At 39.7% G+C, this 133,454-nt stretch overlaps 6 protein-coding genes, 1 long non-coding RNA gene and 1 pseudogene across 13 annotated transcripts in view; 2 read left to right on the forward strand and 6 right to left on the reverse strand.

The window, feature by feature from the left end:
- The window catches only part of LOC109429118 (ralA-binding protein 1), a gene marked incomplete at its 5' end in the record, with an annotated part of 27,488 nt that extends 21,663 nt beyond the window's left edge, over positions 1–5,825 (forward strand). Inside the window, 2 exon segments of the mRNA XM_019704968.3 lie at positions 3,077–3,260; positions 5,004–5,825. Coding sequence (XP_019560513.2) covers positions 3,077–3,260; positions 5,004–5,696 — 877 coding nt within the window. The 3' untranslated portion in view covers positions 5,697–5,825.
- Positions 2,543–3,062, reverse strand: LOC109429120 (uncharacterized). Its single transcript, XR_002134654.3, has 2 exons — positions 2,937–3,062; positions 2,543–2,875 (listed from the first exon to the last, which is right to left on the reverse strand). It is a non-coding gene; the product is annotated as an uncharacterized LOC109429120 (long non-coding RNA).
- A 3,030-nt stretch (positions 5,826–8,855) lies between the features above and the next one.
- LOC109429117 (zinc finger protein pita) lies at positions 8,856–23,008 on the reverse strand. Its single transcript, XM_019704967.3, has 3 exons — positions 22,818–23,008; positions 22,623–22,746; positions 8,856–13,542 (listed from the first exon to the last, which is right to left on the reverse strand). The coding sequence occupies exons 1-3, from the start codon at positions 22,874–22,876 to the stop codon at positions 12,280–12,282; spliced, it is 1,446 nt and encodes a 481-aa protein (XP_019560512.2). The 5' UTR covers positions 22,877–23,008; the 3' UTR covers positions 8,856–12,279.
- Positions 23,009–23,955: 947 nt separating this feature from the next.
- On the forward strand, positions 23,956–42,427 carry LOC115261406 (uncharacterized). The gene is made up of 4 exons (XM_029863022.2): positions 23,956–24,331; positions 24,394–24,508; positions 25,324–26,190; positions 37,891–42,427. The coding sequence occupies exons 1-4, from the start codon at positions 24,180–24,182 to the stop codon at positions 38,527–38,529; spliced, it is 1,773 nt and encodes a 590-aa protein (XP_029718882.1). The 5' UTR covers positions 23,956–24,179; the 3' UTR covers positions 38,530–42,427.
- Positions 42,428–44,741: 2,314 nt separating this feature from the next.
- On the reverse strand, positions 44,742–95,189 carry LOC109429115 (ubiquitin-conjugating enzyme E2-17 kDa). 6 transcript variants are annotated; one of them, XM_019704964.3, is made up of 4 exons: positions 94,901–95,189; positions 88,507–88,834; positions 45,687–45,972; positions 44,742–45,619 (listed from the first exon to the last, which is right to left on the reverse strand). In XM_019704964.3, exons 2-4 carry the CDS (start codon positions 88,548–88,550, stop codon positions 45,494–45,496), a joined length of 456 nt encoding a protein of 151 aa, XP_019560509.1. In that variant the 5' UTR covers positions 88,551–88,834; positions 94,901–95,189; the 3' UTR covers positions 44,742–45,493. The 6 variants fall into 6 exon arrangements, with proteins under 6 accessions (XP_019560509.1, XP_019560507.1, XP_029718886.1 ...); XM_019704962.3 differs by having other exon boundaries at positions 88,507–88,880; XM_029863026.2 differs by having other exon boundaries at positions 94,879–95,189.
- On the reverse strand, positions 66,802–88,181 carry LOC109406986 (uncharacterized). 2 transcript variants are annotated; one of them, XM_062856989.1, is made up of 3 exons: positions 86,120–88,181; positions 78,778–86,044; positions 66,802–69,981 (listed from the first exon to the last, which is right to left on the reverse strand). In XM_062856989.1, the coding sequence occupies exons 1-2, from the start codon at positions 86,129–86,131 to the stop codon at positions 80,303–80,305; spliced, it is 5,754 nt and encodes a 1,917-aa protein (XP_062712973.1). In that variant the 5' UTR covers positions 86,132–88,181; the 3' UTR covers positions 66,802–69,981; positions 78,778–80,302. The 2 variants fall into 2 exon arrangements, with proteins under 2 accessions (XP_062712973.1, XP_062712972.1); XM_062856988.1 differs by having other exon boundaries at positions 78,778–88,181.
- A 1,118-nt stretch (positions 95,190–96,307) lies between the features above and the next one.
- Positions 96,308–105,383, reverse strand: LOC115261407 (uncharacterized). The gene is made up of 5 exons (XM_029863027.2): positions 105,225–105,383; positions 104,825–104,951; positions 104,500–104,760; positions 97,199–97,249; positions 96,308–97,137 (listed from the first exon to the last, which is right to left on the reverse strand). Exons 2-5 carry the CDS (start codon positions 104,936–104,938, stop codon positions 97,054–97,056), a joined length of 510 nt encoding a protein of 169 aa, XP_029718887.1. The 5' UTR covers positions 104,939–104,951; positions 105,225–105,383; the 3' UTR covers positions 96,308–97,053.
- Positions 105,384–107,827: 2,444 nt separating this feature from the next.
- On the reverse strand, positions 107,828–116,858 carry LOC134290504 (heat shock protein 83-like; annotated as a pseudogene).
- Between the last annotated feature and the right edge of the window lie 16,596 nt (positions 116,859–133,454).

Here is a 133,454-nt window from a genome sequence, read left to right on the forward strand (position 1 = left end):
GGCCTTTGCAATGCATAACGACTAGAATGAATTTCATAATGTCGGTTTATGGCGCAAAATCGACTCACAGTTTGGCTTTTATACACATTTAGCAACACGATATTTTCAAGCGTCGGTTGGGCACGAGCTCAGTGATCTCGACGTTCATGGATCGATTTCAGTCTGCATCATTTTGTGATTTTTCTGCTCTTTTCATAAGTTTATCTTATGTAATTAGGTCATAATAAGCATGTTCAATTTTCATAAGGTATTCTTACGGCATCCATACTTTACAGTTATGGCTAAATTTCATAAGGTATTTTCATAAATTTCGGTAGTTTACTTCGCTGAGTGTGTGAATTCATGAGGAGATTCCTTCAGAAATTCCTCCACGGTGTCCTCCAGAAATTCTTCCAGGATTTCCTCCAAGAATACCTCCAGGCATTCCTCCACAAATTAATCCCGATATACCTCCAGCAATTCCAACAGGGGTTCTTCCTGGAATTCCTCACCAGGGATTCTTCTTAAAATTCTTCCAGGAATTTCATCAGTCATTCCTCCACGGATTGCTCCAGGAATTCTTCCTTGATATACTCCAGAATATATTCCAGAAATTCCTCTAGCAAATATTCCAGGAGTTCTTTCAGTAATTAGTCCAGGAATTTCTCCAGGAACTACTCTACGAATTCCTTCTGGAATTATTACAGGAAATCGTCCAGGATTAATTGCAGGAATTCCTACAAGAATTGCTGTAGGAATTACTACAGGAATTTCTCCAGAAATTCCTTCATTCCCAGTTATTGCGGGAAATACTTTTGGAATTCCTCGCGTAAATTCGGAATTACTCGCATGAATTACTCCATGAATTCTCACGGGAAATACTCCAGAAATTCCTCCAGTAAATAAAAAATGAAAAAAAAAAACTCCAAAAATTCCTCCAGCAGTTCAGGGAAACCCTTCAGGAATTCCTCTAAGAATTTTCATGGGAAATTCTTTAAAGATCCCTTCACAAATTACGACATGAATTCTTGCAGAAAATTCTCCTGGAATTCCTTCAGGGTTTTTTCTAGATATTTCTTCAAGAAATTATTGAATAAGTTCCTGGAAATATTCTTGTAGAAATTCTGAAAAGATTTCTTGGAGGTATTCCTGAAGGAATTCATGGAAAGGAATTCTGAAAGGGATTGCTGGAGGAGCTCTTGTCGTATGTCTTGGAGGAATTCCTGGACGAATTCTTGGAGAATTTCCTTAAGGAATTCTCGGAGGATTTCCTTAAAGAATTCTTGGAAGATTTCCTGGAGGAATTCCTGTAGGCATTTCTGGAGGAATTTTCGAAGGATTTCTAGAGGTATTTGTTGCAAATCCCCGGAGGTATTTCTAGAGAAATTTATAAAGGAATCCCTGGCCAAATTCCAGGAGGGATTCCTGGAGGATTTTTTGACAGAAGTATTGGAGCAGGTCTTGGAGAAATTCTTATTAGAGCTCCTGTTGGAATACTTGAAAGATTTTCTGGAGAAATTCCTGGACGGATTCTTGGAGGAATTTTTGGAGAAATTCTTGGAACATTTCCTTGAGAAATTCTTAGAAGAAGTCTCGGAGCAGTTCCTGGAGAAATCCTCGGAGGATTCCCTAGAATTGTCCAAGAGTATTTTCTTGAGGAATTTCTGGAGATTTGTTGAAGAATCTAGGAGGTATTCATAAAGGAATTTCTGGATGATTTTTTAAATGATTGAAAGAATTTCTTGAAAAAATACCTGGAGGTATTTCTGGCGAAATTCCTGAAGGGATACTTGGCAGAAATCTTAGAGGTTTCTCTGGTGAAATTCTTGGGGAAGGTCCAGTTGAAGTTTTTGGAATTCCTGGAGGGATTCTTGGAAGAATTCTAAGCAGATGTCTTCGAGGAATTCCTGGATGAATTCTTGGAGAAATTCCTTGTTCCTGGAAATATTATAAGAGGAATTCCTTGAGGACTTCCTGAAGGAATTTCCGGAGAAATTTCTGAGGAAACTCTGGAGGAATTTATGGAAGAATCCCTTGGGGAATTCCTGAAGAAATCCCTGGATTAGTTGTGGGAGAAAATCTTGGATGAATGCCTGGAGGAATCCATAAAGTAATTCGCGAAGGAATCCCAGGGGGTATTCCTGAAGGAATCCTTGAAGGGATCAATCACTCAAGCAATCCAGGGAGAAATTCCTAGAAAAATTCCTGGAGGAATCCGTGGAATTCTAAAGGAATCTCAGGAGAAATTTCTGGAAGAACTCTTGGGAAAACTTCAATGAGGAGTTTTCAGGGAACTCCTGGGGGACTTCCATGGAATCCTCGGGGAATTTCTGGAGTAGTTTTAGTCTTGTACCGATTTTCCGAACCATCTAAGCAAAATACCCTCTTCGAATGAGTGTAATCAGTTTTGGGAAGGGCGGAATTAAATAATACAAAACTGATTACACTCATTCGAAGACGTTTTAGTCATCAAAATAGTCGCTCAAGCTCTTTTTCTTCTTGGCGATATTCTACACGCAGGGAAGTCAGGGACATTTTCTTTACTAGAAGTTTCTAAAATATGTAAGAGAATCAATGGTTCTTTATTGACTTAATGATATTTTAATCATTTTGAACATTCATCTCATTGCAAACTTGTATCCCGAGAAAAAAGGTTTCATCGCACAAAATTGATAAAATTTTATATTACCTAGACTGACATGCGATACCAGTTTGCAATTTGTGCTTAAATCGGTACAATTTTACCACTGTTAATGAGATGCTGTTCGCTCCTACGCCTCGAGCTGAGAGATAAAACATTGTCGAATGATACAATCAAAAGCACACATGCTGTCGCGTTGAACAAACAAAGATAACGTGTGGTTCTTCTGCTGTTTCCAAACGGCTGGTACCTATTCTGAAAAAAAAACGACGATGTCTTACCAAGCAAGACAATGTTTGTTTCTCATTCATATTACGCTGGTTTGCAATAAACGCGTGATCAATGAAGCGATTTAAGAAGCAAAAGCTATCGCTTCTCTCGAGATTATTTGTCAAGTATTGGAAACATTTTAAACATTTTTAAATTTTATCTTAATATTTTTCATTTTAATTTCAGGTATGTTCCTCCGATTACAGCATCAAGTCCCAATCTGCCGGAAACGCCGGATGAAATTTCAACCGAATTGAGAAAACAGGAGAGTCTTCTAGCACAAATACACGCCGAAATGAATGCCGGGTTTGTGTCGAAAAAACGAGAAGAACAACTGTGGGAAGTGCAGCGCATCATTACACAACTGAACGTAAGTGATTGCCAATAATACACTATGGTTCAAAATCAAGTTCAGGTTTATCAAATCACCTAATTAAGACATCACTCGGCCACGTCCTTATTCACAGACGTCGAAAAGGGAAGGAATGTTAGGTTTTTTTTACCTTTGCTAGTTGCAAATTATTCTATTCAAAAGTTTTATTTCGTAGGAATTTCGGAGCCATCCATATTTTATGATAACAACAATTTTGGTTTTCGTCAGATTGTTTTTCAATCGTTTTCGTAGGGTTGTTAGGGGTAGGCGGGGCATTATGGACACCCTAAGGTTTTTGCCAACTTTACCTGGCAAGATGTCAAAAAAGTTTAGTTTTTTGATACATGTATCCTTTTAAAGTCTATTTAGCATCTATTGCATAAGAATGCTCACGAAGAAAAATGATTTATCCACTTCAAAAAATGTTACGAAAAATGTTAGTTTTTCATGACCGTCTTCAAGCATACGGGGCAGAATGGACACCCCCATGGGGCAATATGGACACCATGAGACTTTTACGAATTTCGTACATTATTTACACCAATAAAGTCATTTCATTACAAAACAACTATTTTGGTTGAATAATACGCCGTAGTAGTTCATTTTTGTTCAGTTAATTTAAATTCAGGCTGTTTTGGATAAAGCTTCGTTTTTGTCGGCATGTACAGCTGTGCCTAGAACAACTATTTTCCACTGCTGTCGTTTTTTGACCAATTTGTTTCACCCTATGTCTACTATAGTGAACATTTAACCGGAAATGTACCGAAATCGAAGAATTTGGTTGGTTTGTGATTTAGCTTATATTTTTCCCTTGCCGCTTCTTTCAAAAAGGTGAGTGTCCATTTTGCCCCGGCAGCAGAAGATATTTCCAAACTTGATTTTTGATATAATAAAGAAGAAAATATAAACATGTTAAGCATGTAGATACAGCGAAACTACTTGCATGTGTTCTAGAAATATCAGGTTTTAATCGACCTGCAATAAATTATTCACTAAATCTTATTTTAGATGGTGTGAAAATTATAATTTCCATGCACAAAAAACGGAGGACGCAACTTTTTCGTGTAAAATCAAGTATAATTTTAATTTCGAATGTTTCTTTCCTGAAACTACGTTTTATTTATTTATTTTTTTTTAAATTTCTTTGTATTTGTGAATTTTAACTTATTGCTAATTCTTCACAAACTACGTTTTAGACAAATGGACTATATTCTCCATTCATTAAAAGTTCAAAAAAGTTCGCATATTTCAAAATATTGAGGGTGTCCATTCTGCCCCGAGTGTCCATAATGCCCCGCCTACCCCTATCTATGTGTATATCACAAACAAAGAGACGCAACGCTTGCGAAATTTCAAACGACCACGCTTTTAGCGATTATTTTAAATCTTCATAGTTGTGGCTTCCGCAACCAGAGGTACGCGCATCGTTTTTCTTTGCGTTTGACGTTTCACACTAGCGCCTGCAGTTGACGATATTGCACAACTCAGTGTACCGTGAAACATTTCCACTAGGTGATGGTAGTGTGAACTGAGAGATGGATTTTCACGAAAATTGTTCAAGGCGCTACGTCTGTTTGTCTGTGTTTATATGTAACCATTGAGGAAAAGGTGAAACTTTCATAAGATCATAATCTAATTTCAACACTAGACCACTGTTAGACCACTGTTGCATCAGTGGAGTAATGCAGATGTATTGCTGACCGTGACCCATTTTTAACTGTCCATCCTTATTCTTTCCAGCGAAAACTGAAGTCGTTCGAGAAAAAATCGGATGGTGCTCAAAAAAGTTTGGACGATACTGTGGATGGGGACATTTCGATTGATTTGAACAAAGCAAAGCTATCATGTTCGGAGGATGAATCCTCTATCAAAACGGTAGCCGGAATTTCAACGGAATCCGCTACAAATACCGAGACGAAAAATACTCCCCACGAGACGCCCGAGGACTCGGCACTTATCGAGCAGAAAATTAGCGAAATAGAATCACCGGAACACACCAAACCGGATCAACCACCGGTCGTTTCGACCGACGCCGCAAAAATAAGTGACAAAGTTACCGTCACTGATAATGGGTTCATGTTACTCCCAGAAAACCATCCGGACTATCTGCTTCTCATCCGGCTACAGTTGGAAAACCAGGAACTGCTGAACTGGAAGGCACAGCTGCAGGCTCGCATCAATGCAGAACGTGCCGAAATTGTTCGCATGAAACGGCTGTTGGTCACGGATAACGGAGTAACGCAGCACGGTCCGAGTAGTTTGGACTGCTCGGTCAGCGATAACGAAGATTACGAACGGTTGGTGGCTCATTATGCGAAGGAAAACGCACTGCTGGAACAGAAACGGCAAATGCTGGCAAAGGAAATTTTCGAGGAAAGCAAGGCTTTGATTCAGATGCAGGTGGACCTTGCTTTGAATCGTTATAAAATTTGAAACGCTTTCCGTTGAGTTCAATGGAATAATCTCTCTATGTAGAATTAAGTGCAAATTTATAATCATATTTGTATAAAATTATAATCCCGTAGTGTATTTTAATGCTAAATAAATGTTATTTGTGAACTATCGGCTGAGTTGTTGTTCTCTTGGGAATTTGATATGCAGCCTTACTATGGTCGGTTTAAAGCCTGGAGTTGTAAGTAAGGATTGGGATGAGGATGAGCTTCGTCAGGAGAGCTTGTGGTTTGAGGTATTTGACGCTAAAGAGAAGTGTTGGAATGAACGTGGAACGCTTATGTAATAGGTAGCGTGTGTTTCCAGGGAGATTGAGACACACATGGAGGCGCATTGTTGTTGATGTCTACGCTATCCTTGATAGGAGTCATTCAAATATGACAATCATCGTTAAGCGGGGAGGGGGTGACACTCTGTTGGTGTCAGTAGCTCCTCCTCTCTGGAGCCACCAAACGTTGATGGCAGTAGCTGCTCTCTGGTTGGTGTCAGCAAAATCTTCCAATTAGCAGCACGATTGGTGTGGTGTTCCTCTTGCAGTGGGACTAGACCAAATACCTATGTACTGATTCCAGCAGCACTTTTGCCCACACACGGCTCTCGCGATGATTAATCGATGGATCAGATTAACGTTGAACTTTTTGTCATTGAAATCATCGTCATCATCATCAAACATTTGAAAGCAGTTTTTTTGTTCAAAACAAAAGTTTTTGCTATTAAAATATATTCACTGTACTCCACATCACAGAGAACAAATTTCATTCAGAAAGTTGTGTAAGGATTTGAATCTTCACTTGAGTAAGGTTGCAAACCAATACACGATGACAACACTAACGCCGCCAAACACCATATTGCCACAGTCAGTGGTGAATTGAAACATTTCAAGTGGTGAATTAAATTAGTATGGGAAATTTCCCGATTGTAGCGCCACGCTATTGGCACTTGTGTTGCCGATTTCAAATGGCCGTTAAATTCCTTACACAGCTTCGGAACTGGACTTGGATGTCTGTTCTCTGTGTCCACATGAGGAATATAATGCAGTGAATATATTCTGACTGGAATCGATCCATGAACGTCGAGATCACTGAGCTCGTGCCCAACCCACGCGGCTATCGACGCTTGAGAATATCGTGGTGCTAAATGTGTATAAAATCCAAACTGTGAGTCGATTTTGCGTCATAAACCGACCTTATGAAATTCAATCTAGCTGTTATGAATTGTTTAAAGACCATTTCATAACGTATATGATAATCTTAGGTTTATTTGCCTGAGTGTACGTCCAAATCGTTTGTGATATCATTTAGGCCTTTCTAGACTTATGCCAACGTTCTCGCATTCGGGACCTTAGCTTACCAGAGTGAGAAAAAGTTCGACAGATTCAATGATTGGGGACTTATCTGAATCGTATGTAGTAGCACTTCCTTAGGCCTTTCTAGACTCAAAATTCTTCTTTGAAAGGGATTTGATACCCGAAGATAATTACCAGGGGGTCGTTCATAAACCACGTAGACTTTTTGGGGGGAGGGGGGGGGTTGTTCTGGCCAAAGTCTACGCTCCATACAAATTTCAAAACTTTTGTATGGACAAAAGTCTACGAGGGGGAGGGAGAGTCTGAAATGGCCAAATTTTGGTCTACGTGGTTTATGAACAGTCCCCAGAGTGAAAAATGGCTTCTAACTACACTTGGATTTAAATCAAACTTCTATAAACTTAAAATTCGCCTCTAAAAGGAATTGGCTACCCGAATACAATTATCAGAGTAAGACAAAGTTTGATCAGCTTCCAATATTCTAAGTATCTACACTTTTGAAAACTTGAATGATTCAATTAAGTGCTAGTTCAGGATCAAAGGAATTTGAGTAGCAAAACACTTAAGTATCCAGTGTAGAGTCCCAAAAAACAAAACTGACTGTCGCCTTTATTAATGTTCCTCTTTTATACCTAAAACTACAAATGATCTTTCCTGAAGAGGTGATGAAATAGTGGCTCTCGTTACGATCTACACATCTAGCACTGTTGATACTTGAATTAGCATTGATATATGAATGGCAAGAATTCTAGAATGATCTTTCGCGGGTACTTGGTTTTGCGTGTTTGCCCAGGAGAAATGTTTTCTTCTTCGAGGAGACAATTGAATCGTGCTTTTCTGAATTCGAGCAATTTCTAGCTACATGATTCGATTGTGTTTGTACAGATTTACGTATATCATTCATATTTTACACGATCCCAATGACCGTCTGACCAAATTTTCAAGATCAAGTTCAATGATGGATTATAATCAGGTACATTTAGAATGCTATCGATATACTAAGCTGCTGGCTGCTATCGCTATGTTTTTGGGTACCGCTTCAGATTGTTTATTTTATCATGCTGCTCAAAGTCAGTCGAGTCCCACGCAGCCGCATAGCTTTTGCTTCGTTATGCTGATAAACAATTTCGCTCTGCTCTACGTTTATATCGTGGGCCCTATTTTATTTTGGTAGGTCATGATTGTTCGAATTTGGGGTTTTATTTAAGATGCGGCTCGCTTGGTTAGGTGTAGGAAATGGTTGGAAAGGAATTCGTTCCGAATTGTGTGGATTCAAATGTACTTCACGCTTCGCGTTCGTAACACACTCCATGTAGTATCAGAAGGCCGGCTCCAGGCGCGTTATCCCCCATTTGAAACAATTGTGCCATTAGTTTCGTGAATATTTCTGCTGAAGAATCAAGCAAATACCTATTGTCTAGTTGCTGTTACCACTTTGAAAGCCTAACAAATGAAGCTATTTATCATTGAAAACGATGAAAGTTTTAAAAATTGCATCTTATCCCACTTTCTTTCACACTGCCCATGTTCGCATAATCGACGTAACCACCATTACCAAAGTCAGCATACACAAGCTAATATCGAACGCATGTGCGTGCATGTTTCTGACCAGTATTATTTATTTGGTAGAATACAAGATGTCAACGTGGAAAAAATCTTGAAATTCGTATACATACCTAGTTCATTGTTAAAATTGCAAGTGTTTTGAAAACTGCAGTGGCGCTTACGTCGACTATGCGAATATGGGCAGACCCCATTGATTCTGTAAAAATTAGCAGAGAGAGCATTTATCTGAACTCAGGGACTTGGATGTTTCGAATTGTTAGGCTCGCATGTATAGTAGTGTTTTAAGCACATTTATTATATTTTACATCTAGTAGAGATATATGAGATTTATTCTAATATAGGTATCCTAGGAATAAAATAAAATGTTATAAGTAGATTCATTTAGACGCTTGTAGACGTCACTACAATATTAAATAATTGCAACTGAATGTTTTGATTTGGTATTTGGAAATTCATTGCCTTGCTATTTCCTAAGTAATATGAAATATTGTCTGTGCACATGTAAGTCAACACGTTTTTATACGTAGTCGTAAAATTTATAGGGTGGGGCGGGGCAAGATGGGTCAGTGCCATTTTCGGGCGCATTACTCATGTTTTGATTATGTTAATAATTTTGTTAGATGACCAGCATGAATATACAAAAGATTGGGGCATTGATTGAAAAATTATTCACTCTCATTGGAAATAAAAAATGAAATGGTTTTTAGCCATTTTTCTTATGCGATACATCCCATATAATCTCCATATAAACGGCCGCGGGGCAAGATGGGTCACCTTCAATTTTGAACGTATTTTTGGAGCATTCAAAAGTTATTTATTTTTTATTACAAGACTATCTCATAACTGACTTCAATCAAGCGGAATGAACGCTTAAAATTATAACATAAAATTATGATAATTTTTTAGTGAAAACATCGATTTTCAAGTCGCCTGAGGACCACTCGAATCGTAAAGTTTTTTATATTCCAAATAAATTTATAAAATGTTTACTAGTAGCTCTTGTTTACTCAGTATGGATATGAAGCATATATGAATGCGGAACAAATCTTATATTTTGACGTTTTTCGTTGAGAAAATGTGAATTACCTAAAAGGTGACCCATCTTGCCCCGCCCTTTTTTCACGGCGCAAAATCGATCACTTTTTAAAACTGCTTGTTTAACATCATATTTTGTATTAAATGATCTTTTTATCGACCTTTAGCATAGCTAACTAGTGTATTGAAGAGTAGCGGACGAATACAAACCAATACGATTTGTATTTACAAAGTTATGGTGATGCATCCTTAGGTGACCCATCTTGCCCCGCTCCACCCTACATTTTGCAATCTGCTTTCATGGCGACGAGGACTCAAATGCTGCATTCGTTTAATGCCCAACTAAATACATCCTGCTTAAAAGCTGGTCTTCACAGCAAAGTTATATTCAGGTAAGAGACCACTTGTTCTTCTTCATCTTCTTCTTTATGGCTCTACGCCCCCATTGGAACTTGGCCTGCCTCGATTCAACTTAGTGTTCTTTGAGCACTTCCACAGATATTAATTGAAAAGCTTTCTTTGCATGCCATTGCATGAATTTTTATATTGTGAGTCAAGCACAATAATACACTGTGCCCAGGGAGTCGGAAAAATGTTCCCGGAGCGGGAATCGAAGCCCGCCGTCTCCGGATTGGCGATCCACAGCCTTAACCACTAGGCTAACTGGAGACCCAAAGAACATTTGGTAAGGTTCCTGTTTTAAGCACTTCAACTCTATATCAATCGACTTGAGTTTTTGTACACGGTGACAAAAGCTCAAGTCGATTGATGTTCAAAATACAGTCTATTGAAATGAAATGGACTCAGTTATAAACGGAAAGTGCTCAAAATAGGACCCCTTGCCTAAATGATCCCGTGCCCTACAAACCAAATCCTCTATTGAAGTAGATACTTTCCAAAGATCCCTCAAACAAAGAATTGAACAAGAAGTAACAAAGTCAAATCCCGTGCAATCTTTGTCATGTGGTCCAACACTCACAATATTTACATGATGGTGATAATGATCAGCAGTAGGGTCTTTTCTAATAGGGCAGGTGTACCTATTTTGGGCACTTGCCGCTATAACTAACTCAATTTTATACCAAATTACCTTATTTTTGGCACCCCGGACTGACATGTGATACGAGTGTGATACGCGTACAACGGTACGCAGTGTCAAGAAAATTTTAACAAGATTGAATTGAACGGAGAGAACTATCAGTGTTGCACTTTCAATCAATTCAAGCGCAATGGACTACCCGCTTGGCGCACACCCACAGTTGATCAGCAGGAGTAAATCCATTTTATTTTGTATGGTGAAAAGCATCTAAACTTGAATTACTTGAAATAGAAAGCTTTTACTGAAAAAAATATTTGGTAGGCTTAATAGTAGTCACCATTGTGCACAACCACTACCAATTATTTTTTTCGAATAATGTATTCCCCTTCGAGAAATGTGTCTTTAGATGGTATTCGCCATACAATATTTTTGCGATTTACTTTTAGCGGTTTTTCGCGCATAGAAGCTAGCGCCACATTGGTCGATGCGGAGAGTAGGAAAACAGCCGATGTAGTTAATTCATTGTATAGTGATTCATGTATCACATGTGTGTCATAAGTATAACCCTATACAATAAATCAAATGAAATTGACTTAGTTTTAGCGGCAAATATCAAAAACAGATACATCTGCCCAAATAGGTAGTACAGCACCGAGTAGTTAATCAGCTAACACTAACAGTCAAATTTTGAAATTATTGTTTGGTGTATTTTCGAAAAGTTACAGCTAGTTGAACATTTTTTTATGAATATAAATCTGGCGTAACATTTGGAAAGAACCTATCTGCTTTACATGAACAAGCACGTTTCTGTCTCTGTAATACCGACCTGCATCCACTCAAGCACATCAACACCTTTATCAGAATGAGCATTCTTCAAGCTATCTGTTAAAGGTGTTGATGTGAGTTAGTGGATACAGGTAGACCCTACACAGAGACAGAAACATGTTTGCTTACAAAAAGCAGAATGTTGCGCCATAGTTTTTCTCCATTTTGTAGTTCCCCTGCACTAATATGATCAAAATTATTTAGAAGGCATCCTTCTAACCATCTTTGCTATATTGTGCGTTGCATGAAAAACACATTTATGGCGACTACTTTTCCAGGTCTTAAAAGATGTTCCAAATTCAATCGCGGTGCAAATACCACGTGTAGTCGCAGCAGTCATCACATCACCCGGCCACGTGGTGAACTTTTTTCATGAAATATCAAAGAACTCTATGATGGAAAATTTGAAAACCAGTTATGTTGCCTTAGGCGACTATCTCGCGCGTATCTTTGACTGCGACCAAAAGTAGTCGCCAAAGTAGATTTTATTTTGATTCTTATAATAATAGAAATTTAATTGTCACGTTCAATATCTCAACATTTTACGACCAGGTGCTGCAAGACTTGACACAAATAATCCTAAATAATATTGCAAATCAAGTGTTTAACAAAATTTTGTATATGTAATCTACTGAAAATAACGACTTACGGTACTATTTGCGCTCACGAATGAAAATATGTCAACATGCATCTCTCTTAGCGGTAAGTTTTTGTACATGAAACAGTAGATTTTTCATCTTCTTCACTCTACTTTTCGGTGACACCAACCGGCTCCAAATGGCGGGGGCGGGACGCTAGGTGAGATCTACAATTTCGATGGGCGGCTCAATGATTGTCACGTCTTCCGGTACTACGTTGTTTAACGGCATCAGCAGCTCGTCCAGATCCATCCTTTCCAGTAGAAGATCCAGATCCAGGGGTTCCAGCTCAACCCGACACGGTCGGACGGCAATGTGTTTGCTCAAAGTTTCCCGATCGTCGAAGCTTTGATCGCAATAGTCGCACTTGTAGGTGACGATTTCGTCGTAATACGAGTTATCATACGGGTTGTAGTCGTCCGCCGAAGCGTTGCGTGAATTTTGCTGAGAGGAATTCCCGCCGGATGGGTATTCGCTTCCGTAGTCGGAGTTGACGGAGTTCCGACGGGCTGGACTAGTGTAACCGTAGCTCATACAAGAATTTCGCCTTCTGGGAAAAACTGCTTCTCCGGTCGCTGCTCGGTGAACTATGGACCGATAGTGCTGGTGAAGACCTGCCGGAGTTGTGAAAAATCGTTGGCACAATTTACACTCGATCACCTTAGCTGACGCATGCTTCTCTTCGCTGTGCTTTCGAAGGGCTGCCGTCGTAAGATAAGTCTTGGAACAGAATCTACACGACAGTTCATGTTTTCTGTCCGCGTGGTATAAATCCATATGCTGCTGGATTTGTATTTGGTATGGAAAGGAACCGCTGCAGAACTCACATTTGAACAGATCATCTACCATCAGAGGTTCAAATGCGGATGCACGAGAATTGCGACCTACAGAGCTCTCACTAGATTCACTCAGCCGTGATAATCCTCCATTTATTCGGGCCCTGGGAATCACCAGTGAAGGAACCCTATTCTCCCTAGGGGAACTCATCCTCCGCCGTTTCGGCGATTCATCTTGTGGCGTATCAGTTTCGTACGCCAGTTGTCGAATCGGTAAAATTTCGTCCTCATCGTCGTCACCATTCTCGTCTTTATCGCCATCGCTTTCACTCCAGGACACTTCGCTTGCACTTGTGGACTGCTCCAATCTGCTTTGCGTTGATTTCCTTCGCGAGTTGGTCCGCTTTCGACACACCGGAGAGATCTGACTGTTACCTTTTGTTCGTATAACTAGCTTCAGTGGACTTCCAGTGGAGGCGGAGGGTGTTCCTGCGGCTACGGGAGGCTGCTCGTGACTTGCCAATAAATTTTGAATTATTTTATTGTTCCGCTGACATAGTTCCAAAAATTGATAGCTTTTGTATACGGACGTTTTGCAGTTCATACAGATAGAGGTGGGCCCAACAGTTACATTCTCGTTAACCTAAAAACATAAATTTGAAAAAGAAACAATTATATTTTTTATTGAAACACGAGTATGCAGGTTTTACTTTTATTTTGCAGCAATAAGAATACAAGATAATCTAAATGGCCGTAAAATAATCAGAGCGGTCCATATCTATATCCGATTCTTCTTTTACATGTGCCGTTTTTTGCTATAATTCAGTCAATTTTTCGTACACATATAGGGTCTTGTACCATTTGGGCAGGTGTGCCTATTTTGGGCACTTGTTGCCGCTATAACTAAGTCAATTTCAAACCGATTGGTTTGGGTTTTTTGTATTGAGTAAGATACTGTACGTGCCTAACTCTATACAAACATTCAAATCAATCCGTTTGAAATTGACTTAGTTATAGCGGCAAGTGCCTAAAATAGGTACACCTGCTCAAATGGTACAAGACCCTAGCACTAATCGTGCCTAGAAGTGTACAAAATTTCATAAGAATCGGTTCAAAATTGATCGAGCTCTTATGGCTCCCAGAGAAAACCGATGGAAAGCCTGAATAGTTTAATAGTTTATTTTCAAAATTACGGGATCCTATTACAGTACAGTATCATTAAGGACAAAGAAACAAGAAGGAAAATAGAGAAGCGAAAAAACGTCAAAGTCGCGATAGAGTAAGCGAAAACACGAGGAGCCAAACCCATAGCTTATCAGAGCTATTCGGCTCTCGAGAAAGAAGTGAAACGCTCACGTAGGAGGGACAAAAGAGCGTGGGTGGGGTGGACTCCTAAGCCGACGAAGGCGAGAAAACCACAAATACCGGCGATATTCGTCCCCTCTACGATTTCTGGGAGCAAATCAGCAAGAGTCTGTACCTGATGTTCATTGATTAGGAAAAGGCTTTCGACCGGATCACTCACGATAATACGTGGAGATCCCTCAGGCGCAGGGTGTCCCTGAGAAAATCAACGGCCTCATTGAAGCACAGTACGAGGCATTTTCGTGCTGCAGAGTACTGTACAACAGTGTTTTGCCCGGTCCCATCCGGGAAGTTGCTAGACTGAGGTAAGGATGTGTGCCGATCGCTCCTCGGCGGCAGGTCTTACCATCAACGTCAACAAGACCAAATCATTAGATCAGGGGTTCTCAAACTTTTTCAGATTGCGACCCACTTTGGATTTTTATAGAGTTTGGCGACCCACCAGCACGTATTTTCATAAAATACTCAGACAAAAGACAAAATATTGTTTTTTTAACTTATACTGCTCTCTTTCAAGTTTGAAAAAGTCTAAGTAGGATTAAGATGCCCAAATTTCATCTTCAATAAACTCTTAGTCTAAAGAATGTTGAGAAAAGTTTCCAAGTTTCTTATAATAATGTTCAACCAGTTTGAGTCAATGCAACAGGTTCTAGGTATTCTTTCTTACATTCAAGAAATAAACATAAAACATACAATTTGGACGAAGTTTTTGAAGACATAGTGGCAATTTTAAATACTTTTGAAATTTTTAGTCATATCCTTCATACATACTTTTTTATTTAAATTTTCATTGAAATAACTTTTCAGTTGGTCTGACTTTCGTAAAACTTCAAATTATCGCCATTCAGTAGAATTTCTCCGAAGTTTAGCTTTACTGAGGTTCGGTCAAGGTAAGGTTTCTAGTCGAAGTTTGGCAATTTTTAACTGTTGTTGGTGCTCCTATTTTTTTGAATATGCTGCTGCACTTCAACCTTACTGAAAATGCGCAAGCAACGATCATTCTTTTGTCCAGAACACAAGAAAATAAAATTTTACCCTAATCTTAAACTTTCTGATTGAAAATTCATAGATTCAAAATTGATTTTGGAACGTAGACAATCGCTTCAATATTCAATATACTCCAGAGTAACACTTTTAATACAAAAATTTGAATATAATTAATTAGAAACTGAATTTCCAGATAAAAACTCTGCCGATTTTCCAAGGGATAATTTGTAAATTAGAAAATGGCTAGCAATATCATTTAACATAAGATTTTCAAGACATTTATTACAATATTGCCCAAGCCTTCGCGACCCACCAAAAATCAGTCCGCGACCCACCAGTGGGTCGCGACCCATAGTTTGAGAAACGCTGCATTAGATGTTAACACGGTATATCCACAGACAAACAGACGTAACACCTTGAACGATTTTCATGGAAATCCATCGCCCAGTTCACACTACCATCACCTGGTGGAAAAGTTACACGAATCACTGTGTTGTGCAATATCGTCAACAGAAGGCGCTAGTGTGAAACGTCAAACGCGTAGGAAAACGATGCGCGCACCTTTGGTTGTGAAAGCCACAACTATGAACATTTAAAATGATCGTTAAAAGCGTGGTCGATGGAAATTTCGCAAGTGTTACGTCTGTTTGTCTGTGGTATATCCTTCCACTTACGGTAGCTGTACAAGCATTGGAAAATGTTGAAAGCTTGCAATATCTTGGTAACCAAATGGCGGAACCAAGATCGACATAGGTGCACGAATCCGTGACGCGATGGCTGCTTTTGCGAGTTTAAGAAATGTATGAAAAACAAACAGATTGGTCGACGCACCAAAATCCGAATTTCCAACTCGAACGCAAAATCTGTGCTGCTATACGCCAATGAATGTTGCTGCACTCAGCCAAATAAACTTAAAATTTTCATAAGGCCCAACTTATTATTATTATTATTTCTTTGTTATAAAACGGCCTTTAAATAATTCATAATGATTCGGATGAATTTCATAAGGTCACTCTATGACGTAAAATCGTCTCACAGCTTGGCTTTTATTCATGTTTAGCAACATGGTATTCTCAAGCGTCGGTAGCCGTGTGGATAAAACACGGGCTCGGTCATCCCGACGTTCATGGATCGAATCCAGTCTGCATCATTTTAAGATTTTTTGGTTCTTTTCTTAAGTCTATCTTATGAAATTTGTTATAGCAAGCACGATCAATTTTGATAAGTTATTCTTATGGCATCCATAAGAATTAGTTATAGCAAATTTTCATAAGGTATTTCGATGCATTTCGCTAGTATTTTTCGCTGAGTGTGTGTATCAGTGGAGAACACTCATCGGCTGCAGATCTTAATCAATAAATGCCTGCGGTCACTCAGCGAAAAAAACTAGCGAAATTCATCGAAAATTTGCTATAACTACCCAAGTAACCACAAGCATTATATCATAACATTAATTCAATCGTATTATAGTTTAGCTAATGCAACATAACTTTTATTTTACATCTGTCAAGTAATGAAGCGTTTGATCTACATTATGAAAGCATTGAAGCATTACGAGATTTTGACAGTTCTGTATAGTTCTATAGAGTCACAGACAAACAGACGTAACTCTTAGGGGAAATTCCTTAAAAACTTTTGCCCGGTGTCTTCTTTATGAGCACACTGCCACCTGTTGGTAGAACCGCGCGCGACACTGCGGCCATGATGGATTTCAATTCGACGTTTATCTAACACGCACACTACTAAACAAAGCGCCTGTAATTTTCGTTTGCATCATTCAGCAACGTGTACACTGGCAAACGTCAAAGCGATCGAACACTAGCGCATCTGGTGGAAGGACCGCGCAAATCAAATATAATTTGAATTGATCGTTAAATGCATGTGCCAAGTCGTTTTGAAGAGTGCTACGTCTGTTTGTCTGTGATAGAGCCGTTGTAAAATGCTTCATTGCATTACCACGTTAAAAGCTTTATAGCAATCAATAATGCAAGCATTTATTACTTTATATCAGGCTTTATATATGCCTTTACTAAAGCTTCCGTCGTTGTAAACAGAAAAATATCGCTCAGTTCAAAAAAAAAACTGTAAAACACTTTTAGAAACAGAACTATTCAAAACAAAAGAAAAACAAACCAAATTTTTCATGGATTGCTGCGGAGCACTTAGATTATCATGCTCAGATGTTGCTGTTTGAAAATTTATATTATATACTGGTTTTTGGGTTTCTGGTTGGGACATGAAAACAATCAGATGCTGAGGGAACAAAAATTATGTGAGGTATCGGTTTCCTTATTTAACATAACGCCCCGAATTCATAAAAGGAAGGATTAAAGCGTTGTTTGTATTGTTTCTTATTTATTGTATTTAGGTAGAAGTGAGCACGTATGAAAACAAAAAAAAACTGAATCAACACAGACGAATATATATTCGAGAGTAACATAACTGATAGCATTCAGACCCCAGAACATTTTTTAGAGTTGCTGAAAACACAACTCGATAAGGCACGAGCTAAGTATACGTTACTTTATGTTGCACATTTTTCCAGGTGCAAAATACATGATATCGTAGCACACAACGTTAGCGCGTCCGAGTTTCATCGTGGTTCAGTTTCAGCAGTCTAGGTTCAATTCCCGAAATACAATAAAAAACATCAAAGTGAGAGTATCGGAAGATAAAAATAGATAGAAAAATGAAAAACATACTTTTTTTCTTTTTTGACATGATGCATTAAGACATTAAGTATGCATTCCATACGATTTGATTGCATTAGCTATAAGGTACAAGCATTTTATATCCTTTAGCAATCACCACAGTAAAGCTTGCTTTAAATCAACAATAGTAACGCCACTTTCGACTTTAAACCTACTTTAATGGTGCCTATGTGACAAAACAACTTTATATCGCATGTCATATAATACACTATAAAGCAAAATTAATGCTCTATATACAGCGTCATGGTTACTTGGGCAATTCTTATGTATGCCATAAGAATACCTTATGAAAATTGATCGTGCTTGCTATAACAAATTTCATAAGATAGACTTAAGAAAAGAACAAAAAAATCTTAAAATGATGCAGACTGGATTCGATCCATGAACGTCGGGATCACCGAGCCCGTGTTTTATCCACACGGCTACCGACGCTTGAGAATACCATGTTGCTAAACATGAATAAAAGCCAAGCTGTGAGACGATCTTACGTCATAGATTTTGCTTATGAAATTCATCCGAATCATTATGAATTATTTAAAGGCCGTTTCATAAGTTGGGCCTTATGGAAATTTTAAGTTTATTTGGCTGAGTGTAAGTAATTCACTCATGCTGGCCTCACAAATGGAACTCCATAGCCGGTTCACCGAAAGCCGATAGCGACACAAATTCTGAAGCGGAAGCGGCAGGCCCAGAGGCTAACGGCGGCGCAGCATCAGCAAAAAATAAAAGAATTCGACAAAAATTTAAATTTCTTTTAAACATATTGCTTTTTTCACTGAAAATTTTCCTTGCTTCGCTGAACAACATGACGTTTTCTTCCAGCGAAGGCTTACGCGATACAGAAAATCGCTGAAATTCACACTAACACTGCAGAAAATTTGTCAACAATAACTCAATACACATGCATTTTCAGCGAAAAGATCTATTTGCGTGACAACAATCCACTCCCATGACTACCGGACGGCCGCCGTCAAATATCAGGATTGCCAACTGTCCGGCGACTGCTGTCAGTTTTCTTTGTCGCCGAATCTGGCGCTGGGTCTTCGGCGCGGAAACCCAAAGGTGGGAATAAAATGTTGGGGTTTGCGCGCAATAATATGTGCTCTTCAATACGCCCATATTTGAAAAATATTTTAAAAATAATTGCAAATGTTTAGGAAACAAAAACTAAAAAAAGGTGCTACATATTAAAAAAGATAGAGACGAACCAGCCAAGGGCTGAAAGTCTCTCTAATAAAGACAAATCAATCAATTACATATTAAAAACCGTATTTAAGATAAATTAATAAAAAAACTTAACACTGTTTGTACATTTTTCAAAACAATTTTTCGTCGATGAAGGCATATAAACCTACCTTTATGATAGGTACAAATACTAAGTACTTAAAAACAATGTCATGCTTAACCGTAGTGTAGCCAGCAAAAAAAAAAAACACCCGTAGAAGGCCGGCAGGGTAGCCGGGTACCCACGAAATGGAAATGATCATATCTCAGCGATTTTTCCACCGATTTTAAAAGTTTTTGCCTCATTCAACTCAGAAACTCATTATCCATCGAGATCGTATTTGGTTGGATCGGTCCGATCACCATAGGTACCGGAAAATCCGGATTTACGGATCCATGTTTTTATACAATACAATATACGGGATTTTCGGTAGGTTAGTAGCAATTTCGATACTAAGCATCGTAAAATTGCTTTGGCATATTGTATCTGATCGGCCTGGAATCATAAAACGTGTTGACTTTGAAACTGTGATTTCGGAACACGCTTCCCGTGGGGCCATGGTTGACCATAAACACTTTAAGGTATCCTAGCCTTAACAATGTGGGTTTCAATATGGTATAAGGACATGCTCCCAAAAATATGGATTTTCCGGAAACCACGGTGATTAGATCGGTCTAACCATATATTTTCCCGATACATGATGAGTTTTTGAGTTGAATGAGCTTAAAAATTCCAAAATCGATGAAAAATTGACGGAGATATGATCATTTCAATTTCGTGGGTACCCGGGTACCCTGTCGGCCTTCCACGTAATAAAAAAATGCAGGTGCCCCTCCCCCTGCCCGTCCTCACTTTAAAATTCGGTCAACCCCATTAATAGATGTATATTCACGAGTTCTAAGATCTAACAGAGTTCCAACATCCTAGTCTCAATAACCATTAAAATATCGAGATTTGAAATTGAAAAAGGTACCCGGGTACCCTGCCGGCCACATAAGTGTTAAAACATAATATTTTCTAAAAATTATCATTTGTCAAATAATTCAATTTTCAGAAAATGTCTCTTAATTTATAAGTTAATATTTTTTTCGTTCTTGCCCGACGAACCAACGAGCTCCTGAAGACCTTATCCAGCCATAAAAGTACTATTTTGAAAATAAGATTTGATTGAATGTGATTGAAAGCAATTGGAAGAAAATTATATCCTTAAAAAACGACCTCTGGGGCGTGGACGATTTCGACATCCATATGTTCCACGTTATATTTCCAAAGGTATGTGCATGAAATAAGTTTATGTTCCTTTGCCATTATCAGATTAGTGGCTCTACTATACTATCCAATAGATACATGCAAGGTAAATCAGTTCGAAGTAGGGGAACGATGACTTTGAAAACTATCGCATTTTTTATGGGTCATACTGTACTTAAATATCAAAAGATGTGAAGATCAACGTAACGTTTTATTTTTTTAATAACCTCTAGTTCAATTTACTTATTTGACATTGCATTTTTTATGCTTTATACGTAATTTTTCTATTCGTTTTGACCATTTCTTTTTATTCCATCCAAAAACTCTTATTGATTATGAGTGACGCAATGCGAAAAATATTTATGGCGTAAATCATCGCACTGCAGGTACTTGAATAAATTTGAAATCCGCTTTTCGTACCTAACGAATCCTGGCATTTCAGTTTAATTACTAACTACATCCTTCGAGCCTTTGACCTTCCAACCTTCTTCCTCTCGACATTTGGCCTTGTTATTTTTTTTTTTCATTTTGACCTTTCGACCTTTTGACACTTCGACCTTTTGTCCTTACGGCTTTCGACCTTATGACCTTCGACCTTTTGTCATAGATCCATGTGTGACACCCTCTGAATCTGTTTGCTTTAGGCTTAAATTCAAACTAATGTCCTCTAGGGGTCCAAAATTCGACCGTTACCCTACCACATGCGTGCATTTTTCATGGCGCGTACACGACGCGACTGCTCACGGGTTAAAAAGAGGAAAGGTGTGAAGTAGTGAGACGTCTAATTCGCTCATTATTACGGAAATGCAACAAACCGCTGAATTATGGATTCAGCAATTTATTGCCAAAATGATCATTTTTGCCATTTTCGAGAATGCATCATACGTCACCCATTTTACCCAATCAATTGGAACATTTAACATTTTTCGCTCATGAAGAAATAAGAGATATGAGAAATGCTGAAGGAAAAACACATTTGTTTTGGTATACGATGTGTGGAGGACAATGGCACCAATTGTTAGGAACACTGATGACGCATAAACGATAACCACAAAACGTGCTTAACAACCCATTCGGGATACAATTCGAACAGTATGCGCGGTACTGTTGAACCGTCTGTATTACGGGCAGTATATGGTGTTGGTTTATTAGGAAAGCGAAAAGAAGTATTTTAAGCATTTTAAGAATGACTCTAGAATGTGAAAGCAACACTTTAGGCTAATAATTTATGACATAAACTTTTAGGCCTGGCACATGTCGAAACCTTGTCTGCTCGTATTCCGGGTGACAAAATTCAAGTACCTACATGGTCCACTTGATGAAATAAACAATTGCCTAGAAATCCTACAGCTGGCTAACTTGATGAAATCATGATTGGCAAGAAAACTTTATCGCTTCGGCGACAAACTATTAGAGAACAAGAAAACACAGGGTCTTTTCTTTTAAATCATAAATCACACCCGAATTCACACGGAGAGGATTTTTGCTGATTAGATATGCAACAACTTAAAGCCGATATGGAAATAAAGGGACGATCGTAAAACGGGTTGGACACACACATTTTCAAACGAATGACGAAATTGCTGTGAGAATCCTTCGATTGTTCAAGCGTCTAGGCTTCAATCACAAATAGATCATAAAAAATATTCTTGGGATCGATCAGACAACCGTCATTACATTCATGCGTAGAAGCATTGTTAGTTGTAATGCAAGAGTGCTGATCGTAGAATTAAACACTATGAATGTCAATTGATATTCACCATGAATATTAATTGGCATTTTTCAAAGGTAGTCCGTGACATTTGTCTTATATATTCGAAAAATAGCGTATTTTACGTGACTTTCTTGTAGAATTGGTCTAGCCGGACAAGTTTTTCATATGCTATATTCTCAGGTTCAGCTTCTAAAATGAGCTGTAGGTGGTTGAATTTTGATATGTTGAAATAACATTTTCAGCACTGATCCAGAATATTAAATATTTTCCAGTCTTCACTGACTAATCTACATGAGGGCGTTGTCAATATCTGGACAGAGTGGTGGTATTCGTACAATGGTACAAGTTGTCAAGAAAATTAGCACAAGAATGTCTTGAATGAAGACAATACTCAGTATGAAACTTATTTCAAGATAATTGTACTATGATATATTCGAAATAGCAAAATTCTATATTAAATAACAAATACGAACCTGAACGCCGGTACATGCAAAGATCTTGTCCGCCAAGGAGCTGTCCCCGGGATGGATGAAAATTGGTTCCGTGTCATCCGCTCGCATCAAGCAAAGGCGGCAAATGTAGCGAAATGATGCTGATCTAAACATAAATTTACAACACAGAGACGCAAGTGAGCAAGAGTTCGGGGTTTTCGTCCGGGATTTACTTACTCTGATCTGTGCTTTGGTGGTTCCTTTGGTAGATTGCACTTGCAGCATAGCTCGCTCATGATTACTTGTGCAATTGGCGATATTTTCGGCCTAGAACAATGCAAAACTACAAAATATTGAAACGTAAACTATGTTGCCAGCGCCATATTTTTATGCTCTCTGCGCTGTCTTTGAGATGATGACGATGATGATTGATGATGATAGGGTGGTGAAAGAACCGTCACTCAAGTCAAAGTGCCCAATGAGTTTCCTACGTACCAAATGAACCTCGAAATCGACTGCACAGTGGTCCAGGAATACATTGTTGTGGTTAAAAATATATGCAACAATCACAACGAATATCCAAGAGATCTGCGCTGGTGCTTGGCTCTTCGACAAGTCATGCCAAACATTTCAATAGGTCCTATCTGCATTTGAGAGGCTCTCTTTGTTCACTTTCTCTTTCAATTATTGCAATGTAATGGAACACTTTTCAACTTTTTTTGCAGTACAAATCAAAAGACGATTGTTTTGACCATCGTTCAATGCAAGGAGACAATCATAATACAAATAAACAGCTGAGATATTAACGAAAGAGAGGGAAACCAAAGAGAGCCTCTCTTCTGCAGATAGGACCTTTAGACATGTTTGGCTCAGAACCGAGCGGTTCTGATAATATGCTGATCGGTGCACAATATCAGATAGGTATTCAATTCAAATGCTTTACGTATACACCGATAGTTTTAACGACGCGTAGTGCGTCATCAGCATCATTGAAATCTCGCTCGAAATTTCAAAGTGATAAAACTCAGTTACCAAAGCGCAAATTCGGATGAAAATGTATCATCCCATATGCTCACTCGTGGTGAGTGTGATGATACTTTTTCTACTGCGTGACTGCAAAATTTCCCGTTTTTTATCACTTCAAAAACGCGAGGCAAACAATCATTGAAAATTAAAAAGTCAATGATTCCTATGAAAATTCTGTGATGCACCAAGTCACCTTAATCTATGATTCCAATGATCATTCATTCAAAACAGTTTGTTTTCACCAAAATGCTACTTTTCTAGACTACTGTGCATATTACTTACCCGCGCGGCCACTGACTTACCGCTGTTTTGAATTTTGACATCTCATTTTCGTGTGATTGTGTGCGTGAATTCCCCGGGCGGCTTTCGCGGCGGTAAGCACTTTCAGTCAGTAAAAGAAACTCTGCGCTGCTTTTGCTTGGCGTTTTTTAGCTAAAATACTTTGTCCAAAATTCAAGTTCCTGTCCTCGGTTATTCAAATTAATCACGGTGGTTCTGTGTAGTGTTCATTGATCGTTTGAAAAGTGCTACATTTGAGGAAATTGGCCATCGAAAGGACCCGCAAAAGTCGCAATGGCAAAACGTAGACGCGGGGGTCATCACAAGGCGAAAGCCAACCTTGCGAAGGCGAGGGCAGCAGCCCAGTCGGCGACCCGTTCTGCCACATCAATTACCAGCACCTTTGCTACACCGAAAGTCCATCCAGCGAGCAATGATTGCTATCCGTAAGATGGACACATTCCAAGTAGTAAATAGCAATATAAACTAACGGCATTCCCCATTTAAGGTTAAACAAGTTGTGTCGCTTGTGTTTGTTGTCAAACACCAATATGGAACCGATTTTCCCCTACGCGGGAGATAAGCGACTCGCTGAGAAAATTTTCCAGTGCACCAACCTGCAGGTATGTCCGCCCCTCAACTAATTTTGACCATTACAATGTGGGAAACCGGTTACGACAGATCTTGTCCATGCTAATGCGAAGAGAACGCCAAGGAATTGGATGCTTCCTTATAATAACATTCTCCTAAAAATCATTCCACAGAATTACTTTCCTAAGAGAATCTATGCACCCTTCTTCACGCAATGTTCTCTGGAGAATGTTATAGAACCAATTTTCTTTGTAGCTCTGAGCGGTCAATAGTTTAAAAGTTTATTTTCAATGCATTTATTCAAGGCAAAATTCATTACGTTCTAAACAAATTCTTGTTGGAGAAGCTTTTGTAGAAACTTCTTGAAGGCAATGCGGAAAACCGCTTCGAGGACATCTTAAAATTTTTGAAGGGGGCTCTTCCTTAATGAATCCTTTGAGAGATCCCTCCCTATACAAATACCCTTCAATACAGAGCTGTTACAGCTGGCACATATTCTGCGATTTCCCGTTTTTTTTTTTTGCATTTCGCACGTTTTTGCTAATTAACGGCGCGAATTTGCGGAAATGATTTTCAATTGCACTTACACCCAATTCGGAGCACTCGTTAGAGAGGGGAATGCGTTAAACGTCAGCAACTCAGTAGCAAAAGCTGCTACCATCAAATTGTTTGTATGGAGGATCGGAATTTTCTATTTTTTTTTGTATTGGAAGTCACTATTTAGTCACTTTCTCCAATCAAGTCACTATCTAGTCACTATTTTTACATACTTATTGGATTTCAATAGTTCTTAATTATCACTGCATTTACAAATAACAGCATTATGTCTCCTTCTTTCATATTTCAGATAAAGGAGAATCCCGAACAAGGCATTCCAAACTCAATCTGCGGGCAATGCAAGAAGCAACTCGACCTGTGCTACGAGTTTCGTCTACTGTGTTGGAAGAATGACGAAATCCTTCATAATCTGCACGCCATTCTAAGCCCTCACCAAAAGGTTGCTTACCGGCCACCGCAACTTCAGACGCAAATATTATCGGCCACCCGTTCCAATCCCGTTGTGCAGGTTCAGAAACTGAACCTGAACTCCATTGTAACACCCATGGCACCGCGACGTGGCCGTGTGGTTCGGAAAAGCTTCGGGGAGATTTCCCTCAGCCAGTTGTACTCGCCATCACGCTATGGTCAAAAAGGTCTTAATGCAAAGCCCCAGTTTACCAAGGAGCTAGTAGTTCGCTTGACACCGCTTTCGTCGACCCTTCTTAACAAGTACAAAAAGGCCGCGGCTGCGGCTGCCGCCAAGAAGGTGACTCAAACAAAAGCCGCAATGAAGTCCTTCCCCCAGGCGATAAAACCAAGAGGCAGGCCTCCGAAAGAAGAAGTCAAAGTTAAATCAAAGCCCCCAAAGGTTAACGCCAACATAATCAAGGCTAAGGCTAAAGTCGCACAAGCTAAAGCAAAGGCTAAGGCCAATGCCGCAAAAGCTAAGGCCGCCATGAAAGCTAAAGCAGAGAAAAAACAAGCAAAGGCGGCGGCTTCTGCAGCAGCGAAGAAACACAAAGCCAAACGCGCCGATTCCTCCGTACCACCGAAAAAACGAAAGCAAAACTTCGAAACGGCTCCGCCGACAGTCGCCACGGCCACCTGCGTCCTTTGCACACAGACCTTCAGCAGCGTGAAGGGTCTGAGCCGTCACATGGCTGTCCATGAAAATGTAAGTAGAATTGGTTGATGACTGACAGATGATAGATATAATTATCTAAGGGTTCTAACCCGACGTCTCCACTAGACAGAAATGTCTTACCATTTTGCTGGACAGATGTGTCATGACAGAAATGTTCCTCGCTGTTTGCATGGAAAGCAGCGGTGTTGATCATTCCTGTTACGTTTTCTCTTTCTGGCAGCAAAATGGCAAGACATTTCTGTCTAGTGGAGACGTGGGGTAATTGAATAGAAACACTGATTTTCAACGATATCCTATTATGCCCCTGTTATTGGACAGTGATAGCCATTCTCTAACTTTCAATTTTCAATTATTTCTATTCTTCTGACTCAGAAAAATTAGTTTTTTTTTTCTATTTAAGAAAGTTTAATACATATTGAATTCATTCTAAATGCCTTTGACATCTTAATAGAGTGATGTAATCAGGGATGGGAACACTCACTTGCAAAGAGTTACACTCACTTGGTGTTTTCTCAGCTCAGAAGCGTGAAATCAAGAAACAATGTATGGACGACTTTCGCCTTGTGGTTTTGTCTAAAAGTTTAGAGTAGGGGTCGCACACGCATACCAAAGTCGTGAGGGAGCTGCGAAGGCAACTCTCCACGAGGTGAATGTAAAATCACCTCGTGGAGAGATGCCTTCGCAGCTCCCTCACGACTTCGGTATGCGTGTGCGACCCCTACTCTATGCGGCAAACTTTTAGACAAAACCACAAGGCGAAAGTCGTCCATGCATTGTTTATTGATTTCACGCTTCTGAGATGAAAAAACAGCAAGTGAGTGTGACTCTTTGCAAGTGAGTGTTCCCATCCTTGGATGTAACTGAATGTTTTCAGAATCCTTACTCCTCACACTTCACAGATTACTTTTCATTCAATTCTCACCCCAAACTCTTCACTGCTTATTCTTCATTACTCACTCTGTACCGCTTACTTTTCACTGATCATTCCTCACTGTTAACTTCTCACTCTTCACTCTTCAATGGACAACACCCAGTAATCGTTGTTCACTCTCACTACACACTCTTAACTTCTCATTGTCTTCTTTTAATCTTTTACTTCTTAACACTCCTCACTGCTGAACACTCCTCATTTCTCACTCTTCACAATTCACTGTTCACCCCTTACTAATCACACAAAACTTCTCACTACTCAAACCAAACTCACTGTCACACAGTGGAAAAAAACAGTATAAAGTGTCAAGACGCCATGTTAGTGTTCGGCGCAGTGGTAAAACAAAGTATTGTAAACTACACTCTCACCATCTACACACAAATAGCCAACACAAGCTTAAATTCACCAAACCCGACAGCCCTCAACCGGCGATACAAACGTAGCGGTATACTATAATATCCCTGAAGAAGACTCAAACTAAGGGTCGAAACGTCGGATGAAATAGTATCACCCCGCTTATAATTTAACCTGACAGAAAAGCCAACCATAGAGGGATAACTCAAGGGCCCATATAGCCGAGGCGGTAAACGCACGGGTATTCAGCATGACCATGCTGAGGGTGACGGGTTCGATTCCCGGTCGGTCCAGGATCTTTTCGTAAAGGAAATTTCCTTGACTTCCTTGGGCATAGAGTATCTTCGTGCCTGCCACACGATATACACATGCAAAATGGTCATTGGCAGAGGAAGCTCTCAGTTAATAACTGTGGAAGTGCTCATAGAACACTAAGCTGAGAAGCAGGCTTTGTCCCAGTGAGGACGTTACGCCAAGAAGAGAGAGAGAGAGGGATAACTCTGCCATTCCGTCGGTCGTCTCCACAAACAGCACATGCCAAATCCTAAGAAACCACATGAAATGCCCTGAAACTCCAATAAACCCATTGAAAGCTTGGGGTTCAACCTTTTGAAAATACTCTGAAAGCCTTGAACTTCTTGAATGTCCTAAATCAATTTGAAACCTCACTGAAGTTTAAACTCTACTGAAGCATTATGCAATATTGAAACCCTATAACCCATTGAAATCCTCTGAAGCTTCCAGAAATGCACTGAGACTCCCTGGAATCCTATGATATTCCCAGAAACCCTCTTGAAGCCCCATGACTTTTCTAGAACTCCCTGAAACCTCCAGAAGCCTCCCCTGATACTCCCAGATTCCCATTGAAATTCCACGAAACCTTCTGAAGCTTTCCTGAAGCTCCATGAATCTTTTCTGGAACCCTGGGTCTTAGATCTCTGGAATCTCCCAAAACTCCTCCTGAAATCTACTGAATACCCATGAAACACCTTGAGAACGAACGCCCTCGACGCCAGTCTGAAACTCTCCGTAGCTCTCCGAAATCCATCGAAATGACTGAAACCCTATGTGGTGAGGATTTGCCGACCCCTCGGCGCACCGCCAATCTATAAACATTGTTTCTCTCTGTATTCATAAATAATTATCCAAGAACAAAATCCTATGTAAACATTTTTAATTCGAACAACCATTAAAGTTGAATATCTACAATCATTCGGTCGCGTTTTTATAACACGTCCCGAAACCCCCGAAAGAGTATCCGCGAAATAGTTACGGTCGTTCCGGAAGTCGGTTCCCGGTCTAAGTTTGTCCCTCCCCTATCGCTACAGTCCACTCCGGTATACTATGAAAATCATTGACACCCCATGAAACTTCTTAATTCAGAAACTCAATCTTTATCAAGAGAACATCCGATTGGACCAGTCTTGCCATAGATTCAGGAAACCCCGGATTTCAGGGCACATGCTTTTATACAATTGGCGTGGATTATACAATTATTCCATACATTAAACACATAGTAGAGATACACAAGATTGATTTACAACTACGAAATTATCAACAACTATTAAGTAAAATAAATACATTTTTTTAGAGTTTTGGCATAATATTGGAAAAATCGAAAAAAAAAACAAGTTAATGAAGTAATTAAAATATATCACAGTAGTTTGTTTAGATGGCTAATATGCCTTCGATCAGCGGATTGACGGACAGTTGGCAGCTAAGCAGGAACTTTCCACCAATGCGGTTGACAAACTCATCCAAGGTTTCCATATTTGCAATGTCGTGAAGCTCGTCAGTGGGATACCAAGGGTTAAGGTTAAAAATCATTTTGAGCAACTTATTTTGCTGTATCTGCAAACGCTTCCTATGAGTCATCGCACAGTTCATCCATGCTGGGCAGCCATAGGTGAGAATAGCCCGGAAGACACCTTTGTACAACAATAGTTTGTTGTGAAGTTGTAGAGACGATCGACGTTTTACTAGTGGGTAAAGCGAGTGGATAAGCCTTTTGAACTTGACGAGTGACTGGTTGATATGCTTATCAAACTTGAGTTTGGAATCAAAGGTTAGTCCTAGGTATTTTGCCTCAGAACACCAAGGTACACGATGCCCGTTGGCTCTGGAAGCAACAGAGGAGAGCGATTACGTAAGTAAACTGCCTGCGTCTTCGTTGCATTGATCTTTATTCTCCATTTTCGATGAAACCTTTCGATGCTGTCTTGTACTTCTTGCAGGTTTTGAATTATCAAGTGAGGGTCCCGGTGAGTCACAAAATTACCTGTATCATCCGCAAAAAACGCATAACTGACGCCGTTAACCTTGATTACGTCCGCTGTAAATAAGTTATACAGTGTTGGGCTCAGAACCGACCCCTGTGGAACTCCAAATTGTATTGGATGGGACCTAGAATGCTCTCCGCTCACTGACACTTGAAAACTCCTGTTTTTCAGGAAAATGAGCACCAACCGTGTTAAATAATTTGGAAAGTAGGTTTTTACCATTTTGTAAACTACAGCATCTTGCCAAACGGTATCATATGCTTTCTCTATGTCGAGCATAACCATACCTGTTGACTTCCGATCGTTGAATCCTCTTTTGATGGTTTGGGTGATCCGAACTGATGATTAGTCGAATGTGATCTTCTGAATCCAAACTGTTCGTAGGGATGATTTCATGATTATCAAGATGTCGGATCAATATAGCCAAAATAAGTCGCTCGAAAACTTTACTCATAGTGCTGAGGAGACTTATTGGCCGATAGTTTTCTGGTTTTGTGATGTCTTTGTTAGGCTTCGCAATAGCTATTACCTGAGCGTGTTTCTACTGCTGAGGGAAATAGCAATGTTTGATGCAGGCGTTATAGATTTTTGTTAAGTAAACCAACCAAGTTTGGTGTAAGTGGACCAGTCGCAGTTATCATGTTGCTGTTCTAGCAGAATAGCTACAGTTGCCTCTACATCGTTGTTGGTAGTAGGGTCACCAGGCAGCAAGTTATTGTGTGCTTTAGAAAAGCTGTCCGCAAAAACACAAGCTTTTTTAGCTGGAGAAATTATAAGGTTTCCATCAACCTTGAGTGGGGGGTTATACTTCAGTTTGTTTCTAAGATGTTTTGAAATTTTCCAAAACTTTTTACCACCTTTGACAAGCTCCTGGATCGTGTCGTTGAAGTTTCTGTACCGGACTTTTGCAAATTCTTCTTGAATCTTTGTATTCAGTGACTTGACGATTAGTCCCACAAACGGATCTCTGGTTCGTTGATATTGGCACCTCCTGGAGTTCCGAAGCCGAATAAGCAATTTCACATGATGTGGTACAATAACTTTATCAGTGTTGTGAAGAGTGACTAGGGGAACCGAGCACTGCTCTGCTTCTAGGATAGCTGCAGTAAATGTGTTGATTGCATCGTCTACATTCTCTGGGCTGTTGAGATTGTTGATAAGCTTCGCCGACAGATCTAATTTGGAATTAATTTCATGTTTGCAACGAGTCCAATTTGCCCTATCGTAGCAACGAATTTGTTTGTCATGGATCCCAACGCCAGAACCGATGTTCAGTTCGAAAGTGGTTGGAAGATGGTCTGAAGAAAGATCGTGGTGCACTACTGAAATAGTCATGTTCAGTAGGTTATTTGATATAACAAGATTCAAAACCGAGTGGGAACATAGGTAGGATTCTCTGGAGCATGGACATAAAAGTTGGAGGTCTGCAGTAATCCCGCCAGTGTGTTACTCGCCGCATTGGCTCTGTTGCAATGCCACAGGCGATGTTTTGCATTAAAATCTCCAGCGATGACAAAAGCTTCAGTACTTCGAGTGAGTGTCTTGATGTCGTGCTTGAACTTCGACAAATCTTCTTTTGATCGACTACCGGAAAAATACGCAGCTATTATGTTGAGGCAGTTGTTCACCAAGTGAATCCGTACACCGACTGTTTCAATAATTTTGGTCTTCGCGTGTTCGAGTACGGTGTGTTCAATACCTCGTCTCACCAAAATTGCTACACCACCACCGCGATCTGCTACAGAATTTGGACGATCTAGCCTTACACAAGAGAAGTCGGGGCTGAAGAACGACGTATTCGGCTGCAGCCAAGTCTCCGTCAATACTACATACAACATCTATTTCATGCAATTGTAGAAAACTAACTAACTCAAGAGTTTTGCTGCGAACTGACCTTCCGTTCCACTTCAGAACTTTGATCGTTTGAAGTCTATCGAATGTACAGATATTTTGCCATCAGCTCTTGAAGAGCGAAAAATTGTTCTTCCCTAGAGGTGCATGCTTTGAAACGGTTAAACATATCCCTGGCTAGGCTGAGGAACTCAGTGAGAGTAAAGAGGTCGGTGCTGTCCTTAAAGGTAGCATCCGTTGCGATACCAGATGTGGTGGGACGCGAGACAACTTCCGCAAATGATCGATTTGGTGCTACCCAGTTCGAGTTGAACTTTCGCGGAGTTTGAGTAGCAGGACCACCATTCGTGTTTGACCGAGGGACATTCTTTCCTTGTCGCTTGATGAACTCCAGACGAAAGGGACAATCCTTGAAGCTGGCAGCATGGTTTTGCCCGCAATTGGCGCATTTGATGTCCTTGTGGATTTTGGAGGTCCCATTATTTTGGCGATTTCTTCGGGATAGTGCAATCTGCGGATGCATGCTGTTTGCCACATTTTACACAACGTAACTGCATGTGATAATGTCGACTACCGTGGTTATGACTATGTTGGACAACTACTATTCCAATCAATCATATCAACGAAAAAGTTTACCAAAATTTAATTTCATTAGATAAACATTTGCCGTGAACCACTGAAACACAAAAGCATCGCAGTAGAGAATGATGCAAACGTCTCGCTCCACGTTGGGCGCCAATGTAACCGTTCGTCAAATTCGCTTGAGAAGTTTCAAAACTCGGTGGCTTTTGCGCCACTCTCGCGAACGAGAGACCACCGGTTCATATTTAAGTTTTCCCGACCAAGACGACTCTTACCTCAAGGCTTTCTCGAACGGTTGCTGGCTCGACTAAAAACTCCAAAATCTAATAAACGACACGAATCAATAACGGAAATTTACACAAAAAGAGATAAAGAACAGAATAAACAACAAGTGAACATTTAGGAATCACTGAAGTGAATTTATTGGAATAAATTTAGCAAACAAAGCAAAAACAATAGAAACACGAAAAAATAACAATTGAATTCATTTTAAACGTATATTGTTTCACAAAATATGCTCGTCAAGTGTGTGTGTGTGTGTGTGTTGTGTGTGTGTATGATCATGGCCATGATTGACGTACCTGCGCAGGATTTGTTCGTCGACGGTGGTTTCTCCTGGCCAATCGTCGACGTAGGCTTGCTGTCCTGAATGTTCGCCGGATTATAGGTGCGGAGGGGTGTCGGCGACCCGGTACTCTGCCTGATCGTGCCTAAACTGCACGCAGGTAGGCCGGAATAATCCCCTTGAGTCCGTTTAACTGCCAGTAACTGGCGGGCGAGGACGAGCACTAGGCTTAGAGCCCAAAATAAAAAGCGTCTCTTGGACGCTGAGGTCCAAGGACGAAACACAGAGTTAAAACAATATACACTAAAAACGAGTTCAAATTCACAATTACCTTTGGAAAACTTAAACGAATGCTCAGGGAACAGAGTGTCTGCCCCTGGCGACAAGATCCTAAATTTAGTCCACTAAGTAACGAAAAACAAAGACAATAAATATTAAATTCACTTCAAACAACTGAACTACATTATTTCGAAACACTACACACCTTTACAAACTAAAAAAAACTGGCAGAAGGTCGCCGAAGCTCACTTCTGTTCTCCAGCCGACTCTAACTTAAAATGATGGAGTCAAGTCGATTTCTCTAGTCAAGTAAATTTCCTGCTATTGAAGCAGTCGTCTATTGAATGTACAAACAATTATTTACAAGTGCGCCAAATTCAGCTCGCACATGGCTGTAAATCTATTTTGCGCCATCGAAAAAAGTCCTATAAGATACGCAACATGAATCGTCATTAGCTTATTTATTTATTTATTTATTTATTGAATACCTTGTAACGTAAGACATACATCTTTTTTGTTGTTACAGTTTAGATTATAAATTGATAAACAGATATCTAATGTGCATAATGAAAGATTGTTCTCTTCAACTAACTAAATTACCCGTCTATTGCAAGTGCTGTAGGAGATTTCTTCTAAAACCTGATTTAGAAGTGATTGTTTTAACAGAAATTGGTAAACTATTCCAGTTAACAATACCTCTGACGAAGAAGGATTGGCTGTAATACATAGAATTATGTTGTGGAACTCTGTAATTTGCTGTACGTGTGCCTCTCAATGGAACCAGTTTTTCGAAAAGGAAGCCTGGACTGGAGGTAATTCTTATTCTGAAAACATTGAAGCACGATCTATACTTGTAGAAATTAGCGAAGGGGCAGCCTATAAGGTTCTTTTGAAGATGGGATACATGAGAATACCTAGAAAGGTTATACACATATCTTACACAGGCGTTGAGTGCAATTTTAAGCTTGTGAATTGTTCCACTTAAGGCGTTTGTGTAGACAAAATCGCCATAAATAAAGTGGGGAAGCAATAGTGTTTTGAAAAGTTGTAATTTTGTTTCGGTACTACAACTTCTAGTGGTCAAGTTCAAACGTTTTAATGAACCATACACTTTTGAACACTGATGATTTATGTGATCATCCCATTCTAAGTTATTTGTAAATATAACACCCAAATTATTTACCCGTTGTACAAACATGACTTCAATTCCATCGATTAAAATTCTAGGTGGTGTAATCGTTTGTTTTCTTTTGGAAATTATTATGGCTTTTGTTTTGCTAGGATTAATGGGCAACAAATTATCTTTCGACCAATTTACAAGCATGCAGAGATCATGATTCATCATGCTCGCTATGGTTGTCAAATCCGTATTATCATCGATACAAATATATATTTGGACATCATCCGCAAACAGATGAACCGAACAATAATTCAAAATACTTGGGAGATCGTTAATAAAAAGAGAGAATAGAAGAGGACCAAGAACCGATCCTTGAGGTACTCCTGATAAAGTGGGTTTGAAACTTGAGAAAGCACCATTATAATTAACAGCCTAACTACGATTACTCAAATAACTTTTTACCAGCTTTGCAGCATCGGCAGAGAAACCATAAAGTGAAACTAGTTTATTAATCAATTTAGTGTGTGAAACTCGGTCGAAGGCTTTAGCAAAATCGATCATCAATAAAATTGTTATGCCATTTTTGTCAACCGTTCGTGCAATATCATCATGGACTCTCATCAAAGCTGTTTCAGTGCTGTGGTGTCTCCTAAAACCGGACTGGAAGGGATGTAATAAGTTCATTCTGGTAACATACTCCGAAATCTGGCCTTTGATAAGCTTTTCAAATACTTTTGATGTACTTGATAACAGGCTTATAGGCCTCAAATTGGTAATTGATGAGATGTTTGGCTTTTTGTTAATCGCAATCACTTTAGTACGCTTCCATTCACTTGGAAATTTATTCGTTACTATTATAGCATTAAATAAATGTTTAAGCATGGGCAGCAGAAGAGGAATTAAGATTTTCACGAACCTTATGGGAATGCAGTCCATTCCGACGGCATTCGACTTAATTTCGAATACTGCGTTGACTATTTAATAACCAAGTACCGGTCGGAACTTAAACCCATTTTCGTTTCCTAAATATTCGACACTATTGGTTTCCTCAGTACAGAAATTTGAAGAAAAAAATTCATTTATTGAATCCGCAGTGAACTCTTCACTGTATGAGTTGGTGTTCCTATTTGTTATTCCTAATTTTTTCACACACAGCTTAGTCTAGACACAAACCTTACATGAAACGGATAATCTCTACTAATAGAAACGGTTCAAACTGAAAGTCAAATTCAACGAATCTATTTCAAATGAGATTTTACTTGAAAAGATAAAAACGTCAAAAGCTACAAATTAAACTAAAATAATCATGAAAACTAATAATGAATTATAAAAAAAAACAAATTTTAAAATCAAAATCGAAATATTCAAAAAATTTAACAATTTAATCTAACTGAATTCAAACTTTATTTTACTTAAACAGAATAAAAACGTCAAAACGTTACAGTGTTCATGTCGGACGATCGCGAACCACACACTGAGGCAAAAACACTTAGGAATTTCATAACTCGAAACTTATGAACGGGTGATTTTTCTATTTCAACACTCGCTTATTGACTTTATAGTTGTTGAACACGCGTTCCATAGCTACAACTTATGATTGATATAAGCGGCATGGTTGTGAAAAGATCATAATGAAAATCTATGAAAATTGTAACAGTGATGGTATGATTTCCAATAAGCTGCGTTTTAGACGAACAACCATTACTCACAGAGCTGTTTTCAGAATTATCGGACATGAAATCAAATTATTTGAATTTCCCAAGTGTCGATAAACTTTCTCCAAAAATCAACGACAAATCTTGAAATACGTAAGTAAAACGATCGGCCTCTTAATCGATTTCCACGTTTTAATTAAAGTGAAAAGAAGCAAGTTTATTTGTTGAGATTAAAGTGAAAAGAAGGAAGTGCATTTTTTTTCTCCACAAATTGCTGGGCATGCAAACTTGCATCCATGAATGAATGTGCACTCGCTTCTTGTATTTTTATTTCAAGTGATCCATGAGGAGAAATCGATCGTTTTACTTACGCGGTAATTCAAGAAACATGACATGACATGATTGAACAAAATTAATTCACCAAAAATCCCTAAAATAGAAATACGAATATTATTCCACTTGCGGCAAGATATTCATAATTGTTAATATTGATTTCCATAAGTTTTCGAAGTTGAATCCAATAAGAGCAAACGTACGATAGTTATAATTTTGATCCAACGATATTCATAAGAGAAACTTAAGATATCGTTAAGCGGCTTGATATTGATCTTCCCCTTCTAAATCATAAGCGAAATGTATGTCTTTCAACAATAATCGTAGTGTCGCCAAATCATAAGGGGTTCTAATGTTCTTCCTAAGTATTTTTGCCTCAGGCAGCAGCACGAACAGTTTGCTCCGCAGTGGACAGCGATGCGATGGCATTTTTTGTGTCTTCTGAACCGATTTTATTCACGGTTTTCCAGCACTGACGAGCGGTTACTGGTACACTGACGGTAATCACTTCTTTGCATTTTTGAATAATAAAAATGATTAAATTGGATTGTGTTCTCGGATTTGTGTGTTATACACATAGTTTTCAACCTAGAATTTAAGCGTAGAAAAAACATATAGAGAGGCTTTTAATCTATCTAAAAGCCATTGTCTTGAAATTGAACATCGATTTTAAGTTTTTCAATGCATATTGCCATGAAATCGGTCACCAAGGGGATATGCAATAGTGTTTCATAGTAATTATCTTTCTCAGGACTTGCTTGTCAACTTACTGGTGAGTGAATTTAACATTTTTTTGTATACTTTCTTGTAATTTTGTTCTAATTGTATTATAGTTTATAATGCGTTGCAAATTTGTGTTGAATCATCTCTAACGAAATAAGATGGTAAACTAAATTATTAGGATCTAAACTGCCGTCACTCGCATAACAGTCCCAATCTTTGCTGGGTTTCCTGTTCATATGGGACTGTTTTGCGAGTTAGGGCAGTACATACATATTACAAAATTGGAATTAATGGTTGTTTGAGCAAGTCGACTAAAAAAAATATTAAATAACGCGCACTGGAGCGGCAAAAGCTTGCAATAGACAATATCTTGACTTTTTTTTTATCTGTATTAACAAGATTTTTAGCCCTAGGCTAGTTCATCTCGGGGCCCACGCTTTACTTACCTTCCGAAGGAAGAAATCACATTTTGTGAGTTTGTCGGGAGTGGGATTCTATCCCAGGTCCTCGGCGTGATAGTCATCTTGAAATGACAATTGATTGATTTGTCTTTATTTGAGAGACCTGAAATAACAATGGCTATAATGCTTCCTTTTCCCATCATATGGTGAAAATATAACGAAGCCACTCTTCCAATTTTCGAGAGCACAAATCTGAAGAACAAAATGTCGATTTGAGCTGAAAAATTGTTCGATTGGTCTCTTGCTGATGGTGATCAAATTAAATTTGAATGTCAAATAATGAATCATGCAAGTGCAATCAATATGTTTGAACATGCTAGTTGTTGATCTGTTGAATTTTACTGTTTCTACGGTGTTGCCGAATACTTGATTAATTTTGTAGAATAGGACTCTTTATTAATAACGTACTGCGTGTCTACGCCCAATTGTCCCATGTTATATGGGAATCCCATATAACATGGGACAAGTATGCGTAGAACGGCAGCGTAAGAGTTGATCGATTTTGTATAACTCTGAAATTTAATAGTAAAATCTGAAAAATACCACACAAACAATGTATATTATACGTAGTTATATATGTTTTATTGAATTTTCCAGAATCGTAAAAGTAACAGCGTTTTTAACTGCAACATCTGCAAGAAAGAATATCTTAAAGGAAACCAATTCCGCGAGCATCTGGATAGCGTAGAACATTTGGGTAATGTTGCACGCAACGAAGCTGACGAGGGCGATGTCTCCATACTTCCGGATGGGGTGGAACCGGAGGTCTCGATATTGCCCGATGACGACGATGAACGTATCCTCCCAGACGATTCGTCGAATGCTGGGGCGAATGTTTCCATGGAATCCACCATTAACACTGACCCAGAGGTAGAGGAAATCACAGATCACGAGGGACCGGCACCAGAGATAAGATCGCAACCTTCTCCGGATGCCAACGATAGTTCCCAGCCAGAGGAACCATCCCAACTGGATGAGTCAACCGAGCCGGACTGCATCGAAATCAGCGACAAGCAGGTGAACGACGAACAACCGCCAGCGCCGGTCATCAGTGCAGCCCGCGAGGCCAGTCCGATACCGGTTGAGAGTGAATCGTCCAGAGATGGCAGTGGCGCACAGCAAGGAGAAGATTGCTCTACAAACAACGCAGAGAATCTGTTCAATGGGAGCGCTGCAGACGCGTTGAACGCATCGCGACGCGTCACATTTTCGGACATCACTGAAATAGTCGATTAACTATTGCGTTGAAGGGTAAGACGATTGAGATGGTATATTTTATTTTAAACTCATAGAATATAGAGCCACCGTCACCATGAAAATATTACTGAATAAGTTTGCGTTGCTAAGTTTTCTTCCAACGGGTCTGGTACGTTTGGCATAAGGCCGTTTGGCATAAGGACATTTGGCATAAGGACGTTTGGCATAAAGGACATTTGGCATAAAGGACGTTTGGCATAAAAGACGTTTGGCATAAGGGACGTTTGGCATAAAGGACGTTTGGCATAAAGAATATGTGAAATATATTTTCCCTCTGGAGAAAAATTAAAGAACAGCCTTCAAGGGAAAGAAGGCAAACTTGTTGTTGGTGCATTATATTGGATCTCATATTTTCAAAATAACCTTTTGCTTCCATGAATTTGTTTTTTTTTTTTCGGAAGGGGAATGTTCCTTCTTTTGTATATAGGCTGTTCTTCATCGATACAAGCAATTTAGATTCCGGTAATGGTTCTTTCTAGCAAATCATCCTTGTCTGCATATTATATCCATAAAAGTTATGGCATTATAATGTATTATCCTTCTTTTGTATACTTATCCTTTTTTTACTTTAAGTATGTATGTCACTTTTTACTGAAATCATTTTATGCCAAACGTACTTTATGCCAAATGTCCATTATGCCAAACGTCCTTTATGCCAAATGTCCTTTATGCCAAGTGTCCTTTATGCCAAACGTCCTTATGCCAAATGGCATTATGCCAAACGGCCTTATGCCAAACGTACCAGACCCCTTCCAACTGTAATTGTGTTTTAAAGTAATCGATTTCAACAAATCAAACTTAAAATGAGTGTCCTGTAGACGATATAGAGCGATTCCAAGCAACAGCATCAAAATTAAGGAAAATTTTTAATTCATGATTTTCTATTGAACTGAAACTTTGCACAGTTTTTCAGTTCCATCTAAATCGCCATTTTTTGATATCAAATTTTTATTTAGAGCCACGACTAACTTTTCAAAAGGGTGTATGTGAAAATGGTTCAAAAATATTCAAAAATATGCACAGCAAAAACGGATTGTTCGATTGTTATGAATTTTTCAGCAAAGTTAGATAGCTAAATGGTGATTTCTAAGAAAATATACACTGTGAAAAAAAATCTATTTTATCATTGAAAAACATCATTTTTGTCACAAAAACTCAAATATCTCAAAACCCTATCTTTTTACCAACTTGAATTTTTTAGGGAAAACGGTCCATTGTATTAGCAATCTACCATAAAAATTTGGTGATGGTAAACTAATAAACAAAAAAGTTATAACATTTCAAAAATTTCACAATTTTTACATTTAGTAAAAAAAATTTTTCTGTGTAAATTATTTCGGCCGGGAATCGCGATTTGATGCTGATTTTATTGTTCAGCAAAGTTAGATAACTAAATGGCGATTCCTAAGAAAATATACACTGTGAAAAAAAATCTTTTTTAACATTAAAAAATATCATTTTTGTCACAAAAACTCAAATATCTCAAAACCCTATCTTTTTACCAACGTAATTTTTTTAGAGAAAACGGTCCATTGTATTAGCAATCTACCATGAAAATAAACAAAAAAGTTATGACAATTCAAACATTTCACAATTTTCACATTTAGTAATAATTTTTTTTAGTGTAAATTATTTCGGCCGGAAATTGAAGTTTGATGCTGATTTTATTGTTAATGGCCTTGCGTGAGTAAAACAAGTTGTTTTTATTATATATTATATATACATATAATATAATATACTATGTACCGTAATGTTCCGATTTTATCACGCCCTCCGCGCATTAGTCGTTTATTCATTAATTTGCTGTTACATTTGAGGACAAGTGTTTTCCCTCTTCTTCAAGATGAATGTTGAAAGCGTGTTTTGCAACGTTAAAAATATTGAAATGGGTATAGATGCTGAAGAATATTACAGGGCATTTTTGAAAAGGGGCGTAATTAAATTGTTTAAACAGATGTCGCTGATGGCAATTTCTCAGTTGTTGTCGTTTTCGAACTTCCTGCGCCCTGCTTTACCGATGATATACAGATGGCTCGTTTGTCAAATTCTAGACGGCAGGACGTGCAAATGCGTAATTTTGTACACAATGTGGACATTTGGGCATAACCAGTCTCTTTCAGTTTATCTATGGTGCTTTCGGTGAGATTTCGTAACTCTTTTGAACATTTTTTTTCATCAAACGGTCTACAAGAAAGCGACTGTTCATCTTGTTCGTTAGATTATAATAAACAAAATCACTTATTAATTTTAACTTACTTGTTTGGTGTTGGTGGCTGAAGAAAAAAAAATACTATACAATTTTTAATATTCATAGCGGTAGTATTTTTTTGTTTTTTTCGTGAGCATTGTCAGGTATGTATACAGACAAACAAACGTAACACTGGCGAAATTTTCATTGACCACGCCTTCAACGATCATTTTGAATCTTGGATGTGGCTTTCATAACAAGAAGAGCGCCCATCGTTTTTCTTTGCGTTTGACGTTTCACACTAGCGCCTTCTGATGACGATATTGCACAACGCAGTGTTTCGTGAAACATTTCCACCAGGTGGTGATAGTGTGAACTGGGCGATGAATTTTCACTAAAATTGTTCTAGGCGTTTCGTCTGTTTGTCTGTGGTATGTACCTCTTATGCATTTGTTGTTGTTGAAGTTACTCGCATTCTTCCGATCATAAAGTCTGTTCTCTACACACTTAATTTTGATTACCGAGTTCGGTAATTTTTTGACGAGATTAAAACTGCTGAGCACCGAACTCGTTCAGCAAAAATGCATTGTTTACCTTTTCCATGCGATTTTGACAGTTGTTTTACTGAGCCTCAGTAAAATCGATTACCGAAACTACCGAGATCGTACTGCTGTTATAATCTCGTCAAAAAAGTACCGAACAGGCAATTCAGAAATAAGTGTGTAAGAGGGATTTTTTTTGCGGATAAACTAGACGTATACGCGTATAAAAAACTTTTATTATACAGCTTTTGTCTTAAAAATAAATTCAATTCCATTTTTCTTATAATCAACAGCTTTTCAACACTATCAAGGGATTTTTTCACCAGTCACGTACAATAAAAAGTATGACAATCTCAATATTTTTGATCACAACACTGGATCGCGTCTAAGTTTCAAATAGATACTATAGTAATTACGAATAATCAAACTAAAGTATCATGAAAACAACTTGTTTAATTCAGGCGGTAGCCTTTACAATAAAATCAGCATCAAAATATAATTCTCGAAATAATTTACACAGAAAAAAATTTTTTTTTGTTACTAAATGTAAAAATTGTGAAATGTTTGAAATGTCATAACTTTTTTGTTTATCAGTTTACCATCACCAAAATTTTATGGTAGATAGCTGATATAATGGGCCATTTCCCCTAAAAAATTGAAGTTGGTAAAAAGATAGGGTTTTGAGATATTTGAGTTTTTGTGACAAATATCATATTTTTTCAAAGTAGAAAAAGAATTTTTTTACAGTGTATATTTTCTAAGGAATCATCATTTAGTTATCTAACTTTGCTGAAAAATTTATAACAATCGAACAATCCGTTTTTGCTGTATAGCTTTTAGAATATTTTAGAACTATTTTCGCATACACCCTTTTGAAAAGTTAGTCGTGAGTGAATATGAAGGTTTAATATCAAAAAATGGCGATTTATATGAAATTGAAAAACTGTGCAAAGTTTCAGATATTTTTGAAATGGTCGCTCAGGATCGACTGACATGACTCCGTGGAATTCCTCTATATATATTGAGCAACATCAGTAGCAGCATGTATCGTACAAAAGACAAAATATACAAAATTGTTTTAACAAATAAAGCTTACTAATGTAATTTAAGCACTTATCGGTGAATAAATGGCGTAAAATGCATTTCATATGTGAATAAATTGACTGATTTGTAGAGAAAATTTTCCATTGTCGGCAAGTTTAATTGATACATAATAGGTTAAATTGTAAAGACTATACAGGTACTCTTCGATATAACGTACAAAAAAGGGTCTGTGTCATTTGGCATAAAGCCATTTGGCATAAGGCCCTTTGGCATAAGGTCACTTGGCATAAATACATTATTACGGTCATTTGGCATAATGGACACTTGGCATAATAAAGAAGGGTGCATTTATATTATGCCAAATGGCCATTATGTCAAATGACCGTTATGCCAAATGTCTTTATGCCAAGTGACCTTATGCCAAATGTCCCGCTTCCTACAAAAAACTTTTCTCTTTGTATGTTATATCGAAGCAGACAAAAATTTTATATTTTTTATGCTAGTATTGATGTATTTGACGTGAAATTAACCCCAAATAATGATTTCGGTGAAATTCGCAAAAACAATCATAGGGGGATTCACTTAACAGCGTAAACTGATTAAACTGATCAAACGTCGCGAACACCAAGGCAACCTTTGATTATTTTATTCACAAAATCATGAAACATTTCAAATAAGCAGAAAATCATGGCTTACGCAGCAATGTAATCTGTTTGGTGAGTACCCCTAATGAAAAACATGAGATTTCACGAAAAACTCATTTCGTTTTTTGTGCTTCGATATAACGTAGGTACATTTTGCTTCGATATAACGTACACAATTTTTTCCCCAAATTGCTGTAATTTTGGGTAAAAAAGCTAACGCTGCAACACAGCATTGATTTGAGTGATTTCGTAGATTATTTGGTGATTATTACTGGAAAAAATGATTTTTTCAATGGTGTACGTTTTTTTTTTTTTGTTTAGAGAGACTTTACCTCTGGGGCATTCGTCTCTAGATGTACGTTATATCGAAGCAAAATGTACGTTATATCGAATTCGCTATATCGAGGGTACGTTATATCGAAGAATACCTGTAGTCTCTAACTGCTTATAATGTCTTTCAGGGTTTTATCTTTGAGACCATTAATAAACCTCTTAGATCAAAATTTGGTTTGAGAAATCGCAACACAATCCTTGGACATAGAGTTATCATCGTGAATCCTGCATAAAATCACAAAAGCATAAAGGGTCACAGACAAGCACATGTAACACTTCTAACATTTCATCACAGACAAGCAGACGTCTCCGGTCTCCCTTTAGTCACCTCTTATCGTTTTATTTGTTTAAAGAATATTTAAACCAAATATTCTGTAGTTTGCAAATTGCTCGCAGACGGCGCTCACATAATTTTTGCTCCTGTTTCACGTTCGCTCACTACCGGCACCTGAGCGTTTTGTGAAATAGCGTGTTTGGCATTGGCACGTTAACATGACGATGATTTTATAAAATATATATATGCCAGTGGATCAATAAAGCAAGAGGTGAATATTGATGCATTTTGTCTTACGTGACTAGATGTTTTCCAGAACCCTATCATTTTCAACACCACTGCTCAGCTCACTTCACCGCAAAATGTAAATAAAGAAAGTGACGTCACACAAACCATCGGAATAGCAACTAGTGCGTACCTTCTACGGGCTCCAGAAGAAGCTGCGGTCGAAACAGATTCACCCACGCACCAAATGCACCATGTACAAAATGCTAATAAGACCGGTGGTCCTCTACGGACACGAGACAAAGACCATGCAAGCACTCGGAGTTTTCGAGCGACGCGTGCTAAGGACGATCTTCGGCGGTGTGTAGGAAAATGGCGTGTGGCGGTGTGTGCAGGAGAAAATCATGCCCGGCACGTCGCATTATATCTTGTCCTTTGTCATGGCTCCTGGAAAGGTGGTCCTGCTTCCACCTTTCAACCACCTCATGTCTACTGCCGTGAATCGCATATCGGTCCCATTTGCATAGGAAATCCAGCAGAGATGGGACTGATATGCGATTCAAGGCAGTCTATTCGCCAGAGGCACATTTGGATCGCGGCACGAAGCCGTTTGAAGGGGCAAAGAGCTTCTGGTAGAACTTCTGTGTTAAGAATGGCACAGCATCCGCTGTTCGTGTCGTTCCGCCGGATTCCATGCAGCATTACCACTCACGTTGTTTATGACTGCTTTTACTATACTAGGAGTCCTCTAGTGGGCCCACATCAAGCTCGCCCTCGTCCGGGAACGCTGCCTCCAGATTTTGTGGGTATGCTGCATTCCGGTTGCTTAGGTCGCTGTTGTAGGATGTACCATGGCGATCGGCAACCGTACATTATCAATGACGTAGAGTTTTGGGCGCAGTTTGGAATTCGAAGGAAAAAATATTCTGGAACGCGTGGTGTGACATTTTTCATATGCTTTATTTTACTATTTTTTTTCTTGAGTTTTTGCAGTACAATAAGTTTACTTTTAAATTAAACTTTTATGGTTTAAATAAGACTTGAATTTTATTATTTCACATTTCACTTCAGTAAGTGTTTCTTGAAAGTAGGTCATCCGATTTTTCTTCTACTTAGTGTTCACTGTTATCCTTGATAATTTTCTTTTTTTGTTTTTGCAGTAGTTATCTTGCGTGTGTGTGTGAGAGTGTGGTCATACATATCATTGTAGGATTTGTTTATTAATATTAAACACCTTGTAGTCGGTACATTTATGTATGGTTTTATTATTTATATTAACTTTTTTTTCTGTTCGTCTTAACATCTGCCGAAAGGGAACAATGTCAAATAAATGTTTTTACAGCGTAATATTTTCTCATAACTGTACGATTTTAATATTTTCCTTTATTAGTACTTGCGGTTAGTAGTTATCTTTTGTGGCTGGCATTTTTTGAGTTCTCGGATAGGTGTTCGCAGCTGTGTTTTGACGCCGTCTGCTACTAATAGCTTCTACTCGCAGAAGAGAAGATCTAGTTAAAATATGGAAATGATTCGCAGATTTGAAGACTACCATTGGACTGTCCAAATTTTAACTGAACGGAAAAGACACCGGGAAACAGCGACGGGAAAGTGAAAGGAAGTTAGGGCCGTAATGAAGGTTCCCTACACGAGGATTCTTACACCGAAGGGCACGACACTTTGCGGGAGAAAGGGGCTAGTCGATAAAACTCTGCTCGACACATGCTTTTACTCGCTTTTCGTATTCTCTGCGGTTTTCCTTATATAGTTGTGCCGCCATTGAGTTTGCAGGTGAATTAGGATTAGGATCGCTAAGTAGTGACTGCAAGTGGGAAAGAGAACATGTTGGTACTTCAATCAATCGCAATATATGAGCAAAAGTGGCTTACCTGTATGGAAGTTAGAATAGCGGAAACGTCATACGTTGGACTCCATCTATTCTGTAGAATGTCCAGACAGATACCGCCATCTGCGTACACGTTCGGGTGGAACATCTTTGATACAAAGCGTACGGTTGGCGGTTTGTTCGGATACTCCTCAGTGAACTCTATCGTCAGTTTGAAGGTGCCATCTTCAAACGGTGTGTCGTGTGGGCCGAATATTACGGCATTCCAGATCATGATGTTGTTATCTGTGGGAGCACCGGAAACTCCGGTCGGTGGGTCTTCCTGGAGTCTGAAAAGTAGAAGATAAGAATAAACGGCATTGGTATAACACTATTTTGTTCATGCAAGAAATACGATACAAAGCTCGTGTTTGAGTATACTATTTACTTCTCAGTGATCACTCCCGGATCATGAAGAAAGAACACAGAATAGATTGAGCTAATTTCAGAGGAATACGAATACGGATTGCCGGATAAACGGCTACTATGTACAACAGAGGCCATCCCGGCCTTAGCCTGATCGGTAAGGTAAGTACAGAAAACGCACGAGTCAAGTTTAATACGCAGAACTTGGTGAGAGAGATAGCTTTCCAACCATGGAGTATTAAGACTCGCCTAGACGGGAGAGTTTCGACAAAAGTATTCGGTGGTCAATTACGTCAAAAGCAGCTTTCTCTCTCTTCTTGGCGTAACGTCCTCATTGGGACAAAGCCTGCTTCTCAGCTTAGTGTTCTATGAGCACTTCCACAGTTATTAACTGAGAGCTTGCTCTGCCAATGACCATTTTGCATGCGTATATCGTGTGGCAGGCACGAAGATACTCTATGCCCAAGAAGTCAAGGAAATTTCCTTTACGAAAAGATCCTGGACCGACCGGGAATCGAACCCGTCACCCTCAGCAAGGTCATGCTGAATACCCGTGCGTTTACCGCCTCGGCTATATGGGCCCAAGCAGCTTTAAGGTTCGTATATACAGCATCCACTTGCGCGTTAGCTTCAATCTGTCATATGCACGTAGGGGTATTAGGGGCATAATGGACACCATAAGCAAATGAGTATGTTAGGCCTGTATAACAGACAAAAACTTAATATATTATCAGTTGGCTTACAACTTTAACTTGTTTCCTACGTATTTCAATCATTTACAGCTGGTAGAATGTCATTATTGTGAAGAAATAATGAATTGTAAATCGTGTGTTTTTGGGGCTGGCAGGAAAGGTACGGGGCGAAATGGACACCCATCGGGGCATAATGGACACCCCTGCATATTTTATGCTGTATTTTAGAGAATATCCACCAGTTGAGTGATTTGCCAACGGATATCAATACCACAGATATAATACTCCATTTTAGACGAGTTTACATAACTTCAAAGTTAATTAAATAAATTTTAGGGCAAAATAATCGGATTGATTTTTTTCAACCTCTCTAAAATGCCTAACAGTATGCAACGCGCGTACATCCATTCATAATTGCTAGTGTTCATTTCGCCCCGAATTGACTACAACATTGAAATTGCTATTTTCAGTGTGTTTTGATCAAAAAAAATAATACTTCATCCATTGCTAAATCCACGTATACATGTAGATAAGCTAACAATTCACTTGTTTGTATGGTGGACACACTCAATCACTCGTAATACCTTATTTGCTGCTGCTTCGAAATTATAAGAAATTCACCATATGAAAAACATACTTCAATTTCAATGATATTTTGGTTATTTTGAAGGAATATAAATGGTACTTTTGAAAAATAGAACAATGACTTCTTGCTTTACACTTATGCATTGAAAGTTTTACATAAAAGTCAACGGTTTCGGTAAAAACAGGGGTGTCCATTTCGGCCCGGGTGTCCATTATGCCCCTAATCCCCCTATATACTTGCAAATTCCATCAAGTTGGTTGTTACGGTACGACCTGGCATAAATCCGTATTGGTGCATTTCGTAGTTCTTAGTAGCACTGAGGATGACTGTTGCGACAACCACTGGGTCGCTAGAAGAAGGTTGTGCGATTGGGCACTCCCTCTGCTCCGCAGAACGTCAACATGACATGACAACGTCAAACCTAGATGATCAACAAAATTGAAGACCGATCTTAGTTGAAGCACCAGTGAATTATAAATCTATATTACTATAGTTATTAGTTATTGCTATTCGATATTAATATTAGGCGCTCCTTGAGCCACTACCCTGGAACTATTGTATTAGCTTGAATTGATATCCAATGAGTATGAATTTAATTCGGTGTTTGTTTGGCCTAATCTCAAACTCTTACATAACCCTACAGATAGCACCAGGTATAATCCCAGTTAAATCATTCATCAGTCATTATTCGATCGGAAATTTGTACCGAAATGTAAGTAACGACCCAAATTACTGTAGGGAAGTGGAACCATCTCGGCAGGGGTCCTATTTTGGGAACTTTTCTGCTGCAATTTTTGGAACGCGATGAGATACGTATAGTATCTAGCCGTGAACAAAATTTCAAGTCGATTGGTTTGGAATTGACTGAGTTATAGCGAAGAGTGCCCAAAATACCGACCGCTGCCCAAGTGGTTCGCTACCCTAACAGTTCTTTATACAATAAATACATAATTTACAGCTTTGAAGCTGATCCGTAGCAGCTAACAAAATCTCGGTGTTTGATTGAATTCTGACAACAATGACATTACCCACTATTATTTCATAAGGTTTTTGACCCTACTGTTGGACTGGTTATTCGTTTATAGTTTCTCTCTTGTTTCCTTTCTTATGTACGGGGAACATAAACGATAGCTTTCACATTGCGGGGAATTTCCTTTGCTTAAAAGACTTGTTGAAAATAAGGGCCAACCAAGATCATGGGATATTACGGTCCAATCCAAATTCGATAAATACTCCGCAAAGTGCGTCCCGTATATATTCCTCCAGCAATGGTTTTCGGCGAACGATTGCACAATTCCCTAATTTGAGTGTTACTACAACATGATTTTAATTCAGGGTTGCTCACTGCATTCACACTTCCGAATGTTTCGCCGATGTTGGGGTCAGGTTTACAACCGATGGTTCTCGATTCAGGACAGAAAATCTGAACATCACAAGAGCTTCTGCAATAATGGCTACCTTAAGACCAGGTTCGGAACTCCGTTCGGACCTGGAGTCTTAAGCTTAAAGGATTTCGCAATCCCCGCAAGTTTCTCATCATAGGGACCATTACACCAGTTTTCTTGGCCATCCCGACCCCGTAGACATCACCCCAAGGGTTAATATTGGCATTCTGATAGAGACCCTCATTGTAGACCTTTTAGCCTGTCCTTATCGCGGTCTTAAGGACAAACGTCTTGAACTCCCACTTCAACAGTACATCAGAACTTCAGACGCACAAATCTCAAGAAGCAAGCTTCAAACAACAGTGCATTTTATTATTCTGTTCTTGCTCACTTGTAATAAGCATCAAATAAGAAGATCAGGTGCGCTGGTTTGGTTTACAAAGAGATTTGTGCGGCCGAAATAGTGAGTAGGTGCCAAAGTCGGCCATTGTGGTGGCCATTTTGGGATTCTAACGAGTCTGTCCTTAAGTGCGATTTTTGAACGCCATCTGTCGCTCATTTCATCAGTATGCCGGTAGTCTCCCATTCCTTGGGTGTTTTATTCTAGCCATGGTAGCACCGAATGCGTACCTCACAGCAAAAAGGTATACCTATCATCACAGACAAATAGACGTAACACTCTTAAAAACGGCTTGGCACATGCATTTAACGATCAATTCAAATTTCATTTGTTTTCCGCGATCCTTCCACCAGAGGCGCTGGTGTTTGATCGCTTTGACTTTTGCCAGTGTACACGTTGCTGAATGATGCAAACGAAATATACAGTCGATTTGTGTGATAGTATGCGTGATAGACAAACGTCAAATCGAAATCCATCATAGCCGATAGTGTCTCACGCGGTTCTACCGTTCTACCAACAGGTGACAGTGTGCTCATGAAAAATACACCAGGCAAAAGTTTTTGTTGAATTTACCACAGACAAACAGACGTAACAGGCGCTAGTGGTTACACGTTGCTGAATGATGCAAACGAAAATTACAAGTGATTTGTATAGCGATTTTCAACCTTCTTAATAAAAAGGTATTAAACCATTTGTTTCGCTCGCTTGTTAAATATGTTTTGCAATATTTATTAAGAGTGAGCACGCATGATACCAAAAATACCCTTAATGAGCATTAGAATGCATTATATTTGTAAACGTAGGCTTAGCTGCAATTGTCATAAATAAAAAAAAGAAAATAAGAGCAAGCAATTCTTACTTCAGCAATTCGCCATTCGATTCTCATATCTTTCAACGGTTTTCCGTTCGATCTTCAATGACGAAGGAGAATAGTCCCAGACGATGAATTTCTTTCTTTCTGCTGACGTAGGACATTTACACACTCAGCTTTGATTACCGAAGTCGGTAAAATTTTACTGGGTTTTTGAACAGCAGAGTTAAGTCGGTAAACGAGTGTGAATACCGAAAAGTCGGTAACACTTAAAATTTTGATCTGTCAAACAAATACTGAAATAGTCAGTAATATCTGATGTACATGTTACGGTCTTTTTCGGTAATCTAAAATTTTATTTGATTGGTCTTGCTGAGTTTTTCAGTTCCCGAAAATATGTTGTTCCCTCCCGGTCAGCCACACTTTCGATGCATTTTGCATTTCAAGGTGCTTCCGATTCATGTCCATGCCCCATGCCCATGTCATGATTCATGCCCCTGCCGACCGTTTTTGGAAGGATTGAAAATCTAAGAATTAACTCCGACAGAACCGAAACGACCTCAGGGCAAAACTCGAAGTGCGGGAGTATCCAGTCGGTGCTCGATTATTGTTCTATCTGAAGGGGCGGCAAAATGTATACAATCTGCTGTGTAACACTTGCACCAACAAGGTCCCTGAAGATTTATCTAGCGAATGAGGCCATTCCAGTTCTCCGGTACGTAGATTTCCAAATACTTACCAAACAAGCGGCAAGGGCACAGGAATCGGTGTTTAAAATGTTGAATCACGATGAGAACAGTTTTATGGCGATGGCTCTGATGATCAAAGCTTTTCTTTTTCTTTTTCTTTTTTTTGACAGCTAGGAGCACGTGCCGATTACTGTTTACATATTACTTTAACGAAAACTCAGTAAAAACGAACCAATGCTGAAAAGTCAGTACTGTTTTTTACTGACTTTTGACTGAACTCAGTAAATCTTCAACTTTGCTGAACTCTCGGCACAAACTATATCCGCATTCATTAAAATGTCAAAAAATATTACTGAACATCAGTTAGATTGCATAAAAATGCTGAAAACTCAGTAACTTTTGTATTTTACGGTTCAAAAACCGTAAAAAAATACCGAACAGAGAAATCGAAAATGAGTGTGTACCGAGTGGACGCCAAACTGAAAGATCGTTAGCTACGTAGATATGTTATTTCGTTGCTCTTGGTACTTATTGCTGAAAGCGCATAGCCGACGGACGTTGGCTGATTGAGTTTTGAAAATATAAATAAACTTTGATTGGATGTTTCTGTATCGCGTGTACACTTCTTGGTAACGCTGCCAAGCCAACAGATGCTTTTCGCGTCTCTTCGAACACCGCCGCATCGTTAGGCGGAAGGTAGGTAGGTGTGGGAAATAGCAAGTTATACACTTGAAGGTCCCAAGAATATGTATCGAATTTGTTTTGTTTTCTATGCCAATGCGCCGTCCCCGCCGTTGTCAGTAATCACGAATGGGTAGTAGTTGATAATCAATTACCGAAGGAAACCGAATGGTTTGAGTATGCTTAGCAATTGAATTTAAATTCAAAGTTGCCTTAGATTTTTCAGTGCCAATGCTATAGCATACAGCGACTCAGTACATGGCTCTACAATGTCTATCGGTTCAACTGACTGTGTTATCAGGTTGCATTTTACCCAACTCTCTGAACAGGGTTTTTAAAATTTCCAAACATAAAGCTGCGTCACAAGGTCCAAGTAAAGAAGGCACATAGGTTTTTATGACACATCCAAACTTTTGGACGTTATTTCGCATAAAAATTTGCCAGAAGCGGATGAAAAGCAGGCAGGCATTGTCCCAGTGAAGACATTACCAACGGAAACAGCCCAAGCGAACAAAAAAAGGATTTGTGATTGGAAACTCGGAACGAATATGATGTAATCTATATATAAAAATGAGTTTTAAGTTCCTTTGAGGCAAAAATGAGTTTTAAGTTCCTTTGAGGCAACAAAACTCAAGAACGGATGAACCGATCAGCATGACTCTTGCACGGTTCGGTTCGTATTCATGGTGGCTGTGTTTATATGTACAAAAAGTTACTAAAATCTACAGTGAGAAAGTTGAAAAAGTGCTGATTTTCATGAACTAGGAAAAAAATCAACATGATCGAAATGAAACCAATCTAGAGTGCCATGCTGCAACGACCTTAGCAATTGTCAAACCAACACAACTTGGCAAGACAAAGTTTGCCGGGACAGCTAGTCTATTCTATATATATAAAAATGAGTTTGATATCCCTTTGAGGCAACAAAACTCAAGAACGGCTGAACCGATCAGGATGACTCTTGCACGGTTTGGTTCGTATTCGTGGTGGCTGTGTTTATATGTGCAAAAAGTTACGAAAATCAGCTAGAAAAGTAACAAAATTGAAAAAGTACTGATTTTCCATGAGCTGGGAAGAAAATCAACAAGATCGAAATGAAATCAATCTAGAGTGCGGTAACGTTATGAGCTCAACAGTTGTCAAACCACCACAAGACGGCAAGACAAAGTTTGCCGGGACAGCTAGTACTAAATAAATAACACCGCTAGCCATGATGGTCTCCCATAGCGGAAGGTCCGAAAAAGCTTGAAACTATTGAGAAATCATCATGTCTACAGGTCGTAAGCCCTGATAAAGTGCGGAACGTTTTGATGGCTGTGATCCCTGACCATCATGTCAAAAACACAGGGATACCCAAGTGACCATACTGTTAGCGTGTAGGGGTTGCATGTGTGAGGCGCATATATTGACAGGCATTGCTATGGACCGTTAGGGCTGAATAGGGTCGGGGAATGGATCTACGATTGCTGAATTATACTGAAAAAATCGTGATTCAGCAGTGGTGGCACCGCTTTCCGCTTTTGTTCGGCCTTGGTGGTTTGTGTGGGGTAGTGCGTGTCGGTGTGTGTGTGTGCTTTGTGCGTGCGGTGCATACGGCTTCAGCAGGGTGGTTACTTGGGTAGTGTGGGATAATTGGGTTTGGGACTGTGGGGGTCGTCGTTAATAAGGCCGACATCATTGAGTGCTCAGTGTTGGCGGTTGTATTGGTGACGATTTCTTCAGCCTCAAGATCTCATTTATACCACGCACAGACTTTTGGGAAGAGGGAGTACTTTGTAATGCAAGAGGGATTTTAACTCTGTGTTACGGGTTGGACGAGGTCATGCAGATAGATTCAACCCAGGTGACCGTGCGGCTCGGACAGTGATGCATGAATGAGTGCGGTGTGGGTGAGGTGCGCTGCCCTGTGGGTGCAGTTGAGTCCGGGTTGGAGTGGAAAGAGACCCTTCTCTACTCTAGGTCGCGGGGTAGTGTTTGTCTTATTTGTGCCATGTTGTGCGTGATTTGCGGCTCGAGCTGCGTGGTTACTTGGGAAGTATTGTGCTCTGTAATCTAGATTTTGGTTTTAAGGTGAAGCTAAGGCTGGGCTGTTCCTCGGATTTGTTGGGCGCAGGTCGGGAGAGCTGGTGGCGGTTTGTGCTGGAGGGTTTGTTCGATTGGTTAATCACTGGTGGTGGCCAGTTGATCGACTTATCGGCGCTGCCTGTCATTTGGTTCTTGGGGTTTGTGCTCTCGAGATTCGGGCCGTTGCTTCGTTGTATCTTCGCTTTAATACTAATATCCCTTGTTTGATTTAACTGACTGTTTTTTACATTTAACTCATTCTATTTCATAGATTGCCAGATTTAAGGGTAATGGTTCAATAGGGTGTTAGCAGTCAGAGTGGATTAGAACGAGTAAGCGTCTACAATACACCAACACTGACACACACTCCAATACTTACAAGCACACATGCACCTACAACTAGCTGTAAAAGACCAGTGGGCGGGACAATGGTGCCTACACAACAGTTGTAGGTGGGGTGTTTGGCTTAGCTACATGACTTGGTCCGGCAAACCCATAAACATCAATTGGTAGACGTATTGCCTAGTGAAAAGACAACGCAGATGGGCGAAAGCCAGGGGATGCGTTGATAATAGCAGAATAGCAAAATATGACGTAATACTAAATAAATGAATGAATATACGGGAGGTATCCAGTGAAAAACCATGGAAGTCATTCCAAGATTAATTTCCAATCCAGAAATAAATCCTGCCGAAATTGCTGAAAAATCTTTGTAGCAGAATTTCTAAATGGATATATATTCGAAAACTTTTTTTATTAATCAAGTCAGTTAGGACCTAACGAAAATCCATTGCCAATTTTAATGTTCTTAAAAGCTTAGAGTTTAGCTTTCTAATTGCGAGTTCGGATTTGAAATTGATGTCTGCGAACACAGCGAAAATCCCGATTTGATTATAACATTCAAAATGGCAGACAAATCCAAGATGTCTGCCAAAAAATTTTCAAATTCAAATGAATGGTCTATGATTTCCCCATTCCGCAATAAATTAGGTGCAATTTTATGAAAAATCGTGATTTTTGCCACCTTGTCAGCCCCTTGACAAGCGAGGGGTCCATCAATTAACCCAAACAAAAAGGTTTTCATCCTTTTTATTATACTCTAGCGTATAAGCTAGAAAAAATAAATAAATCCCAGACATTATGTAAATGGTATCTGGTTTTAGCAAGAATTATCCTAATTTAACAGCTAGACTTAACTTCAAAACAGTTTGGACGACCCTGAATATCCCAAAAGTATATAACAATTGTTATGCAATTCAGTATCATAATTTCTATTTAATACTACCCATTTCAGTATCATAATGACCTACTTTTCCGTACCGGTTCATTATGCAACTGAAATGAGTTGCATAATGAAAAATAGTTGTATAATGTTCATAATGCAACTCATTTGAGTTGCATTATGAACATTATGCAACTCAAATGAATTGCATTATGAAAAAAAAAACATTGCATAATAGTTATTTATATAACGAGTTGCAAAAAGTTGATTTTTTCAGCACGAGTCGTAAATTTATCCAACGAGGCTTGCCGAGTTGGATAAATACGAAGAGTGCTGAAAAAATCGAGTTTTGCAACGAGTTCCATACAAAATTTTATGCAATGATTTTTTCATAGTGCAACTCATTTGAGTTGCATAATGTTCATAATGCAACTCAAATGGGTTGCATTATGAACATTATACAACTATTTTCATTATGCAACTCATTTCAGTTTTTTAATGAAACTCAACGTACATATGTACAGATGGAAATATTATTAGTAAAATTGCGAAAAAATCCACAGCTCAGGTGAGATTTGAACTCACGACCCTTATACGCTAGACAAGTGCTTTTCCAACTAAGCTACCGAGCCAATTAATGACACGGCATTTTGGTTGGTACAAGGTAATTCCAATCTCATCGATCATGCTTCATCTTTCCCTTAAATTTCACCGCAAATATATCCATCTCTTATGTACACATGCATGAAGAGCGATGCGATTTATTTACTGTTGAAACTGTTTGCCTAACTTTCAGGCGTCTCTTCATCACCGACTGTGGTGAGGAAGAACAATTGAAACCTGGTAGGCGACCAACGTGTCGTTCGCACTCTTTCATATACGACAGATTACTACAGAAGAGGTAGAAGCTCGAATATGACTTAAGGGCAAAGTCTTCGGTATACCAATCCGTGTGGTCAATTAATGATTTTTAATGAAACTCAACGTACATATGTACAGATGGAAATATTATTAGTAAAATTGCGAAAAAATCCACAGCTCAGGTGAGATTTGAACTCACGACCCTTATACGCTAGACAAGTGCTTTTCCAACTAAGCTACCGAGCCAATTAATGACACGGCATTTTGGTTGGTACAAGGTAATTCCAATCTCATCGATCATGCTTCATCTTTCCCTTAAATTTCACCGCAAATATATCCATCTCTTATGTACACATGCATGAAGAGCGATGCGATTTATTTACTGTTGAAACTGTTTGCCTAACTTTCAGGCGTCTCTTCATCACCGACTGTGGTGAGGAAGAACAATTGAAACCTGGTAGGCGACCAACGTGTCGTTCGCACTCTTTCATATACGACAGATTACTACAGAAGAGGTAGAAGCTCGAATATGACTTAAGGGCAAAGTCTTCGGTATACCAATCCGTGTGGTCAATTAATGATTTTTAATGAAACTCAACGTACATATGTACAGATGGAAATATTATTAGTAAAATTGCGAAAAAATCCACAGCTCAGGTGAGATTTGAACTCACGACCCTTATACGCTAGACAAGTGCTTTTCCAACTAAGCTACCGAGCCAATTAATGACACGGCATTTTGGTTGGTACAAGGTAATTCCAATCTCATCGATCATGCTTCATCTTTCCCTTAAATTTCACCGCAAATATATCCATCTCTTATGTACACATGCATGAAGAGCGACCAACCAAAATGCCGTGTCATTAATTGGCTCGGTAGCTTAGTTGGAAAAGCACTTGTCTAGCGTATAAGGGTCGTGAGTTCAAATCTCACCTGAGCTGTGGATTTTTTCGCAATTTTACTAATAATATTTCCATCTGTACATATGTACGTTGAGTTTCATTAAAAATCATTAATTGACCACACGGATTGGTATACCGAAGACTTTGCCCTTAAGTCATATTCGAGCTTCTACCTCTTCTGTAGTAATCTGTCGTATATGAAAGAGTGCGAACGACACGTTGGTCGCCTACCAGGTTTCAATTGTTCTTCCTCACCACAGTCGGTGATGAAGAGACGCCTGAAAGTTAGGCAAACAGTTTCAACAGTAAATAAATCGCATCGCTCTTCATGCATGTGTACATAAGAGATGGATATATTTGCGGTGAAATTTAAGGGAAAGATGAAGCATGATCGATGAGATTGGAATTACCTTGTACCAACCAAAATGCCGTGTCATTAATTGGCTCGGTAGCTTAGTTGGAAAAGCACTTGTCTAGCGTATAAGGGTCGTGAGTTCAAATCTCACCTGAGCTGTGGATTTTTTCGCAATTTTACTAATAATATTTCCATCTGTACATATGTACGTTGAGTTTCATTAAAAATCATTAATTGACCACACGGATTGGTATACCGAAGACTTTGCCCTTAAGTCATATTCGAGCTTCTACCTCTTCTGTAGTAATCTGTCGTATATGAAAGAGTGCGAACGACACGTTGGTCGCCTACCAGGTTTCAATTGTTCTTCCTCACCACAGTCGGTGATGAAGAGACGCCTGAAAGTTAGGCAAACAGTTTCAACAGTAAATAAATCGCATCGCTCTTCATGCATGTGTACATAAGAGATGGATATATTTGCGGTGAAATTTAAGGGAAAGATGAAGCATGATCGATGAGATTGGAATTACCTTGTACCAACCAAAATGCCGTGTCATTAATTGGCTCGGTAGCTTAGTTGGAAAAGCACTTGTCTAGCGTATAAGGGTCGTGAGTTCAAATCTCACCTGAGCTGTGGATTTTTTCGCAATTTTACTAATAATATTTCCATCTGTACATATGTACGTTGAGTTTCATTAAAAATCATTAATTGACCACACGGATTGGTATACCGAAGACTTTGCCCTTAAGTCATTTCAGTTGCATAATGAGCCAGTTCGGAAAAGTTGGTTATTATAATATCAAAATAAGTTATATAAAATGTAAATTATGATACTGAATTGCATAAAATATTTTTTGTAATTGCTTTGCGAATTCCCCTACTTTTCACTCGCGGTAACAATGATAAAACGGCCTACTTTTCTTCACTGAAGCAAAGGTGCCGAAAAGTACTACTTTTCGGCACTTTTGCTAACACGCACTTTTTGTTTAGTACCGCTACTTCCGTAGATACAGTTGCTGCTTCTACATGCACTGATCAGTTCGAATCCGAATCAGGACGATTCAGATTCTGATTTGAACTGCCAATCAGGTGTAGAAGCAGAAGCTGAACCTACTTTTGCTTTTGCTTATGATGCTGCATGACGACGACGGGAGCTTGAAAACTTGCGACAGTTGGCCCACCATAGCCTACCTGATCGAAGAAAATACTATGCACTACGTCCTGTCCGTGCGAGCATGGAGGCTCGCACGTGGTTGCTGCTGATACACGTTTGTGTGGCTAGAGAGATTATACTGTACGGGAATTTTTGCAATTACAAAAAACTTTGTATGCAACGCGTTGCAAAACTCGATTTTTTCAGCACTCGTCGTATTTATCCAACTCGGCAAGCCTCGTTGGATAAACGTACAACTCGTGCTGAAAAAATCATCATTTTGCAACTTGTTGCATAAATAACTATTATGCAATTCAGTATCATAATTTCATTTTTATATAACTCATTTCAGTACCATAATGGCCATTTTTTCTGAACTGGTTCTTTATGCAACTGAAATGAGTTGCATAATGAAAAATATTTGTATAATGTTCATAATGCAACTCATTTGAGTTGCATTATAAATATTATGCAACTCAAATGAGTTGCATTATGAATAAAAATCATTGCATAAAATTTTGTATGAAACTCGTTGCAAAACTCGATTTTTCAGCACTCTTCGTATTTATCCAACTCGGCAAGCCTCGTTGGATAAATGTACGACTCGTGCTGAAAAAATCAACTTTTTGCAACTCGTTACATAAATAACTATTATGCAATTCAATATAATAATATCCATTTTATAGGACTCATTTTAGTATCATAATGGCCAATTTTTCCGAACTGGTTTATTATGCAACTGAAATGAGTTGCACAATGAAAAATAGTTGCATAATGCTCATAATGCAACTCATTTGGGTTGCATTATGAACATTATGCAACTCAAATTAGTTGTATAATGAAAACATCATTGCATAAAATTTTGTATGGAACTCGTTGCAAAACTTGTTTTTTTTCAGCACTCTTCGTATTTATCCAACTCGGCAAGCCTCGTTGGATAAATGTACGACTAGTGCTGAAAAAATCAACTTTTTGTAACTCGTTACATAAATAACTAGTATGGAACTCGTTGCAAAACTTGATGTACGACTCGTGTTGAAAAAATCAACTTTTTGCAACTCGTTACATAAATAACTATTATCAGTCTTTAAACAGTTAAAATAATTTTAGTTTATGAAACTTTACTCTCTATAGAAGACTATATGACTGCTGTTAAGAGTATAGATCTCAAGTTATTAACTCCGAGTAAGTTTGGACAATCTGCGTTATCCTAATAATATTAGTTAGTGGCTTCCGAGTTCCCATGAAATTCACAAATAACAGCAGATAATGCACAATGTTTCAATTTGTTTGTGTACAAAAAACGAACAAACTTACCCCTGTAGATTTCAAGGACTCAATTTGTTTGGAACACCTAGAACCAGTGCTGAAAAATTCATTTCGTCATATCTAAATTCAATCACCCACAGTTCATTTTAGAAGCTGAACCTGAGAATATGGTATATGAAAAACTTGTGCGGCTAGACCAGTTCTGCAAGAAAGTCCAGTTCTGCAAGAAAGAAGTGTAGAATTAGCTTTAGTTAAAATACACAGAAATAAAAACCAAAAAAAAAATGCAAGAAAGTCACGGAAAAATCCTTATTTTTCTAATATTTAAGGTAAATGTCACGGACTAGCTTCGAAAAATGCCAATGATATTCACGGTGAATATCATTTCGCATTTCGCAGGTAGTCCGTGACATTTACCTGAAATATTCGAAAAATACCGGTTTTTCCGTGACTTTCTTGCAGAACTGGTCCAGAAGCACAAGTTTTTCATATACCATATTCTCAGGTTCAGCTTCTAAAATGAGCTGTATGTGATTCAATTTAGATATGACGAAATTAAATTTTCAGCACTGCCTAGAACATACCAATATATGACAAATTGTTCCATATTAATTAAGAAGACTTATGAATGTGATATCTAAATTACATCCAAAATGAGTATTTATCGCTACTTCTTAACTTCTTGGTGCTCAAGATGTACTAGGATGCTTAATGCTGTCTGAAACTCAAATAAGAGTCCACTTTCATCGAGAGGGTGAATTTATACATCCATTTTTCATATGAGGCCATTTGTATGACTATGACATGTAAAATATGTCAAGATTATTAATTTCGAAAAGCCAAATCATAATCTCACCAGACGCGAAATGTTATTTATTTTGGCATTACCTATAATCAAAGTTAGGTCGACGTACAACAATGCGCGACAAGGTCGCGAAACGGTCGCCTCCTGCTCATGGCATAAAAGGAGGCAAAGGTGAGAAAATACATACGAGAGCGATATTGAACCGCAGATCTTGTCGCACACCATAATAGGAAGCAAAAGGGAGGAATCATCAACTGCGAAGGCAACCACACATAGGCGGGTACAGGTTTTACGTTAGGACAAATGCAACTGATACATACACTCAGCGAAGTAAACTACCGAAATTCATCAAAATGGGTAACTCTCGCTGAGACCGTCCCACTATTTACACCATGTCTTCAAAAATGTTTAAGGTGGCGATTTTCTGAAAGTCCCCCCCCCAAAAAGTAAGAAAAATGCATTTGGTTTATCAATTTGATGGACCCCCCGTTAGTTAGAGCCACAACCATTTTTGCGGTCCCCTCGATTTTGATCAATTGTTGGCTCATTTAAACCGTTATAACTCAAAAGTTTCTCAAAAAACCACCTCATAACAAAATGTTGTTGAAAAGAGGAAAGATAGGGCTACTATTTACAGTTATAAAAAGTTAGGTCGGCCATATTGATTTTGGCCGCCATCTTGGATTTTTATACCAAAACTGTTTTTTCGCCATGTTGGCAACCACCGATTTTCAAATTTTTTGCGTCAATCGAAAGCAGGGACATTTTTACACAACATATCAAAAATTTAGAGATGTATCTTTTTCCTATCAAAAGTTATCTGCACTTTTGTAAATCATGACATTTTAGCGCACTGGGCCAGGTTCCGGTTGTTTACATAAATGCAGCGTTATTTCACAGTGCTTACGAACAATTATTTGAAATCCGAACCCACTAATGGAAAGCTGAAGGTTTAAGCTTTTCAAAACACCAAACAACTTTGAAAAGCAATGTCCACATCATTGAGAAACAGTCAAAAACGGGAACGAACCTCCAATTTTCCCTAATTTGTCTGCAGGTGCCGTTGTGTATACAAGCAGGCGCCAACTTTGATGCTGTTGGGTGTCGTTGCCGGTGCGCAAGGAAATGTATGAAGAAAACGTGTCATGATTAACAAAAATGCAGATAACTTTTGATACGAAGAAGATACATCTCTAAATTTTTGATATGTTGTGTAAAAATGTCCCCGCTTTCGATTGACGCAAAGATTTTGAAAATCGGTGGTTGCCAACATAGTGAAAAAACAGTTTTGGTATAAAAATCCAAGATGGCGGCTAAAATCAATATGGCCGACCCATGTTTTTATAACCGTAAATAGTAACTCTATCTTTCCTCTTTTCAACAACATTTTGTTATGAGGTGGTTTATGGAGAAACTTTTGAGTTATAACGGTTTAAATGAGCCAACAATTGATCAAAATCGAGGGGTCCGCAAAAATGGTTGTGGCTCTAACTAACGGGGGGTCCATCAAATTGATTAACAAAATGCATTTTTGTTACTTTTTTGAGGAGGACTTTTAGAGAATCTCCACCTTAAACATTTTTAAAGACATGGTGTAAATAGTGGGACGGTCTCAGCGAGAGTTACCCAAATACCTTATGAAATTCAGCCACAACTGTAAAGTATGGATGCCATAAGAATACCTTATGAAAATTAAACATGCTTATTATGACCTAATTACATAAGATAAACTTATGAAAAGAGCAGAAAAATCACAAAATGATGCAGACTGGCATCGATCCATGAGCGTCGAGATCACTAAGCAGGTGCCCAACCCACGCGGCTATCGACGCTTGAGAATATCGTGTTGCTAAATGTGTATAAAAGCCAAACTGTGGGTCGATTCTGTGTCATAGACCGACCTTATGAAAATCGTTCTAGCCGTTATGAATTGTTTAAAGGCCATTTCATAAGTTAGACCTTATGATAATCTTAGGTTTATTTGCCTGAGTGTAGCCGAAATGGCAAATTGCTCACTGCACGTCCAATCGGTGCTTAATGAACAACCAGAAAAAAAATATTGTCGGACAAAAGAGACAGCAAACAAACGACAAAGAAGGTGCAAAGTTTATCCTTTTTAATTTGTAAAGATTATGAAATCACAGAGAAGAATCTGAGATGAAATGATCTCGATTTTTTTTGTTTATGACACAACATAAGCTAAATTTGTTACGTACATTCAACTCGTGAATTATGAACACAAAATCAATAGGGTAGGTAATCAAAAGTTGAACCAAATTGCGGCTTTCCGAAGTAGCTTAAATTTTGAGTGATATTTTCTCCCACATGGCAATAATTTACTACGGCAAAATCTTATGTACATGAAAGCCATGGATATAAGCTTTCTGTTAAGTGATGAAAAGTTTGTATTTGCACCGAATTTCATTGAAAAATTCGATTATTCGTCAACAATGATTTTAATCTTAATTTGAACCATCATAATCATAAATTGAACCAATTTTAATCTAAATTTGAACTACTGGCGGCTGCAGCTCGAGCATCTTCCACAACAGCCAATTTCGTACTGAACAATAGAAAAACACATGGATCTGCTAGTTCCCATAACAAGTTTTCATTAGGCAGTGGAATTTCAACTAAGAATGTTCTAAATTCTTCAGGAACATGGACACTAAATTTGGAAGAGTAAACAAAACAACCACTAGCGCAGTCTGCAGGCCAATACTGGAAGCTCGCCCCCGTTTACTAGTTCAAATTTAGATTACAAATGGTTCAACTTAAGATAACATTCTCCAAGTAAGAATTACGTAAATTTGATAATTTTTTGACAAATAATGCGGAATATTATTCGGTTGGTCGATTCTACGATAAACAAGCTTTCATTTGACGTGTTCGCATATTGCGTGTGATACAATGCATGAGCTGTACGAGTGCACCGAAAATGTGCTTTCTCTGGGGGGAAATGGGTGAAATCACAGTGATTTTTCAATTGCCTGTTTTCCATGACAAAAACGCTTTTTTTAATGCTTTTAAAGTCCATGTTATCAGGTTATATATATTACGGAAAACAGTTTAACATCTTTTTCGGGACAATATTTGCCTAAAAAGTACGTCGTTTTAATGAATTTCGAAATGGTTCAAATTAAGATTACAATTACACAACACGGGAAGGAGTTTTGTTAGTAGGGAGAGCGATTGATAGTTGCATGAATCAGCATTAGCAATGTATGCACAGCAAGGAACAACACAAAACTTATGATCTCACAAACAACAATAGAAAAACTCATTAGAGGAATTTTGGGGATGCACTCTGAAGAAGCACTAAGATGATTCCTTGAGTTTGTTTATGGGGTTTCTGCAGAAAGCTTTGTATAGCGGCCCAAGTGCAGCTCATACCAATTTAACAGGGTGAAAACAAAATTTCCCAAGTTTTGCATATTCTTCCAGAGGGAAATTTCCCGAATTTTGCAGATGTTTCCAGAAGGAAATTTTGAAAAATTATATTTGTAATTTTAAAAAATGTACATATATAAACCGCACAAAAAAAAATCCATATTTTAAGTAAACATCTTTCGAAATTTCTGAGAGTTGTTCCTAGGATTTCTACCAGATTTGATTCAGGGATTTCTGCATAAGATTTTCAAGGGATATTTGTTGGAGTACCTCCCGATATTTCTTTAAGAGATTTTCCAGGCGATCCTTCCAAAATTAGCCAAAGCTCCTTCACAAATTTCTCTTAGTGGATTTGTCTGATAGTCTCGGGTTGTTACAAGATTCTTGTAGAAGTGTCAGGGATTTCTTCCAAAGTGTTATCCGATGTTTCTCTTGGATTTCTTCACATAATTTTCTGGAATTTATTGAGGTTTTCAGAGTTCCTCCTTGATTGTCCTTAATATGTTTTTCCTGCCAGGATGACTCTTAGATTTTTTTTCCCAAGATATACATGCATGCATTTATTCGTTCAACATCACATTTAAGACAAGACATAATCAACAATAGTACGCCACAATACTCGGTTTGTGGCTGCCGCTCTCCATCCTCGGTTGCGCCCAATGCTTGCCAGATCCCGCTCCACCTGGTCCGCCCATCGTGCTCTCTGCGCTCCACGCCTTCTTGTGCCAACCGGATCAGTTGCAAACACCAGCTTTGCAGGGTTTTTGTCCGGCATTCTTGCAATATGCCCTGCCCACCGTATCCTTCCGGCTTTGGCCACCTTCTGGATGCTGGGTTCGCCGTAAAGTGCAGCGAACTCGTGGTTCATCCTTCTCCGCCACACACCGTTCTCCTGCGCACCGCCGAAGATAGTCCTTAGCACCCGTCGCTCGAAAACTCCGAGTGCTTGCAGGTCCTCCTCGAGCATTGTCCATGTCTCGTGCCCGTAGAGGACCACCGGTCTTATTAGCGTTTTGTCCATGGTGCCTTTGGTGCGTGGGTGAATCTTTTTCGACTGCAGTTTCTTCTGGAGCCCGTAGTAGGCCCGACTTCCGCTGATGATGCGCCTCCGAATTTCACGGCTTCACCACCTCGAAAGTATCCCCGTCTATCGTAACATTACCACCCAGACGGATCCGGTCGTTTTCGGTTCCGCCTACCAGCATGTACTTTGTTTTTGAGGCATTCATGATGAATGATTCATCACCAGTCCGACCTTTGCTGCTTCGCGTTTCAGGCGGGTGTACAGCTCTGCCACCGTTCCAAATGTTCTGGCAATAATGTTCAAGTCGTCTGCAAAGCACACAAATTGACCGGATTTTGTGAAAATCGTTCCCCGGCGGTTGAGCCCGGCTCGTCGCATCACACCTTCCAGAGCGATGTTGAAGAGTAGGCATGAGAGTCCGTCACCTTGTCTCAGTCCCCGGCGAGATTCGAATGAACTGGATAGTTTACCCCAAACCCATACGCAGTTTTGCACACCGTCCATCGTTTCTTTAATCAGTCTAGTCAGCTCCCCAGGAAAGCCGTTTTCGTCCATGATTCTCCATAGCTCTGCGCGGTCGATACTGTCGTATGCCGCTTTGAAGTCGACGAACAGATGATGCGTTGGGACCTGGTATTCACGGCATTTCTGGAGGATTTGCCGTACGGTGAAGATCTGGTCCGTTGTCGACCGGCCGTCGATGAAGCCGGCTTGATAACTTCCCACGAACTCATTCGTTTTAGGTGAAAGAGGACAGAAGATGATCTGGGATAGCACTTTGTAGGCAGCATTCAAATTAGTGATCGCCCTGAAGTTCTCACATTCCAAATGGTCGCCATTCTTGTGAATGGGGCAGATTACCCCTTCCTTCCACTCCTCCGGTAGCTGTTCGGTTTCCCAGATCCTGACTATCAGCCGATGCAAACAGGTGGCCAACTTTTCTGGGCCCATTTTGATGAGTTCAGCTGCAATACCATCCTTACCAGCTGCTTTGTTGGTTTTGAGCTGGTGAATGGCATCCTTAACTTCCCTCAGCGTGGGAGTTGGTTCATTTTCATCCTCCGCTGCACTGGTGTCGTCGTTTCCTCCGTTACCGTGGGCTCCCGTGCCTACGTTCTCCACGCCGTTCACGTGCTGATCGAAGTGCTGCTTCCACCTTCACCTCATGTCCGTCCGTCAAGAGGCCTCCGTCTTTATCCCTGCATATTTCGGCTCGCGGCACGAAGCCGTTGCGGGATGCGTTGAGCTTCTGATAGAACTTCCGTGTTTCTTGGAAACGGCACAGCAGTTCCATTTCTTCACACTCCGCTTCTTCCAGGCGGCGCTTTTTCTTCCGAAAGAGGCGGGTCTGCTGTTTCCGCTTCTGTTTATAACGTTCCACGTTCTGTCGAGTCCCTTGCTGCAGCATTGCCGCCTTCGCTGCGTTCTTCTCCTCCAAAACCGTTCTACACTCTTCGTCGTACCATTCGTTCCGTCGATTCCGTTCCACGTACCCGATGGTGCTCTCGGCTGCTTCGTTGATGGCTGCTTTCACTGTACTCCAGCAGTCCTCTAGAGGGGCCTCATCGAGCTCGCCCTCGTCTGGCAACGCGGCCTCGAGATTCTGCGCGTATGCTGAGGCGATATCCGATTGCTTCAGTCGTTCTAGGATGTACCGTGGCGGTCGCCGGTACCGTATATTGTTGATGACGGAGAGTTTTGGGCGCAGTTTGACCATCACCAGATAGTGGTCGGAGTCGATGTTGGCGCCACGATAGGTCCTGACGTCGATAATGTCGGAGAAGTGATGTCCGTCAATCAGAACGTGGTCGATTTGAGATTCCGTCTGCTGTGGTGATCTCCAGGTGTAACGATAAGGGAGGCTGTGTTGGAAAAAAGGTGCTACGTATGGCCATATTTTTGGAGGCGGCAAAATCAATGAGTCGTAGGCCGTTTTCGTTCGCCTGTTGGTGGACGCTGAACTTACCAATCGTCGGTCTGAATTCCTCCTCCTGGCCTACCTGAGTGTTCAAATCTCCTATGATGATCTTGACGTCGTGGCTTGGGCAGCGATCATACTCGCATTCGAGCTGCGCGTAAAATGCGTCCTTGTCATCATCAGTACTTCCGGAGTGTGGGCTGTGCACGTTTATTATGCTGAAGTTGAAGAATCGGCCCTTGATCCGCAATCTGCACATTCTTTCGTCGATCGGCCACCAATCGACCACGCGCCTCTGCATATCACCCATCACGATGAAAGCTGTTCCCAGCTCGCGTGTGTTGCCGCAGCTCTGGTAGATGGTATGATTACCTCTCAACGTTCGCACCATGGATCCTGTCCAACACACCTCCTGCAGCGCTACGATGCCGAACTCGCGGTCCTTCAGTAGATCGGCGAGTATGCGGGTGCTCCCAATGAAGTTGAGAGATCGGCAGTTCCACGTACCGAGTTTCCAATCGCAAGTCCTTTTTGTTCGCTGGGGTCGTTGCCGTTGGTCTCGGTTCGTATTATTCTGTTGCTGATTTTCCTACTTTCCGGAGGACCATAGTGCACAGTTGAGCTTAGAGTCCTTCCCTGGCACTCGGGCACAGATCAGCCGCCCGTAACATGGGGATCAGACGCTGTTGTGAGCCGCTCCTCCTGGAGAACAGTTGCTCAGGTTTGCAGAAGCAAACCCCCTCTTCCCTGTCAGCCTACGCCTAAAGTTCCCACCGGGGTTGGTTACCCGATTTCCCCTAAGGTTGCTCGTAGTTTCCGGCCGGTACCACGAGGTGGTAGGGATAGGAGTTGCTGGGCAGAGGCTAGTGGATCACAATGGGATCTGAATTGCGCAGCATACCCAGCCTTTACCGTGCCTTCCCAAGATATCTCAGGTTTTTATTTCGATGTTGCTGTCGAGAGTTTTTCAAAGACTGCGGAGTTTCTTGCAAGGTTTCCTGGAATTAGTGCATTTCTTCGACAATTTCTTATAACACATTTCGTACGTTAGATCAGGAGACATTTTGAGAGAAACCTTTTGAAAAATCCCTGCAAGAACTCTCAAAGCAACTATTTAAAAAAGCACAAAAAGAACTACCACAATCTCGGGAAACTTTCCGGTAATGATTCCGGAAATAGTTCTCGTCCGGAAACCTGAGAAAATCTGTAAAAAATAATCTCCGAAGGATCATTGCAGGAAATCCGGTACAACTACGAGGAAGAGCCTAACTCTAAACAAAATCAGAATTAGATGTGAAATATCAGCAATAGCTACAGCAGAACAATCTTAGGGTAGTCCAAAGAAAATACAGACAAACTGTGAGAGACATCCCAGGACCATTTCCGAAAGGAATCTTCTGAGAGAAACTCCAGGACAGACTCCGAGACAAATTCCGCGAGAACCTTTAGGAACCTTTCCTGTAAAAAAAACCTGAAAGAAACTCTAGAGCACTTGAAAAAATACAGGAAAAACTACGGAAGAAACCCAGGGAGGAACTCCTGCAGAAAGTTCGTGAAAAACTCCCTAAGAAATCCTTGGAAGCACTCTAGTAGACTGTTACGGTCGCGCGAATCCGAGATGGAATGGTGGGCAAAATACAATGTTCGCGGTAACTTAGATACCACCAAGTTACTGATGTTTCTCGTTGCGTGCTGTCACGGCGTCGACGGAGATGACAGCTTGAATGTCACCCGTGAGCCCAGCGACTGAGGTTGTTCTTAGGGGTGTCCAAGGACCCAACATAGACATACCAGAAATGACTCGACTGTAGCAACTCTGGGAGAAATCCCGGGAAGATCTTATGGGAAGTCTCAAGAGGAACACCAAAATCTCCAAAGTCTCAAGAGAAACACCAAAATCGCGTAAAGTCTGTACCATTCCCCAGAAAACCATTTCCCAGAAACCCATTCCCCAGAATGTACCATTCCCCAGAAATCCATTCCCCAGAATGTACCATTCCCCAGAAAAAAATAAAACTATTGCTTTAATTCTGAATGGTTTATATTAATAGCTAAAAATCAAATATTTATTCGTAAAAAATCATCGGAAGAAACATCCTGCCAAAAATTCTTATTCGACAAGAAAAACTTCGGAAATAAGCATGATTTGCCTTTACAATTTAGGCTATTGGTATAATTATTGGCATCGCAACTGCTCACTTTTTCAACATACATTTTTCCTTCTTTTCTGCATAGGCTGTTCTTTCGAATTGCCTATGCAAAAAAGAAGGGAGAATCTATGTTAAAAAGTAAGCAGTTGCAATGCCGATAATTTCTTGAAAAGTGCAACTGGAAAGAACAGCCTATGCAAAAGAAGGGATCATTTTTAATAAACATATAAGCAGTTGTAATGCCAACAATTCTTATAACGACTCAAACATTTTTTTTAACGAAGAAGGAAACGTAACACTCTGATAATTGCCATCGTACATCGATTTAACGGTTTACTTGAAAATTTGAGAGTTGATCAACTGCCAATTCGCGGCGCTCGCATAGTTTTTGTTTGAGTTTGACGTTTGCTCACTACTGCCACCTAGTTGATGATTGGCCAAATTCAGTCCTTTTAGAATTAAGCGAACCTATTTCCGAGACTAAAATTTAAATCGAAAAATGTTCGAAGTGTTACGTCTGTTTGTCTGTGGTGACATTGTTTTCCTTGCGGCATTCAAAAACCCAACACTGTTCCTTTTTTTTAAACAAGCTTTTTTTTAGAATTTAGAATTTGGTACAATTATTGGAATTATAACTGCTTTCATTTTCAACATAGACTTTTCCTTCTCTGCTGCATAGGCTGTTCTTTCGAATTGCACTTTTCAGGAAATTATCGGCATCACAACTGCTTACTTTTTCAACATAGATTTTCCCTTCTTTTCGAGTTATAATGTTTAGGCTAGTTACAATCGGCACCACAAGCACAGGTGTTTAGAAATTTGAAAAAAAATATATAATAAATTATATATAATAAATATTAAATTTAACAGCAATTTTACACCGGTGGTTGTAATAATGCCCATAATTTTCTGCAAAGTGCAGTTCGAAAGAACAGCCTATGTAGAAAAGAAGGGAGAATCTATGTTGAAAATGTAAGCAGTTATAATTTAAAAAATTTTACTAATTGCCTTAATTTTAAGATGAATATTGTTTAAAAAGAAGGAACATTGTTGGGTTTTTTAATGCCAAAAGGAAAACAATGATACTTTTTCCCTTCTTCATTAAAAATATTTAGAATTGTTGGCATTAAAACTGCTTATATGTTCACTTTTTCTATTCCATTCCATAGTATTGGAATAATGATGAAAGCCCTTCTCATACCGCATGAATGAAGAGCCTTTGAAGCGAATAATTATAATTCCTATAGGAACAGCCATTGGGATGGATCCCTCCAACCGTGGTCAGTTGAGTCTTTAGTATCTTGTACACTGAACAACATCAGAAGAATATGCGTTTTCTCTGTAAATTTTGCACATCACTTTTAAAACGTTATTCATCGTAAAACAAGTGCTACACAATTTTCACAAATCTGTCAAAAACAAAACATTTTATAGCAACGCAACTGGAATTATAACAGTTTATGAACTTTCAAGATAGGTTTAAAGATCAACATGCAACTGTGTACAATGGTAATTAAACGTTTGAACCATTGTAGAATATTTTTATGGATATGTATGTATGTATACATTTTTACCTTGTGGGAGTTTCGGTCGTTCCGCACACCTCGGGAGATTTTCCGACGCGGCGAATAAATTAATAAACGAATTAATTCACGGACACAGAGTACTCAATCACAGCTCTATATTTATCGATAGTCAAAACTCAACTGACATTTATTGTGATAAAACTATATACATGTACGGTGGCAGTGTTGCCACCACATAACCCCCCTCCAGTCATGCTAGGAACCTTACTCGATGTCCTGACGATGTTACCTTCGTAGAGGTATCCTGGGATGACTCTAGTAGCTGATTACAGGTGTAGGCTGGTTTCAATCTGTCAATGGAAATTCTCTGCTTCTTCCCTTTGATGCACAAAACCATGTTCTTGTCACCTCGTTCGATAACCTCGTACGGTCCCTCGTATGGATGTTGAAGAGGTCGTTTCACAGTGTCGACTCTAACAAAAACTGCTTTACACGTTTTCAGTTCGCTGGGTATGAACACACGCTGTTTGGAGTGACGTGTATTATTCATTGGTTTGATATGTTGGACGACCTGACGGAGTGATTGAACGAAATCCGATCGATTGGCTTGCTCCGTATGATGGTCAAAAAATTGGGTTTTTAAATTAAGAATAATATATTGATTTTTTGATTTTATTCGAAAGAGCACCTTTTTTATGCCAGTATGATTTTTTTTCAGATTTTTAAAACTTTATTTTGATACCTAAATTCAATTACAAAAAGATTTTTTGAAATCACCTTTTGACAGCTGGGCAACTGCTTGACAGCTCCGCCCAGTACGAAATGCGACGAGGGGTGATTCGACAAATCGCTCCCATACAAACTTTAAATCGATTTTTAAATAGGTTCCCGGGCACCAAAGTTCATGAAAATTTGGATTTCGGCTCAGTTTGGCATGTAGATTGTGAATATGGAATTATCTCAACATCACTAAAGAAGCCAATTCTCCTGGAATACGCAGTGGTTGTCCGTATACCATTTCCGCCACAGAGCAGTTTGAGTCCTCGCGAATGGATGTTCGAAGTCCAAGTAGAATTAGTGGCAGTTTTTCACTCCAATGGGCAGAGTCGACACACATAATTGCCGCTTTCAGGGTTCGATGGAATCGCTCGACTAATCCGTTCGCTTGAGGATGATAAGCCGTGGTACGAGTTCTGACAGTCCCAAGCCATTTGGTCAGTTCCAGAAAGAGCTCCGATTCAAACTGTCGGCCTTGATCAGTGCTAATTGTTTCTGGTACACCAAAACGAGATACCCAGACCTGACAGAACGCACTTGCCACTGTTTCTGCCAGCATATCGGATAAGGGTATCGCTTCAGGCCATCGGCTAAATCTGTCTACAACAGTGAGAAGATATCGATAACCTTTGGATGGTGGTAGTGGTCCTACTAAATCCATGTGCACACGGCTGAAACGTCCTTGGGGAACATCGAAATCTCCCAACGCAGCGAGGGTGTGCCTATTGATTTTGGAACGCTGGCATCGATCGCACGATTTGACGAAGCTTGCGATGTCCTGGTTCATGGATGGCCATACGAACTTCGACGATAGTAGCTTCCTTGTTGCTCGAATGCCTGGATGCGACAACCCGTGGATAGTTTGCATGACGCGTAGACGGTGTTGCTTAGGAATGTAGGGACGGGATAACCGTTGGTCTGAAACGTCGCAATAGATTTGATTAGACGAACCCATTACATCTCTAAGTTCCAATCTCAATGACGTTGTCTTGCTTTTCAGAAGCCCTTGTAATTCGGGATCGTGCTTTTGTTCTACTGCAATGTCGTCATAATTTATCACAGTAGGTGTGGCAATAGCTTCCACTCTCGAGAAAGCATCAGCAACAAAATTGTTTTTGCCGCTAATATGCCGAATAGATCGCGTGAAGCTTGAAATATACTGGAGATACCTTTCTTCGTGTGGCAAATGAGTGGAATTTGAATCGAGCGCGAATGTGAGAGGGCGATGATCGGTAAATATGGTGAAATTCTTACCTTCAACCAAGTGCCGAAAGTATTTGACAGCGAGTTTCATCGCTGTAAGTTCTCGGCCGAAGACAGAATACTTTTTCTGCGAATTCGAAAACCTCTGTGAGAAGAAACCCAAAGGTTGCCAAGTTCCATTCGAATATTGCTGTAGCACTGCCCCCGCTGCTGCATCGGAAGCATCCACCATTAGCGCCAGCGGTTTCGAAGAGTCCGGATAGTGGAGTAATGTAGTCGCTGCTAAGCCTTGCTTACAAAGGTCGAATGCTTCTGCAGCTTGGGAACTCCATTCAATTTTTCGCTTGTCGTTTTTTCGATTTCCTTGAATGAGATTTTGCAAAGGCTTTTGCATTTCCGCTGCATGAGGCAAAAAACGTCTGTACCCATTGATCAAAGCTAGGAATCGACGAAGTTCTTTGATCGTGTTGGGTTGCTTATAATCGACGACGGCGGCTACTCTAGCTGACGTTGGTTTGATTCCTGATGCACTAACTCGATATCCAAGGAAATCTACTTCCGATTGTGCAAACTTACACTTCGAAAGATTCAATACTAGTCCATTTTTACGTAGTCGTTCGAAAACGATGCGTACGTGCTTTCGACGCTCCTTCTCGGATGCAGACGCGATACAAATATCGTCCACGAAAACGATGACGAAGTCCAGATCTCCAAAAATGCTGTGCATAAATCGTTGGAAAGATTGGCTCGCATTGCACAGACCGAATTGCATTCTTGTGAATTCGAATAATCCGAACGGGGTGATAACGGCTGTCTTGGGTATATCACTTTCTTCCACGGGTACGTTGTAGTAGGCACGTACCATGTCCAGGGTGGTAAAAACTTTTTTCCCTAGAAAATTGTTCAGAAGATCGTGGATGTGCGGTACACGGTGTGTTGAAACAGGATTATTATCGCACTTTCATGAACCTAAAATATTTTTTCGTTATAAGTTAGCCTTAGCAGTATATATTAAGATTCTGGAGGTTAAAAAATCTTTCATCGGGGAAAATTAAAATAAATTCAATTTTAGTAGTTCACCACTTTTCTCATATGATATGGTATAACGCAAATCTGATGAACCTAAACTCCGCTAGAAAAAGTCCCCTTTCTAATAATAAATTTGAACCCATTTAGAGAGAAACGAATGCAAAAGTCTTTACAACGAGTTTAAATTTGTTTGGCGTTCGTTTCATGTGTCCAGCCCACTGCAGTCTGCCGAAAATCATAAATAATTAAAGTCTACTTTCCTTCCATTTGTCTGGCAAATAGATATTTGTAATGGCGTTAAACAAATACTTCTCATTAGTACGACTCATACATTTGAGGAAGCACCATACATCTGTGACTCATACCATTTGCAACACATAACCTTCATGTGCTAATTTGCCTGAAATGGCGGGTATTAATTGCACATACTTTGCATCTCAAACCACATCCGCATGGATATTTGCCAAAAAAGTGAGTCGACTATACTGAGTGTGCGTGACTTATTTGTAAAAGTTCTGCCTCTGATCTGTTTAGGACTTTCGTCCATACAAAATCTTAAAATTTTCAAAGATTTATCTCCTTGTTACTTATAAATTGATACCTTTAGGGTTAAGTGGGCTGTTGAGTTTCAAATAACAAAAAGTTGACACAAAAAACTTTAGATTGGCGTTGTCATATTAGGGTATTAGTTCCCTCATTAAGCATGTGGCTCCAATTTTCATCCTACGAAGAACAAAGGATTGAAGCGCTGTTTGTTTTATCTCTTATTTTTGTATTTTTTGTTAGAAGTAAGCACCCATAAAAACAAAAAAAACGGAATCAATCGATGCAGTAATCGCTTGTTTTCGAATAGGATGAATATGGGAGCGTGAGATTACTGATGGCACACATACCCTATGTTATTGCATTTAAAAATGATAATTCAACATTCGGTTAAAAATAAGGTACAGAGAAGCAAGTTGAAACGGGTTGAATAAGATGAAACAGCGGGTTAACGTGATATTATCTAGTCATGATAAGCAATTTGAATTTCATTACACTTTTTTTTTAATCAAACAATCATTTGGTCAAGGATAATTATACAAATAGTATTTCAATCTTCAAATCTTTTTCAAAACATCACAAGTTTTTATTAAGAATTTACCTTACCGAATGAAACGCATGCTTGATATACAGGGTGTTAGGTTCCTGAGTGCAAACTTTTTAAAGGGTGATAGAGGACCATAAATGATGAAAAAAATTGTTCTACGCATATGGTCAAATCTCAACCGTTACGTAGTTATTGAGCTTTCCATGTTTTTGACTCTCATTGCCTTAACTGGCTATAACTTGAAAATGGTCAAACTTATCGCAATTTTTTTACCCTTATTCGAAAGATTATTGAAATTTCTATCAAATGGCATCTTTGAATCGATTGGTTTAGTTAAATAACTAAGTTTTCTAGAGCAAACTAGCTCAAAATAGCGTGTTTTAATTTGTTTTTGTCAATTATCTTTGAAACATGCGTAATAAATTAAAATTCTTTCTTTGGCAAAGTTGTGACTCCTGTTCTACTCTACAATTCGTTTTTTGACATGAAATGTCTATCTCTTATCGTTTTCTTGCAATTTTGATTTAAACATCGCATTTCAAGTCAAAAATTTGCAACTATCAAGGTAAGCACGTTTTTGCGCACTGTGCCGCACATTTAAATCGAAATTGCAAGAAAACGATAAGAGCTAGAAGTTCGGTGTCAAAGAACAAATTGTAGAGTTGAACAGGGGCCGCAACTTTGCCAAATAAAGAATTTGAATTTATTACGCATGTTTCAAAGATAAGTGACAAAAACCAATTAAAACACACTATTTTTAGCTATTTTGCTCTAGAAAACTTAGTTAATTAACTAAACCAATCGATTCAAAGATGCCATATGATAGAAAATTCAATAATCTTTCGAATAAGGGTAAAAAAATTGCGATAAGTTTGACCATTTTCAAGTTATAGCCAGTTAAGGCAATGAGAGTCAAAAACATGGGAAGCTCAATAACTACGTAACGGTTGAGATTTGACCATATGCGTAGAACAATTTTTTCACCTTTTATGGTCCTCTATCACCCTTCAAAAAGTTTGCACTCACGAACCTAACACCCTGTATGTCAATGTGAATGACATCTTTTAGTATAAGCCTTGGTATAAGCCTAAAATATATTGGAAACATCAACTTGCAAGTAATACGATGAATTTCAATAATAGTAGTCTCGTGTAGTGATTTTTTTCTATGTTCGTAGTTTTACTTTATAAGACACTTTGGTCTTGATAAAAACTTCATGCATTATAATGGTTTCAGTGTTATGACTGCATAAAATAAAGTTGCCACAAAAGCTCAGCTTATTGGACGCAGTGGCTTAATTTCCCCAACAGGGGAGGAAAAAAAACTATTTAGCAATCAAAATCTATCCAATGATTCCGAAATGAAGCATAAAATGACTAATAAAAGTTCTTAAAAAGTTGTATCGAAACCTCAAATTGCGTCAATTATGCCTCACTTTGCATATCAGTGTTTGTTGTTTTTTTATATTCTATTACATTTGCAGAACATTGATGTCTTCTTAATCTTGTTCTACATTTTCAACTTTTATTTTATCTGTAAATTTAGTTAAATTTGTTCTCAGCATAAACAACAATGAACATATTCAACATGAACATACGTAAAACTAAGTAAAAAGAAGATAGAGTTAAGGACTGTTCCTTTTAATTGCACTACGATTTCTTTGACAGATACGTATATCGACCTCAACTGTTAGGTCATCTTCAGTGTCCCGTACTTAATCCGATATTCTTTTTACGTACATGTATTCGGCTAGCATGCCCAGGTTCATCATCATCATATCAAATCTATTCTCCAAGGGCTGATTTCTTAACCTCGGATCACCCGAAAAAAAAACAGGCTTACCCATATAGTTAAACCTGATTTAACGCTTTAGTCAGGGTGAAGAATTCGGCCCTCTGTGTCAACATGCGAACAAAAGTATTCAAAAGATAAATTTTCACTTTTTAGTAAAACATCGAGCCCTGCAAAATCAGAGCACAATATAAATAAAAGTTCTTATGATATTCAAAGAGCTATCAGTATTTCTGCTAAACTAGCTCAAAACAACTAAATTTACAGTTATAATGAATGTTAAAAAATACGCCTGATTAAGTCACCATATTTGTTTGATGATTTCGCAATAATCTTTCGTGGCCGTCTGATCGTCGTTTAGGTGTATCATTACATGGTTTGGCATGCAAAGTATGTGCAACTAATACTCGCCATTTCAGGCAAATTGAAGAGTATGTACTGCAAATGGCACGATTCACAGGTGTATGGTGTTTCCTCAAATGTATGAGTTGCACTAATGAGAAGTATTTCTGGAGCAACATTTGAAAAGGGCCCAAGAGGTCTTGTGTATTTTTTCGAAAACGCTCCGTAGGGCCTAACAGCAGCCCGCCCACGCAAATATACACCGTTATCCGAAAGATCGATGTTTGCTCTCTCTGATAACGGTCTTAGTTTGTGTGAATAAGCTAATGGGGGCTCAGGAACGATGTGTGAAGTCATTGTTTACCAATGCTTGTATACCCTTTTCAAATGTTGCTCCAGATTTGTTTTCCTCCATTACAAATATCTATGTACCAGACATATGGAAGGAATGTAGACTTTTTTGATTTATGACTTTCGGCAGACTGTAGTGGGCTGGGCAAATGAAACGAACGCCAAACAAATTTAAACTCGTTGTAAAGACTTTTGCATTCGTTTCTCACTAAATGGTCAAATTTAATATTAGAAAGGGGACTTTTTCTAGCGGAGTTTAGGTTCATCAGATTTGCGTTATACCATATCATATGAAAATAAGTGGTAAACTACTAAAATCGAATTTATTTTAATTTTCCCCGATGAAAGATTTTTTAACCTCCGGAATCTTAATATATACTGCTAAGGCAAACTTATAACGAAAAAATATTTTAGGTTCATGAAAGTGCGATAATAATCCTGTTTCAACACACCGTGCGGTACCGGATACCGATCTGGAATGGTGACGCGATTCAGACTACGGTAATCCCCCACGAAACGCCACTCTCCATTTTTCTTCGGGACGCAATGTAGGGGGCTCGCCCAAGAACTTTTTGATGGTCGACAGATCCCGATCTCCGTCATCATTTCAAACTCCTTCTTTGCTGCTTGCAATTTGTCAGGAGCCATCCTGCGAGCTTTGCAGGCCACTGGAGGGCCTTTGGTCTGAATGTGGTGTGTAACATTGTGCTGAATTTCAGAACGCAAAGTAGGGGGTGTTGTGATCTCACGATACTCGGTCAGCAAATCACGGAACGGATGATTGGCATCGATCGTCGTCACACCGTGCACAATTGCCTCCGTGAGCCCTCCGGTCGAATGCAGCTTGGTTTTTCCATCAATAAGTTTGTGACTGCTGAGGTTCACGATTATTCCAAAGTAGGCCAGAAAATCGGCACCAATTATAGCGGTGGATACGTCAGCAATCAGAAAATTCCATGAAAATCGTCGTCGAAGTCCTAGATCCGTGGTAACGAAGCGATTTCCATAGGTTCTGATCGTCGAGCCGTTTGCAGCGTGTAGTTGGAAAGTCGAAGGGCCGTGCGTTTTATCAGTTCTGGTGGCCGGTAAAATCGATACATCCGAGCCTGTATCGATGAGGAATCTGATCTGCGATGTTCGGTCAAAGATGCGAAGACGATGGCTGTACTGACTTCCGCCCACTTCGTTGGTAACGGGTGGGCGGTTTTCTAGTTTTTTGACGGTTGGTAACTGCACGGGCTGCGACACCGCTCCGCATTGCCGCCGTACTTACGGTGATACCAACATACATCGTTGCTTGCAGCTAGTTGTCTACCGCGAGATGAAGAACGCGAACGACGTTGGGGTTTTGTTGTCATCCGGCGAATTTCGGCAGTTAATGCCGCGATTTGACTTCCAAGACTTTCTTGAGAGTATGGATCCAGGGTTGTGTCAGTCGCCGAGTTTGCGGGAACCGCTCGTGCTTCTGAAACAGTTGCAATTTGCGGCGACAGGTCCATGATTTTATCACCCATTTCTGCTATTTTGGAGAGGCTCCCATCGTTGATACTGAGTACGGCACGAACATTTGGCGGTAAACGTTGCAGGAACAACATTTTCAGCAGCGATTCGTCCACATTCAGACCTGTGGATATCTCCTGCATTTTTGCCAACAGATGAGTTGGCCGAAGGTCTCCAAGATCACACGTATTCAACAGACGCTCCAGCCGTGATTGCGGTGTCAACTCGAATCGGGAAATAAGACGAAGTTTGATCGCCTCATATTTGTCCGCTGCTGGTGGGTTTTTGACCAAATCTGCGACGTGACAAATTACAGATTGGTCAATTTTTGCGACGATGTGGTGGAATTTTGTAGAATCCTGCGTAACCCCTGCCAAGACAAACTGTGCCTCGGCCTGGGCGAACCACATGGCGGGGTCGGACTTCCAAAAGTCCGGCAATTTGACAGCCACCGCGGCTGCTGCTGCAGGCATCATTGTTGTTCCCGGACGCAACTGATCGTTCTGCATGGTCGATCTTTTTCTGTCCTATTTTCCACGAACTCGCGTTTCAAACTACCGTCGGGGTCACCAATGTGGGAGTTTCGGTCGTTCCGCACACCTCGGGAGATTTTCCGACGCGGCGAATAAATTAATAAACGAATTAATTCACGGACACAGAGTACTCAATCACAGCTCTATATTTATCGATAGTCAAAACTCAACTGACATTTATTGTGATAAAACTATATACATGTACGGTGGCAGTGTTGCCACCACAACCTTAATTTGTTACATATACCGTATAAGAAATAGATATTTGCTCGTAATAACACTATAATGTTATAATCCTTGCCTATAATACTTATGGCACACATGTGATACAAGAATCACTGTACAATTGCGCTTGAAATGAGTGCCATACTGAAAATTCTCTCAGTTCAAGTCAGTCTTGTTAGAATTGTCTTGACACTGCGTACCGTTGTACAGGAATCATACTCGTATCACATGTCAGTCCGAGGTATAACATATCATTATGATCAACATTTTACTGTTTGTGTATCGAATTAAACTTTTTAGCAGAGTATATTAAGCTTTTCTGGGGAATGGTACATTCTGGGGAATGGATTTCTGGGGAATGGTTTTCTGGGGAATGTTATAGAATCGAATAATCATCCTACTAAGGTACTCCAGAGTGTTCTGCCAATGATCATTTTGCATGTGTATATCGTGCACGATGTGGCAGTAAAGGAAGTTGTCATTACGAAAAGTGCCTAGACCGACCGGAAATCGAACGCTTCACCCCCAGCATGGTCATGTTAGATACCGCCTTCACAGCTGGCTCTTGGGGCTCTGTGGGCTCTTGGATTTTCACTGATATCCCTTTTTTTTTTGCTAGGTTTCTAGCTGCACTCTGAATAGAGTTGAAACCTCTACACTAGACCCGAAGATAGAAAAGAGTACGTAATCTTTCACAAGCAGTTTGCCAGCCGTACGCGGAAAATGATATCCATTAAGACACTGTTGCAACTGACTCAGAAAGATACGGTAGAAGATTGGAAAGTTTTCAATTGGTCAGTCAGTCAGGATTTGCCTATGTAGTGTTATGGTCACACGGTTTGTGTTTGTCTCCTTGTTAGATTTTGTGGTATGGTTAAATATGTTTTTCTGCTCTGTAAGCTACTTCCTGGTAGCGAATCACGGGACAGTGGTTTACCTGGAGGGAGAAGGGCCAAATGTAAGCTACTTCCTGGTAGCGAATCACGGGACAGTGGTTTACCTGGAGGGAGAAGGGCCAAATGTAAGCTACTTCCAGGTAGCGAATCACGGGACAGTGGTTTACCTGGAGGGAGAAGGGCCAAATGTAAGCTACTTCCTGGTAGCGAATCACGGGACAGTGGTTTACCTGCTCTGTTTCAGGGTAGTTACGTGGTTGCGGGGGAGGAGCACCAGATTCGGCTCCAACAGGCTCCCGATACACGTGCACTAATCAGGGGGCAGACGCAGGTAGGATGATTTTGTCCACAGCTAATCACCTTCACCCGGGTTCACTTCAACCTACTTCTCAAACTGGTATTTCACGCAATTCACTAATAACACGCTTTATGTTAACTGTTATTTAATTTATTACTATTATTAACTAGTTTAACAAAGAGTTTTACAATTCAATTTAGTTTCCTACGCGTTGGGAAAATTTCACTTCTAGGTCGCGTCACAGTTTTTTCACTTCTAATCTAAAAATTCAAATTCAGCCCACGCTTGCTGCGATTGCGGCTGGGTCGTTGCTACGGCAACGACGGCAGCCCGCTCACGTGGCAACGACGGTTGGCTCGACGTCGGGCGCCTGCGGTGCCCGAGTAAAAATGTATGCTTGGCTACTTTTGTTCGCAACATTCTCCGGGCCAGAAGACGAACTGATGGGTTGCAGCAACACAACCTTGCTGACGGGTCGCTTGTACCGTGACTTCGCAGTTCGTATCTCAACAGTTCTTATTTTTCCGTCCGGGCCACGGTAGGTTTTCTCTACCACGCCCTTTGGCCAGTTACCACGATGTAGAGTCTCGTCCACCAGCATCACAATGTCACCAACCTTGTACTCGTGATACCTCCTGTTGTCCGGCCATTTGCGACTCCGGATGAGCTCCGGGCGATATGCGGCCACCCACTTGCGCCAGAAACGATCCGCATAGATCTGGGAATGCTTGTAGGCGGCACGACAGTCCAGGTCCCGTTCGTCAAAATCGTGGTCAAACTGGATCACGTTGTTCCGTCCGAGTAGCAGCATGTTCGGTGTTAACGGTTCAGGATCCAGGGGGTCGTCCGCAACGTGCGTCAACGGCCGATTGTTGACAGTGTTCATCGCCTCGCACAATGCCGTCCGGAGCACCAAGTCCGTAGGGTGTCGGTCTCGCAGCATTGCACCAAGTGCAGTTTTGACGGAGCGGACTAATCGCTCCCAGCATCCCCCGAAATGTGGAGCACCGGGGGGTATAAACTTCCACTGTACTCCTCTAACGCTTAACGACTCCTCAATCTGCGGCTGGTCCAGTGACTTTACGAGCGTCCTCAGTTCCTGGTCGGCACCGGTGAAGTTGGTACCGTTGTCGGTCATGATGCACTGCGGCAGTCCACGGACAGACATGAAACAGCGTATTGCCATTAGGCAGCTGTTCGTATCGAGCGATGGCACCACTTCCAGGTGTACTGCTCTCGACGTCATGCAGGTGAACAGCACAACCCACCTTTTCTCCATGCGCCGGCCGACCTTTACAGAAAGCGGCCCGAAGTAATCGATGCCAGTACAGGTGAACGGATACACGTGCGGGGTTGTTCGAGCCGGCGGCAGGATTCCCATCTGCGGCACGGTTGGCTTCGCTCTCAGCTCTCGGCACTTCACACAGGACATCGTGTACTTCTTCACCTGCGAACGAATCTTCAGTATCCGGTGGCGTTCCTTGACGTTGTTGATGACGGTTTCCAGGCCTTGAAGCGCGTTGGCAATGTGATACATCCGGATCAGCAGCGTACAGAACGGATGGCCGTCGGGAAGGATCACCGGGTTGTTCACCTCGAACGGCTTGCTGTCATCTTGGACACGACCTCGCATCCGAATGATTCCATCGTGGAGAAACGGGGAGTATGTTTTCAGATGACTGCTACTTTTCACGTAGCCTGACATCTTCAAGCTACGCAGCTCGGATTCGAAGGTCTCCGATTGTACTTTCCTGTACCACTCTTTTCTTGCTTCATCCATGTCACGAACATTGATCGTCAACCGATCAGGCTTTTCTCGTTTCGGCAAAACTAACAGTCTTCTCATTTTCAGGTAGTACGCAGTTGACCTGATCAGCCGGTTGAAATCCGAGAACCTGGCGATGTCGGGTAGATCGATCAAGTTTTCTTTGAACGCCGCACAGCACAGCGGTCCGGCCACATCTTTGACGGTTATTTCGGAGTGGAAGCTCGCGAACTCTTCGGAGGACATTTCCAACGATTCGTCGACCGGCCAGGTAGAGCTATCCCGGTAGAGGAAGTCTGGGCCACGCAGCCATTCCTGCATGCTGCCAATCTTCGAGCACTTCGTTGCCAAATCCGCCACGTTGAGCTGCGACGGAACCCAGTGCCAGAACTGCACTCCGTGACCATTCTCCTTAATCTTCATTACGCGAGCGCCGACATAGGCCGTCAGCTTCTGATTCGACTTCAACCAACACAAACAGATCTTCGAATCGGTCCAGAAGTACAGCCGGGTAATGTCGATCATGATCTCCGTTTGAAGAACGCTTATCATCTGGCTTGCCAGGACGCATCCTTGTAGCTCTAGTCGCGGCACAGTCTGCGACTTCAGGGGTGCTACTCTTGACTTCGCATACACCAGCGCAACATGTGATCTTTCTTTTCGGCGGTGGACCATGTAGATCACGCAGGCATAAGCCTTGTCACTCGCGTCGCAGAAAGCGTGTAGCTCAACATCACTAAAGGATGGCACCGCCGGATGGTAGTACCGCGGTATTCGAATTTCTCTCAGTCTTGCAGTTTCGTTCAGCCATTCCATCCATTTCGGCACCAGACCATCAGGAATCTCATCGTCCCATCCCGACTGCAGACGCCACAGCTCTTGAAAGATGATCTTCAGCTGAATCGTTATCGGACTGAGCAAGCACAGTGGATCGAAGATACCCATCATGAATTTCAGCAGTTGCCGCTTCGTGGGCACGGCTTCAGCTGTCCGGAATCGCTGATCCAGTTTTGGGAAGTCTAGCGGGAAGACAAATTCGTCGGACTGTAGGTCCCACTCGATTCCGAGGACACGAACGTCGCTCTCATTGTCCGCGACGATTTCCGGATCGAGAGATGCCAACACGGCACGGGAGTTTGACGAGAACTTCACTAGCTTGAATCCGCCTTGATCGTGCACCTTAATGACACGCTGAACCAGTTCGATGGCTTCTTGTTCAGTGTCCGCGCAGTCGAAGTAGTCGTCGACATAGTGCTGCTTCACGACAGCTCGCTCGACGCCGGGGTGCTTTTCTTCCAGCTCCTTCGCATTGAAGTTCTTGATGAACTGTGCCATCGACGGGGACGACACTGCACCGAATACCATCACCTGCATAACGTACTCCTTAGGAGGGTCCGTGCGATTCATGCCACGCCAAAGAAATCGCTGGGAGTCCTGATCTTCTCTGCGGATGAGGACTTGATGGAACATTTCCCTTATGTCCGCAACGAAGGCAATCTTCTTCATTCGGGCCCGTATCAGCACCGCGATCAGCGGAGGGACGAAATCCGGACCCTTCAGTAGCAGATCGTTCAGGGAAAAACCGTGCGACTTTGCCTTGGCGTCCATCACCAAGCGGAACTTCTCATCAGTCGCCACGCTGAAATGCGGCAGGTACCAGGTGTTCGGAGTTTCAGTTAGCTCATCAGGTTCCAATTCCCTAGCGTATCCTTTGTCGACGTAGTCCTGGATCTTCCTGCAGTACCGATCAGCGAAATCAGGATTCGAGTCCATCTTCTTTTCCATGATCTGGAGACGTCGTAGGGCTTGAGGCTTGCTATCCGGGAAGACGAAGTTGTTGTACCTGTATATCTGGCCAACCTCGAAACGATCACCACGCCGTGTAATGGTACGGTGCATGATGTCCAGTGCTCGTTGATCTTCGTCGGCTATTTTCACCGAATGGCCAGAGATCCCGAAATCATCAACCTTGTACATCTGTTTCACCAGATCTGTAAGCTCGATGTCGTCGTCTTCGGAGCACAGGAACGCATGATGGTTGCTCGATCCGGCGCCGGCTGGGTCCACTACTCCATGGATTGTCCATCCAAGGTGGCACCGAGTCAGCTGCAAGCCATCCAATGAATATTGCACCGTCTTCAGAGGCACAATCAGACCTGCGTTGTTCGATCCAATCAGCATACAGGGACAGGCATCTTGGATCGCAGCTAGCTTCTCTTCATCGAGCATGGGGTACAGCTGCTTTACTCTCGCCATGTCGAACTTCACCGCCGGCAGGGCCATGTTTGTCACCGTCTGGATATTGTTCACGTCGTACCACTTCGCTTGATCGGAAGGTCCAGAAATTCGGAACGAGAGCATCATCGACTGTTCCTCTTTGTGCAGGATCCCATTTGTCCAGCGGTAGGTCACAGGAGCAATCGGTCCTCGCAATCCGAGGCTCTCTGCCACAGCCGCATCCATCATCGAGAGAGACGAACCTTCGTCGAAGAGCGCAAATACTTCAGCGACGCCTTGTGGACCACGAATCTTAACCTTTCCAACTCGGAGCAGTGTGTTCGTGTTCTTGCCGTTGAAGTTGCAGACATTATCGTCACTACTCGCCGCGTCCGTACGACTGATCCTCGAGTTCCTTGCAGGTTCGTCGGTGTGGACCAGTTCATGGTGGTTCTTCTTGCAGATGGAACACTTCTTCTCGGACTTGCAGTTCTTCCTCGCATGGTCGAACTTCAGGCAGATATAGCAGACCTTGCAGGAGTTAGCAGCAGATCGACGTTGGATAACCGACAGCTTCCGGAACTGCTCGCACTTCTCCAGGCCAGAGTGAGAGCTTGCGGAGCACAAAGGACACTTCTTCGCTACCACTTCGTCGCGACTGTTGACGTTCAGGACTGTCGGCTTCGGCTTCGGCTGGTAGCTGGGCTTCTTAACGCTGAATACAGGGTTGAGACTCGCGAGCTGGTTGTCCATCTCATCCTCCAACCAACGAGAGAAAGTGTCGAACTCGATGGCGACTCCTTCCTTCATCAGAGCGGCCTTATGCCGAACCCACATCTGTTTGCTGAAAGCAGGCAGTTTTTCAGCCAGGTGCGATATGAGTTCGGGATTCATCAGGTAGTTGTCCGCCCTCGCGTTGGTCATCGCCACCTTGGTACCAATTACCGCATTGTAAAAGGCACGGAAGGACTCGATGTTTCCCTCTTTTACGGTCTCCAGGTTTCTCAGCGCCTCCAGTCGGTTCGCCACCACCCATTCAGTGCGGCCGAAGTTCGACTTCAACATTCGCATAATCTGCTCCACGTTGTCAGGCGATGAGAGCAGCGACTCTACAGTTTTTCTTGCTTTTCCGTGAAGCGCTTTGTTCAGTCGTCGAAGATTGTCACGGTCCGACAGCTGAAACTCTTCGGTGGATGTTCTGAAGTCGTTTTCAAAAACGGTCCACTCCATGATGTCGCCGGAAAAGGGGGGCAAGTCTCGCATGTTCCTACCTTGTAGTGCTCTGAATGCTTGCGACAGAACCTCATTTACAGCGGGTTCTTGTACCGACGCATTCCGCACGTCGGATGCTGGCGCGTTCCGCAGGCCGGGGGCTGGTGCATGCCATGCACCCTGGTTTACAGCTCTCTGCACGCCGGGAGCCGACGCATTTCGCGCACCGGGGGCTGGCACATTCCATGTGGCCGGGTTCCAGGCTTTCTGCACGCCGGGGGCCGACGTATTCCATGTGCCGGGAGGCGGTGCATTCCAGACGTCGGGGGGCGACGCATTCCCTGCATCGCGATGTTGTAGGAACGGACGATCTATCCAGTGGGACGATTCATGCACGTTGGTTGGTCTGACCATATCGGATTCGGTAAGCCAATCTGCAACGCGCTTCGAGACGTCGGTGTAGGTACTCGATCTGCTCGATGTACCCGATCGGTGACTTGAGTCAGACTGCAGCTCGATCTTCCTCAAATCGCGTTCTCGCTGCCGCTTCAGGAACTCCGCTTTCCGCTGCTCGGTCTTCAGTGCCAGGTCGTGTTGAATCTGCAGTTCAGCAAGCTGCTTCTCAGCCACGATCCTGTCCCGCTCGATGGAAGCTCGCAGTTCAGCCTCCTCATTCTGCTCTTCCAGGTCCAAGAGCTTGATTTGACTGTCAGTCCTGCTGCTTCGCGATGTTCGGGTTCTCGTTGACTTCGCAGGTTCTCTCGATGCACCAGAGGCGACAGATTTGTTCTCTGGAATCGCGTCCGGTTGAGCAGCAACGTTTTCCCCCACGTGGGGATTCACATTCGAGACGTTGGGTGGAGTACGAAGCATGTTACTTTGCTTCGGAATATAAACTACGTACTTATCTAAAGTCTTAGGAACTAAACCTTTATTTATTCTAGCAGACCGTCGTACCTGCTGTTCCATATAAACCGGTCATGGGCAGTCGAAGGACCAAATGTAAGCTACTTCCTGGTAGCGAATCACGGGACAGTGGTTTACCTGGAGGGAGAAGGGCCAAATGTAAGCTACTTCCTGGTAGCGAATCACGGGACAGTGGTTTACCTGGAGGGAGAAGGGCCAAATGTAAGCTACTTCCTGGTAGCGAATCACGGGACAGTGGTTTACCTGGAGGGAGAAGGGCCAAATGTAAGCTACTTCCTGGTAGCGAATCACGGGACAGTGGTTTACCTGGAGGGAGAAGGGCCAAATGTAAGCTACTTCCTGGTAGCGAATCACGGGACAGTGGTTTACCTGCTCTGTTTCAGGGTAGTTACGTGGTTGCGGGGGAGGAGCACCAGATTCGGCTCCAACAGGCTCCCGATACACGTGCACTAATCAGGGGGCAGACGCAGGTAGGATGATTTTGTCCACAGCTAATCACCTTCACCCGGGTTCACTTCAACCTACTTCTCAAACTGGTATTTCACGCAATTCACTAATAACACGCTTTATGTTAACTGTTATTTAATTTATTACTATTATTAACTAGTTTAACAAAGAGTTTTACAATTCAATTTAGTTTCCTACGCGTTGGGAAAATTTCACTTCTAGGTCGCGTCACAGTTTTTTCACTTCTAATCTAAAAATTCAAATTCAGCCCACGCTTGCTGCGATTGCGGCTGGGTCGTTGCTACGGCAACGACGGCAGCCCGCTCACGTGGCAACGACGGTTGGCTCGACGTCGGGCGCCTGCGGTGCCCGAGTAAAAATGTATGCTTGGCTACTTTTGTTCGCAACATGCTCGTTAAGTCAGTTGTCGCATGTTTGTTTTTTTTTCATCGAATCAATCGAACCCTGTATGTTAAAATATAGTCGATCCTGTGTCAAATTGTTTTCTTGATTTTGCTAATCGTTTTCTACTTGTGTTCATCTCTTGTGTCCTTAAATTGTCATCGGTCCAAAATCCACAGATTGTAATAAAATTTTAAAATAATAAAGATTTCATGCCAACTTTCATCCCGCTACAAATACTATTAAAAATATTCAAATTCGTTCAATTGTCCTATCGGTCCTACCTAGATGAACCATGTCATTTTCTCAAGCGTAGCCTAGAAATGTCAACCTAGTCATACACAAGTAACGTTGTTCAATTAATATAAAGCAGTCAGTTTTTGTCCAAAATGTCACGTCGAACGCATTGACGTCAACAATGCATTTAAGTGTTCGCACGTTAGCTTTGAATCTATCAGCACAATTAAGTGCTGCAAATCTCCTTCCCACTATTGATTCTTCGGTCGATTTTTATTGCTTTATTTAAAGAAAATATGACCAACTAACATTGTAAAAATTCGAAAAAGCGACTATGACATTAATAAATTACTATGTAATAAAAAAAAACAACCGAGAAACGTGGGAAATAGAGCCCAAACAACATTTTGAAGTCAGATGGCTGTAAAAGGTTCCAAAACCTGTCACAAATCCTATAATACTTTTATTAGGATTTGTAACGATCATCAAAACCTTCTCAAATCCAACCGACTTGGAACTATTGCTTGGGAATAGACTCTACTGAGCCCCGGCGGTTCCTCCTGTTTATCGAGCATGTCTGATGCATATGATCAGCCATACTCCATCTGCAGCAGCCGGTTCGTGATGAACCGTTGGAGGCGCATTAAAGTGTTAAAAAGGTGATATGTTTCACTAAAGAACACTACATTACAATAATCAGAATGAAACTCCTTCACTTTAATACCGTCAACCCCTGCGAACTTGGCCAGGGGATTTTCACTGATATCCCTGTAACAATATTTCAAAGAACTTCATGAAGAATTTATTTAGAGATTCTACTTAATATCCATTTACTATTTTATTTAATTTGCGAGCTTGTCGTGGATACCGCTATGAAATCCTCACTCCATATTACCATAAACATTTCTTCAAAGATTTCAAGCCAATATAATTTTCACAAATTTGACCAGAAATTCCAGCATCGGAAATTCATTCAAAAATTGCATTACTTTACAGCAAATGGCACGAGCCCCTACCTTTGTCCTAGCACCGCCTGCGCGCATCCGCGAAGTAAGCAAAATAATGTTCGAAAATAGATTATGGCGATCGTCCGTCCGTCAGCGCAGTCAGCACTCGAATCAGCACGGAAGCAGAAGCAGCTGTTCCACTCGAGCTTGCTCATGACCAGACGATAAAAAAAAACTTTCTCTTCAATTTATAATGATGTTATAAAAGCTGGCGGTGAGTCACCGAAGTAACTGGAATCAAAACAAAGAAATGAATCGCCCTTGACAAGGAATTCTACGCAGGAGTTATCCCAACCGGAAGGAAATAAAACCATTACGACTTACCTTTTGAAATCTCGCATCAGACGTCTACGGGCAGGAGTGGACATTCTGCTTCGTCACACGCACACAGGCAGTGCCCTTCCTCTTGGGTTCCTCAGAGAATTTGCTGAACGGGAACGCGACGGAGAGGATAAACTCCGGCCAGTCCTCTTGCGGTTCACGCAGTTGAATAACCGGTCAGCTGTTTTAATCCGTTTTTCCCCGCAACCGCGCGAACCAGGCAGCACCTCGCAGAAAATCCTCCGGGTTTCCTTTTCGGTTTTCTTTATGTAATTTTCTCGTGTTTGCTTCCTTCCTTATATTTTTCACAACGCTGCTGCTCACTCACACACTGCACAGTGGTCCAGAATGGTGTTGTTTTGATGATGAATGGAAAACTGTTTTGAATGAAAAGTAACTTTTCAATGGAGCGATTCAAGATCAGTTTGGAGTTGTTCGTATTTTAGCATGAAGTTTCGCTTAACGTTTGTAAAGGTCCTATTATTAATTGCTAAGGTGAAGATATGAACGAGCTACACCACAAATCTGAAGAACGGAATGTCTTGCTGAAAAGTTGATCGTTTAGTCACCACCTGCGAGTAACCAATCGATCAACTTTTCAGCGCAAACCGACATTCGGATTTCCAGATTTGTGCTCTTAAAAATTCGAGGTGTGGCTTCGTCATACCTCCACCTTAGCTACTCTAAAATTGACGATTGCATGAATTTTTAAACTCTAGGTAGTGCAATTTTGTTTAAGTGAGATACAATTTGCACACTCATTAAAATATATCGAGCTGGTCTTATTGTGTAGTCGTGTAGTCATGGATTCTTCAAAGATTTTCCCATGGGACATCTAAGGAATTTTGCTAATGATTTGTTAAGAAATTTGGATACGAAATCTGGTTAGGATTTTACCAGAAATCCTTTAAGAGTTTCAAAAGATTGTTTATTTGACCATTTAGGTGTCATGTAAAACATCTCTAATTTCAAATAAAATTTTCTGGCTAAGTATTGTGGACATTTGACAAATGAATCAACTTGCTGAATATTCGCCATGTGATAGATGAGTCGGCAGTGGCCAGTCAATGCTTTGACCAGCATGTTGTAATTCTGCTTAGCCAGATTTGTAACATACTCCGTCACCCTCGAAGATGGCTCAGTGCAATTTTGCACTGTACTGACTCCAAACTATCCCAGTATTATTTGTGCTGAGTGGCAGAACAGTTTTCAGCTTTACCCAAAACTCCGATAACGGAATAGCTGGCTCAGGATCAATGAAGTCAAATGATGCTTTATGAATGAAGCATTATAACTTTGCTCAAAACGTGCTGGATTGCATTCCGCACATAACGATTTCGGCCTGAAAAAATGTCTACCAGTTGAATAAAACTGATGTAACCTTACCTCACGAGAGTGGACGACACCAGCACCTGCTGAACCTTCCAAAAGGGAGCCATCAGTGTAACATACAATTCCCTCTGAAATACTTCTCTTCAGATAATCAAATGTCCACTCTTCCCGGGAAGGGAATTTTGTGGAAAATGTCATATACGGGAAATTGCAAGCAATTGTAGAATCACTTGGACCAAGGACAACTTTGGCGCAATTCACCCAACGAGGTTGTTGATCTACGGTTCACTGGAGTTTCCTCTAGTAAACTGAGTACCAATAGGCGGTAAGTGCAAGCAAGGTTGCAACCATTCATTTGCAAATATTTACATTCATTTGCTATTATCTCAGTTCAGAAGCATGCTATCGAATAACAATGTATGGACGAATTTGAACTTGTAGTTTTATCTGAAAGTTTGCCGAATAACATTGGGGTCGCACACGCATACCAAAGTCGTGAGCGAGCTGTGAAGGCAACTTTCCTCAGCGTGAATGTAATTTAAATTCACCGCGTGGAGAGTTGCCTTCACAGCTCGCTCATGACTTTGGTATATGTTTGCGACCCCAATGTCATTCGGCAAACTTTCAGATAAAATTACAAGGTTAAATTCATCCATACATTGTTTTTCGATAGCATGCTTCTGAACAGAGATAATAGCAAATGAATGTAAATCTTTGCAAATGAATGATCGCAACCTTGAGTGCAAGAAAGTACCTACCCCTTCTTTAAGATGAATGTGTAGTGGGACAACGTCAAAGAGAACTTCGAGCGCTGCCGTTGGAGTTGAAAAGAACGCTCCAGACATCGCCATTAAGCACATCCTTTGAAGATGGTATAATTTTGATTGGATTGTTCGCTTCGCCCTTTTGTTACCACACAAGACACCCATAGGCCAATAGGTTCACCGGCATTGCACGAAGCCCATGCATCACTTGTTGTTACTCAATGTGAGGTGTCCAGGAAAACTTGGACTTAAGAATAACTCCAACGTACTTTACCTGATCAGTCACATTGATTTCAGATTCAAAGAGAAGAGACGTAAAGGTCGAACCCCATTTACGGTTACGCCTTTCAGTGAAAAAGGACATAGATGTTTTACTCGGATTAACCGAAAGGCCATATTGGCGACAGCACCCCTAAACTGTGTGGCTTCGTGGTCGTGCGGCTAGTGTCACCAAGCATTTAATCGCATCGTGCTAGGAAGCATGGGTTCGATTTCCTCCGCAGCTGTTAGGAAAAGTTTTCGGCTGTGCCACTGGGCGTTGCATGTTAGTCCGTTGTCTACACTCTAAAGAATTTTCACGTCCAATTTACGTGAAATATCACGTAGCTCACCCTTATTCACAAAATCTCAAAAGTTACCTGACGTTAGTAACTATCACCCGATAATCACGGCGTATGCACCGCCCTGTTTGGTAAGATCCACCTAATTTTCACGTAAATCGTTTGAATGCGTTTGTGTTAGTAAACTTCTGACTTGGAAGTTTCCGCAAAACGAAAGCTACGTGAATTTCAGGTGTGCAAAATAAAAACAATATGGCGTCAATACTAAGTTGGTGCAGGAACCACGCCGTTTCAGAGCAAGTTACTGCAAATCTTGAACGGTAATTTAATTGTTTAATGCAAATGTAATTATAAACAGTGTTGACTTCTATTATTTTCTATAGTTTCAGAAGCAGGTGTTAGGGGCTGTTTGTCTAGTCGACGGACAACTAGTTCAGCGAATATTTGGAGCAGCTGGACGACGAAGATTTTGCGTCGAAACCTCTGGATTTGTTTGGAATTATCCTCGGAATTATTCAATCTTGGAGAATCCAAAACGTATGTAGGTGAAAATTATTATGTTAGTGAATGCAACTTTAATAACTCTGAATAAAAGACTGATGAAGAATTTTCCTAAATTGTTACGTACTTGTAGCAGCTTGTAGCGTATTTGAGGTGTCAAGAGTTTTTACATCCCTAAAAAAATGCTATGATTTACGGTATCACATAATTTATGCTTTTTCCGCTTTTTTCATTGCATTCTGTAAGGATTTGAAATCTCTTGCCTCTTCAAATACGTTGCAAGCTAGTACGGCTACTTTATTTCCATTCAAAAACAATGCATAAATTACGTGAAATTCATGAAGAACTAATCTTGTTTTCACGTAATATTTACCTGAAATTCCAGTAGCACTCACACACATTTCACGTAATCGGTACGTACAATGAATGTCAAGTTTACCTGACTTATCACGTCGATTAGCGAAGCTCAAATTTATCCAGCTACCTGTCATTACGGTGAAGGTTACGTGAAAAATGTGGTGGATGAAAACTACCTATCTTTTCGCGTAAATCGGACGTGAAAATTTTTCAGAGTGTAGTGTCGTGCTTCCTTCAAAGAATGTATAAGCTCACTGTAACCATTGAGCGTGTCCGTGTCTTTTAACTACCTGGAGGGAGCTTTGCATCAGATCGAAAACGGTGCTGATACACATACCGACTAACAATGTTAGGTAATCGTCGGCAAAGCCATAAGTAGGGAAATCGCTATTGTTGAGTTGCTTCAATAGCGTATCTGCTACGAGTTTCCACAAGAGTGCTGATCCACAAACGCTCAATTTTCTAATCGCTGCTTGACGCAATGTCGGTTTTTGAGCATTTGGTTAATCCTATTTTAAATCATTGGAGATATACCATGACTCCGCGCGACTCCCAATATGGCATCGAAAGGCACGTTGTCAAAGGCACCCTCGATATCTAAGAAAACACCCGAACAAGATTGCTTTTGAGCGAATGCTTTCTCGATATTGTAAACAACCTTGTGTAAAAGAGATACAGTGGAGTTAACAGTTTGATATGCATGTTGATTTACATGAAGAAGCACGTTGACCAGATGAACATCGCTGATGTGATGATCCACAATGTGTTCTAAGCATTTCAGAAGAAGAGGTCAAACTGATAGTTCTAAAACTCTTTGTTTCTGAATACGACACACGACCCACTTTAGAAATAAACTTTACAGTATTATCCCGACAAAATTTGGTAATACCTATACTGCCCCCACTCGCATAACAGTCCCATTCGACTTTTCATCACTTTTGAGTTAACGATATGAATAGTAATCATTTTTGATGTACTTCCAAAAACAACAATAAAAATTACGAATTTTTATGTCAATGTGTAAAAAAAATACCAAGTTATGAGCGTCCCATATCAAAAGTACCCGCATAACAGTCCCATCATGGATTTTTATGTTACGTAACACAAAACTGAACAACTTTGTAGTGATTGTAATATTTTTTACAGTTATATATTCATGTGCAAAGCAATCTGTAAAAGTTTCGAAATGATCGAAATATTTTTCAAATTTTGGCAATTTTTTCAAAGTTTTATATGGAAACAAGTTTTCAAACTTCAAATGCTGTTTACTCAATTCCTACTTTTTGCAAATGGGACTGTTATGCGAGTGGGGGCAGTATACCCTGTAGCAAAACTGCAAACAAGTATTTTTTTTTCCAAACACGTTTGAAATAAACAAATACTTTCTGAAGCAAAATGGGATCGATCCCATCTGCCCGGGAGATTTGAGAGGAGCAAAGCTGTTTAGTGCCCACGCAATCGTTTCAATAGTTACAATGCTCCGCGCCGAAGCCAGAGATCAGGTTCATCTGAAGATGTAATATTCACACATCCGAGGAAGTGTGTGCTGATAAGTATCCCGAAATTTCATCATCAGCGGAATTGAAATCGCCATTTGGCAACCGAAGTTCGTTCACTCGGAAATACTTAGATTTCTCAAGGATTTTGTTTAATCGACTGACTTCACTCAAACTGGAAATATTTGTACAAAGGCTTTTTCAGCCGGATCGTTTAGCAGAGAGCTTTCCTGTAGGCTTTGCGATCCGACCTAAAAGCCTCCGAACCAGCCGAACATCGTCTGTCCCAACTCTTTCTACATTGTCTACAATGTAGAAGAGTTGGAAATTTACTCGAAAGGGCTTCTAATCCCGTCAAGTAATCCAAAATCTGTATAACTTTAGTATTCTATCCAATGCATTATACTGCACTGTACATAAATTTTCCCGCAAAACTTTATCAATAGTTTACAACCCCCATTCGCACAACAGTCCCATGTGAATAGGAAACCCAGCAAACATGGGACTGTTATGCGAATAAGGGCAGTTTACTAGAAATTACTTCTGTTGGAATAGAGCTTGCTGACGTTTATTCACCTCTCTCTTTCAAGCATGCAGGCGGGATAGAATTTGTTTTCATCGGGAAACCTTTCCTGATGACAACAAATCCTATTCCGCCTGCATGTTTGAAAGAGAAAAGTGAATAAACGTCAGCAAGCTCTATTCTTTACACTTCAAAGATAGTGTTGTGTTAATTTATTGTTACGATATTGCGTTACATGTTATACATTTGCTAGTAGATCCCTAAACGTTTGTAGAGCTTAGGTATAACACAGGCTCATGAAATGTAGCTTCAATCTAATATTCAGCCTGTAACTTTCAGACCATTTCGAACGAGACATATAAATGGATCCCTAGCACGGACATCCAAACGTAGAAGTGTTACATATGTTAATATTAAAACACGAATCGGGATGCCCAATTGGAATTCAACAAAATCTTAAACAAAACACTAGGTATGTAAGCAACATATGTTCCGAACAAAAAACAACCTACGAGAAAAAACTCAAACACAGGATCATGAACAATTATGAAACCTCGTCTAGTATTAGATTTTGCTATCCATTGATATGCATGTTCCAAATATGATAAATGTATACCTAATTAAAAACCATGTATAAATTTTGACAAAAATAAGTTTAAATAATTGGCATCTTCATAAATAATGTAAAAAAGCAGCTTAGTCCCCTCATTTACATCCTTTTCATTCATAAAACATTATTGAAATTTCTGTGTCAAAACAACACCACCCTGGACCACTGTGCAATTGAATGATCTAGTGTAGCCTGTGAAGCTTTTTTTTGCTCTTCTCGGTTATTCACGGACACGGGAGAACACTGCTCTGCACCTTTCTGCTGCTCCTCCGACCTTCCGCGCGCCTGGCTAAACGCTAATATCACAAAAATATTCGGACTCTGGGGGGATCGGATTCCAATCGATATCAGCACATTTCGCGACTACGAGCGGTTGGCAGACCGTGGCGGACACCCGGGACGCGGTTTAACTCCCGGAAAAGCACGAAAATTAACACTTTCGGTAGGCGACGACTGGTTGGTTGGAAAAATATAAAAATGAGAGTGAATGACGTTTTGTGCTGCTGCCGTTCCGCGAGACTGATGAAGAAAAACGGTGAGCCCTGCGGGAAAGTCACGCGCAATGAGGTACAGATACAGGTGGCGCAGATAAACATTGCGAACCACTAGCTATCTCTTTTGTTCTACCGCTGATCTTATGCAACTCAATTAGTGACGTCACTAATTGAGTTACATAAGATCAGCGGTAGAACAAAAGAGACAACTAGTGGTTCGCAATGTTTATCTGCGCCACCTGTATCTGTACCTCATTGAGTCACGCGCACGACGGACGGGAGTTTGGTCGATCTCGACGCGGATGACGTTTTGCTTGATTTTGACAGCGCACTGAGCGTCAGACGAATGTCGACTCGGTCATGGGGTGTTCGGAAAAGAAAGTTGCCTCGATTACGCATGATTTTCATGCATCATCACGGCTAGTTTCCACATCGTAAGTAACAACTGTTGTGCAAGATAGTGCAATATCGTGAATAAAGCTGTGATTTTGCATCGAACTGTGTTGGTGTCTTCTGCGCACTTATTGATTGCAAGAGGCTGGGTCCCAGTAAGGTGGGAAATGTTAAAAAAGTGTTATTTACACTGAATTTGTTTGATCTCGCACTGTCGCCGGCGTCGTCGTTGGCTGCTTCTAGCATACAGAGCGTGTGCAGAAGCAGCCCATTGAAGAGCCACCGCTTTGAAACCGCAGCAGCCTGATTGTGCGTTGGGCTCGATACACGCAGCAGAGCAGCGCACCGCTGCTATTCACATTCATTTGAATTGTATATATATTGTCCGTACTATCGCTGTCGCCTATATAAGCGACAGCGTGTTCTATGTAGAATTAGTTGTAAGCAATAGAACCACCACAGAGCAGGAGCACTGCCTCTCTGTGGTGCGCCAATAAAACGTTAAACTGTAGTAGAAGTAGTTCGTTCTTTCTCGAGTCCCCCGGGGGAATTAAACACAACGTGGGGCCTAGTCAACCGCTGGACGAAACAGAATTCTTTATTGCACGAAGAAAATATTTGAAGGATCTCAGTTCACATCGACAGTTAACGCATGGGTGTAAAAAGGACAAAAAACCAAGGATGTCTTTGCCTGATTCATGCAGAACTGTCAAGTAGTGTAATGAAGAATGGTAGAAATTGTCTTTCGAAAGAAAAAAAAAAACAATCAGATACTTCTGATTTGAATGTTTTATTTATTTATTCGCAATAAAAGATAAACGTTGCGGATATTGTTTTGTTTAGGACGGTACAACTGAGATTCAGTTCTATTATCGAGAGATTACTAAAAATCAATGGATCATATTTATTGTGTATCCTAGCTTAATCACTCAGATCCTGCTGATCTTAGTCAGCCGCCATAAGATTGCGCCCGCTTGATTTGTATACGGCGGCTGACAGCTGAACCCGGCGGCTGCAAAACAGTTTTAGCCAAGGTGCACACCGTATACAAATCATACGTGCGCGGTCTGGCGCGATCTGAGGCTGCGCGTTTCGAACGCAGCTTGCTGAGAATCTAAGATAAGCGCGACAATAAATAGTCCGTACATAGAGGTACAAAATCGTTCTCATACATAACATCATTTGAATAATCTCCATAAAATACAACTATGGATTGATATTATAAAAAATCATTTTGATCTTGATTACATTAATCCTATATATTAGTGTCAGCTACTTGTAAAAAAAAAACTACATCTATAAATACCATCAACGGAATGAATGGACCAAGGCACTTCGAGAATCGAAACTTGAAAAACGTATGTCCAAAATGGGCCACAAACGTTTTCCTCCAGTTGTGCGCATTACTACTCCTCTAAACGATGTGAGTAGCATTAATACGTATGCACGTAAGTAGTTGCTACATATTTGGTCAAATCTTGTAAATGAACTGGCTGTTTGTGTGGAAGTGTGTTAAATCTCTAAGGCATCAGCAGTTCAATGTTTGGCGACTGCATGTCGACGAAAATTTGATACTGCGAGTATACGCACATCCAGCAGTAGATCTGCAAAAAGGAAGGGTGATGGTAATAAAAATCGTAATTTGATTTAGCGGATTTTACTTACATTGTACGCCATCCATGCCCACAGGATCAAACTGGACAGTGTTTGTTGAAGCTGCAATAAAAATGAATTTAAGAGTTATATATTTTCAAATATAATAGCTAAATAAATAAGAAAATCAAAATATAAATATTATATAGGTTCTCCAAGCAAAGTCTCATGAAACCTATTGCCATAAGTCCGTGACCGGGCAAAAAAATTGCATTTCTGCAATTGTTCCATAAAATTCTCAAAGGATTCTTTTAGAAGTTGTACCAGAGGGTTTCCCAGAAGATTCTCCGAGCCAAGGATGTTTTCGATCACCTGGCATTCATTTGACTCATTTGCCCATAACTCAGTGCAGAAGCCTAATATTAAAATGTGGTGTTCGGCAAATTTGTACATTCGTGTTTTTCCTACAATTATCACCAAGGACGCTATATTCATATATATAACTCCAATATTTGCGGCGTGAAAGTGTTAGTACCACCTTCTGTTACTAAACGATCGACTTTTTCGATCGCTTAGTATGAGTAGGTGACACTAGCACTCTCACGCCGTATATATGAGAGTAAGAGTATGGCGTCCTTGGTGATAATTGTAGGAAAACACTAATCTATAAGTTTGCCGAACACCACATTTTAATATTAGGCTTCTGAACTAAGTTATGGGCAAATGAGTCAAATGAATGCCAGGTGATCGAAAACATCCTTGCTCAGAGCTCCTGCGTTATAAACTAACTTATTTCACAGACAAACAGACGTAACACTTGCGAAATTTCCATCGACCACGCCTTTAAGGACGTCTTGAGATCCCGCTTCAACAGTGCATCATAACTTCAGACGCACAAATCTCAAGAAGGAAGCTTCAAACAACAGTGCATTTTATTATTCTGTTCTTGCTCACTCGACATAAGCTTAAAATAAGAAGCTCAGGTGCGCTGGTTTTGTTTACGAAGAGATTTGTGCTCTCGAAATCGTGCCACAGTCGGCCATTGTGGTGGCCATTTTGGGATTCTAACAAGTCTGTCCTTAACGATCATTTTAAATTTTCATAGTTGTGGCTTTCACAATCAGAGGCGCGCGCATCGTTTTTCTTCGCGTTTGACGTTTCACACTAGCGCCTTCTGTTGGCGATATTGCACAACACAGTGATTCGTGCAACTTTTCCACCAGGTGATGGTAGTGTGAACTGGACGATGGATTTCCATGAAAATCATTCAAGGTATTACGTCTGTTTGTCTGTGCTTATTTGTTTAAGCCTTTCTTCGGGGATTTTTAAAGAAATTTTTCCGGAGACCCTTCCAGGAATCCTTTTAGAAATCACTTTGGGATTTATTTCTTGGCGTTTCTCCTGAACTATTTAAAAAAAATTCTTCTGGAATTATTGTTCAATAATTCGACGTATTCCCGCGGTTAGAAGAATTTCTTCATAAATTTCTCCAAGGTTTCATTGAGAAATACCTCAGGGATGTCCTTTAGAAATCCCATCAGAGAATTTCTTTGAAACTTCTCCATGCATTTCTCATAACATTCTTCTATAAATTCCTACAAAGTCATAAGAGTTCCTTCAGGCATTCCCCATGGATTCCTCCAGGAACTCCACCAACTTTAGAAATTGCTATTTTTTGTTCAGGAATCTCTTCAGAAATTTTCATTTTTTTTTTCTAGGAATCTCCTGAGGTATCTTCAGGGATTCCTTTAAAAATTCCTTCAGGCAATCCTTGAAGAATTACTCAAATCAAACTCCAATATTTATTTAATTTCATAAAGTACTTCTGTAAAAATCAGTGGATGAATAGGTATCTGAAAGAAATCATGGAGGAATTTCTGAATGAATCCCAGGAGATATTACTGAAGTCATCGCAAGAGGAATACCAAAAATGAAACCTTCTAAAAAAATCTTCGGTAACCCCAGGCGAATGAATCAAAATAAGTTGTTATCTAACCCGACGTTTCGACACTTTGAAGGAAGACACCATCCAAAGTGTCGAAACTTTGGGTTAGATAGTAACTGGTTTTGATTCAATGAGACTGCGTTGCAACGACATCCGAGTTGCACATGCAAATTTTGATGAAACCCTTGCTGACATTCATGAAGAAATCCTTATTGAACTATCGAAAGAGTCTGGTGGTATTTCTAAACGAATTCCTGATAAAGTTTTATATTGCATCCGTGGAAGAATTTCTGAAATAATCTTTGAAGGAATTTTTGAATAAATTGTCTATCTTATTTCTGTAAAAATCCCTGGAGGTATTCTTAAAGAATTCATGGAGGATTATTGTGAAAGAAACCCAGGGAAGTTGCTAAATAAATTACAGAAACTCTCCCTCAGAAACCCCTAATGAAACTCCTTAAGAGCATCGCCACGAAAGTCCTCATCGCTATCCCTATCATACCACTCCTTGTCGGGTGCTATTTTAGGATAGCACCCCACCTTCCCACCAGTGGTTTCTATTTTGGGTTTAGGGACTTGAAAAACATATTGATTTTCCACCGTGCGTTGCTAAAGGTGGTCCTCATTTTTTATCGGACGTAGTACAAACTGAAACAAATTAAATATGTCCTTATGACTTTTGATGAATCTTGCATAAAATCACAAAGGCATAAAGGGTCACAGACAAGCACACGTAACACTTCTAACATTTTGTCACAGACAAGCAGACGTCTCCGGTCTCCCTCTAGTCATTTGTTATCGTTTTATTTTTTAAACAATATTTAAATCAAATATTCTGTAGTTTGCAAATTGTTCTCATACGGCGCTTACATATTTTTTGCTCCTGTTTGACGTTCGCTCACTACCGGCACCTACTGAGCGTTTTGTGACATAGCGTGTTTGGCATTAGGGATTATGTTTACATGACGATGATTTTAATAGTATATAATTTCTTTCAAGTGATACGTTTCCCGAGCAAAGGTTGATAGCATATTGAAAACTAATTTTGATATTGTGATGTCGTAGATTTTGATTACTCACGTTGCTGTCGTTTTGGTCGTTTTAGCGGTTAAAACATCAAAATCGAGAGCAGAAAAATGTTCCCCTGAAATCAAGTTGAAAACTAGTTTTGCTATCGGTGCAAGCAAATTGAAAACACAATAAGATACCGTGGGGTGCCCTAATTTCGTGCGCGCCCAAATTTCGTTAACTTCTGACATCTGAGAGTATTATTATCTAATTAACAGCGGAATCATCAAAAATTTGCTATAACCTCGGAACTGCATTTGATCTCAATACAATTCACACAAAAAGAAATGAAAAATTTGATTTATGTCAAAGATTGAAAAAGAAATTGCAAATGTATGCAAATAGCAGATGCCATATTCAGAGATACGAGAAAATCAACACTCACGGAAGTGAACAAATATTTCGATCTCTATCAAAGGTAAATATTCCAATTTATGTTTGATTATTTCAATTCAATATGTTTTATTATAATACGCAATAAAATTACTTAAAAATGTTATTTTCTTATTTTGTTTCAACATTTTTGTTGTTGGCGAAATTAGGAACCCACAATTTGTATGGGTCCCTAATTTCGTGCACTCTTTTCTATAACTTTGTTTTAGAGGTTCATGTGTACACAAATGGCTACGAAGCCATCGCATGATTCGGTTATTAATAATAGTTCTAATAACTATTTTAATTGGTTTAAAATTAGCTAGGGACTGCTCATTGGGAGTAGTAGCTTACAGCCGCTAGTTTCATCCAAGCAAATTATTGCCGTAAGCTTTATTGCCAGAACACAAATTTGAAAGACGACACTTTACTAGAACTAACCTCCCGAGGAATGTATCTAATAATGGCACATAATAGAAAGGTAAAAAGCTACAATACAATTAAAAAAAATGATTAATTCACATTACTGACCATCAGTAAAGTTAGTGAACATTTGATTCAAATAGCAAACAATATATTGTTTTATTAGGATTTCAATAAAAGAGCGAAACAAACGTCAAAAATGATAACCCTTAAAACTACAGAAGGATTTTGGAAATCTTAATGTAAACATCCGGGACGAACATGGGAAACAGCAAATATTCACTCATATTTCGTCACAGACATCGATTTTATCTACAAGTTATGCAGGGTGTCTACTCAATTATGAAAATGAAATTCCCTGATATTTCCAGGATTTTTCCAGGTTTTTGAAAATAATTCCAGGTTTAACAAATCGACTAAAATAAACATGTTTTCAGATTTCTAGAAATTCGTGGAAACGCTAATTTTTGGGAAATTTCTAGTTCCAACTATAATGACATTTAAGGAGAACATTCCACCTGCATTTAGGACAGAAGCATGAGATGATGGAATTTCTGATGGAATTCTTAAAACAATCTTGGCGATACTTTAGGAGAGTTTTCTGCATAATTTGTTTAAAATTTTGTTCATGAATTTATAAGGAATTTTGCAAAGAAAACAAAAATAAGTTACACTATATTTTTGTATAAGGTAAGCTTGGCAGTTCCAGCAAAAAATCTTTCGAGTGGTTCCTGTGCAAACTTTCTTAAATATTGTCGGACATTTTAAAAATTGCAGCTAACGCTTTTAAACAAATCCTCAAAGAAACACTTCACGGATATCTTCAGTTATTGCGCACGTTATTGGTTTCGCAAAAGAATCGCTCAAGTATGTATTTTTCAGGAATTTCGCTAGATTCTTCTCTCTAGCGATTCCTCCTTTTATAGAAATTGCTAGCAACAATGACAGATATGTTTATTGGATTTCAGTCAGAAAATCCTTTAGAGTTTCAAAAGAATTGACTTCAAATTATACTGCCATATTTTAATTCTTTTCTCCACAACAAATTTGAAAGATTACTTTACTTCAAAACATCGTTTTACCATAAGTATACGAACACACATTGTAACAGATGGGCTACATTCAAAATTAATAGAAAAAAATGTTATTCAATAGTTTCACTCTCTAAACAAGTAATTGACAATTGGAATATACTAATAAGTTGGTAATCATGTTCCAAAACTATTGCATTATGTCCATCGAATATAGTTTCTCTCGAGTTCGTAAAAATATGTGGAGCTCAGAAGCAACTATGGGAAAGAGAGAGTTGAACATTCTTTCAAACATTTTTAAGAATCATTTATGTGTTGTTCTAAAAACGTTAAAGAAATGGTTAGAAAAATATTTAAAAATTCTTCCAGAAGTCATCTAGTTAACATTAACAATAGTTAGTTAACAATTAACATCGAACCCGCCAGAAGTTCCAATTGTTCAATAATATTCTGCAGGTGTTTCAGGAACTACACTCAAAATGTATCTTTAAGTTCCTTCAGGTATTTTCCAACAGCTACAGGCGATTGCGAATTTGTTAGGCAAACCTCAATAAAAAGACAGTTAGCTCATTCACATGGAAATAAAGAAAAATAGCTTTATCAACTTAAGTCACTAAGCCAATATTTAACGCTGCAATAGATTGAAAGATTTGAGAATTCAAAATTCTAACAATAAAAGCATGTCGACTCAGTTTTCCGAAATAGGTAAAACATAAAATAGGAGAGTGCTGTGAAAAAAGTACTGATAAATAATATTTAACGTGCGGGTAGTTAATAGCGGCGCAGCCAAAATTTTTATTCGCTTTGAGGCATTTCTAACTGAAAATTTGTATTAAAATGATAAACACAGAAATTCCCTGATGATCACCAGAATTCCCTGAGAATTCCAGGATTTTTCCAGGTCGAGTAAAATTCCCTGATAATTCCAGGTTTTCCAGGTTTTTCCAGGTAGTAGACACCCTGTTATGGTTTCATTGGTATTGTACGAGCATGCTACGTTTTGAAAATTAACATATTTAGGCGAATTCTACGTATTCGAGAGTGAGCGAAATTTGGACCCATTTTGAACGAAATTTGGAACCTGTGCACGAAATTTGGCACTTTCAAACAAATCCTAACTAATGCTATAACTATCTTTTATAATGTGAAGTTGCCTAATTTATATTTTTCTTGGGAGCTACAGTACCAGCACTAAATATTATCGAAGAAATTAATCTGATATACTTTATGGTAAAATTTCAGTCGTTTATCAAATTTTGAGAATCCTTAAGTGCACGAAATATGGGCACCTCACGGTATTAGGAAAGTTTTGGCAGACTTGTTTCATGATTCTTCGCGAATATCTGAAACGGTGTTTGCTGGATTCAAGGTTGACACGCCGGCTGGAAAAAATGGAAATTTTGCTCTCAATCCCTTGGAGCGCATTCCAATAATTCAGTTGTTCTAATTAACTCGAATAATTTTTCATGAAATGTGTAATGAATATAAATTTAAATACGCAAAACTTTCCTGAAGTGCTGCGGTGCACTTGTCATTGCTTCGCGGTGCACCAAGTGCACCGCGGTGCACGATCTGAAAACCGCTGGATTAACATATCCTATTTACCAGTGATTTTCAGGTTCACTGAATGGTACAAATGAAACGCGGGAGTTTCATCTCTAGCATAACGAGTGTTTAATAGAGATTCGTTCAGTAGGAAAGAAACTGTAAACGTTTATAATCTTTCACTGTTCATATTTTTCATAAACAAATTGAATTTTTAGAAACTTATATTCTTTGAACGTTAGAGAAAGATGCACATCATATCCGTAGTGGAAGTATTGGAGGAACTGTTGCAGAATTTATTCAGAAATATATTTTGAAGTTTCCGCTACATTAAGCGCGTTCAATTCAAAATTTGTATAGTTTTATCAGAAACTCTTTCAAGAATGTATAGAGGTAATCACATTAATTAATAAATACTGGGTAACCGAGAATACCTAGAATTGGAACCTTGAAAAAACATTAGGAAAGATTCAAAAAATAAGAATGATTTTGCTAAAAAAGTTGGTGAAACTTCTTCTCAAGCAAAGATTTTACTGTAGAACTCAAGCGCACAATCCCGTGTCTGACGTTTTCTATTTCAAAAGATTTATAAAATCTTAAAAGAAATGAATACAGATGTCTGGAAAAAAATCCGGTTGAGTTCTAGGAGAAAATACCAAACACTTTAAACTCTTCGAATGATAGTGTATAAGTTTTGTAACATTCAACAGTTGAATTATTCCGCCCTCTAATGCTTATCCTATGACACATGCCAAATTAATAAATTACGGAATTAAAATATATAATACTGATTACATTCCCACCAAAGTTTCCATGACTCGATACATGTATCGTACAAGATGGTTTACGTATGATTAATAAATTCAATTACAATTACATTCATTCGGGTATTTTGCTTAGAGAGTTTGAACCGTCGGTACATGATTTAAATTCTTAAAATATGTTTTTACCACCTGTCCATACCATAACAATTTATCCTGTATACTTACGTAGATATAGTAACCCCCGATCAACCACAGTCCAAACACGAACTGGAACAGAATGGCCACTCCGAACAGGGACAACCAGGGAAGCATCCAGCCTCGGGTCGTTGTCTTCAGCGAGTAGCAAATGCCGAAGGCCGACAGGATCAGCAAAAGGAAGTACGCAATGAAGAATCCTCCGACGATCTGCATCGAGTCGCGAATGTCTGTCTCGAACAGCGGAGAATAGAGCTGCGAAGAGTCTCCACCCGCGAGCATATAACCAGTCTGGAATAGAATGAATTATGATTAGGTACATACAAGAACTTCATGTGTGTTTTTCTTTACTTACCATGGTTATTAGCACAATGCACATTGCCACAGTGTAAGCGGCAATCGCGTAGCTTCCGGACTTAACCGAATTGGACCAGATGCATGGAGACCAGCACGATTCCAACCAAACCATTTTGAGGAGTTATCTGAACAATATGAAATTCATAGGAAGGTAAATTAAACACAAGCCTGAAAGCCTTAATTAATTAATATATGGATTATTATTCCATTTTAGAGCCGTTTGTATGGCTAGTCGACTTAAGCAAAACCAGCTACGTGACGCGTTCCAGAGATGCATCATGAGGAGGCACGCCCATTTAAATCCCATTAATGAAAACAATGACCAAACACGAATGCAATTGCGCTCAGGAACCATATAAAGCGACGCAATTATGGTTTTGCTTGAACATAATACTTACCTTGTGTAACTGATTAACTATTTGAAGTTTAAAAAAGTTTAGTCCAAGAAATAAGCGCATAAAACGAATAAACAAACAACTTTTACTGCCGCCGCGACGAGCTGATGATCGGAAATCTCACTCAAAATATTTATGTCGACTTTGTTGACAGACAGACATAGATATATATTATGCAAAGATCGGCGCACACGCCGGACATCTCAAACTTGCACGGAAAAATACACACCTGGGCATTCGATTTGAAAATACACTGAGGCAAAAAGGTCCCCTTATATTTATTTGGTTTACACTCAGAAATAAAAGTATACACGGAATTACTATTATTTATGCATTTTGTATCCGCATCTCCACTCTCTTTCTGTTTTCATGCTATCTGGTGCTTCGCCTGGGTTGACGAAACACTTCTCTTCAACCAGCAGATAGCATGAAAACAGAAAGAGAGTGAGAGAGATGCGGATACAAAATGCATAAAAAATAGTAATTCCGTGTATACTTTTATTTCTGAGGGTAAAAATTCTTTAAAAACTAAAAGCACAGACAACAGACGTAACACTTGCGAAATTTCCGTCGACCACGCTTTTAACGATCATTTTAAATTTACATAGTTGTGGCTTTCACAACCAGAGGCGCGCGCATGGTTTTTCTATGCGTTTGACGTTTCACACTAGCGCCTTCTGTTGACGATATTGCACAACACAGTGATTCGTTCAACTTTTCCACCAGGTGATGGTAGTGTGAACTGGGCGATGGATTTTCATGAAAATCGTTCAAGGTGTTACGTCTGTTTGTCTGTGATAAAAGTTTTATTTAACGTTTAACGATAAGAGATGACTAGAGGGAGACCGGAGACGTCTGCTTGTCTGTGACGAAATGTTAGAAGTGTTACGTGTGCTTGTCTGTGACCCTTTAGGCCTTTGTCATTTTTTGCAGGATTCATAAAAAATTTGGACATATTTAATTTGTTTTAATTTGTACTACGTCCGATAAAAAGTAAGGACCGCTGTTAGCAACGCACGGTGGAAAATCAATATGTTTTTGAAGTCCCTAAACCCAAAATAGAAACCACTGGTGGGAAGGTGGGATGCTATCCTAAAATAGCACCCGAAAAGGAGGGGTATCAGGTATCAGAAGGCCGGCTCCAGAGGCACGTTATCCTCCATTTGGGACATTTGTGCCATCGCCAAAATAACAGCCTATTTCATCATCTACCTGAGGGAAAAGGAAGGAAAAAGGATTTGGATGGGGATAGGGACAGGTAGGGAAATAGGAAAAATACCCTGGAAGAGGGTACTAACGCACAAGCGTACCACAATGGGTTCAAACGCCCTGAAAAGGGCACTGTAATAACGCATAAAGCGAAAGAGAGCCTATAGCTCTTTACCACAGCGGGTTAAGAACAACAGAATATCCTGAAGATTCAGGTTTCTGAAGTCAGTTTCACTTAATAAGTGTTTACCGAATACTCGGAAACGCAGTTGCGCGAAAACTGGACAGTTACATATCAAATGATACGAAGTTCCATAATCGGATTCACAGCTATCACAGGCAAATGAATCAGCTTGCTGAATATTCGCCATGTGATAGCTGAGTCGGCAGTGGCCAGTCAATGCTTTGACCAGCATGCTGCAATTCTGCTTAGACAGATTAGTTAGATACTTCGCCACCCGTAGAGATGGCTCAGCACTATACAATTTGGTTTGACGACATGACTCCAAACTATTCCAATATTGTCTGTGTTGAGTGACAGCCCAGGTGTGAATCTGAAGCTTAATCCAACACTTCGATATCGGAATAGCTGGCTCAGGGCCAATGAAGTCATGTGATGCTCCAGAGCGAGCTAACTCATCAGCCAATTCATTTCCAGCGATGGAAGAATGACCAGGTACCCATAGAAGGTGAACAGCGTTTGCTGAATTCAGCTCCTCGATTTGAGTTCGACAAGCGATAACTATCTTCGACCTGGAGTCGGCCGAAGCAAGTGCTTTAATAGCAGCCTGGCTATCTGAACAGAAGTATATTACTTTGCCCATAACGTGCTGCTGAAGTGCTGATTGCACTCCGCACATAAGAGCAAAGATTTCGGCCTGAAAAACGGTACAGTGTCTACCAAGTGAATAAGACTGATACAGCCTTAGCTCACGAGAATAAACACCAGCACCTGCTCGACCTTCGAGAAGGGAGCCATCAGTGTAACATACGATGCCGTCTGAAATACTTCTTTCCAGATATCCAGATGTCCACTCTTCCCGGGAAGGGAATTTCGTGGAAAATGTCCTATATGGAAAATTACAAGCAATTGTAAGATCACTTGGAGCAAGGACAATTTTGTCCCAATTCACCAAAAGTGGGAACAACGAGGTGTGTGTTGAACTGCGGTTCACAGGAGTTTCCTCTAGTAGACCGAGTACCCGTAACCGGTAAGTGCAAGAAAGGGCTTCTTGTTTGAGATGAATGTGTAGTGGGGCAACGTCAAAGAGAACTTCTAGCGCTGCCGTAGGAGTTGAAGAGAACGCTCCAGACATCGCCATTAAGCACATCCTTTGGAGATGGCCTAATTTTGATTGGACCGTTCTCACTTCACCCTTTTGCCACCACACAAGACATCTGTGGTATTTATTGATATAATTTAGGTAGGAACTGATTAGTCCATTTTAATTAATACTAAGGCAGCATTACTGGTGAACGTATCTGGTGTCTACCGATGACTGTAATCCACACACTCCTGTCAGTCTCTTCTACTCTCCGGTTGCTGTGATCATCCCAGATCAACTCGACTACCACATCTCCTTTTTTCCCAAAAACAAAGGACTATGTGTCTCCAGTAGAATGAATGATGTAATATTGCTGCCACGATGGACGTGTCAGGCGATGACAAGAGTTAGGTACACTTTACCTTGAAGGCGACGACAAGAGTTTGGTACACTAAACGTTGACGGCCTTCTTCTTCTTCTTGCCTTCTTCCTGCTTTTTCTTGTCCATTTCTCCCGCTTCATCGTCACTTACCTCCTTCTTGCGTTCCTTTTCTACCGGAATTTTGATTAGGTATCCAATGAACTGCGAGTGTTTATTCACGTCTTGATCTTGCTCTCCTCCATGTATTCCAGCTGACATTCATTGATGTGGAGGACAATCTTGGTACCACGGCCGAGGGGTTCTCCGGTGTTCTGATGGACGGTGAAGCCACCTCCAGCGGATGATTCCCACACGTACTGTTTATCGTCGTTGCTGTTGGACGTCCAGCAAGGACGAGTAGAAAGCCAGACCAGAACAGAACGATCATGCTGACGTCTCCGGCTTCCATGAACAGCTTTTTCCGTATTCGATCCTTCGCAGGTTGCTGACCAGATCGACCTTGGACAAGATCCGGTACAACCGATCCCTCAAAACATCGCCGATTTCATTATTACGATCTAAGGCACGAATTCTCTTTATATGACCCATATTCTTCTCAATGAATTTGCCAAACTCGATTTTGCAGATCTCATTAAATTTTCAACTCTTTTCAATCTTTCAATGACATGGCTCAAGTCAGGCAAACGTTTCCACATTTACCACATTCAATGATCAGTGATCATTCGTTCATCGGTCAAGTTACCGATCTGGTTGTCCGCAGACTTTCCCTTGATTCTGCTCACTGTAGGAGTCAGTCAAACTATAAAATTTAAAATAAATAACAACACTTCAATGCTTCAACTCTTTCATCTTCCTTTTTTTATTATTTCTTTTTTCATCATTTCTTTTTTTTTCATCACTTCCCTTCACCAAACACAAACACGTCGTCACACAACAAAATCCGTTTTGAAACTGCCCGAAGTACATCCAGTCCACCGCCGCCGGCACGACACGCGTCGCGCTCTCTCTCTCTTTTCGTTTACCGGTTTCTCTCGCTGGTATCGCTTGCTGCGAGATCTTCGTGCGTATCATTGTTGCTGAATCCTCCTACCCGCTCATTCAGTTCTTCAAGTTAACACTGATACAAATCATCGGTTTGATTCCTAATTATATTCATTTATTCTAATACTCATTCCTACATCCTCCTCCTCTTCTACTCTGTTCATTTTCAATTAAATAACAATAAATGCTCATTAAATAAGGGGTATTTATATTTTCTCATGACAAAAATAAAAATCCTAATTATCTCACTTGATGAAACATGGAAAAACCTGTAAAAAATAAATTAATTATAATAAAAAGAAAATATGAGTAATTTGTGTTAAATTTGAAACATACTTACAAACCAAGTCTGAGAAATGAATACCTATGAGCTTTCCAAGTCTGAGAAATGAATACCTATGGCTTCCAGGGCCCATATAGCCGAGGCGGTAAACGCACGGGTATTCAGCATGACCATGCTGAGGGTGACGGGTTCGATTCCCGGTCGGTCCAGGATCTTTTCGTAAAGGAAATTTTCTTGACTTCCTTGGGCATAGAGTATCTTCGTGCCTGCCACACGATATACACATGCAAAATGGTCATTGGCAGAGGAAGCTCTCAGTTAAAAACTGTGGAAGTGCTCATTGAACACTAAGCTGAGAAGCAGGCTTTGTCCCAGTGGAGGACGTTACGCCAAGAAGAGAGAGAGAGAGGAGAGCTTTCCAGGCTCTATAGTATTTAAAAATTCATATTTGAAGTACAAATGTAATCCAATGCTATAGTTAACACCTGTGCCCTTGGGGTCATCCATTAAGTATAGGAAAAACCCGTACGAAGGGGGGAGGGGGGGTTGAAAATTCCCAATTTTAGCGTGACGTACTTAATGGATGCTCCCTTGCCACTTGTGGATGTAATGAGATGCATCTTTCAGACACATCTAATGCCATCTTTCAGGCATTGCTAGAGCCACCTTTCAGACATATCCAGTGCCATCTTTCAGGCATATCCATCGCCATCTTTCAGACACATCTCATGCCATCTTTCAGGCATATCTAGAGCCATCTTTCAGACAGATCTAGTGTCACCTTACAGACACATCTCATGCCATCATTCTGGCACATCTAGTGCCATCTTTCAGATACATCTCATGCCATCTTTCAGGCAAATCTAGTGCCATCTTTCAGACACATATCATTCATCTTTCAGGCATATCTAGTGCCATCTTTCAGACACATCTAGTCTCATCTTTCAGACACATCTCATGCTATCCTTCAGATACATTTAGTGTCATCTTTCAGACACATCTCATGCCATCTTCCAGGCATATCTAGTAACATCTTTCAGATGAATCTCATGCCATCTTTCAGGCATTTCTAGTGCCATCTTTCAGACACATCTGGTGTCATCTTTCAGACACATCTCATACCATCTTTCAGACATATCTAGTAACATCTTTCAGACACATCTCATGCCATCTTTCAGGCATTTCTAGTGCCATCTTTCAGACACATCTGGTGTCATCTTTCAGACACATCTCATGCCATCTTTCAGGCATTTCTAGTGCCATCTTTCAGACACATCTCATGCCATCTTTCAGGCATTTCTAGTGCCACCTTTAGACACATCTGGTGTCATCTTTCAGACACATCTCATGCCATCTTTCAGGCATTTCTAGTGCCATCTTTCAGACATATCTGGTGTCATCTTTCAGACACATCTCATACCATCTTTCAGACATATCTAGTGCCATCTTTCAGACACATTTGGTGTCATCTTTCAGACACATCTCATGCCATCTTTCAGGCATATCTAGTGCCATATTTCAGACACATCTGGTGTCGTCTTTCAAACACATCTCATGCCATCTTTCAGGCATTTCTAGTGCCATCTTTCAGACACAACTGGTGTCATCTTTCAGACACATCTCACGCCATCTTTCAGGCATATCTAGTGCCATCTTTCAGACACATCTGGTGTCATCTTTCAGACACATCTCATGCCATCTTTCAGGCATTTCTAGTGCCATCTTTAAGACACATCTGGTGTCATCTTTCAGACACATGTCATGCCATCTTTAAGGCATTTCTAGTGCCATCTTTCAGGCATTTCTAGTGCCATCTTTCAGACACATCTGGTGTCATCTTTCAGACACATCTCATGCCATCTTTCAGGCATATCTAGTGCCATCTTTCAGACACATCTGGTGTCATCTTTCAGACACATCTCATGCCATCTTTCAGGCATATCTAGTGCCATCTTTCAGACACATCTGGTGTCATCTTTCAGACACATCTCACGCCATCTTTCAGGCATTTCTAGTGCCATCTTTCAGACACATCTCATGCCATCTTTCAGGCATATCTAGTGCCATCTTTTAGACACACCTGTTGTCATCTTTCAGATACATCTCATACCATCTTCCAGGCATATCTTGTGTCATCTTTCAGACACATTTCCAATATTTCATTGTTCTATTCAATATTTCATGCTATCGATTTTTTCATGTACAATCCCGATCTCAAAACTTTTTTGGATTGAGGTTTTCAAGCTCAATGTTTCCAATAAAGCATCAAAACCAGAAAATATTCCATTGTTCTATTCAGTATTTCTTGTCACAGATTTATTCATTTACAATCTCCGATCTCATGACTCTTTTGGATTGAGGTTTTCAAGCTCAATGTTTCCAATGAGGCATAAAAACCAGAAAATATTCCATTGTTCCATTCAGTATTCCTTGCCACAGATTTATTCATTTACAATCTCCGATCTCAAGACTCTCTTGGATTGAGGTTTTCAAGCTCAATGTTTCCAATAAAGTATCAAAACCAGAAAATATGTCATGTTCCATTCAGTATTCCTTGCAAAAGATTCATTAATTTACAATCTCCGATCTCATGACTCTTTTGGATTGAGGTTTTCAAGCTCAATGTTTCCAATGAGGCATAAAAACCAGAAAATATTCCATTGTTCTATTCAGTATTTCTTGTCACAGATTTATTCATTTACAATCTCCGATCTCAAGACTCTCTTGGATTGAGGTTTTCAAGCTCAATGTTTCCAATAAAGTATCAAAACCAGAAAACATTCCATTGTTCCATTCAGTATTCCTTGCCAAAGATTCATTAATTTACAATCTCCGATCTCATGACTCTTCTGGATTGAGGTTTTCAAGCTCAATGTTTCCAATGAGGCATAAAAACCAGAAAATATTCCATTGTTCTATTCAGTATTTCTTGTCACAGATTTATTCATTTACAATCTCCGATCTCAAGACTCCCTTGGATTGAGGTTTTCAAGCTCAATGTTTCCAAAAAAGTATCAAAACCAGAAAACATTCCATTGTTCCATTCAGTATTCCTTGCCAAATATTCATTAATTTACAATCTCCGATCTCATGACTCTTTTAGATTGAGGTTTTCAAGCTCAATGTTTCCAATGAGGCATAAAAACCAGAAAATATTCCATTGTTCTATTCAGTATTTCTTGTCACAGATTTATTCATTTACAATCTCCGATCTCAAGACTCTCTTGGATTGAGGTTTTCAAGCTCAATGTTTCCAATAAAGTATCAAAACCAGAAAACATTCCATTGTTCCATTCAGTATTCCTTGCCACAGATTTATTCATTTACAATCTCCGATCTCAATACTCTCTTGAATTGAGGTTTTCAAGCTCAATGTTTCCAATAAAGCATAAAAACCAGAAAATATTCCATTGTTCCGTTCAGTATTCCTTGCCACAGATTTATTCATTTACAATCAGTGATCTCAAGACTCTCTTGGATTGAGGTTTTCAAGCTCAATGTTTCCAATAAAGTATCAAAACCAGAAAATATTTCATGTTCCATCCTTACCAAAGATTCATTAATTTACAATCTCCGATCTCAAGACTCTCTTGGATTGAGGTTTTCAAGCTCAATGTTTCTAATGAGGCATAAAAACCAGAAATATGCAATTGTTCCATTCAGTATTCCTTGCCACAGATTTATTCATTTACAATCTCCGATCTCAAGACTCTCTTGGATTGAGGTTTTCAAGCTCAATGTTTCCAATAAAGTATCAAAACCAGAAAATATTTCATATTTCATTCAGTAATCCTTACCACAGATTTATTCATTTATAATCTCCGATCTCAAGACCCTCTTGGATTGAGGTTTTCAAGTTCAATGTTTCCAATAAAGTATCAAAACCAGAAAATATGTCATGTTCCATTCAGTATTCCTTGCCACAGATTTATACATTTACAATCTTCGATCTCAAGACTCTCTCGGATTGAGGTTTTCAAGCTCAATGTTTCAAATAAAGTATCAAAACTAGAAAATATTTCATGTGCCATTCAGTATTCCTTGCAAAAGATTCATTAATTTACAATCTCCGATCTCGAGAATCTCTTGGATTGAGGTTTTCAAGCTCAATGTTTCCAATAAAGTATCAAAACCAGAAAATATTTCATATTCCATTCAGTATTCCTTGCCGCAGATTTATTCATTTACAATCACCGATTTCAAGACTCTCTTGGATTGAGGTTTTCAGGCTCAATGCTTCCAATAAAGTATCAAAACCAGAAAATATTTCATATTCCATTCAGTATTCCTTGCCACAGATTTATTCATTTACAATCTCTGATCTCAAGACTCTCTCGGATTGAGGTTTTCAAGCTCAATGTTTCCAATAAAGTATCAAAACCAGAAAATATTTCATATTCCATTCAGTATTCCTTGCCACAGATTTATTCATTTACAATCTCCGATCTCAAGATTCTCTTGGATTGAGGTTTTCAAGCTCAATGTTTCCAATAAAGTATCAAAACCAGAAAATATTTCATGTTCCATTCAGTATTCCCTGCAAAAGATTCATTAATTAACAATCTCCGATCTCGAGAATCTCTTGGATTGAGGTTTTCAAACTCAATGTTTCCAATAAAGTATCAAAACCAGAAAATATTTCATATTCCATTCAGTATTTCTTGCCACAGATTTATTCATTTACAATCTCTGATCTCAAGACTCTCTCGGATTGAGGTTTTCAAGCTCAATGTTTCCAATAAAGTATCAAAACCAGAAAATATTTCATATTCCATTCAGTATTTCTTGCCACAGATTTATTCATTTACAATCTCTGATCTCAAGACTCTCTCGGATTGAGGTTTTCAAGCTCAATGTTTCCAATACAGTATCAAAACCAGAAAATATTTCATATTCCATTCAGTATTCCTTGCCACAGATTTATTCATTTACAATCTCTAATCTCAAGACTCTCTTGGATTGAGGTTTTCAAGCTCAATGTTTCCAATGAAGCATAAAAACCAGAAAATATTCCATTGTTCCATTCAGTATTCCTTGTCGCAGATTTATTCATTTACAATGTCCGATCTCAAGATTCTCTTGGATTGAGGTTTTCAAGCTCAATGTTTCTAATGAGGCATAACAACCAGAAAATATTCCATTGTTCCATTCAGTATTCCTTGCCACAGATTTATTCATTTACAATCTCCGATCTCAAGACTCTCTTGGGTTGAGGTTTTCAAGCTCAATGTTTCCAATACAGTATCAAAACCAGTTAATATTTCATGTTCCATTCAGAATTCCTTGCAAAAGATTCATTAATTTACAATCTCCGATCTCAAAACTCTCTTGGATTGAGGTTTTCAAGCTCAATGTATCCAATAAAGTATCAAAACCAGAAAATATTTCATGTTCCATACAGTATTCCTTGCAAAAGATTCATTAATTTACAATCTCCGATCTCAAAACTCTCTTGGATTGAGGTTTTCAAGCTCAATGTATCCAATAAAGTATCAAAACCAGAAAATATTTCATGTTCCATACAGTATTCCTTGCAAAAGATTCATTAATTTACAATCACCGATCTCAAAACTCTCTTGGATTGAGGTTTTCAAGCTCAATGTTTCCAATACAGTATCAAAACCAGAAAATATTTTGTGTTCCATTCAGTATTCCTTGCAAAATATTCATTAATTTACAATCTCCGATCTCAAAACTCTCTTGGATTGAGGTTTTCAAGCTCAATGTATCCAATAAAGTATCAAAACCAGAAAATATTTTATGTTTCATTCAGTATTCCATGCCACAGATTTATTCATTTACAATCTCTGATCTCAAGACTCTCTTGGATTGAGGTTTTCAAGCTCAATGTTTCCAATGAGGCATAAAAACCAGAAATATGCAATTGTTCCATTCAGTATTCCTTGCCACAGATTTATTCATTTACAATCACCGATCTCAAAACTCTCTTGGATTGAGGTTTTCAAGCTCAATGTTTCCAATACAGTTTCAAAACCAGAAAATATTTCATGTTCCATTCAGTATTCCTTGCCACAGATTTATTCATTTACAATCTCCGATCTCAAAACTCTCTTGGATTGAGGTTTTCAAGCTCAATGTATCCAATACAGTATCAAAACCAGAAAATATTTCATGTTCCATTCAGTATTCCTTGCCAAAGATTCATTAATTTACAATCTCCGATCTCAAGACTCTCTTGGATTGAGGTTTTCAAGCTCAATGTTTCTAATGAGGCATAAAAACCAGAAATATTCAATTGTTCCATTCAGTATTCCTTGCCAAAGATTCATACATTTACAATCTCCGATCTCAAGACTCTTGGATGGTGGTTTTCAAGCTCAATGTTACCAATAAGTATCAAAACCAGAAAACATTTCATTATTCTATTCAGCATTCTTTGCTACCGATTTATCTATTTACAATCTACTATCTCAAAACTTTCTTGGATTGAGGTTTCCAGGCTCAATGTTTCCAACGAAGTATCAAAACCAGAAAATATTCCATTGTTCTATTCAGTATTCCTTGCCACCGATTTGTCTATTTCCAATCTCCGATCTCAAAACTTCAAGCGTCAAAACCGAGAGATCCTTTAACGTTCGATTCAGCGTTAGTTTACAGATTTCTACCCTCATCATTTCACAAGTTCTGATCGAAGAAACCCTATTAAGAAAATCAATGGTAACTGCAACTTATTCCATCGTACCTTCAGCACACACTCTGTCGGATTTCCTCAATCATTCCTATTAGAGCTGTTGAGTTACATCATCATAATGTTTGTTACGCCTGAACTGAAACTGCATTGAGTTGTAAAAAAAAAAAAAAAAGTCTCATGAAACCTACTGCAAGCCTATCCATATACGTGAGAACAAAAGATGTGTACAAAGTTCTTACAGATAGATTAACACGGGAAATCTGAACACAAACCACTACCGTACAGGAATTTGGATTGGTCTATATCTATCATGTCACAATTATTCCTACAATCCTTTTTGATTCATCGTGTTATGACGCTCTCTCTCTTTTTAAATTTTCATACATTAAGAATCCTTGACCTCATGTAAAGTAACAACTAAAAGGTTATCGTTTACAATAAAACAACAAATTACAAATTACAAAATTACATTAAAATCGGCTCGTAAAATAGATTTTGTCATTTCGGTTCGATCACTGCGGAAGTAGCGTTCACAAAACAGAGTCGTTTCAAGAAAACACTGCGTTTGCGTGGCCGAAATTCTTTGAAAAAGCTAAATAATAAAAACAAACAAAACCAAGGCATCTTCAAAAATGTGCAACTTGAACACCCCTGCGCCCGGTGGTTGTCTCTTTTGCATCGCCACCAACGCAAGCTGTCATAGATGCTCCACCGCCATCAAAGTGCAAAACATTTCCGCTCCACAACCACAAAGACTTCGTTTCACATCTAATCCAGTACCGTAACACCTACCTGTTTGCGCCATTGTAGGAGTCAGTCAAACTATAAAATTTAAAATAAATAACAACACTTCAATGCTTCAACTCTTTCATCTTCCTTTTTTTATTATTTCTTTTTTCATCATTTCTTTTTTTTTCATCACTTCCCTTCACCAAACACAAACACGTCGTCACACAACAAAATCCGTTTTGAAACTGCCCGAAGTACATCCAGTCCACCGCCGCCGGCACGACACGCGTCGCGCTTTCTCTCTCTTTTCGTTTACCGGTTTCTCTCGCTGGTATCGCTTGCTGCGAGATCTTCGTGCGTATCATTGTTGCTGAATCCTCCTACCCGCTCATTCAGTTCTTCAAGTTAACACTGATACAAATCATCGGTTTGATTCCTAATTATATTCATTTATTCTAATACTCATTCCTACACTCACCAGATTACCACCTGCATGTTTTCTAATCCTTGAATGGACAAATGCAAATTTACGAATTTTGTAAAATCGACTAGTTTTACATTGAATTTCTTCAGAGTTATTCGCCGCAATTCCGGAGCAGTCAATATCACTACTTTATCGGCCACAGATGCGGCCTAACTCTTGATGTCTGCATTGCCCAGCTTGTACCTACACCAATAATTTTTATTAAGTAAATCGCTTGTATTGTCACACTATGGTGTAGTCGGTATTATCCGCTACCATGTATGCTGGCCGGAATTTCATCCGCCCCAAGTCACCTCCTTTTATCATGACTAGATATTCTTGCCCGCACCGGTTAGATTTGCATCCACCGCAAAGGCACCTCCCTTTTTCAAGGCGAAGTATTCTTGCCCGCGCCGGTTAGATTTTCATCCTCCGCAAAGGCACCTCCCTTTTTCAAGGCGAAGTATTCTTGCCCGCACCGGTTAGATTTTCATCCACCGCAAAGGCATCTCCCTCTTTCGAGGCGAGATATTCTTGCCTGAACCAGTAGATTTGCATCCACCGTCAGGCATCCCCCTCTTTCGAGGCGAGATGTTTTTTTTTTTAAGCAAAATACTTACTCCAGCGGCCCGTGCACACGTGAGTCTGATTTTCGTCGCCATTATGTGGTATTTATTGATATAATTTAGGTAGGAACTGATTAGTCCATTTTAATTAATACTAAGGCAGCATCACTGGTGAACGTATCTGCTGTCTACCGATGACTGTAATCCACACACTCCTGTCAGTCTCTTCTACTCTCCGGTTGCTGTAATCATCCCAGATCAACTCGACTACCACAACATCCATAAGCCAATATTGGCCGAACCACAGTTGTGTAAATCCATTTGATATACTTGGGTTTTAGACCCCAAGTTGTACCAAAAGTACGCCGGCATTGCCCGAAGGCCATACAAGCTTTCTTGATTCTGAACTCAATGTGAGGTGTCCAGGAAAGCTTGGAATCAAGAATGACTCCAACGTACTTTACCTGTTCAGTCACATCGATTTCAGAATCAAAGAGACGCAAAGGTCGAACGCCATTACGGTTTCGCCTTTCCGTGAAAAGAACAATAGATGTTTTACTCGGATTAACCGAAAGGCCATATTGGCGACACCAACCCTCAACTACCTGAAGGGCGTTTTGCATCAGGTCGAAAAGGGTGCTGATGCACATACCAACTAACAATGTTAGGTAGTCGTCGGCAAAACCATAAGTAGGAAAACCGCTATTATTGAGTTGCCTCAATAGCATATCTGCTACGAGATTCCACAAAAGCGGTGATAAGACTCCCCCTTGGGGGCATCCACAAACACTCAATTTCCTAATCCCTGCTAGACGCAATGTCGAGAAGAGATATCGGTTTTTGAGCATTTGGTGAATCCAATTGGAAATCATTGGAGATACAGTAGACGTTCGCTCGGTGCAAACGGTTTAACTGCAATGCTTTTTAACTGCAAGTCCGCTAAGTGCAACAATTTTGCAGTTATCGCACCGCTATCCGTCAAAATCAAATGTCAACAGCGATGCGATGTTTTTCAGATGCACTTTTGTTGCAGTGCGATGTTTTCTGTATGCACATTGGGTGCATTTTGCAGCGACTGACAGTTCTTTGACGTCTGTCAGTTGTTGCAGTTATCGAATTTCATTCGCTAAGTAAAACATAAACATGTTGCAGTTATCGAACGTCTACTGTATACCATGACTCCGTGCGGCTTCCAATATGGCATCGAAAGGCACGTTGTCAAAGGCACCCTCGATATCTAAGAAAACACCCAAACAAGATTGCTTTTGAGCGAATGCTTTCTCGATATCGTAAACAACCTTGTGTAAAAGAGTCACAGTGGACTTACCAGATTGGTAGGCATGTTGGTTCACATGAAGAGGCACGTTGGCCAGATGAACATCACGGATGTGATGATCCACAATGCGTTCTAAGCATTTCAGAAGAAAAGAGGTCAAACTGATAGGTCTGAAACTCTTTGCTTCTTCATACGATGCACGACCCACTTTTGGAATAAACTTTACAGTAATATCCCGCCAGGATTTGGGAATATACCCTGTAGCAAAACTGCAAACAAGTAGTTTTTTCAAAACATGTTTGAAATAATCAAATCCCTTCTGAAGCAAAATAGGATAAATCCCATCTGCCCCAGGAGATTTGAAAGGAGCAAAGCTATTAAGAGCCCACTCAATCGATTCTATAGTTACAATACTCCGAGCCGAAGCTAAAGAATCATAACTACAAGAAAAGACATCAGGATCATCCGAAGATGTAATATCCACACATCCACACACTAAATGCTTTCAGCAATATTTTGCTGAATTTTGACGAGCTGAAGGGTCCAGCAAAATTTTGTGCTGAACTTTCAGCAAAGTTTGCTGAATTTCAGCAAAACGTTGCTGGTGATCAGCAGAGTTTACTGAACAAATCAGCAAATTTTGCTGAATTTCAGTAAAATTTTTGCTGAAACTTTCAGCTCAGCAAAATTCAGCAAAATTTTGCTGAAACCTCAAATCGATTTTTTGGTGTGCAGGGAAGTGTGTGCTGAATAAGCATTCCAGAACTTCCTCATCAGAGGAAGTCAGATCGCCATTTGGCAAACGAAGTTCGTTCACCCGGAAATCCTTAGATTTCGCCAGGATTTTGTTTAAGGAGAAACTGCAAAGAATGCCAATATGACTGCCACAATGGCCGACTTGGACCCCTACTCACGTTTTCAAGAGCACAAATCTTAAAAATTCGTAAACAAATGCGCTCGATTTGGAAAAGCTGCCTCTTTTTGCAAATGAGCAAAGCCAGGATAATCAAGCGCGGCTTGGTTCGATGCTTCGTTCGTCAGATTTGTGCCTCTAAAGTTTGTATGCAAAATTGCAATGGGATTTATTGATGTTTCACCTTAACCGACTGACTTCACTCAAGCTGGAAACATTTGTACAAAGGTTTTTTCCAGCCGGATCGTTCAGCAGACCGGAGAGCTTTCCTGTAGGCCTTGCGAGCCGACCTGAAAGCCTCCGAACCAGCCGAACGTCGTCTGTTCCAACTCTTTCTACATTGTTTCCTGAGTTTCGCCAGATCAGAGTTCCACCAAGGGGTTCCTCTTGTGATCTTCACAGACCGTAGAGGGCATGCTTCTTCAAAAGCTTCCATGATGAAGGTCGTTGTAGTATCAACGGCATCATCTAAATCACTTGGAGTGTCAATGGATGGTGAATATCCATGAAATTTGGCTGCAACCAAATCAGTATAAAGATCCCAGTTTGTTGACCGAGGATTCCTGAAACGCAATGTTTGCGAAGTAACATTTAAATGTTCAAAAAAGATATAGCGATGGTCAGATAAAGATTCTTCATCTGACACATGCCAATTGATCAGCTCGTGACTAATTCTGCTAGAGCAAAGCGTTATATCTAACACTTCCTCTCTAGCAGATACCATGAAGGTTGGGCGGTTGCCTATGTTAAGTAATGCAAGATCTGTACTACTTAAGTACTCCATCAAACTGGAGCCTCTCAAGTTAATGTCTGAGCTGCCCCAGATGATATGGTGAGCATTAGCATCACTGCCAACAATTAGCGGAAGGCCTTTTGAAGTGCAGTATGCGATGACTTGTTTGAAAGCATCCGTAGGGGATGGTTCATCATGTGGTAAATACACAGAACAATAGACGTATTTCCTGTTGAGGTTTCCACCAGATACATCAATTGTGATAGCACATACATCTCTGGTGGTTAGTTCAGAGATGAGTGTAGCAACTATTGCGTTGTTGACAAGCACACAGGCTCGAGGCATGACACACGAGTTTGCCATTTCATGTTTACTGAAAGTGGCAAACACCGGGTTCACAAGGTTTCCTAGATAGAAATTTCCCTTACGAAAGTAAGGTTCTTGTACCAAGGCCACTTGGGCTGTACCATTTTGCATAAGTCTGCAAAGATTGATCGTTGCTGTTCTTTTATGCTGAAGATTGATCTGAGCTATCCTAACCGTAGCCACTACCCAAACTAGGTAAGATTAAACTCTTCGCAACAGCAGCACAACAAAGAACATCAACAATAAAACCAAATCGGTATCGATTGGAAAACGCCAAAGGCGAGGATACACAGAATACACTGTGTAAATCGCATAATGCGAAACCATATAGGTGAAAATTTAAACTAATTAACAACACCTTCATAATCCCGCCCTTATTTAGCCTCAAGTGAGACTAAAGAAGAGCAGCTGATTGTCTCGGAGAAACACAAGGTCCACTGCACCATTGCTCCGGTTAGCGCAGTAAGGGCTACATACTGTGGAGGGCGCCCTGGTACTCCACAGGCTCCGTTAGCGGTTAGGTTTTTATTAGACCCCCCTAGCCATTCATTCCTAGGCACGGTAAGCATAAAGCCGCATCACACCATGAATTAGGGGTCACCTGTTGGTGGATTCTTACCACCGGAACAGGCGGTCCGTAGTGTTATTCTTAGCCAATTGAGACAATCGCTACCGACGCTACACAGCTATCTAGGCTGATCGAGAAAAGAAGTTAATATTGATGATCAACTTCATACGGACTCCAACAGCCGTTGAATAAATTAAAATTAAAAAATTTGGACATATTTAATTTGTTTTAATTTGTACTACGTCCGATAAAAAGTAAGGACCGCTGTTAGCAACGCACGGTGGAAAATCAATATGTTTTTGAAGTCCCTAAACCCAAAATAGAAACCACTGGTGGGAAGGTGGGATGCTATCCTAAAATAGCACCCGAAAAGGAGGGGTATAATAGGGATAGCGATGAGGACTCCCCTGGCGATGCTCTAATACACTCCCCTGTGGTACGCCAAGGCTGTTCGCCACGGGGCTCGAAATTGAATCATTGAAAGTCTTGAAAGTAGTCCGTTGGGTTCTGTCACACAAATAGCTTTCGAACCATCTATATGCAGAACCCGCAAATCCAAAGCGCTTTAGGCATGGTACACAAATTACGTAACGCTAAAATCGGCGATTTCAGACTCCCCCCCCTCCCCCTTGTAACGCTTTTTGTATGAAAACCAAAAATATTTTGTATGGCTCGTAACGCTAAGCCAGACTCCCCCCTCCCCCTATAGCGTTTAAGTAATTTGTGTACGATGCCTTATTGTTTTCAACAACAAGGGCCGAGAAATTGTTTCAAAAGCGCGTTTGAGATCCAAAAAAAAAACAGCAACAATCATATCTGTACGCTCTAGTTTTTCTTTCCATTTCGCTAGCACCAGATTCAATGCGGTTTCACAGGAATGACCTTCCCGATATCCCGACTGCTCTGGTACTAGCAAATTAAAACTATTTAAATATGCTAATAGCTGGCCTTTTACAACAAGTTCTAAAATTTTCTCTAATGTGCAACATATGATGGGACGAAATTCTTCGGCTTTAATCGTTCCAGCAACTTTTTGAGTAGGAATCACCAAAGATTCCTTCCAAACGTGTGACACGTGCCCAGTTTGTAACGATTCATTAATCAGGTCCAGCAGATTGTGTCCAATGACATTAAAGCAATCCTGTATAACTCTTGCATTTACATTATCTACGCCAGCCGTTTTGCCCATAGAAAAGCAAATATTTTTCAATTCTTCCAATGTTATAGGGTGAAAAGATTCAAATCTACTATTGACGTTAACTGGCTGTTTTAATAAGCTCCTAAAGGCCTATCTCAATTTCAGCATAATTCGATCGAGCATTGATTAAAACGGCATGTTTACTCATTTTTCAAGTATTCCTCTTCGGTAAAGGCCATAAAATATATTTTCAAAAATTTTAATCATTTTTACAACACTCCTTGTTTTGTTAATTTTGGGTAAAATTTGTTTAACGTGTATGTCAAACAGGAACATTTGTTGTCAAAAGTGAGCCAATGTAATGTCTTTTGTAACCCGCCGTTTCACTTTCGTTACGTCAAGGTTGACCTCGAATGTCAAACAAGACCTGCTCACCATTATTTTATTTTCGAGTTTATTAACTATTCTGTCATTGTTTAAGTTCGGAAAAATTACCATTGAGATCAGAAAAGCATGCTCCTTCGTGTTATGCAGCAAAACCGGGAAAATATTTTTCATTTTAGGACCCTATTCATCAGGCTCATCTACTTATGGAATTGATTGATTAACACTTATGTGGCCGGCAGGGTACCCGGGTACCTTTTTCAATTTCAAATCTCGATATTTTAATGGTTATTGAGACTGGGATGTTGGAACTCTGTTAGATCTTAGAACTCGTGAATATACATCTATTACTGGGGTTGACCAAATTTTAAAGTGAGGAGGGGCAGGGGGAGGGGCTTCTGCATTTTTTTATTACGTGGAAGGCCGGCAGGGTACCCGGGTACCCACGAAATTGAAATGATCATATCTCCGTCAATTTTTCATCGATTTTGGAAATTTTTAGCTCATTCAATTCAGAAACTCATCATCTATCGGGAAAATATTTGGTTAGACCGATCCAATCACCGTGGTTTTCGGAAAATCCATATTTTTGAGAGCATGTCCTTATACCATATTGAAACCCACATTGTTAAGGCTAGGATACCTTAAAGTGTTTATGGTCAACCATGGCCTCACGGGAAGCGTGTTCCGAAATCACAGTTTCAAAGTCAACACGTTTTATGATTCCCTGCCGGTCAGATACAATATGCCAAAGCAATTTTACGATGCTTGGTACCGAAATTGCTACTAACCTACCGAAAATCCCGTATATTCTATTGTATAAAAACACGGATCCGGAAATCCGGATTTTCCGGTACCTATGGTGATCGGACCGGTCTAACCAAATACGATCTCTATAGATAATGAGTTTCTGAGTTGAATGAGACAAAAACTTTTAAAATCGGTGGAAAAATCGCTGAGATATGATCATTTCCATTGCGTGGGTACCCGGGTACCCTGCCGGCCTTCTACGGGTGTTTTTTTTGCTGGCCACACTACGATTAATAGATGAAACACTATCGACGAAATATTCATTAAATCTACACGCTATATTTTGTTCAGACTCTTCTAATGTGCCATTAAAGGTTATGGACCGCGGTTTTGAGTTACTAGGTTTCAACAAAGGTTTTAAAATTTTCCATAACTCTTTGCTGTTGTTTTGATGCTGATCAATTTTCCTCTGAACATACTCGCAACGAGTTTGTTTATTACGGTTCCCGGGCACCAAAATTGATGAAAATTTGGATTTTAGCTCAGTTTGGCATGCAGATTCAGAATATGGAGTTATCTCCATAACTCCATATTCTGAATCTGCATGCCAAACTGAGCTAAAATCCAAATTTTCATCAATTTTGGTGCCCGGGAACCTATTTAAAAATCAATTTGAAATTTGTATGGGAGCGATTTGTCGAATCACCCCTCGTCGCATTTTGTACTCAGCGGAGCTGTCAAGCAGTTGCCCAGCTGTCAAAAGAAGGTGATTTCAAAAAATCTCTTTGAAATTGATTTTAGATACCAAAATAAAGTTCTAAAAATCTGAAAAAAATCAAAGCGGCTCAGAAAAAGGTGCTCTTTTGTTTAAAAATGAAAAATCATTAAATTTTTCTTAATTTAAAAACCCAATTGTGATTGATGCTAAAGGGTGAGTCGTTATTTATTGTGCCACTCTACCTTCAACTGATCCGCAAATTGTCTACAGTTATCAAAATCAAACCAAATTTTAACAGTAGTTTAGTACATATATTTATTACAACTTTTTGGTATCGGTTCAAATTTAGGATGTGTTTTGGTAAAATTTACGACATTTTCGATTGACGCCCTTTATTTGGGCATGCTCGCATCCCGCTTGAAACAAATAATTAGCGCTCTCTGGTTGGTTTACGAACATTGTGACTGGTTTTCACCCAGCTAAAGGCTTATGTTTCTCTGGCAATCATTCTTGAAACCTATTAACGAACATTGAGATGATCCGATAATGTATAATCATTATTTTTTCCAAGGCGTGATACCATAATTTTAGATTTTAGCATGTGATTGTACAACATCTTTTTGCGATCTGGTAACTAAATTTATTCCATATCGACAGGAATCTCTCTGACAACTGTCCAATTACATTGATGTGCACAATAGATTATAAGGAGAAACTGTGCAAAATTTGATTGATTTCGGTGAAGCAGGAAAAAAGTTGCGTTAGTCTGAAAGTGGCACAATAATTATCGGGCCTGTAGCATAATGAAAATTTTACTAATAATATTAGTTTTGTAGCTTGTAACTTGTAATTTCGTGTTGCAAAAAATCATACAATTACAAGTTACAAGTCTAATATTGAAAGTCGGTTGGACTAATATTATTTATTAGTAAAAACTACAAGTGTCTGTTGCATAAACAAACTACAAGTATAAAATATTAGCTATGACTTGTACTTTTGATTACAAGTCTCAAAGCTCTTGTAAAATAATTAACAAGTTATTTTAAATTATTACAGAAGTCATATTTAGTTTTAGATATATCGATTAACTATTTTGATGAACTTAAAAGATATTATTTATCTAACATTTCCACCTTAATTCCAGTTTGCAACCGTTTTCTCAGATCAAAGCTTTTTTGGTTCCGTTTCGGGTCCTGAGTATCTGTGCAAAATTTGAGCACGATCGGTTGCGTCTACACTTTGCGCATTGCAATAGAAATTTGTATGGGATTTTGTATGGGAAAACAACCTTTTTTTGTATTTTTGTCATAAGTTGAAAAAGTTTGTCTGAAACTTTTTAACCAAATACTGTAAAATGATAGCCTAGGATGTTCTAAAAAACTTTGTTGAAGACCGCAAAGCGATCCGCTGCTTGTGAAAATAGTTATAACCAGGGTTCCTGATTTCCACTTTCCATCTTCTTCCACATGCGAAGACAGTCAGCAGCGAACGGTTGTCGCTTTAGTTTGTGTGTTTGCTCCTCAGAGACGACAGCAAACTCCGGCGAACGGTGGGAAGCCACACTTGGAAATTACTCATTCGTCCACATTCGCATCGCAAGCGATCGAGCGGTGATGCGATTCGTGAGTGATATTGTGCATACGAATTTTTGATGTTTCCAAAGAATGTTTATTATTTTCTTTGCTAATCTATAGATTATAGATTATAAACAAATCCGGATTCTCAGCTGTGTGTTTGATTCGCAATGGATTCTATTTGATGCACATCAATTTATGTTAATTAAGAACTCAAACAATTAAAGAGTATAATTTGTAAAACGACGTATCTATCTACCCTAACGGCCCTACGCTGCGCAAACGTTCCTAAATAGGAGAAGCCAGAGTAGATCGCGGGCAACGGTGGCTACGTTCATCAAAGTAAATTTGATTTTTGAGTTCGTTTCGTTTTGAGTTTTTAATTTCCACAAAATAAAACTGTTTTTACATTGATTGATGAACTTAAGGACAAACGTCATAAAATCCCGCTTCAACAGTGCATCAGAACTTCAAACGCACAAATCTCACGAAGCAAGATTCAAACAACAGTGCATTTTATTATTCTGTTCTTGCTCACTTGTAATAGCATAGCATAGCATAGCATAGCATGAATACTTGCACAAATCTTGGATGGAGTTGCAAAGTTGAATATATCCATTGACATTGCTGATGTCGCTACAATGTCTTTGACCCACTCAGCTCCACACACCTGGCCAAGTCCTTGCAAGCATTAATAAATCCTTTCATCAACTTAGAAAGAGCCCAGAACTGAAGCAGCTTCCAATAGATGAAAGGATGTTGAAAATAGCGAATTTTCAACTTATATGTAGTTATATAACAAAAGCATATATACTGAAGTACAATTATTCATAAATAAATAATATTGGAATGATCTCACCAATTGCTGTGTGGTTTTTGTGGTCCAATGCCGATCATCTAATTGCCGAAAATGCCGAAAATTTTTTCTCAGAGCGAGAGGCAGTCCATTTGGCACATGAACAGCAACACACATAATTTTCACTGATTTTCTTCATTCGTTTCTTCTGGTATTTCTACATATTCTTCAAACCACTCTTTTTTCTGCGGAGAACGGATAAATTCCCCGAAATCTCATCGTGCACTGGCTAACCACGTGGGTTGGGTCCTCGCACCATCCAACCACAAACTGTAACTTAATTTTGGAGGAGTAAAAAACACACATATTTACAAACGAAAACTCTTCGTGGTGCACTATCGTTTGCATCTCTCTGTTCTTGCTCAATTGTAATAAGCTTAAAATAAGAAGCTCAGGTGCGCTGGTTTTGTTTACGAAGAGATTTGTGCCCTCGAAATCGTGAGTAGGTGTCAAAGTCGGCCATTGTGGCGGCCATTTTGGGATTCTAACAAGTCTGTCCTTAAATTTTATTGAAGAAAATAAAAAGAAATAGCTCATTTTACCTTCTTCTGCTACTTTGAAATAATAACTGAATCTACCATTATTTTAAAATTGAATTTGAACAACTAAACCTACCATTATTTTGATCGCCACATAAACAGCTAAATTTGTTCTTATTCTGTTATCAATAACTCAAGAATGTCATATTTTGTTATTCACCGATAACAGGTAATTTAGGTCTTATTTTGTTATCAATATCTCAATAATAACTTATTTTGTTCTTCAATTTTATCCGCATGCTTTACCATTACTTTGTTATTACAATGGCAAAATAAGTTATTTTTAAGTTTTTCTGCTACCAAAATTTTGTTATTATTTTTGTTATTTTAACTCTTGTTTCAAACAAACAAATAACACATTTTGCCATTCAAACATTCTGTTTTAATGGTAAAATTTTCCATTCTTTTGCCATTAAGCTCTACCCGGGTACTGTAACTTCTCTATGGGTTCCTCCAGAAATTCACCCAGATATTTTTTTTCACAAATTCCTTCAGAATTTCTCGTGCGCTTCTTCCAAGAATGTATCTAGGGATTGTTTCATCGTTTACTTATTGAAAATCGTTATCAGATTCCTTTGAAAAATTATGTTGAAATTGATTCAGATTAATCGAAGAATTCATGGATATCTCTTAGAAGTCTTGCTGGGATTCTTCAAGCAATTAATGATGGAAATTATTCAGTAATTACTGGGTGATTTTTAAGAGCAGTTACTGCAAAAACACCTTCTGAAAATGCTTGTGAAATCCCAGCAAAAATGCTTGGAGAAATTCTGGTAGGATTTCATGAAAGAACTCCAGCAAGAATTCATGGAGATATTTAAAGGAATTTCTAGACAATCTCATCAGGAATTCCTGGGAAGATTTTTCAAAAGATTTCTCCAGGATTCAAAAGATGACTTCTAGGATTGCTCTGAAGCTCCCTCTAAGGATCCCTCCAGGATTTCTTCCTGGAATTCTTCTTCAAGGATTCATATAGAAATTCCTCTTGCAATACATCCAGTAAACAATAGGGATTCCAAAAATACCTTCTGGAATTACTTAGAGAATTCTTGCTTAGATTTCCATGGAATATCTCCGATAAATATAAATATTGCTTATAAAAGTCCTACAGGAATAGCTGGAGAATTCTCTGCAGATATTGCATGGGAATCACAGAAAAAAAAATCTGGAGGATACATACCTGAAATGTCTAGAAAAAACCCCAGTAGCAGTCCTGGAGCAATTCCAGCTAATATATTCTCAAGAGGATTCTCAGTAGAAATAACTTATTCTGAAGCAATCCATGAATAAACTACAGCAGGAATTACTGGAGGAGTTCCAGCAAGGAATTTCTATTGGTAATGCAAGAAGAATTGAGGAGACTAGGTGCAAAGGGGTGTAAGTGACCATTTTGTCGATTTTGAGTTATATGCTCAACTTAAAAATCTTATAATTATTAGGTTTTAGGAACTTTTTCAAGATTATTTTTACAATATATTACAATAAATCGGAGAAAATTGGGTCGATTTTGAAAATTTATCCATTTTGCATGGGATGAACAATTGGTTGAAAACTTTAAACCTCATTTACTCTAAAGTTGGTTTTTGTCACTTACACCCCTTTTCTTCTAACCTCCTCAATTCTTGTGTGAGTCCTTGTAGAAATTTATGGAATAATCCCAAGAGGAATTCCTGGAATAATTATTGGCCAAAATCTCTGAAAGAAGCACAGGAGGAATTTCTGGTAGAGCCCATGGAGAAATCCCTTCAAATGTCTCAATGAGAATTTCTGGAGGAATCCAAGCAGACATTCTTGGAGTATGTTTAAGAGCAAAATCTGAATGTATATCTGGAGAAATTTCTGAAAGAACTCTTGAAGCTGTTTCTTAGGCAATCCCCGCAGGAATCGCTTAGAGAAGCTCATCAGGTATTCCTGTAGACATTCCTCTTGGAATTTCTCCAAGGAGTTTTAAACATATTGTTATACATATTCCTTCTGTGATACCTTCAAGGACTCCTTCTTGCGATTCATTTATAGATTTTTTTTTAAGGATTCCTTAGGATTTTTTTTTCTAAGAGTACTTACTAGCAGAAACTTCTGCAAGAATTTCTCCAGGAATCCTTGGTGGTATTTCTCAATCATTTTCACCTGTGATTGCTCTAGAAATTCCTCTTGAGAGCCCTGGAGGATTCCCAGCAGACATTAGGCCATATGAATAATGCTGAGTAAATACTCTTTACTCAGATCTCTGTCAAGATTCATAGAGAATTGCGCCACTGCTTAAGATAGATTAGAGTAGATAGATAAAGAGTATTTACTCAACTTTTTTCATATGGCCTATTGCCTGAGAAATCTCAACAAAACTTCAAGGCGGATTATAGGGTAGGACGGGGCAAGATGAGCACCCTTAGGATCACGAGAAGTTTATTGAAAGTGAATGCAATTTTTCAAAGTATCTCTCAGTAGTTCTTTTTCATATAATGTTTTCTCTTACTCATTAACATGGCAAGATTCAAAATTCACAATAAAGATGATTTATTTGTCTAAACCAAAAAGATGTTTTATGGTCAGCTCGAACATACTGCGGGCGGGGCAAAAAGAGTACCCATTAAAATATCAATATTGTACCTTAAAATTGGTCACACAATGATTGATACGCAATGTTTTAGCATTATTTGGTGGATTACTACAATTTCTAAATCGTTTTTGTATTCCCATCAGGGGTGTGCTCATCGTGCCCTACTATAGGACAATAACCTAAATCGAATAAATTATTATGATTTTCTTTAGACAATATTTTCTAATCTAAGTAAAAAAGAATTGCAGTTATCTAGTAATGTTGGCTGATAACAAAAATTATGGTAAAAATTTGATTCTGGCTCAAAAACTTAATTTTGTTCTGATCATTTCTTATAAGAAAATGCTAAAAATCCATGATATTGACTAATTTGACGAAATTATTAAACTCTTTCGTTATGAAGTATATTTTATCAGGTATGCACACAGGATGAACTTTATTTTAACGGATTATGACGTTGTTTAAACAAAAATGGTTATCAAAGTAGTAAAACGCAGGGGTGCTCATCTTGCCCCGGGAGGCCGTCTTGCCCCGTCCTACTCCACTAGAAATTTCTGAATGTGTCCAGCATTACTTCTGGCGAAAACTCAGCAATAATTCCTAAAGCAATTTCAAGTTGCTTCCCAGCTGGAAAATTTGTAAGAAAATTTCTGAAATAATCGTCATATAAATCCCAGTAGGAAACAAAAAAGGTTTTTTTAAGAATCGCAGTTGTAACCACTACGCTAGCCACGCTGGCCAGCTGCTCCTTTTTTACTCTTTCTTTGGAACAAACACGAGAAAGAGAACACACTTAAGGTACACCGGGGCAAGTTGAAACGGGTGGGGCAAGATGAAACATCGGGTTAACAAGATGTTTTCTAATTATGATGAACAGTTTGATCGCTATAACATATAGTTTTTGATTCAAACCATCTTTTAGCGAAGGATAAATTTAGAAATTGTATTGAAATCTATTTCAAAACTTCGTGTTTCATCTTGCCCCACCCGTTTCAACTTGCCCCGGTGTACCTTAAAACAGAATAGCGAGATCGGCTGTGCGGATCTCGGTTAAAGTTCATTTTGGCTGAAATCTCGGCTAAACGCTTGACGTTTGATGTTTGATAATAGCGGCACCCACGGGTGCTGCTATGAATAAACTTGATTTTTTGCTGATATCTCAGTTAAGTTGCGATTGCTGAGAGCTCACCTGTGCGGATCTCGGCAAAAGAATGAAAATTAGCCGAGCTCAACTGAGTGTGAAGAATACACAGCGCAACATTTTTTTGTCTCAAGAGCAAACTTATGAGTCTCCGAAGGATTTTGGGCCGCTGAATCCGAATCCGGGCTCAGATTTGCTCTAACACGTCACAATTTTGAGCTATACCTCAATTTATAGGGCAAAATATGCGATTTTGGGCTTTTTTGACTGCAAACCATTAAGCTTGGAAATTTTTTTTTAAGCAATCAAAAGGTTAATTGGTCAATTAACATCTAAATTAACGACTCATGCCAAATATTTCGTTTTACGAAATCAAATTTGATAGATTTAAGCATTTTATGTTAGTATGAAAACTTGCATGCAACTTTTGAAGGATGACTTGTATGGGGAATATTGTACCTAACATAAATCGCTTAAAACTATTAAATTCGATTTGGTAAAACGAAATATTTTGCATGAGTCGTTAATTTAGATGTTATTTGACCAAATAACCTTTTGATTGCTTAAAAAAAAATTTCCTTGCTTAATGGCTAGCAGTCAAAAAAGCCCAAAATCGCATATTTTGCCCTATAAATTGAGGTATAGCTCAAAATTGTGACGTGTTAGAGCAAATCTGAGCCCGGATTCGGATTCAGCGGCCCAAAATCCTTCGGAGACACATAAGTTTGCTCTTGAGACAGACAAAAAGTTATTTTTTGTTACGCTGTGATATAAAAGGTGGAACTTGCTCTCCCTGCCATTCCTGTCTTTCTCATGTTTATAGAAGAGAATGAATGATAGGGTATCGCGCCACTTGAGCGGTGGCTTCTATATTCGTCTGTTTTCCACTATAACTCAGTCAATTTTGAATCAATTGACTTAAAATGTTGTACACGGGTAGATACTATACATATCTCACCACATTCCAAAAGTTGTGTCAATTGGTTCAAATTTGACTGAGTTATAGTGGAAAACAGACGAATATAGAAGCCACCGCCCAAGTGGCGCGATTCCCTAAATAACAAAAAATAGACGGAGCTAATGGCTGTAATTGCGTGAGGTATTCCAGCGATAATTTCTGCAAAAAGCATAGGTTCCCTACCGGAATTTCTCCAAGCATACTTCAGGATGGCTTTTTAAGATTTCACCCAAGTTAAGATGAAGGCGCTGTTCCACTTGGAGCGTCCGAAGTAAAAAGCAGAAGGAGGTGTATTTCATCACAAAGAACTTTGTGGAACACTCGAAAAAATCCTAAAAATCCATAGAAAATGTTATATCAGAAAACCTATTATGTACAAGAGGTCGTCCACAAACAATGACACATAACTCTTAAAGTTGAGCAAATAAGGTAATAGTGTGTTCGGCAAACTTTTCAATAATACCTTTTTCTGCAACTTTGTAGAAGACAGCAATACTCTATCTTCATTTTTGAGAAAAGTGAATTCTTATCGCTTTTTTAAGTGGATTAATCATCAAGGTGAAAATTCAAAAATAAAGAGTTGAGTATATAGAACAAACTCTACTAAGACATCATACCTCTAAATTCAATACTTGAAGCCGCTTAAAAGGATTATGAATGCGAACCCCAGTATACAGTATGTAGCAGATTCATCCGGAGATTATGTCCGGAAATCCGAACGTCCGGAACTGGTTCCGTAGCGGAGGCATACCTATTGTACAGAGCTATCATTTTATGACCAAATACATTTTACAATACACATTTCAGAACGAAAATATGTGTAAGATTCAATAAAATTGCCGAAAAATACCCTCGTGGCAAGGCATTTCTCAATACAGTCAGGTATTTTTACGCGGTTTTCATTTACGCAGCCGCGTAAATGAAAACTCTGTACAAAAAAAAAAAACATCGTCTTATTTTTGCATGATTCGTCGAGAAATGGTGAGACTTTTTTACGCGGTTTTTTTTTTAATTTTGAACTGAGTTTTATTTTACGCGGTACGTATACCCCGCGTAAAAAAAACCTGACTGTACCCAGAAAGGGGATGAGACATGGGGATGCCACACCCAGATATTGAAAGACTAACTATCCGCATTTAATTTAAAATTGGTTTCAAATTTTTTGATTGTAT

The sequence above is a fragment of the Aedes albopictus genome, chromosome 3 (genome assembly GCF_035046485.1).
Source record: "Aedes albopictus strain Foshan chromosome 3, AalbF5, whole genome shotgun sequence".
Lineage (NCBI taxonomy): Eukaryota > Metazoa > Arthropoda > Insecta > Diptera > Culicidae > Aedes > Aedes albopictus.

What these genes read in the sequence shown, in the direction of transcription:
- LOC109429117 (XM_019704967.3), bottom strand. Translation starts at nt 22,876, where the DNA reads ATGAGCGAGCTATGCTGCAAGTGCAATCTACCAAAGGAACCACCAAAG. An exon ending in CCACCAAAGCACAGATCAGA is followed by an intron (nt 22,747 to 22,817) that starts GTAAGTAAATCC and finishes ATTTATGTTTAG; the next exon opens with ATCAGCATCATTTCGCTACA. An exon ending in TTGCATGTACCGGCGTTCAG is followed by an intron (nt 13,543 to 22,622) that starts GTTCGTATTTGT and finishes TTATGTTTTTAG; the next exon opens with GTTAACGAGAATGTAACTGT.
- LOC115261406 (XM_029863022.2), top strand. Translation starts at nt 24,180, where the DNA reads ATGGCAAAACGTAGACGCGGGGGTCATCACAAGGCGAAAGCCAACCTT. An exon ending in GCGAGCAATGATTGCTATCC is followed by an intron (nt 24,332 to 24,393) that starts GTAAGATGGACA and finishes TCCCCATTTAAG; the next exon opens with GTTAAACAAGTTGTGTCGCT. An exon ending in ACATGGCTGTCCATGAAAAT is followed by an intron (nt 26,191 to 37,890) that starts GTAAGTAGAATT and finishes TGAATTTTCCAG; the next exon opens with AATCGTAAAAGTAACAGCGT.
- LOC109406986 (XM_062856988.1), bottom strand. Translation starts at nt 86,131, where the DNA reads ATGGAACAGCAGGTACGACGGTCTGCTAGAATAAATAAAGGTTTAGTT.
- LOC109429115 (XM_062856990.1), bottom strand. Translation starts at nt 88,337, where the DNA reads ATGAGCAAGCTCGAGTGGAACAGCTGCTTCTGCTTCCGTGCTGATTCG. An exon ending in CAGGCGGTGCTAGGACAAAG is followed by an intron (nt 45,973 to 88,191) that starts GTAGGGGCTCGT and finishes TCTACTTTTCAG; the next exon opens with ACTCCAGGAAGACCCACCGA. An exon ending in CTATTCTAACTTCCATACAG is followed by an intron (nt 45,620 to 45,686) that starts GTAAGCCACTTT and finishes TCCCACTTGCAG; the next exon opens with TCACTACTTAGCGATCCTAA.
- LOC115261407 (XM_029863027.2), bottom strand. Translation starts at nt 104,938, where the DNA reads ATGGTTTGGTTGGAATCGTGCTGGTCTCCATGCATCTGGTCCAATTCG. An exon ending in GCATTGTGCTAATAACCATG is followed by an intron (nt 104,761 to 104,824) that starts GTAAGTAAAGAA and finishes ATTCTATTCCAG; the next exon opens with ACTGGTTATATGCTCGCGGG. An exon ending in GGGCATGGATGGCGTACAAT is followed by an intron (nt 97,138 to 97,198) that starts GTAAGTAAAATC and finishes TCCTTTTTGCAG; the next exon opens with ATCTACTGCTGGATGTGCGT.